At 48.5% G+C, this 138,755-nt stretch overlaps 42 non-coding genes and 4 pseudogenes across 42 annotated transcripts; all 46 read right to left on the bottom strand.

Annotated features, from left to right (window-relative positions):
• Positions 1-32,371: 32,371 nt before the first annotated feature.
• Positions 32,372-32,556, bottom strand: LOC140397384 (U2 spliceosomal RNA). Its single transcript, XR_011936843.1, has one exon. It is a non-coding gene; the product is annotated as a U2 spliceosomal RNA (small nuclear RNA).
• A 10,121-nt stretch (positions 32,557-42,677) lies between these two features.
• Positions 42,678-42,867, bottom strand: LOC140397859 (U2 spliceosomal RNA). The gene has a single exon (XR_011937283.1). It is a non-coding gene; the product is annotated as a U2 spliceosomal RNA (small nuclear RNA).
• Positions 42,868-48,616: 5,749 nt separating this feature from the next.
• Positions 48,617-48,807, bottom strand: LOC140397493 (U2 spliceosomal RNA). Its single transcript, XR_011936929.1, has one exon. It is a non-coding gene; the product is annotated as a U2 spliceosomal RNA (small nuclear RNA).
• Positions 48,808-49,592: 785 nt separating this feature from the next.
• On the bottom strand, positions 49,593-49,783 carry LOC140397775 (U2 spliceosomal RNA). The gene has a single exon (XR_011937204.1). It is a non-coding gene; the product is annotated as a U2 spliceosomal RNA (small nuclear RNA).
• A 784-nt stretch (positions 49,784-50,567) lies between these two features.
• Positions 50,568-50,758, bottom strand: LOC140397520 (U2 spliceosomal RNA). Its single transcript, XR_011936955.1, has one exon. It is a non-coding gene; the product is annotated as a U2 spliceosomal RNA (small nuclear RNA).
• A 784-nt stretch (positions 50,759-51,542) lies between these two features.
• On the bottom strand, positions 51,543-51,723 carry LOC140397124 (U2 spliceosomal RNA; annotated as a pseudogene).
• Positions 51,724-57,859: 6,136 nt separating this feature from the next.
• LOC140397203 (U2 spliceosomal RNA) lies at positions 57,860-58,045 on the bottom strand. The gene has a single exon (XR_011936756.1). It is a non-coding gene; the product is annotated as a U2 spliceosomal RNA (small nuclear RNA).
• Positions 58,046-64,170: 6,125 nt separating this feature from the next.
• Positions 64,171-64,361, bottom strand: LOC140397795 (U2 spliceosomal RNA). The gene has a single exon (XR_011937223.1). It is a non-coding gene; the product is annotated as a U2 spliceosomal RNA (small nuclear RNA).
• A 786-nt stretch (positions 64,362-65,147) lies between these two features.
• LOC140397691 (U2 spliceosomal RNA) lies at positions 65,148-65,338 on the bottom strand. Its single transcript, XR_011937123.1, has one exon. It is a non-coding gene; the product is annotated as a U2 spliceosomal RNA (small nuclear RNA).
• A 785-nt stretch (positions 65,339-66,123) lies between these two features.
• On the bottom strand, positions 66,124-66,314 carry LOC140397544 (U2 spliceosomal RNA). Its single transcript, XR_011936979.1, has one exon. It is a non-coding gene; the product is annotated as a U2 spliceosomal RNA (small nuclear RNA).
• A 772-nt stretch (positions 66,315-67,086) lies between these two features.
• LOC140397668 (U2 spliceosomal RNA) lies at positions 67,087-67,277 on the bottom strand. Its single transcript, XR_011937101.1, has one exon. It is a non-coding gene; the product is annotated as a U2 spliceosomal RNA (small nuclear RNA).
• A 785-nt stretch (positions 67,278-68,062) lies between these two features.
• LOC140397649 (U2 spliceosomal RNA) lies at positions 68,063-68,253 on the bottom strand. Its single transcript, XR_011937082.1, has one exon. It is a non-coding gene; the product is annotated as a U2 spliceosomal RNA (small nuclear RNA).
• Positions 68,254-69,038: 785 nt separating this feature from the next.
• Positions 69,039-69,229, bottom strand: LOC140397100 (U2 spliceosomal RNA). The gene has a single exon (XR_011936697.1). It is a non-coding gene; the product is annotated as a U2 spliceosomal RNA (small nuclear RNA).
• Positions 69,230-70,014: 785 nt separating this feature from the next.
• LOC140397659 (U2 spliceosomal RNA) lies at positions 70,015-70,205 on the bottom strand. Its single transcript, XR_011937092.1, has one exon. It is a non-coding gene; the product is annotated as a U2 spliceosomal RNA (small nuclear RNA).
• A 785-nt stretch (positions 70,206-70,990) lies between these two features.
• On the bottom strand, positions 70,991-71,181 carry LOC140397709 (U2 spliceosomal RNA). The gene has a single exon (XR_011937140.1). It is a non-coding gene; the product is annotated as a U2 spliceosomal RNA (small nuclear RNA).
• A 776-nt stretch (positions 71,182-71,957) lies between these two features.
• On the bottom strand, positions 71,958-72,148 carry LOC140397760 (U2 spliceosomal RNA). The gene has a single exon (XR_011937188.1). It is a non-coding gene; the product is annotated as a U2 spliceosomal RNA (small nuclear RNA).
• A 785-nt stretch (positions 72,149-72,933) lies between these two features.
• LOC140397821 (U2 spliceosomal RNA) lies at positions 72,934-73,124 on the bottom strand. The gene has a single exon (XR_011937249.1). It is a non-coding gene; the product is annotated as a U2 spliceosomal RNA (small nuclear RNA).
• Positions 73,125-73,901: 777 nt separating this feature from the next.
• Positions 73,902-74,092, bottom strand: LOC140397334 (U2 spliceosomal RNA). Its single transcript, XR_011936822.1, has one exon. It is a non-coding gene; the product is annotated as a U2 spliceosomal RNA (small nuclear RNA).
• A 785-nt stretch (positions 74,093-74,877) lies between these two features.
• LOC140397854 (U2 spliceosomal RNA) lies at positions 74,878-75,068 on the bottom strand. The gene has a single exon (XR_011937279.1). It is a non-coding gene; the product is annotated as a U2 spliceosomal RNA (small nuclear RNA).
• Positions 75,069-75,853: 785 nt separating this feature from the next.
• LOC140397828 (U2 spliceosomal RNA) lies at positions 75,854-76,044 on the bottom strand. The gene has a single exon (XR_011937256.1). It is a non-coding gene; the product is annotated as a U2 spliceosomal RNA (small nuclear RNA).
• Positions 76,045-76,829: 785 nt separating this feature from the next.
• Positions 76,830-77,020, bottom strand: LOC140397787 (U2 spliceosomal RNA). Its single transcript, XR_011937215.1, has one exon. It is a non-coding gene; the product is annotated as a U2 spliceosomal RNA (small nuclear RNA).
• A 785-nt stretch (positions 77,021-77,805) lies between these two features.
• LOC140397672 (U2 spliceosomal RNA) lies at positions 77,806-77,996 on the bottom strand. The gene has a single exon (XR_011937105.1). It is a non-coding gene; the product is annotated as a U2 spliceosomal RNA (small nuclear RNA).
• A 785-nt stretch (positions 77,997-78,781) lies between these two features.
• Positions 78,782-78,962, bottom strand: LOC140397127 (U2 spliceosomal RNA; annotated as a pseudogene).
• A 6,541-nt stretch (positions 78,963-85,503) lies between these two features.
• LOC140397585 (U2 spliceosomal RNA) lies at positions 85,504-85,694 on the bottom strand. Its single transcript, XR_011937018.1, has one exon. It is a non-coding gene; the product is annotated as a U2 spliceosomal RNA (small nuclear RNA).
• Positions 85,695-86,480: 786 nt separating this feature from the next.
• On the bottom strand, positions 86,481-86,671 carry LOC140397521 (U2 spliceosomal RNA). Its single transcript, XR_011936956.1, has one exon. It is a non-coding gene; the product is annotated as a U2 spliceosomal RNA (small nuclear RNA).
• Positions 86,672-87,454: 783 nt separating this feature from the next.
• LOC140397680 (U2 spliceosomal RNA) lies at positions 87,455-87,646 on the bottom strand. The gene has a single exon (XR_011937113.1). It is a non-coding gene; the product is annotated as a U2 spliceosomal RNA (small nuclear RNA).
• A 778-nt stretch (positions 87,647-88,424) lies between these two features.
• On the bottom strand, positions 88,425-88,615 carry LOC140397608 (U2 spliceosomal RNA). The gene has a single exon (XR_011937041.1). It is a non-coding gene; the product is annotated as a U2 spliceosomal RNA (small nuclear RNA).
• A 785-nt stretch (positions 88,616-89,400) lies between these two features.
• Positions 89,401-89,591, bottom strand: LOC140397473 (U2 spliceosomal RNA). The gene has a single exon (XR_011936909.1). It is a non-coding gene; the product is annotated as a U2 spliceosomal RNA (small nuclear RNA).
• A 778-nt stretch (positions 89,592-90,369) lies between these two features.
• Positions 90,370-90,560, bottom strand: LOC140397428 (U2 spliceosomal RNA). Its single transcript, XR_011936867.1, has one exon. It is a non-coding gene; the product is annotated as a U2 spliceosomal RNA (small nuclear RNA).
• Positions 90,561-91,338: 778 nt separating this feature from the next.
• Positions 91,339-91,529, bottom strand: LOC140397607 (U2 spliceosomal RNA). The gene has a single exon (XR_011937040.1). It is a non-coding gene; the product is annotated as a U2 spliceosomal RNA (small nuclear RNA).
• A 785-nt stretch (positions 91,530-92,314) lies between these two features.
• On the bottom strand, positions 92,315-92,505 carry LOC140397763 (U2 spliceosomal RNA). The gene has a single exon (XR_011937191.1). It is a non-coding gene; the product is annotated as a U2 spliceosomal RNA (small nuclear RNA).
• Positions 92,506-93,290: 785 nt separating this feature from the next.
• Positions 93,291-93,481, bottom strand: LOC140397784 (U2 spliceosomal RNA). Its single transcript, XR_011937212.1, has one exon. It is a non-coding gene; the product is annotated as a U2 spliceosomal RNA (small nuclear RNA).
• A 777-nt stretch (positions 93,482-94,258) lies between these two features.
• Positions 94,259-94,449, bottom strand: LOC140397656 (U2 spliceosomal RNA). The gene has a single exon (XR_011937089.1). It is a non-coding gene; the product is annotated as a U2 spliceosomal RNA (small nuclear RNA).
• A 777-nt stretch (positions 94,450-95,226) lies between these two features.
• On the bottom strand, positions 95,227-95,417 carry LOC140397714 (U2 spliceosomal RNA). Its single transcript, XR_011937144.1, has one exon. It is a non-coding gene; the product is annotated as a U2 spliceosomal RNA (small nuclear RNA).
• Positions 95,418-96,201: 784 nt separating this feature from the next.
• LOC140397594 (U2 spliceosomal RNA) lies at positions 96,202-96,392 on the bottom strand. The gene has a single exon (XR_011937027.1). It is a non-coding gene; the product is annotated as a U2 spliceosomal RNA (small nuclear RNA).
• Positions 96,393-97,177: 785 nt separating this feature from the next.
• LOC140397810 (U2 spliceosomal RNA) lies at positions 97,178-97,368 on the bottom strand. Its single transcript, XR_011937237.1, has one exon. It is a non-coding gene; the product is annotated as a U2 spliceosomal RNA (small nuclear RNA).
• A 786-nt stretch (positions 97,369-98,154) lies between these two features.
• Positions 98,155-98,345, bottom strand: LOC140397551 (U2 spliceosomal RNA). Its single transcript, XR_011936986.1, has one exon. It is a non-coding gene; the product is annotated as a U2 spliceosomal RNA (small nuclear RNA).
• A 786-nt stretch (positions 98,346-99,131) lies between these two features.
• Positions 99,132-99,313, bottom strand: LOC140397303 (U2 spliceosomal RNA). Its single transcript, XR_011936807.1, has one exon. It is a non-coding gene; the product is annotated as a U2 spliceosomal RNA (small nuclear RNA).
• A 6,146-nt stretch (positions 99,314-105,459) lies between these two features.
• LOC140397697 (U2 spliceosomal RNA) lies at positions 105,460-105,650 on the bottom strand. Its single transcript, XR_011937129.1, has one exon. It is a non-coding gene; the product is annotated as a U2 spliceosomal RNA (small nuclear RNA).
• A 785-nt stretch (positions 105,651-106,435) lies between these two features.
• LOC140397153 (U2 spliceosomal RNA) lies at positions 106,436-106,626 on the bottom strand. Its single transcript, XR_011936729.1, has one exon. It is a non-coding gene; the product is annotated as a U2 spliceosomal RNA (small nuclear RNA).
• Positions 106,627-107,412: 786 nt separating this feature from the next.
• On the bottom strand, positions 107,413-107,603 carry LOC140397862 (U2 spliceosomal RNA). The gene has a single exon (XR_011937286.1). It is a non-coding gene; the product is annotated as a U2 spliceosomal RNA (small nuclear RNA).
• Positions 107,604-108,390: 787 nt separating this feature from the next.
• On the bottom strand, positions 108,391-108,581 carry LOC140397488 (U2 spliceosomal RNA). The gene has a single exon (XR_011936924.1). It is a non-coding gene; the product is annotated as a U2 spliceosomal RNA (small nuclear RNA).
• Positions 108,582-109,366: 785 nt separating this feature from the next.
• Positions 109,367-109,557, bottom strand: LOC140397574 (U2 spliceosomal RNA). Its single transcript, XR_011937008.1, has one exon. It is a non-coding gene; the product is annotated as a U2 spliceosomal RNA (small nuclear RNA).
• A 785-nt stretch (positions 109,558-110,342) lies between these two features.
• Positions 110,343-110,521, bottom strand: LOC140397282 (U2 spliceosomal RNA; annotated as a pseudogene).
• A 6,143-nt stretch (positions 110,522-116,664) lies between these two features.
• LOC140397138 (U2 spliceosomal RNA) lies at positions 116,665-116,840 on the bottom strand (annotated as a pseudogene).
• Positions 116,841-122,971: 6,131 nt separating this feature from the next.
• LOC140397916 (U2 spliceosomal RNA) lies at positions 122,972-123,161 on the bottom strand. The gene has a single exon (XR_011937338.1). It is a non-coding gene; the product is annotated as a U2 spliceosomal RNA (small nuclear RNA).
• Positions 123,162-138,755: the final 15,594 nt, after the last annotated feature.

Here is a 138,755-nt window from a genome sequence, read left to right as displayed (position 1 = left end):
GAGATCCACTGATATCAGAGTGTTTGTTGTGCTGGGATGCAGAATGTAAAAGATAGAAAATGTTCCATCACTTCTGAAAATGGCGGCTGATTCCATTCAGAGAAGTTGACAGTGGACATCGGCACAGACTGTGCAGGCTTACAACGAACACTGAATGGAATAATATATATAAGCAGCTAAAGAAAATACTGAGCTCAGAGTTTAAAGTATTTTCATTCCATGTGTTGATCTATTGTTACAAAAATGAAACTAATTTCGAGTCTCCTGGACGGCTGATGAAAATACCCTATTTTAAGTGTAATGTTTTGAATCTATTCCAAGATGTGGAGGTTAGTCGGATTGACCATTCTAAATTTCCCCTTAGTGCCTATGGTTAGGTGCGGGTACGGGAATAGAGGGTTGGATCAGGCCTACGTCGGGTGCTATTTAGGAGGGCTGGTGCCGATTCGATGGGGCGACTGGTCTCCCTCTGTACTGTACAGTTTTTATGATTCTATGATGTTACTGTTTCTCGAATACCTTGAACGAAATGACTGACCAATAGCATGTTATTTTCTGTCTTACAACCGACTGGGTACAGTTTGGGTAAAGAGACATTGAAGAGAAGATAAAGCAACATTCAAAATTCAGTGTGAGGTGCACAATTCGATTCGAGCCGCACCTTTTATTGACACCTTCCTCTGCATTACTGTCACCAGGGCGAGTAACTCACAGATCAACAGGACTCCGAGTGATATGCAGATAACAAGAGGAATGGAAGTGCTTTCACCTTCAGGAGCTGTATTAAAGATTCAGGAAAGTTTTCACAGATAAAGCTTCCACCGTGTAATTTTCAATGTTTACAAGATTATCATTTTGAGAAATCCTCGCAATAAGGCAATTCCAATGTCCAATTATTCCCCGAATATAAAAATAACAATAATATTGAATGATTTCTAGCAACGAGATGTACCTTCAGGCGTGGATGGAGAAGAAGTTGGAGAGAAAATCGGATCTGTGGAACATGTTGAAAAAAATTAACAATTATTTGGGTTTGATGTTCGAAATTTAGCTGTTATTCTTAATTTATATACGTGCTTCATATTCAGCACCAAGAACCAAACACCCCTGTCCAGCTCAAGCTCCCACCACTCTGTGCGATGCTTACCTGAACAAACCACACTGGCGTCTTCCTTGTGATCACAGTCAGCTTGAGGCCACACTGATAAAGGACAATCAGAGAGAAAGGATTCATTTCCAGTGCACTTCACCTCATCCAGCCAGGTAGTACCGTTACCCTGGCCAAAAGAGGCCCCTCCTGGGGCCAATAGAGGGGGACCACACTCCAACTGCCTGCACACAACTCTGGCATCGTTCATATCCCAGGAATCATCGCATACCGTGCCCCAAGTGTTGTTACACAATATCGCCACTCGCCCGGAGCATTTAGTGTCTCCTCCAGCCAAGCGCAAGATTTGTCCTGAATTTGTCAAAGAAAAAATAATTATTACACTTGACGTGACACAAGCGCAGAATACAATCAGGCAACTGTTAGAAAAGATGAAGGAGAACCTGATTCTCCACCGCAGTTCTTGAGACTGTAGTGTGGTCCCTTTATTGTGTTTCCCCCTGTTGATAAGACAGACATGTTGAATGAAGATGACATTAATATGTGAAATTACATCTGCAAACAAAGTAGTTCATTGTGTTACCTGAACAAACAATACCCGCATCTTCCCGATGTTCACAGTTGTGTTGACCCCACGGGTCTCCCTGACATTGCCAAAGCGTCGTCTCATGTGACAGACATTCGATCTCATCGAGCCAAATGTGGCCGGTACCCATTCCAAATGATTTAGCGTCATAGTCAATGAAATCGGCGGTGCCGCACTCTAACTGTTTACAGATCACATCTGCATCACGGTTCTCCAGTTTGTCAGAGCACACTGTGCCCCAGGTCCCATTGTAGAACACTTCCACTCTCCCCTCACAGCGATGCTTTCCATTAACCAGACGTAGCTCTTTGTGCTCTATCAATGAAATAACAAACACCCTGTTGGTTCAATTGACAAATTGTTTATCCACAGTGCACTGCAATACATATGTTGCGCCAGTTGAGTTAACATTTTCATTGATATTATTTCAGAAAATTAACAGAAACGAGCAGCTGCAATCAAACGATACAGCCCATAATAAGTAAATGTGAATTCCAAACCAGATATTTACATGATGTACCGCATTGAATGACTAGGAAACTTTGCAAAGTTTAGTGTTGGGTGGAGTTACTGGGTTATGGGGATTGGGTGTGGAGGCGTTGACCTTGGGTAGGGTGCTCTTTCCAAGAGCCGGTGAAACTCGATGGGCCCAATGGCGTCCTTCTTCACTGAAAATTCTATGATAATCTATGATGAATGCGTTCCTTTAAATCAGCCTGGATTGTCAGCAGAACTTTGACAAGTTCCCACATTGTTAACTCATGTCAGAAAATGAGAAACCAGCGAGTCAGTAGGAAAGTTTCTGTAAAATCAGCTGTAAATTATTCAGTTAGTTAAATAGCAGAAGTACGAACGGGATGTTCACATGGATTGGTGCTGGTGTTACTGTTCCTGATGATATACATCAACCAGTCGTACTTTGCCCTCACAAGTAAAAGTTCCAAATTTATAGGAGGCAGAAAATGGGGCAAGCAGTTAATTCTGAAGAGGACTGCACAATATATAACAGACACGATGGGCCGAGATGTCTTTTCTGTGCTGTGGATCTGTATGACCCTGTTACGACCATCTGTTGTACGAATAACATTAACAGTGAGTTCAGGAGAACATGTTTTTCTTCTGATTGCCAGAAAGTTGGAAGAAAGTGAAACTCAGAAAACATAAGATACTTGAGGCGGACAGCACCGATGCTTTTACACTGAGAGTATAAACGGAAGTGAGAGGAGAAAGAATCGGAAGGGAACATAGATCCGGTAGGCTGAACCAACGTTTTAATGCTATTTGTGTGCAGAATAAACGCCACACTCGGCGTTAGTCCGACTAACCTACGTCAGTGCTGTTCCGACCAAATTCGGGGATATATCTTCAGTATGAAACTTCGCTTATAACTGAAGGAAATACGATCTTTACCTGAGCACATGATCTCCACATCTTCTTTATGATTACAGTCGTGGTTTCCCCACAATGCATGGGGGCATTGCCAGATAGACGATTCGTTCCCGGAGCAGTCCAGCTCATCAAGCCAAATGGTGCCTGTGCCTGGTCCAGACGGAGCAGGAAATGGAAGCTGCAATGCATTTCCACAGCCCAGCTGTTTGCAAACCACGTCAGCGTCTGTCAGGACCCAGGAATCGTCACAAACTGAGCCCCAGGTCCCAGAGTAATAAATCTCCAATCGTCCAGCACACCGGCTTGCCCCGTCAGACAGCCTTAACTGTTTGTGTCCTGATAGAAAATAATGCAGTGGAATATTATCCCTCTAACACAAATTCATATCACTGTTTAATTCAAACTATTGTGTAATAGCCGGCTGAATTAAAATCTCCCTTTCAAGCTGCTGTTCACAGGTAAATGAATACTTGTCCAACACTTTTGTAGTCTTACCTAAATGTATAATATGGTGACTGGAAAATAACGCCGTGAAGACAATGTGGAACTGCTCTTCAATGGGACGTAGGGAAATGCCTGTTCCGAAAATCTGAATCAACCGATACAAATCATGTGGAAATTGATAAAGCGTGCAGTGGTTAGCACCGCTGCCTCACCGCGCAGCGGTCCCAGGATTAATCCCGGCCCTGGGTCACTGGCAATGTGGAGAATTCACATTCTGCCCGTGTCTGCGTTGTTCTCACACCCACAACCCAAACCTGAATAGCGTATGGTGATTTGCTCACGCTAAATTGCCCGTTAATTGTAAAAAATGAGTGGGTACTCTCAATTTATTTTATAAAATCTGCACCGTGGTTTTCGGGATTGGCCCATTCTATGCTGGATAGAATGTTTCGCCCGCAAATGTCTAATTATGCTAATTAATTAGTCTAAACACAATCCCTTTAAGCAAGCATTTTATGTTATGTTTTTCACTGCATACTGTTTTGCTGCCCATATTTCATCAGATATCGCCATAACGTTCTTAATGGTACAAATCAGAAAATGTTCAATGGGTTGGTAGCATCATTGAGAGAAAAAGCGGCTTAACCGCTCAAGCACTGACCCTCCCCGCGAATTCACCACACTTCCGGCTGAAAGTTTCAGAAGATCCATGTTCTTTCAAGACAGGAGGATTTCCCAAATGCCTAGCTGGGAAACCAATCTTGCTCCCTTCAAAAACGCTAATGCAAACAACACCTTCCAAAGTGAACCGCGCAAATTTGATCTCACCAGTAATGCCCACCGCAATTACATTGCCTCACACACTCCCCCCGCCTACCAAAATCACCTATTTGATCTATCCTGCACTTTCATCCTATAATATAATTTAGCTTTAGAATATCATTGTCATGTTCAAATGCAAAAATACATCAATCGATCCCCCATACTTAATCAGGAGGCGTCTTTGTAGTGCTATTGTTACTGGACTACTAATGCAGAGACCTGGGGATAGCTCTGGGGGCGCGGCTTCTAATCCCATTTTGCGAAATGGTGGAATTTGAATTCAACTAAAATCTGTAATTGGACGCCTATTGATGACAATGTCACCATTGTCGATTGTCGTAAAAACCCATCTCATTCACTAATGCACCTCAGGCAGGAAGTCTGTTGTCCTAACCCGTTCTGACCTACATGTGACTATAGCCCCACACACCAATGCGGTTAAGTCTTAACTTCCCCCAGTCTGAAATAGTCTAGCACTCCACTCAGTTCAAGGGCAATTAGATTTGGGTAACAATTGCTGGCCCAGACAGCGACGCCCACATCACAAGAACGAACAAAAAAAATCAACAGCCCCGACATTGGCTTTTGACAGACAATATCAGAATTCCTTTACATAAACCTTCCTTTCAGTTGCGCTGTTGAAACCTACCCCTTTGACCAATTCATTTGTCATCGTTGTCATTGGTCCTTATTGGCTTTGTCTGTATTTACTGTGGGGCGGGACCTAGAGATTTATAACGTTGTTCAATCTGTCAGCATAGTTCCAAATATGTGTTACTACTGCCCATGTTCATCCTGGCTCCAGTGTTAAATAATTGGTCCACAGGCCCCTGAGGAAGAAATGACATGTTCCCATTGCCAATGACACATTTCCCATTCATTTCAGTCACAGTGACCTGTTTATTCACCTGAACACAAAACCCCTACGTCGATGCTGTCAGTGTGAGGCGACTTCGGTGGGAATGAGCTGCAGTTCCAGAGATGCGATTCGTTTCCTTTACAATGGACATAATTCACCCACACTGACCCTTCACCGTCTCCGTATTGTGAAGAGCTATATGCGGCTATCGCGGCTCCGCATCCCAGCTGTCTGCAGACCACGTTCGCGTCATTCAGGTCCCAGAGGCTGTCCTGGACTCTGCCCCAGCTGCGGTTGTAGTAAATCTCTACTCGGCCATCACACCAGCTACCCCCATTCATCAATCTCAGTGACCAATTTTCATCTGTGTGAAGTGAGACGTTGAGAACAATGGTAACAGTGAAACGAATTAACGCAGATTTAGATCATCTTTACCCCGGACTGCTTCTCTGGTGCAAGAGTGAAGGGTGTGACTGAGCGGATGCTGAGCACTGTCAGGCAGGAAGCTGAACAGTCAGCATTCGTGGTCCGTGTCAGAAACAATGACAAAGAGGGATAGAGTCATGCAAATACTGTTTATCGAAAGCCAGAGTTCGCTCGCACGTTGGCCGGTATATGGAGAAAGATCCTTATTAGGTACTGCAGCAAATGCAACTCTGTTTTTTTAACATTAGCAAACGCATGTACACCTAGCTAGAGATTAGATGCTGGGGTTTGGACATAAATTTCCTCCAATATGGGCAACAGTTCTGCGGAAGAGGGATCAGGGAATGTTGGGATAGGTTGCAGCTGAACGCAGTTGCGTCCCATATCCTTCCAGTTCAATTGGCTAGTTCCATCGGTATGGTCAGGACAGATTTGGAAAACATTTTGGAGCTATGAGGTAACATTAGGGGAAATCAATCGCGTGCAGAGAATCGGTACAGGCAGCTAGCACGAGAGGAGGGGATATTGCGGCATTAACTGGGATTACATGAGAAGAGAATGTAACTCCTTTGATATTATGCTTGCAGTCTAGGGATGTAAATTCAGAGTGTGGGAAAGAATTTGCCTGCAGTGCCGAATACCGAGAACTATTATTCTGCCATTGTAACGGTGAATTGTCTCAAACAGCTGCAGGAATATGTAAAATTAAAAAAAATAGAGACATTAAGGAGGAGACCAAAGTCCCGCAAACAGCCATGTGAGAGTGGCCAATAATCTGTCCTGTGTGATATTGAGTGAAAGAAAATACAGGAGTGGACACGCGGGACTTCTCCTCTAATTACCCTCAATGTAGTGCTGAGGATTTTTTAACTTCCCGATTTGACCGGGTGTTCAGAATCCTGAGAGTTCTGTGAAACACAGATATGGACGCAATGTTCCCGTCGGCATAGGGCGAGGATGGGAGGAGTGGCAGGTTTAAGATACTTGACAAAATAACAATTGTGACCTCAGAGTACTTTCATAGGCAGTGATTGGTTTGGATCGGAAATGGACAGTGTGGGTCTAATGGAGGTGGAGATCAATCATTTCATTGAAAAGAGAATTGATCAATTATGTGGAAGGGAAATAATACAGTCTGCGAGGGCACTCCAGAGCTGTGATGAGGTGAGTTACATTTCCAAAACGCTTGCACGGTCACTTTCTGTACCACATTTTACTTTGCTCTGATTATCTGGATTGAGGGCACTCACCCGAGCAGATGACACTGGCTTCATTTCCATGGGAGCAGCTAAAATCGTCCACGGATGAAAGCGGACACTGCCACAACCTGGACTCGTTCCCGCCGCACCTGTAGTTCTCCTTCCACACTGGGCCGGTTCCCTTTCCAAAGGGAGCACCTCTCGTGATGTTCTTTACCGCCCCGCACTGAAGATGCTCACAGATCACACTGGCGGCTTCTAAACCAAAGTAAACATCACACAGCGTCCCCCAGCGGTCTCCGTGTAACACCTCCACCCGTCCTGAGCACCTGTCCTGGCCACCAACCAATCGGGGACCATGTTGCCCTGTTTCGGATATAAACACGGACCCACGTAACTTGTAGATATCCATTAGAATAGTCACACGTCAAAAGTAAGGAAAGTAAATTATACCAAGGCACCTATACCCACTGCTCACGTTCACCAAATAATCATTTTAAAGGAGTTAAAATGGTGCGGGACACTTTTAAGTAGCTGCCTCAACTCAAACGTGAGTGTTCATCCTGAAAATCAACCTGATGGAATATTGCCGATTATAGAGGGTTCAAAGGCGACATTGTATAGATTCCAACTCAGTATAAGCTGTTTAATTAAGCTTTGCATGATTAGGCCTGTTTGAAAAACGTATCGTACAGACTCAGTCCAGAGTTGACTGAATTATGTTTAAAATGTTGAAGGACTTTCAATGTTTAGACAGGGCGCTGATCGGGAAATGCAGAAAGAGGCCGTTTATCGTAATAGTTTTAATTCTTGGGGATATGACGTTATTGGAAAATTCTCCATGTATTGTTCATTTCTATACTCCACTGCTTGAAAACTATCCACTTCAAGTGCTGGTATCCGAATGTTAACCGGGCATTTGCAATTATGTTACAGAGCTAACTTCATTAATTTCTACCGGCAGCAAAAAATGACGTATATACTTTAGGCGCAGCACGATACCACAATGGTTAGAACCGTTGTTTCACAGCTACAGGTCCAAGGATCGGTTCTCGGCTTGGTTCACTGTCTGTGCGGAGTCTGCACGTTCTCCCCCTGTCTGCATTGGTTTCCTCCGGGTGCTCCAGTTCCCCCCCCATAGTGGAAAGATGTGCAGGTTCGGTGGATTGGCCATAATAAATTGCCCTTAGTATCCAAACCAGGTTAGGAAGGGTTACTGGGTTACGGGGATAGGGCGGAGTTGCGGCCTTAAGTGGGGTGCTATGTCCAAGGGCCGGTGGTAATGTGATGGGCCGAATGGCCTCCTTCTACACTTCAATTCTATTACTGTATGGTTATACCTCTTCACCTTTTTCCTTTTGTCAATACCCTAGATCTTTCTCTATTAACAATGTAAACACCGTTAATTACTAAATTACCTATTGTTAAAGTCCATAAAGTGGATCATGACTGGGGAGACAGAGCTTGTCTATTGAAGTGTTCGATACAGAAGATACATCAATGTGTAATTAGCAATGATAATTTGTCGTTTTCACAAGATCAATTAAAATATAGACATTTACCATTATCAATATCCGTGCTTACTTTGTAAGCTCACGCCAGAAATATGAAATTAATCACTGATTGGCCGGGCATCGTGATCTCTAAATAAGTGATTAGAACTGAATATCTCGGACTTGGATTGTCTTTTGCTCAGTTACTGAAATATTGGACAAAAATGATCTATTATTCATAATTCAACACTCACCAGAACAGATCACACTGACATCGTTGCTGTGAGTGCATTGGGTTCGATTTACTGGAACAAGAGGACAGTCCACCAGGCTTGTCTCGTTGCCTATGCATTGAAATCTATCGCTGTGTATCAGTCCAGTGCCCTCTCCAAAATCACCCCCTCTTCTCACAGACACGGCGACTCCACACTGAAGTTGAGCACAGACTACCATGGCATCATTCCAGTCCCAGTCAAGGTTACAAACTGTTCCCCAGGTTATACCGACCTGGATCTCCAGTCTTCCAGCGCACTGTGCACCTTGGGATACCAATCTGGGAAATCTGTGGGCTGAGCAAAAATAGATTACAATGATACAAATGATTTACAAATCTGTACACATCTGCTGAATGAGAATCTGTCACGATTAGTTTGGACATTGGCTCATTTCCGCTCCATCACGAATCAAGCAACTTACCTCCTTCCACCAAATGTTTTTGCTTCTCTCGCGACCATAATTTTTCCTTTCAGATTAACTTAATTGTCCGTATGTCTAAAAGAGACCGTCAGTGTCATGTTGCAAACACGCACTTTATCACCAGTGTGATAACGTTGACGTCTTGATTGATAGAAAGCCAAATTGAGGGGAAGTAACCCCTGACCTACCAATAGCAGCGCTGGCTCTATTCCCTGTTTCTCACGTCCATTTTCTACTTCAGAAACTAAAGGTCGAAATGTTGCCACTGATGGAGCCGCGAATTTCTCCCTGCACATGAAAGCGAATGGGCGTTTACCCGCAACGTTAACCCAGCGCAGGATGCAGGCCTTGGATGGTGAAGTAACCCATTTTATTAATCAGGATGTCCTATAAGTTCAAATTCACTGCCGCTATTTTCAGTGAACAGATTCCATTCGGTAGAGAATAGACGAAGAAAGATTTTTACCTGAACAAATTACTCCAGCATTATTGGAATGCGGCAAGGGATAGGCATCCCAATGGTATGAAGGACAATCCCGCAGAGCGGATTCGCTCCCTTTGCATTGCACCTGCAACGTCACAATGGGTCCGGAGCCTTTACCAAAGTGAGCGCTGCGCGGTGCAGCATGCGCGGTGCCGCAGCCCAGCTCCCGACACACAACAGCGGCGTCCTTCGTGTCCCATTCATCATCATCCACTGTCCCCCACTGTCCCCTATAGTGAATCTCCACTCTCCCAGCGCACCGACTGCCCACATTGCTCAGTCTCAGCTTCACCGCCTCTGTAAAGTACAGAAATAAAATGCAGAGTTATTGGTCCCCAATGCTGCGGGAAATATTGGAATCATTGGTAGCATTGGGCCGTTTACAGGAGCTCAACAAACACGCAGCAAATATTAGACATTGCAAATGTAAGAGAGAATCTTTCTAAGTGGTATAAACACGGGGCGAATAGTGGGATATTTAAAAACAATCCTACCGGCTGCGTCAGCCTGGAGTGTGCATCGGCTCAGAATTTATTCGCTCAGGGCAGCACGGTGGCGCAGAGGGTGAGACCTGCTGCCTCACGGCGCCGAGATCCCAGGTTCGATCCCGGCTTTGTGTCACTGTCCGTGTGGCGTTTGCACGTTCTCCCCGTGTTTGCGTGGGTCGCACCCCCCACAACCCAGAGATGTGCAGGGTAGGGGGATTGGCCACGCTAAATTGCCCCTTACTTGGAAAAAATGAATTGGGTACTCTAAATTTATATTATAAAAATAATTTATTTTCTCTACACAGGTCAAGATTGGAATAGTCAGCGGTCTATCACACGGATTGGCCGAGCACAGTGAGATTCCAATCCTAGTGCGGATTACAAGATATCTGCCATCACCGCCGAGCCAGCTGCGCCCTCCCGCTCACCGCTGGAAGGGACAGATATGTAATGTGCTGCCCGCTCAGGGAGGGGGCGGGAGGGGAAAATGCGGTGAACCCACTGCCTTCAGTGGAACCGGATGATGTCGACGGCGGAAGGACCATAAAATTCCACGATATGTCAGCGCTGGCTGGCAATTCGGGAACTGAATATCTGTTTCAGACCGACAGCTGTGTCTGATTTTTCCGTAAGCCCACGGACACAATCAATTGTCGCTCTGAAATATCCAGCATTAATCTCGCAACAGGAATTAATTGATAGCGTGTCAATAATTAAACAGAAAAGCACTGAGATTGTCTCACAGATTTAACATTCAGTTGGATGCGTTGGGCAGGAAAATATCAGCTATGAGAATGAAAGCGATTACCTGCTGAATCAGCCTGGCTGCTCCCGGGTCTGCCTGCAATAAATAGTTGAGAATTAGTGCTCACTGGAACACGACATGAATGAACCTGTCCAAATCAAGCATCACATAGGCAACCCTGGAGCTGCGTGTGGTGCAGACGCTAAGGACATGGGTTCGAACCCCAGCCCTGGGTCATTGTCCATGTGGAATTTGCACATTCTCCCCGTGCCTGCGTGGGTTTCACCCCCACAACCCAAAGATGTGCAGGGCAGGTGGATTGACCACGCTAAATTGTCTTTTGATTGGGAAAATAATAATTCGTTACTCTAAATTTAGAAGAATACAAACAAAGACAACACGGTGATTTGTTTTATTAATTCACCACCATAATTCACACCTAATGATAAAATATTTGACCTAAATCCAGGATCCGACATTTTCTTTCGGGTTGAATTTCATGAATGTCAGGAAAAAGGAACACCGGTATTGTGATTAAATCGATTGTAACATGGCTAATATCAGTAACATGTCAACATTTACCCAGAATTGTTTTAACTGCCAAAATGTTGAGCTTTTCCCAATATTCCTGAGGTCATTGTCTCCCACAGATCATCATGACTTTTGCCATAGTCACCCTGCAATACCGTCGGTCTATGGTGACAATCTCACGAATCGGCAAACTATTCAAAATGGCGCCCCCATGATGTTGGGGACTTCATAAATCATGGTCACATTCTATGTGTTGCCTCAATACTATTCATTTTTCCTTTATATACACCCAGACGGAAAGCACGGTGGCGCAGTGGGTTCACCTTGCTGCCTCATGGTGCAGTGGTCAAAGGTTCGATGCCGTCTCTGGGTCACTAATCGCGTGGGTTTTGCACATTCTCCCCGGGTTTGCGTGGATTTCGCCCCCACAACCCGAAGATGTGCACAGTAGGTAGATTGGTCACGCTACGTTGCCCTTTAATTGGAAAAAAATTAATTGGGTCCGCTAAATTTATTTTTAAAAATAAAAATATACATTCGCAGACTGGTCAGCCAGCGTGTCTGTCAAATCTCCAGATTGCTTCCAACCGCTCGTATATACACTATTAAAAACATGAAAAACTATTAAAACTGGATAGAGATTCCTCCGTGCTGTTGGTTTGCCGACGTTTGTCACTTGATATCAAAATTAACAACGATCATGTAACTTCTGTACCTCCGCATTCTATAATATCGAGTGTTCGTCAAGTGTGGCCAATCCTGGAAATCCTCAGTCATCCTTAAGAACTCAATCCTGGTAGTTATACTGCCTATAAATCCATCTTTTGATACCCATTGCCTGACTTATGGAACATATTCCAATAGCTACTCAGGAATGTCACAACCACAATGGTCTCACTGGAATATACGAAACGTATTTACTCCATTCCGTCTTTTGTTGTCCTGCTCCAGTTATAAACAATCCTTTTCCGAGTTAATCTTCGTAATGTTTCCTCAGTTATTTTCCATTAGTTTGCTCTAAAAGCGCATTGCCACAGACATTGACAAGCCACAAAACAGAATCATTAAGAGGACCTCCAGATAAAAGCACATTTATATCGATGGGCAGCTCAACCATGACCTTACTCGTCAGTGTGTCACCTGCAAAAATACATTGAATGGTGCTGGACCATTAAACAACGCACTCGAGAATGAGTATCCACAAATATCCCCATCCACAGTGATGCAGGACCCCAGCAACAACTGTGCAAAGGTTATGACAACAGTTATCAAACAGAAGTGCCCCGTGGGTGATTCATCTCGGCCTGCACCGGAGGCCCAAGCATCACGAATTCAGTCAATTCGCACTCAACTCCTGACACAGTAAAGACTGCAAATCACCTAAAAGGCACATGTCAGCGGTTTCATTAAACTTGCCACGTCCCTGAGACATTCCCGCTAAACCAACGACCACGACCCTCGAGGAGAACGGCAGCAGTAGATTCCTGGGAACAGCGACACCTGGCAGACCCTCTCCAAGTCATCCACCATCCGAACTGGGAAAGATGTGGACCATTCCTTCACTGCAGCTCGGTAAAAACCTGCAAACCCCTCCCCCCAGCCAAACAGCACGGTGGATGTAGTTGCACATCAGGGATTGCAGAGGTGCATAAAGACACATCGCCACCAACCTCTGAAGGGCATGTAGGGCTGGACAATAAACGCAGGTCTTGCCAGCGACACCCTCATGCAGTAAGTGGATTTTAAACAGTAAACTGTAGCAAAGCGTCAGACATACTTCCACAGCTGCTTCCAAACCCCGGACCTCTACCGCCCGGAAAAACACGGGCCGCAGACATGTGGGAGCACCAAGAAATGCAAGACAGATGCAATGCGGCCTGGGAACTATATCGACATTCCTATATCGGGAATGATCCCTCCTTAACCTCACTATGCTTGTCCGTATACAACGTGTTCCGCTGCCGGTGAATAAGCCGACTCAGAAACATTTACCGTTAAATACAGGCGGGATGTGAAGGTCAGAATATTTCTTGGTCATTTTAATGAAAATGTATCTTCCCATGGCGGATTGTTCCATGTGTCGATAATAATAATATTTTATCTTAAACTATGGCACGTGAATTGGAGAGTTGTCAGAAATAAATTTAAATGATACGAGCAGAATTATTAAAACAAATATTGATTATAGGTTAAAAGAAATAATTGTCAGCAGGCCCAGAATATGTGTGAAAAGTGCAACTTCAATTTCATAAAGTTACATCACACCAAATGAACTCGTACTGGATGTGAGTTTAGAATGTAACCCGTTATGTATGTTATAATTCCGGGACCGGATGAAATTTTATGGGATCTTTCAGTGGAAGGTGAAGATACAAAATGCTTCACACGTGTTTTACGAATAGACGATGGAGCAGGTGCAAAGAGATTGAGGAACAGGTTCTCATTACATTCTGCAGAAACCCGCGTGAAATAGGGAATCTCTGTGGAGAGGCTGGAAAATCCTCATTGTTAGACAAACAGACAGATGTCCATTTATGTTTTGAAACATATTCGAGATTGTAATTGATATTAATCATACTTATAATGGTTAAAGTAACATTGGCTCCAGCTTAATTTAATTTCCACATTTACAATATTAATACACCGTGTCCAACAATCCAATTACCCAGAATAAGGTGTTAAAACAGTTCACTATACCGCAGACCAGGCACACAGCGGTTCCATTTAGATACAGCTTTACCTAACCTGAGGGTGTGCTCAGTGGGCAGTAACTACAGCTGGAGTCAGCAACTTAACAGGCATCCAGGACTGCGGTACAATCTATTCTAACTATTTGTAGCCGGATCAGTTGAACTCGAATTTCAATTCCAGCCTGCTATGTCTGCACAAAAGCCGCAGCTGAACATTTTAAAACGACCTCAGTCTGGAGTTACAGTCCGTGTTCACTCTGTTTTTGATGTTAATACTGGTGACAAATTTAAAGTATCTATTAATCAGATGCAAGATACCCTACGTATGACACTGCTGTGATTATAGTTGGAAAATTATTTCCCTATTTGCCGACAACATATTATTCCATAAGATGCCTGTTCTTAACTTGACAGTAACATCAATATCAGTGCAGGGACGAGTGTCGGTGATTGTTATTAATAGTTAGAGGTTAAAAACTTTAACTTAAGAGACTCATTTTGAATAGCGAGGAACTGAACTGACTCATCGGCATAGGACTCAGCAGAATGCCCGAGATGAGAAAGGGAATGAAGAAACAATTCTGAAAATGTTGCTGAACACTGCCTGGTATACAGCAAAAATAAAAATATGGAATGGGTTTGCGCAAAATTAGTGACGACAAAAAGAAAGTAGAAACATTGCACAGAAATACTAATTTAACACGACGTGGTTATATATGAAAGCATTTCTGAGCCGCTTATGCAACAGTATTCACAAAGCAAGTTTCCCACAGAATGAGTAAATCTCAGCTTGTGAGAATGTTCCTCACCCCCCCAAACAAAAGTAATTAATAACAGCATTAATTGCTCTTGTAATTCCTGTGTTAAGATACACTTTTCCCGCCGTCAGCGCACTCCCACCCAGAGGTTTCCCGGCGGTGTGGGGTGTCGTCAATGGGAAATCCCATTGACAAGCGGCGGGAGTGAAGAATTCCGCCGCCAAAGAACGGCGCGCCGCCGAGAAGCACGCGGCTGGGATAGTGGAGAATCCAGTCCGCTGTGTATCCAATTTGCACAACGCTGTAAGGTTGTTAAAAAATATTAATTTTCCCCGGACACGGACTCATGTGGAAGGTCTACTGTGGAAAATCTCTGACAGATATATAGGGAGCTTCATGGCGATGTTAGTGCAGTTTAAACTCACTGCATTGGCTTATACGTCGGCTTCCATTCAACAATAACAACATGGCATTCTGGTGCAATTTAGCGTGGCCAAAGTCTGCACATCCTCGGCACCATGCTCAACACTGTGCTGCCGGGCAGCCTGGATTTAACTGCTTCAATCAGCGGCTACACACTTAAAACGGACAAGCTCACTTAAATACTTCAATGTGTTTCGAAATATATGCTGTTTCTATAATATACAGGGGTGGCGGATGCCAAAGTAAACCCATCTGCTAATGTGTTTATGTTCAAGGACAGATTTAAATCTCAATTTGATGTAAATCTCAACTGAAAATTTTAAAAATAAGTAAATCATTTATACTATATTCTAAATTTACTTCAAAGTGGTGGATTTTAATATGAAACAAAGAATCTAAAATATTAAATAACGAGAACTTCTGCCAGTTAATTTCCCAGCTTTATCGGGAAAGCTGAAGGTCACAGAAAGCTGAAAAGACATGACTGAAGGTCACAGTTGAAAATCCCCGGTCACCTTTTCCTAAAAGGAGCCCAGATTCTGAAACTCTGAGGGAAAAGTCAATTGTTTCTTCCAGGTTCAGTGTGAACTCTCCCTTTTGATTTTTAACTCCAATATCTGCAGCCTGCACCAAGAATCTCCGGTGAACGGAGATTAAAGACAGTTTCCGCTGGAGACTAGTGAACTCAGAATTATTTGTGTCACAAACATAGGCCTATTGGTCCAACCTGAGTGTATGGATGGAAGGAAATTTGATCCAGTTTGTGCCTGTTACCTGATCTTAGTTCTTTCTTCGTGCGAAACAATAATTCAATCCAAGAATCAAGAATGATGGAAAAACGCTGAGGATTTCAGTTTTTCAGACACTGAGCTTCCCTCCTCCCAATGCAGTTTATTATATATTAATATCCCTTTAACTCCGGTATCCAATGTTAATATTCAAACGCCTATCTTCCTCAATGTAGCACATAAGCATTTTCATGACGAATAATTAGTACATCACTTCATTTGATGTAAATATTTATAATAGCTGATTTCTCAACAGGAATCAGAATAGTTTTAGTCAATAATAACTCACAGTTCAGAAGCTGCAGTGTAACTAGTGTCAGAAAGGAGCGCATCATCGTCCCGGCAGTCCTTTACTGCGATCAGACTGGAATATTAACCAGATGTTGTGCACAGACACTAGACTGCCTTTCCTGCACGATCTGAAACCCAGACTGTTCAGACAATTATTTCTTTGAGAACAGTTTGTCCTCTTCTGCATAATCAATTCATGCTGTCATGTGGATAAGGTAAACCGCCCTTTGATAAAGTGCACCAATGAGAAACAATCAGAGCAATAACACGTGAGAAAAGCCCAGGTTTCATCCACCTTCTTGTCCTGTGCGGCCCATGAAGGGAAGTAGATGACGTATCCTGCATCATAGAGTCATAGAATCTCCCACCACAGACGCAGCGGCCTATTGCAGCTGCAACGCCAGAGCCTTTTGCTTTTCCTCCACAAATCTGGAAGTGAGTGTTCCTAACGCACATGTCCCAGCAGAGTTCCCAGAATCCCGTGGAGTCTGAATTGAGCAGTATTCTCACCGCGCGGTCCACATCTTAACAACTCGGTGAATGAATAACTTTCTGTTCAGCAACAAGTTAATCAACAATTTCAAATCTATGCAATCTGAATATAATAAATAACTTGTGGGGGAATTAAAATCTTTCCTACTTACTCTTACAGCAACTCGCAGATGTCATTTTATTCTTTCATGGGTCATGGGTGTCGCTCGTGCTGCACGCATTTATTGCCCTTCCCAAAAGCTCTTGAGGGGGCAGTTGAGAGTCAATCACATGGCTGTGGACCTGGAGTCACATGTAGGTTAGACCGACTACCAGACCAGGTAAGGATGGCAGATTTCCTTCTCTAAATGGCATGAGTGAACCAGATAGGTTTATCAGACAATAGATAATAGTTCATGGTCATCAGTAGACATTTTAACTTAGATATTTTATTGAGATTAAATTCCATCACTTTGCATGGTGGGATTCGAACCCGGGTCCCCATTTCATATCCTGGGTCTCTGGATTTCTCGCTCTGCGACAATACTACTCTACCACCATTTCTATTTGGAGAACTATATTCTCGAAGGAGGCACAGCCCAAACGAAGCAATTTCTCGAAATAACAGCAGACCCGTCCCTATGGTATTAATCTGCGAAATATAATCCATATCCTGTCAAGGAACCTCAATCGTGCAGCCTAAAGTATCTGAGAAAAATTGTACAAAAGTGAGAAAACCCAATGATATAAGCCAATGCATGTCGAATATGATTTCTTAATAGTCTCCATCTGCACTTTATTAACTCTCCTGGCTGTTTCTATTTCTCTCTCTCTCGCTCTCTCATTCTCTCTTTCTCTCTATTACTCTATCTATCTATCTCTATCTCTCGCTTTCAATCTGTCTCTCTCACCTCTATCTAAATCTCTTCGCAATCTCTGCGTGTGATGGTGCGGTGTGTGTGTATGCACATGTGTATGTTTGTATGTACATCTGGCCTCCTGTTTTTGGTTCGACGTTCATAACTAAATATCTCTTTCCAAATATCTATCTCTGAAATTGCAATGCAACATAGGAACTGGAAAAGGTCATTCAGCCCATCGAGACTGCACTGTGATTAATTAGCTGATCCGGGGCCTAACTCTATCTGATTGGATTTAAGGGCTTGTTGAGTACTAAGTAATCCGTGGCCCATTTCCCTTAATGTCTTGGTTTATAGAAAGGTGTTTTTGTCTCCGATTTCAATTAACAGCTGATGGAGTATGAATTGCCGTTGTTGGAAGTTTGATCCAAATCTCTGCCACACTTTGTGTGACGCAGTGCTTCCTCACATCTCCAAGCAGCTGAATCACTTTAAATTTACCTAATCTATCCTTTGGTCTTGATATATTTAAGATGTCGATCAGATCACCTCTTAACCTTTCACATTCTAGAGGAAATTTGTCTAATCTCTCCACTTATCCCCTGATGTTAAAGTGTCATTCTCCTCAACCTAGCCTACACTCCACACAAGGCCAGAATATGCTGCCTGGAGTGTAATGGCCAGATCTGCCCACAGTACTCCAATTGTGGTATAACAAGGGTTTTGTAAAGCTGCAATACAACCCCTGCATATTTATATTGCAGTCCTCTAAGTATAAATGCCAGCATTCCATTATCCTTCTTGATTACCTTCTGCCCTTCTTCATGGAATTTGAATTATCTATTGCTTTTGGAAAATAGTGTGAGGGACCGGCTCTGTGATCATTTGGACGAAAATGGACTAGTTAGTGACAGACAGCACGGTTTTGCACGTAGATGGCCATGCCTCACCGACTTATTGAGTTTTCTGAAGACGTAACAAAGAAAATTGATGAGGAAAGGGCTCTGGATATAGTTTATAAAGACGTTAGTAAGGAGATTGACAAGGTTCCACATGGCAGAGTGGTAGAAAAACTAAAATCTCATGGGATTCGTCGTGGGATGGCCAGATGGACACAGAATTGGCTTGGTTGTACAAGGCAGAGCGTAGCGGTGGAAGGGTGTTTTTCAGAACGGAGATCTGTAGCTAGGGATGTTCCGCAGGGATCGGTGCCGCGATCGCTGTATACATAAATGATCTGGAAGAAAATGTGGGTGGTATTTTCAGTAAGTTTGGGGATGACGTGAAGATTGGCGGAGTTGCTGATCGTGGCAAGGATTGCCAGAGTACAGAACAGGGTATAGATAGTTTGGAAATTTGGGCAAACACATTAAAGTTGGAGTTTATTCCGGACAAAGGCGAGATGATGCATTTTAGAGTATCAAATCTAGGTATGAATTATACTGTAAGTGGCAGAACGCTCAGGAACATTAACAAACAGAGGGATCACGGCGTGCAGGTCCACACTTCCGTGAAAGTGGCAACACAGGTGGCCAAGGTGATTCAGAAGGTAAATGACATGATTGCCTTCATCAGCCGGGTCACTGAGTATCGGAGTTAGAAAATCACGTTTCAGCTATTTAAAACCTTGGTTAGGCGCATTTAGAATATTGCGTGCAGTTCTAGTAACCACATTATCAGAAAGACGTGTTAGTTTGGAGGGAGTGAAAAGTAAGTTCACCAGGATGGTGCCTGGTCTCGAAGGTGTTCACTGTGAGGAAAGATTGAATAAACAAGAATTGATTTCGCTGTAAAGACAGAAGCTGAGGAGACACCTGATAGAGTTCTACAAAATTATGCGAGGCATAGACCGGGTGGGTAGTCAGCGGCTTTTTCCAAGGGTGGAAGTGTCAATTAGAAGGGGGCAGAGATTCTACGTGAGAGGGGGAAAGTGTAAGGAAGGTGTGCGGGGTAAGGTTTTCACACAGAGTGGTGGGCACGTAGACCATGCTGCCAGAGGATGTGGTGGAAGTAGGCATATTAGCAAAATTAAGAGGCTAGGTACATCCACATGGAGGAAATAGAGGAATACGGTCCGAGTACAGAAGGTTTTGTTTTTTAGTTAGGGCATCATGATTGGCTCAAGATTGGAGGGCCGAAGGGCATGTTCCTGTGCTGTACATTTCTTTGTTCTTTGTTCTGGGCAGCTGAACCCACAGGCCCCTCTCGGATTCCCCTGAATTTAGTTTCATACCATCTCGATCCAGAAAGTATCCAGGTATCTCCTTTCTTGGTCCACAATAGGAGGCCTAACGCTTTCCAGCGTCCTGCCCTAATGTGAATGCTCAGGCAAATAATTATTCACCGTGTGTGCAAAGTTGTCACAGTCATTGACAATATCCTCACTTTCAGTCTGCAGCGGGCCAATAGTGCTCCTGATCGCCGGCGTTCCTTTTGTACAGCTGTCAAACTTATTCTTTTTCATTTTGATGCCCCTTGCAAGTTTCATTTCATTATTCATTTTTGGTGGCCCTTCTAAGCTGCTTTGTGGCCCTTTGTCAGCCATGTTCTTCTTTCACAAAGGTTCCCGTGCAGCATACAAGCACAATGCTGTTGAACCTGATGTACTGGATTACAAACGCGAAAAATAAAATGTTTGAATGACTTGAATGATGTAGCAGCATCTTTGGAGCGAAACATGCAACCTTTCATGACAAGGTGACCTCAGCAACATAGCATCCGGATTCAGATGAAAGGCAATTTCGCACTGAAACTGCAGCTCTGTCAGTCAGAGAGAGCCGTGCGTGAGATAGAATGTTCACCTGAAATGAAGCAGGCATTGGAAGACTAAATTGTGTTTGCTAATCCGCCTAAATGCGGGGTTTATAATGGAGAAACAACACATCCGCAGGAAAACCTGAAAACAAAGTAAAAATTAAGCTCGAAATGGATCTTTTTATCATCCTCATTTAAAATATCATGTTAAACCTGGCCACCAATAGATTCAGAGGCAGCTCATCGATTATATTTGAAATTAGTCAGATTTTATATTTGAAGCCTATTGTGACATTTGTTTCCACATCCTGATTGCACTCAGTGTTTGTGCTGACACAGTGTGATTTTCACTTTTCAATGTCCATCGCAGAATGCAAAATCCTTTACCGCATGTTCCGTACATTTTTAAAATCTAAATCAAAGCACACCCAGACGCACGCGGACATGTACTGCCGTGTCCCCAATCCAATTGGAACATGATAGAGACAGTGAAGTGAAACGTCTATTTCCAACTTTTCTCTCTATTCCTGAAGTTCAAACGGCCCTATTTTAAACTGATCTTTGATGTGGATCGCGATGTTGTCGTATGTTTCAAATAGACGTTGTGTCAAATTTATAACATTTTCCTGGTTATTCTGCAAGCAAATCAGCTGTGTTCGTGAAATATGCAGAGGATTATTGTCGGTGATCCTGTACAGGGATAACTAAAGATTTGGGGATGCATTACAGATCATAAATCGACAAGACGTTGGGGCAGAAGTAGGTCATTTATCCAATCAAGTCTGTTCCACAATTGAATACTGTACAATACTGATTTGCAATGATAATCTTCTAGACCACTTTTACCCGTTATCCCAATATCCCATGATCCCCTTATTGATTTAAATTATATCTATCACAGCCTTGAACATACTTAAAGGAATGACACGCAGTTTAACCAAGGATTTCAGCAACCTATTGGGTTTTATATAACTTTCAGTCTAAATGGCGGCTCAATCTCAATTAACTTCTAATTTGCAGCGACTTATTGCAGAAGTTATTAAAGGCTCTGTTAAAAAATAGTAATTCTTCAATTGAATTTAATTACTTTTCGATCAGACGATCGAGGCCAACATTACATTTCTGAGCGTGTTTGCTGCCTGTGCCCAGCTTAGAGTAAGAGAGTACGTCAGGCCAATGCCGCTCAGTAATCGTTCATTATTAATGCACCAAAATTCTTGCACCTTCATCGGTCAACTTGCCAGTCAGTTGAGTAAACGTGCTGCAATATTTATCGAGCTTCTGGCACAGACGTAACGCGCACTGTTATATTTGTTGTAAACACGAAGAGAAATGTTGATGAGAAGCTGACCAATTGGCATTGAGACATATTTTGGGTAATGCGAAAGCAGGTTTAAGTTTGCAGAGCCTCAGAAGACTCGCTGTGTCTTTTCCTGTTCTGCAAAACTGACAGGAAGCACCTGGCGTTCTAGCGATGTCTGTGTTTGCATTTCAGTCTTTGATCTCCGTTTGCGTTGCCACGCTGCTGCTGAATGTTCTAACTTGTGCTGGGCAATGTAGCGGGGAGGTAACATTGCTAAACTGTAACCATTTACTGGTAACTTCTGAAAGCATGGCTTCTACATAAAATTCTCAAGTGAAAATCAATAAGCTATACGTATACCTTGTCCTGCTTAGTTGTACAGGAGCCACGATCCAGCTGAAACCCCTCAGTACTTCCTGACTACACACAGCAGGCCGGATGGACTATAAACAACAAAGAACAAAGAAATGTACAGCACTGGAACGGGCCCTTCGGCCCTCCAAGCCCATGCCGACCATGCTGCCCGACTAAACTACAATCTTCTACACTTCCTGGGTCCGTATCCCTCTATTCCCATCCTATTCATGTATTTGTCAAGTTGCCCCTTAAATGTCACGATCGTCCCTGCTTCCACCACCTCCTCCGGTAGCGAGTTCCAGGCACCTGCCACCCTCTGCGTAAAACACTTGCCTCGTACATCTACTCTAAACCTTGCCCCTCTCACCTTAAACCTATGCCCTCTAGTAATTGACCCCTCTACCCCGGGGAAAAGACTCTGACTATCCACTCTGTCTATGCCCCTCATGATTTTGTAGACCTCTATCAGGTCGTCCGTCAACCTTCTTCGTTCCAGTGAGAACAAACCGAGTTTATTCAACCGCTCCTCATAGCTAATGCCCTCCATACCAGGCAACATTCTGGTAAATCTCTTCTGCACCCTCTCTAAAGCCTCCACATCCTTCTGGTAGTGTGGCGACCAGAATTGAACACTATACTCCAAGTGTGGCCTAACTAAGGTTCTATACAGCTGCAACATGACTTGCCAATTCTTATACTCAATGCCACGGCCAATGAAGGCAAGCATGCCGTATGGCTTCTTGACTTCCTTCTCCAGCTGTGTTGCCCCTTTCAGTGACCTGTGGACCTGTACTCCTAGATCTCTTTGACTTTCAATACTCTTGAGGATTCTACCATTCACTGTATATTCACTACCTGCATCAGACCTTCCAAAATGCATTACCTCACATTTGTCCGGATTAAACTCCATCTGCCATCTCTCCGCCCAAGTCTCCAAACAATCTAAATCCTGCTGTATCCTCTGACAGTCTTCATCGCTATCCGCAATTCCACCAACCTTTGTGTCGTCTGCAAACTTACTAATCAGACCAGTTACATTTTCCTCCAAATCATTTATATATACGACAAACAGCAAAGGTCCGAGCACTGATCCCTGTGGAACACCACTGCTCACAACCCTCCAATTAGAAAAGCATCCTTCCATTGCTACTCTCTGCCTTCTATGACCTAGCCAGTTCTGTATCCACCTTCCCAGCTCACCCCTGACCCCGTGTGACTTCACCTTTTGTACTAGTCTACCATGAGGGACCATGTCAAAGGCCTTACTGAAGTCCATATAGACAACATCCACGGCCCTACCTGCATCAATCATCTTAGTGACCTCCTCGAAAAACTCTATAAAGTTAGTGAGACACGACCTCCCCTTCACAAAACCATGCTGCCTCTCACCAATACGTCCATTTGCTTCCAAATGGGAGTAGATCCTGTCTCGATGAATTCTCGCCAGTAACTTCCCTACCACTGAAGTAAGGCTCACCGGCCTGTAGTTCCCTGGATTATTGTTGCTACGCTTCTTAAACAGAGGAACAACATTGGCTATTCTCCAGTCCTCCGGGACATCCCCTGAAGACAGTGAGGATCCAAAGATTTCTGTCAAGGCCTCAGCAATTTTCTCTCCAACCTCCTTCAGTATTCTGGGGTAGATCCCATCAGGCCCTGGGGACTTACCTACCTTAATATTTTTTAAGACACCTCGTCTTTTTGGATCTCAATGTCTCCCAGGCTATCTACACACCCTTCTCTAGACTCAACATCTACCAATGTCTTCTCATTGGTGAATACTGATGCAAAGTATTCATTGAGTACCTCGCCCATTTCCTCTGGCTCCACACATAGATTCCCTTGCCCATCCTTCAGTGAGCCAACCCTTTCCCTGGCTACCTCTTGCTTTTTATGTACGTGTAAAAAGCCATGGGATTTTCCTTAACCCTATTTGCCAATGACTTTTCGTGACCCCTTCTAGCCCTCCTTACTCCTTTCTTAAGTTCATTCCTACTTTCCTTATATTTCACGCAGGCTTCGTCTGTTCCCAGCCTTTTAGCCCTGACAAATTGCTCCTTTTTCTTTGTGACGAGGCCTACAATATCTCTCGTTTTCCAAGGCTCCTGAAAATTGCCGTATTTATCCTTCTTCCTCACAGGAACATGCCACACATACCGTTGAGATGCGAGCAGAAAGGTACTTGGGATGTTAGGTCCTCCTCTTACCTTTAGTTGCAGGATGTTATTACGGTTTCTGGGTCAGTTACAATCTGGTTGCCAGTTTCCTCTGATATATTTCAATACACAGTGTCATGTGAGAGTACATTTAAGAAATGGATGTTTCAGCAATGTACCTTTAAGAAAACAGTGAAAGCAGAGAGTGGGTGGAGCTGAGCTCAGTTCAGCCAGTTTGTAGTTTCAGTTTGAAAAGAGCTTGGGTGTCTGTCTGTGTTTGCAGTGAGCTGGATCTGCTGTGATCTCTGCCATGAAAGACTATCTCTGGATCATTTGAGTGATTTAAACTCATAATAGTAAAGCCTTTAACCTGACGTGTTTCTGTTTAATGGTGTTAAGTCTCAAGGATGTTCAAAGGTTAAAGACTATCTCTGGATCATTTGGGTGATTTAAACTCATAATGGTAAAGCATTTAACCTGATGTGTTTCTGTTTAAAGGTATTAATCTCAAGGATGTTCAAAGGTGAAAGACTATCTCTGGATCATTTGGGTGATTTAAACTCATAATAGTAAAGCGTTTAACCTGGTGTGTTTCTGTTTAAAGGTGTTAAGTCTCTCTTGGATGTTGAAAGGAATAACTGAAGGATTATTTACTGTTGTAATGTTTTCGGGGTTATCTTTGAAGTAAGGGGTGTTAAGAGATCCAATGTTTATTTCAGAGGTTAAGTTGAGTTCATGGAATAAACATTGTGTTGTGTTTGAAAACCCACGTGTCCATAATTGAAATACCACACCTAGGGAACAAGCTGTGTGCTCGGAAAAGCAACAATTGCATTAAAGGGGGAGATTGGTTCAACTCCATGGCACATTTTGGGGTTCTGAAAACGCCTCGCCCATAACAACAGCATGTCAAGCACTAACCACGATGTGATTTCCTCAGTAATTGGGACCACACGGCTACCTGGTCATCCCTGTATTGCTTTATTAGCGAGAGGCCCACTGATGCACTCTTGTACCTTTGTTCAGAGATGAATTCTGGAGCAGTGTCTGGGTGTTGTGAAAATGAGGGATCCAGCTATTAATCTGTTAATATTTCGGGTGATGTCTCAGTTGTATGCTGTGTCCTGGTTCGTAGAGCAGTTCTGTTCCTGTCGAGTCACTTTAAGAATTTTGATTCAGCAAGAGTTCGTGACTTTTAGACGCCATCAGCATTTCTCTATCCATTTGGCAATACCCGGATGCGGAACATATGTTTTGCAACTAAAATTTCTCACGTCTCACATCTCTGGGAAGAAATATATTTTTCATTTTATGGTTTTTTAAATCAGTGTTTTATGAGTTGCTGAAGAATTACCTCAGTATTAACTAATGTCCCAAAATACATACAGTGACCGCATATCAGAACTCACACAGTAATACATGTTTGACTTCTGTTGACCAACAGCCATTCAATGAAACTCTCTGTTACCCGTCCTGGCCAATTTTCATCAAATAATTTTACTATTTGAGGGCTGCCAAATTCTCTGTTTATTCCCTAGCCGTGCCTTCATATTTCCAACCATCGAGCATGATTTACGGTATCTTATGAAGACAACTGTGGACAGCATCACACTATATCCTGGGGCACCGCACCACTACCCCTCTGCCCCTCAACCCCATCCTTCCAAACGAGGCCCACAACATGCTCCCTGTGTTAAGGCCTGAAATGCCACCACTGCATGCTGCATCTTGGAACATTATGTAGCGCATGATCGCAAAGGCCGTTATTTTTGACAGCAGATGCTGTGTCTCTGTGTCAGCGAGTGGCGGGTTGGTGGTGTAGGAAGGGGCTGTCTGTTGATGAAGCCAACGGGGTTTCACGGGATTTGGCCACGAAACCTTCACGGAATTCTAATTGAGATACAATGCTCAAAGTGGAAATTTATACATTTATTGTTATTTTTCTGAATTGTCAGAATGGTAAAATATAAGCTATGGCGAAAGGCAAAACCTCTAAGAATATGGGAGAACTTTTTACATGTTTTTTTTACAACCGCATATATAACCTAGTGACAAGGACATTTCGTTCAATGTTGTTCTTTAAAAAAAAGGATGGAAGATCCATTTGTAACAACATACCCACACAGACCATGTCCCACAGTGCGTTGTAAAAATGATCGACCAATTAACTATTTATTTCATTCTCCTTAATCATGTATAGAATTATTGCAAATGTTTCCCACACTTACTATTAATATTTTGACAGACGTCTGCCTCTGCGATAGTGTCTGAAGGAATATCCTCCATCTTCCTTACTCTCCAGTTTTGTTGGGGACACTTCTATGTGTCAAAACACACTCCATTAAATATAATGTATTCTCTTTCACTTTGCTTGTCTAACCCCTCGGCTCTGGGGGATGCCCGTCTGATTATGGGATGCTGGAAAATGATCGTCCAGGCATTGACTTCAATAACAAATTTGACTTGTTATTTGTGGGTTTGTTTTTTAAGGAATACATAATCTTCCCCATTCCAATGCCACTGATGTAATTTTAGGCTAGGGTATGATGTGTTGGTAATTGTCCTGAACTTGTAAATGTAAGAATCTTTTTCTTGATAGTTTAATAGATACTTCACCCAACCTGGCAAGAACTGACAGGTTATCCCTGCGGTAGAGGTTTTCGGGGTCAGAAACAGGAGGCGGGGTAATGCTTGGCCTAGTAATAGCCTACCTGCAATTGCAATCTGGCTGCCCAAGAGAATTATAATGTCGCAACCTCTCCTCCACCGGATTTCCTTCTGGAAAAACCTTCGACCAGATAACACAACCCCAGTGATCTGATCAAAATACAATATCGGTGTAACATAGAAACACAGGACATTGTCATGTGAGAGTACCTTTAAGACATGGATGTTGAAGCAATGTACCTTTAAGAAAACAGTGATGTCTGAGAGTGGGTGGAGCTGAGGTCAGGTCAGCCATTTTGCAGTTTTGTTTTGCAGTTGGAAAAAGAGCGTGTCTGTGTCTCGGTGTTTCCAGAGAGCTGCAGTTTTAAAAAGCAGCTTGTGTGTGTCTGTGTGTTTCAAGAAGTTTGCAGTTTGAAAAACAGCTTGTGTGTTTCTGTGCTTTACAGTGAGCTGGGTCTCTGCCATGAAAGACTATCCGTGGATCATTTTGGGTGATTTGAAGTAAAGCCTTCAACCTGATGTGATTTTGTTTGAAGGTGTTAAGTCTTTTGGAAGTTCGAAGGAACATTTTTAGGAATTATTTACTGTTGCAATATTTTCTGAGTTATCTTTGAAGAAAAGGGTGTTAAGAGATCCAATGTTTATTTAAGATGTTAAGTTGAGTTCATGGAATAAAAGTGTTTTGTGTTTAAAAACCCACGTATCCATAATTGCAATCCCACACCTCGGGAAAAAGCCGTGTGCTAGGAAAAGCAACAAATCCATTCAAGGGAGAGGTTGGTTGAACTCCATGATAGATTTTCGGGTTCTAAAAACGCCTCGCCCATAACAATATGGTCATGAATAGCGCAAAAGGATATCATATTTCCGTACATTTGTTGAAGCAATTGATTTTTTTGATGGACAATGGATCAGCTTTGAATGATGGGAGTAAAATAATTTGCTTTCATAGAATTTACAGTGTAGAAGGAGGCCATTCGGCTCATCGAGTGTGCACCGGCTCTTGGAAAGAGCACCCTACCCAAGGTCAACACCACCACCCTATCCCCATAACCCAGTAACCCCACCCAACACTAAGGGCAATTTTGGACACTAAGGGCAATTTATCATAGCCAATCCACCTAACCTGCACATCTTTGGACTGTGGGAGGAAACCGGAGCACCCGGAGGAAACCCACGCAGACACGGGGAGGATGTGCAGACTCCGCACAGACAGGGACCCAAGCTGGAATCGAACCTGGGACCCTGGAGCTGTGAAGCAATTGTGCTATCCACAAGGCTACCATGCTGCCCTTGGCACATTGGTGGAAGGTTTGAATCGAGGCACTCAAGAGGGCATTGGGTGACTATTTGAATGGAAACAATTTGCAGTGACACCTTCTTCTTCCCCAGCCCCCAACCAGAATAACGAACATCCCTGCATCCAGCTTCTCCAGCACTGTCAGTTTTTTATACGGTTCAATTCGATTCCCTCCCATTCTTCTCAATTCTAGTGAATGCAGGTGCTGTCAACCCAATCTCGCCAAGGCGACAATCTTCCCTCCCAAGAATCAATCTGCTGAGCTTCTGATGCACTCCTGTGTCATATAACTCAAGTAATTTGTTTGCATCTCCATAGATGCTGCCTGACCTGCTTCGTATGATCACATTTTCCATTTCATTGTCTGAGGAGTTGTGTATGGTGCTGAAGATTGTGCAATTATCAGCGATCTTATGATGGAGGGAAGGTCACTGATGAAGCGGTTGTCGATGGTTTTGCGACAGAGGTGACTGAGGAATTGTTTTAATGTAGTCAGTGACTATTGTCCTGAATATACTGCCTGACATTGAAGTGGAAGTAGAATCCATCATGGATATCAAGAGCACATTTTATGGAATCACATGGAATTCCTACACGGCATAGAAGGCTATGGGCCAAGTCCTGGAAAACGGCATTAGAATGGTTAGTTGTTCATTTATGACCCGCACAAGCGCAATGGGCCGAATGGCCCTTTCTGTGCTGTATGATTTTATGACTCCAATTACAGAAGGAAGCCATTTGGCCCATTGAGTCTACGCCAACCCTCCGAAAGTGTACTGTACCGAGTTCCACTCCCCCGCCCTCCCCCCTCGACCCCAATAACACAGTAACCTAACCTGCACACACTTGGACATTAACGGGCAGTTTTTCATGGCCAATCCACCCAACCTGAACGGCTGTCTAATGGCCGTGTTGTACCTGCTCGGGGACTGTCAGAGGGAGAGAGATTAAAAGGCACAATGTTTCGTCTGATGTTATCCTGATGTCTCTCTGCCTCAGAATGATCCCACACCAGGTCGGAGTGCGTGCCACCAGAATCAAACACACATTGGTGTTGGTCAAACCAAACTCTGGTGTTGTGCCTGGGTGGCCCTTTGTCACATTGCGTGTGATTTGAGTTTGGAATTTCTGTTATATTGTGGGTCACGGGCAATGTCCAATCTCAGGATAGACGTCTACTTTGTAAGAAAGACTTTTCACCGTGGATGGCGCGGTGGTTTCAATGTGGAGCTGGTCAACGGCCATCGTTGAGATTGAGCTGAAGCTCAGTCAATGTGAACTGGTTTTGTCAATAAAGATGCTGCCATTGGCCAGTCTCTGCCTTAGGGAATTGTTGTCCATCTCCTGCTCCATCCAATCTGGACAATAGGCTGCAGGAGTCGCCACTGCGCCTGCGCCACAACCACAGCCTGAGGATGGCGGCCATCTTGAGCTGCTCGGTGTGACGGCCGGCGCCATTTTGAGTTGCCGGGGAGACGGCCGGCGGCAATCTTGAGTTGCCAGGGGAAACGGCTTCATTGAGGTGATGGCCCGCGCGCTGTCCTCTGGGGGAATGCCCCTCCGCACATGAGCACAGGCGCATGTTTGAATATTTAATTTGCATCTGATGATTATAATTACTCGCATCCTCTCCCGTCTGAATTCCTCTTCCTTCTCGGTTCTGAAGCTTCGATTCCAGTTTTGATCTGTTTTTGACAATTTGATTTATTTTTCAAACCTGGGCTCCTCTGGCCGCACTCTGGGGGATGCGGCGGCGCATGCGCAGTCTCGCAGCCGTCACTGGTTTATGAAATGACCTGTTGATTTGATTTTAATTCATTTCCTGGGGGCGGCTCTGAATTTAAGTCAACTCCCCCGTTTCCCAGCAGCCGCTTCTTCGTCTTTTCTGTGAAATAACCGGTGGGTGGAGAGGTGACGTCACGGCAACATGGCGGATGCCCCGCCCATCACCGGTACCCGGATGTTCCGCCAACAAGCAGCGGCCGGGCCAGGCTGCGGACAGGAGGTGATACTGGGAGGAGCGGAAGCAGCATCGGCTTCTGGGAGAGTGACCCACGCCCTCTGGCGGCCGGGACGGGAAACAGCCGCCGACGTCTCTCTGGCCGCAGAGCAGCGCCTGCAGCGGCTGTGAACCACCAGCAGGCGGCAGCCTTGAAGCAGTTGAATCAGCCACACTGACAGAGGTTTGAGACAGAGAGGGATTTGAGTCTTTAATTCATTGACAGACACAGAGGAAAGCTGCAGCCGCCTTTTCACCGGCACATTCTGCATCCCGCACCTTTTAAACACACATTCATCTCAGCGCCTCATTGTCTGGGGTTGTCTCTGAGATTTCCACGGAGCGGTACAGCTGGTTTAATGTTGTTCACCTTTTATTCCTCTTGAATCTTCGTTCCATCCTCTTCCATTGAGTGTTCCTCGTCAGATGAGGTAGGGGTTGTATTGTCAGGGCGTGCTGTGGCCTCCCCTTTTTGTTGAGGGCCCTTCTGGTGCTTTTACACATTCTGCGCTGTGATGTCTTTGTCGATGGAGGTGGCATCAACCTCCTCTGAGGTCGCCTTTTTGACTCCGCCGCTGATGATTTGTGCGTACGTTGCCCCGCGTTTCGGGCAGGCCCTGTAAAGATGGCCGGCCTCCCCACACAGGTTGCAGCACTTGTCTTCCTTGCAGTCCTTAGTCATGTGTCCCTCCTGCCTGCAGTTGTTGCAGGAGGTGACATTGCAGTTGGCGGCAACATGCCCCGTTTTGCCACAGGTGTGGCATACTCGTGGCTGTCCCACGTAGTAGAGGTAGCCACGATTTACTCCAATGGCGGAACTGGAGGGGGGTTGCAGGATGGTTCCGCCGCCCTCTGTTCTCAGAGTCACCTTGATCTGGTGCTCACTTGTCCAGATGCCAAAGGTGTCCATCAGTTGCACGCTGTCACTTTTCAGCTCAGCGTTCCTGGCGAGGAACGTGAGCACATCAGACACGGGGACGTGGGGGTTGTACTTGTGCAGTGTAACAACCCGGTTTTGCTGCGAAGGTAGCGTAAACAGAGGCTCCGCAGTCAGGATAAACAGGGGACTTTGGTTGCCCTTTTCTTTGAACACGTTCAAGAATTTGATGCACGCTGCAACACTCTTGAAGGTGACATCAAAATATCCATTGTTGGGGAGGTTTTGCAAGCAGAAGATATCTGTTGCTTGAAACCCGCTGCTCGAGCAGCACCCGCTTCACGAAGAAGTTTCGGTCTACAGGTGACTCCCCTTCCGCCTTCTTCGCTGTGATTCGGACAGTGTTTCGCACTCCCCAGCCTGGTGGTCGGGATGCAGTTGCAGCCAAACCTCATACGTTGAGTCTAAACTGTATCGGCATTAGGCCTAAACCAGAAGCTTAGCCCACAACATTTTCTCTTTGACGACTTCAATCCCTCTGTCTTCTCCAATCTACATCACAATCCTCAGCTTCTCTTGACCCAATATACTGTTGATCATAGCCAAAAGGCCGAGAAGCGATAGCCCATATTCCCCGGCTATGGCTCTTGTCCTCCTCGCCCACCAACATTCAGGTGCACCTTGCTGCGCTCGACTGTGCTTTGGAACGTTTAGGCTACGGTCATGGTTGGTCAAGAGATCTCCAGCTTGGCCGAGCACTGTGGAGTCTGTGCATGCAGAACCAGAAAAACACAACAGGGAGACATCGTCTGGCACGCCTTCCACTGTCGTCACCAGAAGGAAAGAAGACGCTGTGAAGGCCCAGTGACACCCAACGCAGGGAGTCGAAGAAACCTCCACCTTTGCCGAACAAAGGGCAATCCGTGCAAGCAGCAAGTACTGGCGGTATCCAACAGGGGGCAATGTCTAGTCCCCCTGAGCTACACCCTGGCGTGTTGGTCGTGGAGTCAGGAGAATGAAAAGAGACACCGTGAAGGTACACCTACATCCAAATCAGGATGCCGTTCAGTCTGTCGCCACACTTCTCTGTTGTGCAGGATGAAGGGCTTTGGTCAGTGAAATGACGAGAAGGCAAGTCGGCATCCGGGGGTGAGGGTGAGTGGCCTGTAAAAAGCAGCAGGAAATCTGTGCGCATATCAGCCGAAAACGGAGCCTGGCTGCCGAAAGTCCGCGAGTCCACCGGCTCGCAACATTAGTGCACGAAGCTCCCGCCAGCAGAAAAGCTAGCAATGCTTTGGAGCCTGAAAGGCCTTAAATTGGTCAGGATGAGATAACGAGACAAGACAGAAAAGGGGAAGGCAGGTTTTGCGCCATTTTCTGCCTTCGCACCTTTGCTCCCCAAAGCGGGGTGAAGGCACCATTCCCGGAAGCATGGCAAGACCAGGTCGATGCGTGGAGTGTTAGGAGCAATCCCCTGCACGATCTCCGAGTCTTAAAAATCAGTTTAATATTCGGTCCCCAGATAGAGGACACATCAGATATTATACTGATAAGAACAGATTTTTTTTTAAAAATGTTATTCAAAAAAATATACTTTATTAATAAAATTTATCATGAGCATTACAGAGCATTTCGAATTGTCTTGACTACATTTCCGTCAGGGTTACACATTGCCTTGACTTTCTTCCATTCAATTTTGATCTTATTATACACATATCACTCTTTACATTACAATTCCTTCTTAAATATTTACATCGTCATGTTTCTTTTATACATTGGAGTGTTGGTTGCCCAGACCGAGGGGTTTTACACTGTTACCCGGCCCTCGGTGTACATTTGCTGGAAGGACCTTACACAGTGGTCTTTCCCCATTGCGCCTTGGCGGCAGCTGGCCCAAGCTTGAGTGCGTCCCTCAGCACGTAGTCCTGGACCTTGGAATGTGCCAGTCTGCAACACTCGATCGAGGACAATTCTTTGCACTGGAAGATCAGCAAGTTTCGGGCAGACCAAAGAGCGTCTTTTACCGAGTTGATGACCTTCCAGCAGCAGTTGATATTTGTCTCGGTGTGTGTCCCTGGAAACAATCCGTAGAGCACAGAGTCCTGTGTCACAGAGCTGCTCGGGATAAACCTTGACAAATACCACTGCATCTCTCGCCAGACCTTCTTTGCAAAGGCACATTCCACAAGGAGGTGTGTGACCGTCTCATTTCCCCCACAGCCATTCCGAGGGCAGCGTGCATTGGCGCAGAGCCTTCTCACCACCAGCCAAGCTAGGTCTTGGTGCTTGTTTGAAAGTTCTGGTGATGAGTCGTTCTGCGAGACGACTCTGGCAGTCTGCTCAGCGAACCATCCAACGTCCTCCACGTTCTCCGTTTCCCTGAGGGCCTCGAGGGCATTACGTGCTGAACTCTGCTTCATTGCCTTGTGGTCAAAGGTGTTTTTCTTCGAAAACCTTTCCACGAAGGACAGGTAGTATGGAACGGTCCAACGATTTGGAGCGTTCCGCGGCACTGAGGCCAGGATCATCCTTCGTAAAACGGGGGACAGGTAGAATCTCAGTATGTAGTGACACTTGGTGTTTGCATATTTGGGGTCCACGCACAGCTTGATGCAGCTGGACACAAAAGTGGCCAACAGGATGAGGGAGGCGTTGGGTACGTTCCGCCCTCCCTTCTCCAGAGGTTTCCGGGAGTCTTACTCGTCTCGAAGGGCTTGACGGCCTTTGTCAGCTCATCCAGAGTTAGCGGTTTGTCCAGGTTTTCCAGCTCGCTGTCGCCTATGACCTCCGTGATAGTCGACAGGAAGGTCTGGGAAACAGTGCTATCTGTTTGCTTCAGGTCATACAGTCCGGCATAAAAGGATTGGCTGATCCTCAGGATGTCAGACTGCGATGACTTTACAGAGCCATCTCCTTCCTTCGGACACGGTCCATCTTGGATCTCTAGATGAATTTCAAGTTGGCCCGGGTGACTGCTGTGGCGTAGGGTCAGAACTGCGCCACGTACAGTAACACCGAGAGCACCTCACACCTGATGACCAGGGTTTTGCCCGAAATGGAGAGGGAGCGTTGCTCCCTCCAGCCCAGTTCCTGTCTTACCTTGGCTATGCGCTCCTCCCAGTTTTTGGTGCATGCCCCAGCAGCTCCGAACCATATCCCATGGTAATCTGACCTGACAGTGAATTGGACGAAGGACCGGTCGGCCCAGCTCCCAAAGAACATGGCCTCGCTCTTGCCACGGTTTACCTTGGCTCCCGAGGTCAGTTCAAACTGGTCGCAGGTGGTCAAGAGCCTTCGTGCAGACGCAGGATCCGAGCAGAAGACGGCAACGTCGTCCATGTACAGGGAGGCCTTGACTTGTATGCCTCCACTGCCTGGGATCGTCACTCATCTTATACCCGGATCCTTCCTGATGGACTCGGCAAAAGGTTCCATGCAGCACACAAAAAGGGCAGAGGAGAGAGGGCAGCCCTGCCTGACTCCGGATTTATCTGGAACTTTTCTGATTCCCACCCATTGATTGAGACTGCGCTATAGATGTTTGTGTAGAGCAGTTTGATCCAATTGCGAATTCCCTCCCCAAACCCCATTTTGGAGAGCACATCCATCATGTAGGTGTGCGATATTCTGTCAAAAGCCTTCTCCTGGTCAAGGCTGACGAGGCATGTGACCACCCTCCTGTCCTGCACATAGGCGATCGTATCCCTGAGTAGCTCGAGGCTCTCAGAGATCTTCCTGCCAGGAACAGCACAGGTCTGGTCAGGGTGGATCACCGACTCCAGAGCAGACTTGACCCGATTGGCGATGACTTTGGCTAGAATTTTGGAATCCACATTCAACAGTGAAATGGGTCGCCAATTTCGAATTTCTTCCCTTTCCCCCTTCTGCTTGTAGATGTGGGTGATGATGCCTTTCCTCATGGACTCTGACATGCTGCCTTCCAGAAGCATACTCTCGTACACTTCCAGCAGGTCTGGGCCCATCCAGTTCCACAGAGCCGAATACAACTCAACCGGTAAGCCGTCGCTTCCGGGAGTTTTCCTCGTCTCGAAGGACTTGGCGGCCTTTATCAGCTCATCCAGAGTTAGTGGTTTGTCCAGGTTTTCCAGCTCGCCTAAGACCACCGTGATAGTCGACAGGAAGGTCTGGGAATCAGTGCTATCTGTTGGCTTCAGGTCATACAGTCCGGCATAAAAGGATTGGCTGATCCTCAGGGCGTCAGACTGCGTTGACTTTTCAGAGCCATCTTCTTCCTTCAGGCTGCTGATCACAGAGGTCTCTCTGTGCACCTTTTGGAAGAAGAAGCGTGAGCACTTTTCGTCCTGCTCCACGGAGCGGACTCTGGAACGGAAGATAACCTTGGAGGCCTCCGAGTTGGACAGCGAGGCTTGCTGGCTCTTCACCTCTTGGAGATCCTCCTTGACATCCACCCCCATCGACTGCAGCTGGAGCAAATTCTGCATACTTTTCTGGAGCCTGGACATGATCCCCTCGTCTCTCTCTCGCCTTTTGAACGCCCTTGAGGATGAAAAACCTCTTGATATTCCCCTTGATTGCTTCCCATCAGAGATGTGGAGCCTCATAGAGGGGTTTCACGGTTCTCCAACCTTTGTAATCCCTCTCGAGTTCCTCGAGGTTCTCAGGGTTCAGCAGTTTTACATTCAGCTTCCATGTCCCCCTGCCTGCAGCCTGGTTTTCCAGCAGGTGGCAGTCGGCCAGCAGGAGGATGTTGTCAGAGAAGAACACCGGCCATACATCTTGGACATGGCCGTGAAAGCACGGGACACAAAGAAGAAGTCTATCCTGGAGCGGACGGACCCGTCTGGCCGTGACCATGCGTATCTACGCTGCGCTCCGTCTGCAGGGTTTCTGCAGACGTCGAGCAGCTTGGCGTCTCTTACCGTTTCCATCAGGAGTCTGGACGTAGCGTCTAGTTTGTGTCGGCTCCGGCAGATCGTTCAGTTGCATCGATGATGCAGTTGAAGTGACCGCTCAGAATGACCGGCTTGGAGGTGGCCAACAGCAGTGGGAGTCGCTGAAGGACTGCCAGCCGCTCACTTTTTAACGGCCGGGGCGTACAGATTAATAAGTCTGAGAGGGATGTTTTTGTATTTCACGTCTGCTACGAGGAGGCGCCCGCCCACCACCTCCTTAACGTCGGAGATGGTGAAGCTGCCTCCCCGCAGCAGAATACCCAGGCCGGAGGAGCGGCAGTCGTTTCCTCCTGACCAGATGGATGGCCCGTGGGACCACCAGCTCGACCAGCGCCTGTAGTTGCTGAGGTGCGGAATTCCGCACTCCTGCAGGAACAGTAGGTCGGCTTTCACGTTTGCTAAGTAGCTGAGTGTGGCTACACACCGCGAAGTATCTTTGATGCTTCGCACATTAATGGATGCAATTTTAAAACCCATTATATAAAGATAGATTTACCAGTCTCAGAGTCCAGAGTCTATACAGTTGGCTGTTCCAGCTGTTGGATGTTCCCCAGCATGCCGGTGGTGCTCTCAAACTTTAGCACAGTTGCAGGGCTGAGAAAATTGTCCTGGTCCGCACTGGCTAGTGAACTTGATGCAGATGTATTGAGGGGGGGGCGGGAGTGTAGCCCTGGCGTCCGTTGTGGCAGTCAGTTGGTGTTGGGGTTGCAGGCCGGTCTTCGCCTGGGTTGTTGCTTCTTGTTACTTTCCGGGGGTTGGTCTGTGACCTTGTTTTCGATGTCCGGCGTTTGGTGGCCGTTGGTCATATTGGTGTTCCCATGAGCCAGGGGTTGATTGTCTCGGCGGGTTTTATTTTCTTCCCGGTTTGTGGTCTGGGGGGTCTGTGCCTCCCGTTCCACGTTGGTGCTTTGCCTCTTTATTTGAGGCCGATCCTTGGCTTGTTTACCCTCGTCGGAGGAGGTTTCGGCACTAAGTGTACTGTCTGAAAGGTGTCGCTTTGTGCCACTCCCCATTATGGGGTTCTTCAGTTTGTTTTTTTGTTTTCTCTTTCGTTTGTCCCTGTTCACTGTTTCCCAGGGCTCTTTGTTCTTTGTCCCATCCTCTTCCATTGAGTGTTCCTCATCAGATAGGGCTGGGGTTGGGTTTTCAGGAGGTGCTGGGTCCTCCCCTTTTTGTTGAGGGCCCTTCTGTTGCTTTTCCTTATTCTGTGCCGTGGTATCTTTTTCGGTGGAGGGTGTATGAACCTCCTCTCTGATCATCTTTTTAACTCCGCTGCTGATGATCTGTGCATATGTTGCCCCGCATTTCGGGCAGGCCCTGAAAAGATGGCCGGCCTCCTCACACAGGTTGCAGCACTTGTCTTCTTTGCAGTCCTGAGTCATGTGTCCCTCCTGCCTGCAGTTTTTGCAGAAGGTCACACTGCAGTTTGTGGCAACATGCCCCGTTTTGCCACAGGTGTGGCATACTCGTTGCTCGACGACATTACGTGTTGACCACTGCTTCATTGCCTTGTGGTAAAAGGTGTTCTCCTTCAAAAACTTTTCCACAAAGGACAGGTGGTACGGTACGGTCCAACTACTTGGAGCGTTCCGCGGCAATGAGGCCAGGCCCATCCTTCGTAACACCGATGACAGGTAGAACCTCAGTATGTAGTGACACTTGGTGTTTGCATACTGGGGGTCCACGCACAGATTGATGCAGCTGGACACAAAGGTGCCCAACATGATGAGGGAGGCGTTGGGTACGTTCCGCCCTCCCTTCTCCAGAGGTTTGTACATGGTGTCCCTTCGGACACGGTCCATCTTGGATCGCCAGATAAATTTGAAGAGGGCCCGGGTGACTTCTGTGGCGTAGGGTCAGGTTATGGGCCAGACCTGCGCCATGTACAGTAGCACCGAGAGTACCTCACACCGGATGACCAGGGTTTTGCCCGCAATGGAGAGGGAGCGTTGCTCCCACCAGCCCAGTTTCTGCCTTACCTTTGCTATGCGCTCCTCCCAGTTTTTGGTGCACGCCCGAGCAACTCCGAATCATATCACCAGCACCTTCAGGTAATCTGACCTGACAGTGAAGGGGACAAAGGACCGGTCGGCCCAGTTCCCAAAGAACATGGCCTCGCTCTTGCCACGGTTTACCTTGGCTCCCGAGGCCAGTTCAAATTGGTCGCAGGTGGTCAAGAGCCTGCGTACAGACGCAGGATCCGAGCAGAAGACGGCCACATCGTCCATGTACAGGGAGGCCTTGACTTGCATGCCTCCACTGCCTGGGATCGTCACTCCTCTTATACCCGGATCCCTCCTGATGGACTCGGCCAACAGTTTCTATGCAGCACACAAAAAGGGCAGAGGAGAGAGGGCAGCCCTGCCTGACTCCGGATTTGATCTGGAACTTTTCTGATTCCCACCCATTGATTGAGACTGCGCTATAGATGGTTGTGTCGAGCAGTTTGATGCAATTGCGAATTCCCTCCCCAAACCCCATTTTGGAGAGCACATCCATCATGTAGGTGTGCGATATTCTGTCAAAAGCCTTCTCCTGGTCAAGGCTGATGAGGCAGGTGTCCACCCTTCTGTCCTGCACATAGGCGGTCGTATCCCTGAGTAGCGCGAAGCTATCAGAGATCTTCCTGCCGGGTACAGCACAGGTCTGTTCAGGGTGGATCACCGACTCCAGAGATGACCTGACCCGATTGGCGATGAACTTAGCTAGAATTTTCTAATCCACATTCAACAGTGAAATGGGTCGCCAATTTCGAATTTCTTCCCTTTCCCCCTTCTGCTTGTAGATGAGGGTGATGATGCCTTTCCTCATGGACTCTGACATGTTGCCTTCCAGAAGCATACTCTCGTACACCCAGCAGGTCTGGGCCTATCCAGTCCCACAGAGCCGAAGACAACTCAACCGGTAAGCCGTCGCTTCCGGGAGTTTTACTCGTTTCGAACGACTTGGCGGCCTTTGTCAGCTCATCCAGAGTTAGTGGTTTGTCCAGGTTTTCCAGCTCGCTGTCGCCTATGACCTCCGTGATAGTCGACAGGAAAGTCTGGGAAACAGTGCTATCTGTTGGCTTCAGGTCATACAGTCCGGCATAAAAGGATTGGCTGATCCTCAGGATGTCAGACTGCGATGACTTTTCAGAGCCATCTTCTTCCTTCAGGCTGCTGATCACAGAGGTCTCTCTGTGCACCTTTTGGAAGAAGAAGCGTGAGCACTTTTCGTCCTGCTCCACGGAGCGGACTCTGGAACGGAAGATAACCTTGGAGGCCTCCGAGGTGTAGAGCGAGGCTTGGTGGCTCTCACCTCTTGGAGATCCTCCTTGACATCCACCCCCATCGACTGCAGCTGGAGCAAATTTTGCATACTTTTCTGGAGCCTGGACATGACCCCTCGTCTCTCTCTCACCTTTTGAACGCCCTTGAGGATGAAAAACCTCTTGATATTGCCCTTGATTGCTTCCCACCAGAGATGTGGGGCCTCAAAGAGGGGTTTCACGGTTCTCCAACCTTTGTAATCCCTCCTGAGTTCCTCGATGTTCTCAGGGGTCAGCAGTTTTACATTTAGCTTCCACGTCCTCCTGCCTACCCCCTGGTCTTCCTGCAGGTGGCAGTCGGCCAGTAGGAGGCAGTGATCAGAGAAGAACACCGGCGTTACGTCGGTGGACCTGACCGTGAAAGCTCGGGACACAAAAAAGAAGTCTATCCTGGAGCGGACGGACCCGTCTGGCCGTGACCATGTGTATCTATGCTGCGCGCCGTCTGCAGGGTTGCTGCAGACGTCGAGCAGCTTGGCGTCTTTTACCGTTTCCATCAGGAGTCTGGACGTAGCGTTTAGTTTGCTGTCGGCTTTGCTGGATCGTCCAGCCGCATCGATGATGCAGTTGAAGTCACCACCCAGGATGACCGGCTTGGAGGTGGCCAACAGCAGTGGGAGTTGCTGAAGGACTGCCAGCCGCTCACTTTTTACGGCCGGGGCGTACACATTAATAAGTCTGAGAGGGGTGTTTTTGTATTTCACGTCTGCTACGAGGAGGCGGCGGCCCACCACCTCCTTAACGTCAGAGATGGTGAAGTTGCCTCCCCGCAGCAGAATACCCAGGCCGGAGGAGCGGCAGTCGTTTCCTCCTGACCAGATGGATGGCCCGTGGGACCACCAGCTCGACCAGCGCCTGTAGTTGCTGAGGTGCGGAATTCCGCACTCCTGCAGGAACAGTAGGTCAGCTTTTACATTTGCCAAATAGTTGAGTGTGGCTACACACCGCGAAGTATCTTTGATGCTTCGCACATTTATGGATGCAATTTTGAAACCCATTATAAAAAGATAGATTTACCCGTCTCAAGAGTCCAGAGTCTATACAGTTGGCTGTTCCAGCTGTTGAATGTTCCCCAGCATGCCGGTGGTGCTCGCAAACTTTAGCACAGTTGCAGGGCTGAGAAAACTGTTCTGGTCCGTACTGGCCGCGTGATTTTGATGCAGATGCATTGGGGGGGGGGGGTGTAGCCCTGGGGTTCGTCGTGGCAGTCAGTAGGTGTTGGGGTTGCAGGCCGGTCTTCACCTGGGTTGTTGCTGCTCGTTACTATCGGGGGTTGGTCTGTGACCTTGTTTTCTTCCCGGTCGGTGGTCTGGGGGGTCTGTGCCTTCCGTTCCACGTTGGTGCTTTGCCTCTTTATCTGAGGCCGATTCTTGTCCTGTTTTCCCTCATCGGATGAGGTGTAGGCACGAAGTGCGCCGGCTGAGAGGTGTCGCTTTTTGCCACTACCCCTCGGGGGGTTCTTCAGTTTGTTTTTTTGTTTCCTCTTTCGTTTGTCCCTGTTCACTGTTTCCCTGGGCTCTTTATTCTTTGTCCCATCCTCTTCCTCTTCCATTGAGTGTTCCTCATCAGATGGGGCTGGGGTTGGGTTGTCAGGAGGTGCTGAGACCTCCTCCTTTTGTTGGGGGCCCTTCTGTTGCTTTTCCTCATTCTGAACCGTGGTGTCTTTTTCGGTGGAGGGTGTATGCACCTCCTCTCTGGTCGCCTTTTTGACTCCGCTGCTGATGATCTGTGCATATGTCGCCCCGCGTTTCGGGCAGGCCCTGTAAAGATGGCCGGCCTCCCCACAAAGGTTGCAGCACTTGTCTTCCTTGCAGTCCTTAGTCATGTGTCCCTCCTGCCTGCAGTTCTTGCAGAAGGTCACACTGCAGTTTGCGGCAACATGCCCCGTTTTGCCACAGGCGTGGCATACTCGTGGCTGTCCCACGTAGTAGAGGTAGCCACGATTTACTCCAATAGCGAAATTGGAGGGGGGATGCAGGATGGCTCCGTTGCTGTCCGTTCTTAGGGTCACCTTGACCTGGTGCTCACTTGTCCAGATGCCGAAGGTGTCTTTCACTTGCACGCTGTCACTTTTCAGCTCAGCGTACCTGGCGAGGAACGTGAGCACATCAGACACAGGGACGTGGGGGTTGTACGTGTGCAGTGTAACAACCCGATTTCGCTGTGCCGGTAGCGTAAACAGAGGCTCCGCAGTCAGGATCGACAGGGGACTCTGGTTACCTTTTTCCTTGAAGACGTTCAAGAATTTGATGCACGCTGCGCCGCTCTTGAAGGTGACATCAAAGAAGCCATTCTTGGGGAAGTTTTGCAAGCAGAAGATTTCTGTTGCTTTAAACCCACAACACTCGAGCAGCACCCGCTTCACGAAGAGTATCCGATCCAAAGGTGACTCTCCTTCCGTTTTCTTCACTGTGACTCGGACAGTGTTTCGCACTCCCCAGCCTGGTGGTCGGGATGCAGCTGCATCCATAGCTCGTACGTTGGGTCTGAACTGTATCGGCGTTAGGCCTAAACCAGAGGTTTAGGCCAGTATGTGGATCCACCAATAGCAGCCGGGCTCCAAACGTTTCCTCTTTGACGACTTCAATTCCTCCGAGTTCTCCAATCCACGATCGTCATTGAGATTCTCAGCTTCCCACGATTAAATGAGACTACACTTGATCTCAGGCAAAAGGCCGAGAAGCGATAGCCAATATTTTCCGGCTATGGCTCTTGTCCTCCTCGTCCACCGACTTTCAGGAGCACCTTGCTGCGCTCGACTGTGCTTTGGAACTTTTAGTCTACGCTCACTGTTGGTCAAGAGACCTCCAGCTTGGCCGAGCACGGTGGAGTCTGTGCATGCAGAACCAGTAAAACACAAGAGGAAGACATCGTCTGGCAAGCCGCCCCCTGTCGTCACCAGATTAAATGGAGACGCTGTGAAGGCCCAGTGACACCCAACGGAGGGAGTCGAAGAAATCTCCACCTTTGCCGAACAAAGGGCAATCCGTGCAAGCAGCGAGTACTGGCGGAATCCAACAGGGGGCAATGTCTAGTTTCCCTGAGCTCCACCCTGACGTGTTGGTCGTGGAGTCACGAGAACGAAAAGAGACGCCGTGAAGGTATACCTACATCCAAACAGGATGCCGTTCAGTCTGTCGCCACACTTCCCCGTTGTGCAGGATGAAGGGATGTGGTAACTGAAGTGAGGAGAAGGCAAGTCGGCATCCGAGGGTGAGGGTGAGTGGCCTGTAAAAAGCAGCAGGATATCTGTTTGGCATATCAGCTGAAAACGGAGCCTGGCTGCCGCAAGTCCGCGAGCCCATAGGCTCACGACATTAGTGCGCGAAGCGCCCGCCAGCAGAAAAGCTAGCAATGCTCTGGAGCCTGAAATTTTTTTAATTGGTCAGGATGAGACAACTGGACAAGACAGAAGAGGGGAAGCCAGGTTTTGCGCCATTTTCTGCTTTTGCACTATTTGTGCCCAAAGCGGGGTGAAGGCACCATTCCTGGAAACATTGCAAGACCAGGTTGATGCCTGGAGCGGACCAAGAAAGCCCCTGAACCATCTCCGTGTCCCAAAAATCAATTTAATATTCGGACCCCCGAAGGGGACATACCAGATATTAAACTGATAAGAACAGATACTACACTTGATCTGAACCAAAAGGCCGAGAAGCGATAGCCCATGTTTTCCGGCTATTTCCCGAGTTATCCTTTTACCCTTAATGAGCTGGTAAAATTACTTAGGACGTTCGTTCATTTTACCTGCCTGTATACTTTCATGTACCGTTTTTGCTCTCCTAATTTCCTGAAGTTCCCAGTCCACATTGCGACCCCGGCCCCGGGTCACTGGCCGCGTGGAGTTTGCACATTCTCCCCGGTTCTGCGTGAGTCTCACCCCACAACTCAAAGATGTGAGAGGTAGGTGGATTAGCCACCATAAATTGGAAGAATTATTGACTACTCTAAATTTTAAGAACTGTGTATTTCATTGTAAAACAAAAAAGAGGCTGTCAGAGACCCCAGAGATTGTCCTACACGGTGAATCTGTGCAGTGCAGAGTCCAGGAGGCTGCAATCCGGTGTCACAGTAGTTTGCACGCTTGCCTCAGCGCGCCAGCAACCCAGGTTCAATTCCAGCCTCGGATGTCTGTCCATGTGGAGTTTGCACTTTCTCTGACACGGTTTCCTCTGGGTTCTCTGTTTTCCTCCCACAGTCCAAATATGTGCAAGTCAGGTGGATTCGCCGTGCTAAATTGCCCTTTAGGTTAGTTTGGGTTGCGGGAATGAGGATAGGGTGGCGGTGTGGGCTTAAATAGGTTGCTCTTTCTAAGGGCTGGTGCAGACTCGTTGGGCCGAATGACCCGCCTTCCGCTCTGTAGGGATTCTATGATTCTATAAAGAATCGTAACCTGCATTCGAGCCTGACGTGGGATTTCGAAACAATCCAAGGCGAATGGCACAGGCAGATTGGCTTCTGAAGTACAGCTTGGGTCAGTGGGTGTGGACAGTGGTTGGGAAATGAAACACATACATGTTCGGCTGCAGGGCAGGTGCATGTGTCCGTTGGAGCACCAGGTTAGAACGGAAGAGCGAAATATTACTCCAGACTATATCTGGATGTGTTCAGCAGAGTGCACTGGGGACACGCAGATCTCGTACAGCTCAGCTTGATCTGTTTTTATGAACAATAGAGCCAAAAATGACACAGAAAAGTCAGTCCAAAGTATATCTCGACGTAGTGCACTGATGTGTGAACAGCAGTGTGGGTAGGAAGGCAGAATTGTCCTTCTAAAGTTCACCAGCTTCTTCAATATAGAACAGTCGGCTGGATAGGAAAACAATTATTCTTCCTGAGCATAGCTGGATATGGTGTTGTGGAAAGTCCGGTGGATTGGGACACTAACTAAGGTGGGATTTATGCAGTCGAGCAATTGGGGGCAGAGGATCTATCCATTTCTATCATTAAAAAAAAATCTTTATGACGTTGAAGTCTTGTTTAGATTCCCCCTAACCTCCTGCGCTCCAGAAAGACGAATCCCAGCTTCTACACAAAACTGGGTTGCAGGACAGCCACATCCATCGTCACAGGGATGTGTGGGGCGGGCGGGACCATGAGGAACGAGGGCTCACCACTGCGCTATCCTTCTCCCAGTTTTACAGGTGCTTCCAGTCCCATTTTCAGCCTGTGTCACAACTGGCGTGTCCCATCCATCGATGAACTGTTTCATCCCTAAGCTGAGGGCTTGTAGGTGAATAGCCCCCGGTAGAAGGTCTCAAATGCCTCGTAGACATTTTTTGGCTCTGCCACTGGATTCGGTCTGCTGCTTCTAATCTGAGCTATTACCCCCGTGGCTGCCTGCTTTCTCAGCTGGCGAACCAGCAGTGGCTGGCTTTATCTCCGTGTTCGTAAAGGGTCTCCCGTACCTGGCGGAGTTGCTGCAATGCTTCCCTCGTGGAGAGCAGATCAAAGTCCATTTGTAGCTTTTTCCTCTGCGCCAGGAGTTCTTTGTTCGGGCCCTCAGAGTATCGCCTGTCTACCTCCAGTATGGAGTCCACAACTGTCGCCTAGCCGCCCTCTCTACCTTGTCTCTACGTGCGTTCTTGGCCATGATATCACCCCTGATCTCAGCCTTCGTGGCCTCCCAGAGCGTGAAGGGCGGGACTTCCCCATTCTAGTTATTAATAATATAGTCATCTGTGGCCTGTGATATTTTCTTGCACAAAGCATTCTGGGCAAGTCGGGCCATGTCCAACCTCCATGTGGGGGGCGGGGTAGCAGGCATTGAGCAAAAACGTATTAATCTGGCTGCATATTAATATGGAACCATATTGGTATGGAACAGCATTAATGTGGCTGGATATTAATATGGAACATTATTCATATGGAGCAGTATTAATATGGCTGCATATTAACTTGGAACCGTATTAATATGGAATAGTATTGATATGGCTGAATATTAATATGGAACAGTACTAATATGGAACAGTATTAATATGGAACCATATCTTCACAGCTCCAGGGTCCCAGATTTGATTCCTAGATTGGGTCACTCTCTTTGCGGAGCCTGCATGTTCTCCCGGTGTCTGCGTACATTTCCTGCGGGTGCTCCGGTTTCCTCCCACAAGGCCCGAAAGACGTGCTTGTTAGGTGAATTGGACATTCTGAATTCTCCCTCTGTGTCCCCGAACAGGCGCCAGAATGTGGCGACGAAGGGCTTTTCACAGTAACTTCGTTGTTGTGTTAATGTAAGACTACTTGTGACAAAGATAATTATTATTAATATCGAATGTGGCTGGATGTTAATATGGAACTGTATTAGTATGGAACAGTGTTAATATAGCCGGATATTAAAATGGCCAGATATTAATATGGAACAGTACTAATATGGAACAGCGTTAACATGGCTGGATATTAATATGTAACAGTAATCATATAGAACAGTATTAATATGGAACACTACTAATATGGAAAAGTTATAATATGAGCGAATATTAATATGGAACAATGTTTATATGCTGGACATTAATAGGGAACAGTACTCATTTGTAACGGTCTTAAAATGAAGCAGCACGAATATGGAACAGTATTAATATGGAACAGTATTAATGTGGAAGAGTATTAATATGGAACAGTATTAATATGGAGCCGTTTTAATATGGCTGCATATTAAAATGGAGCAGAATTAATATGCTGGATAGAAATATGGAACAGTATTATTTTGGCTGGATCCCGTTCAGTTTTTGGAAGGGCATATACTGGCCTCGGGAAAGTTGTTTTTTAGGTCTCCAAAGCAATTCGCTTTACATAAACATGTTTAATGTTTAAAAACATGATTTATTATCGGGCACATTTTAAGTCCGATTACAGTAGGGCACTTTTAATTGGTGTGTTACTGTAAGGCTCTGTTTAAATAAGGTCCGTTTGACTGTGGGGCACTGTTTAAATACATTTGATTGACTATAGGGCACTGTTTAAATGCATTTGGTTTACTGTAGGGCACTGTATAAATGCATTTGATTTCCTGTAGGGCACTGTTTAAATGCATTGATTTACTATGGGCACTGTTAAAATGCGTTTGATTTATTGTAGGGCACAGTTTAAATGCATTTCATTTACTTCACCGCACTATTTAAACGCATTTGGTTTACAACAGGGCACTGTTTACATTCATTTAATTTACTGTAGGGCACTACTTATATGCATTTGAGTGTTGGGCGCTCTTTAAATGCATTCAGTTAACTGTCAGAAACTGTTTAAAAGCATTTCGTATACTGTAGGGCACTGTTTGAATGCATTTGATTCACTGCAGGGCATTTTAAAAATGCATTTAGTTCACTGTAGGATACTGTTTAAATGCATTTGATTTATTGTAGCGCCTGTTTAAAAACATTTGATTTACTATGTCACTGTTTAAATGCATTTGGTTTACTGTAGGGCACTGTTTAAATGCATTTGATTTAACGTAGAACACTGTTTAAATGCTTTTGATTCACAGGAGGGCAATGTTTAAATGCATTTGAGTATCGGGCACTATTTAAATGCAATTAGTTTACTGTAGGGAACAAAATGCATTTGATTTACTGTTGGGCGCTGTTTAAATGCATTTGATTTACTATAGGGCACTGTTTAAATGCATTTGATTTACTGTAGGGCACTGTTTAAATGCATTTGATTTACTGTGGTGCACTGTTTAAAAGTATTTGTTTTACTCTTGCGCAGTGTTTAAAAGCATTTGATTGACTGTCGGGGCACTGTTTAAATGCATTTAATTTACTATAAAGAACTGTTTAAATACATTTGGCACCGTTTAGATATAATTGATTTATTTTAGGCCACTGTTCAAATGCATTTGATTTACTGTAGGGCACTGTTTAAATGCATTTAATTGACTCGAGGGCAATGTTTAAATGCATTTGATGGACTGTTGTGCGCTATTTAATTATATTTGATTTACTGCAGTACACTGTTTAAATACTTTGGATTTATTCTGGGGCACTGTTTAAATACATTTGATGGACTGTTGTGCGCTATTTAATTATATTTTATTCACTGTTTAAATACTTTGGATGTATTCTGGGGCACTGTTTAAATACATTTGATTTACTGTCGGGCAGTTTAAATGCATTTAATTTACTGAAGGGCACTGTTTAAATGCCTTTAGTTTGCTGCCGGGCACTGTTTAAATGCACTTGACTTACTGGAGGGCATTGTTTCAATGCGTTTGATTTCGTGTCGGACACTGTGTAAACGCATTTAATTTAAATACTTTTGATTTACTGTCAGGCACTGCTTAAATGCAATTAATTTATTATAAATCACGATTTAATATATTTGGCTCACTGGAGGGCACTGTTTGAATGCATTTGATTTACTTCATGGCACTTTTTAAATGCATTTAGTTTCCGGTAGGGCACTGTTTAAACGCATTTGATTTATTGCAGCGCCTGTTTAAATACATTGATTTACTGTGTCACTGTTTAAATGCATTTCATTTACTGTAGGGCACTATTTAAATACATTTGATTTACTAGAAAGCACTGTTCAAAAACGTTTGGTTTACTGTAGGGCATTGTTTGAATGCATTTGATTTAACTTAGGGCACTGTTTAAATGCATTTGATTCACAATCGGGCACTGTTGAAATGCATTTAATTGACTCGAGGGCACTGTTTAAATACAATTGGTGGACTGTTGTGCGCTATTGCTGCGCTCGACTGTGCTTTGGAACTTTCAGTCTACGCTCACTGTTGGTCAAGAGACATCCAGCTTGGCCGAGCATGGTGGAGTCTGAGCATGCAGAACCAAGTAAAACACAACAGGAAGACATCGTCTGGCAAGCCGTCCCCTGTCGCCACCAGATGAAATGGAGACGCTGTGAAGGCCAGTGACACCCAACGGAGGGAGTCGAAGAAATCTCCACCTTTGCCGAACAAAGGGCAATCTGTGCAAGCAGCAAGTACTGGCGGTATCCAACAGGGGGCAATGTCTAGTCTCCCTGAGCTCCACCCTAGCGTGTTGGTCGTGGAGTCAGGAGTACGAAAAGAGACGCCGTGAAGGTATACCTACATCCAAAGAGGATGCCGTTCAGTCTGTCGCCATACTTCCCCGTTGTGCAGGATGAAGGGATGTGGTAACTGAAGTGCGGAGAAGGCAAGTCGGCATCCGAGGGTGAGGGTGAGTGGCCTGTAAAAAGCAGCAGGAAATCTGTGCGGCATATCAGCTTAAAACGGAGCCTGGCTGCCGAAAGTCCTCGAGTCCATCGGCTCGCAACATTAGTGCACGAAGCTCCCGCCAGCAGAAAAGCTAGCAATGCTTTGGAGCTTGAAATGCCTTAAATTGGTCAGGATGAGGCAACTGGACAACAGAGAAAAGGGATAGGCAGGTTTTGCGGCATTTTCTGCTTTTATACATTTTCGCCCCAAAGCGGGGTGAAGGCACCATTACTGGAAGCACTGCAAGACCAGGTTGATGCGTGGAGCGGAAAGAGCAAGCCCCTGAACCATCTCCGAGTTCTAAAAATCAATTTAATATTCGGTCCCCAGATTGAGGACATATCAGATATTAAACTGATAAGAACAGATACTACACTTGATCTGAGCCAAAAGGCCGAGAAGCGATAGCCCATTTTTTCCGGCAATGGCTCTTGTCCTCCTCGTCCACCGACATTCAGGTGCACCTTGCTGCGCTCGACTGTGCTTTGGAACTTTTAGTCTACGCTCACTGTTGGTCAAGAGACATCCAGCTTGGCCGAGCACGGTGGAGTCTGTGCATGCAGAACCAGTAAACACAACACGAAGACATCGTCTGGCAAGCCGTCCCCTGTCGTCACCAGATGAAATGGAGACGCTGTGAAGGCCCAGTGACACCCAACGGAGGGAGTCGAAGTAATCTCCACCTTTGCCGAACAAACGGCAATCCGTGCAAGCAGCAAGTACTGGCGGAATCCAACAGAGGGCAATGTCTAGTCTCCCTGAGCTCCACCCTGGCGTGTTGGTCGTGGAGTCAGGAGAACGAAAAGAGACGCCGTGAAGGTGTACCTACATCCAAACAGGATGCCATTCAGTCTGTCGCCACACTTCCCCGTTGTGCAGGATGAAGGGATGTGGTAACTGAAGTGAGGAGAAGGCAAGTCGGCATCCGAGTGTGAAGGTGAGTGGCCTGTAAAAAGCAGCAGGAAATCTGTGTGGCATATCAGCTGAAAACGGAGCCTGGCTGCCGCAAGTCCGCGAGTCCATCGGCTCGCAACATTCGTGCACGAAGCTCCCGCCAGCAGAAAAGCTAGCAATGCTTTGGAGCCGGAAAGGCCTTAAATTGGTCAGGATGAGACAACTGGACAAGAGAGAAAAGGGGAAGCCAGGTTTTGCGGCATTTTCTGCTTTTATACATTTTGCGCCCCCAAGCGGGGAGAGGGCACCATTCCTGGAAGCACTGCAAGACCAGGTTGATGCGTGGAGCAGAAGGAGCAAGCCCCTGAACCATCTCCGAGTCCTAAAAATCAATTTAATATTCGGTCCCCAGATTGAGGACATATCAGATATTAAACTGATAAGAACAGATACTACACTTGATCTGAGCCAAAAGGCCGAGAAGCGATAGCCCATATTTTCCGGCAATGGCTCTTGTCCTCCACGTCCACCGACATTCAGGTGCACCTTGCTGCGCTCGACTGTGCTTTGGAACTTTTAGTCTACGCTCACTCTTGGACAAGAGACATCCAGCTTGGCCGAGCACGGTGGAGTCTGAGCATGCAGAACCAGTAAAACACAACAGGAAGACATCGTCTGGCAAGCCGTCCCCTGTCGTCACCAGATGAAATGGAGACGCTGTGAAGGCCCAGTGACACCCAACAGAGGGAGTCGAAGTCATCTCCACCTTTGCCGAACAAAGGGCAATCCGTGCAAACAGCAAGTACTGGCGGAATCCAACAGAGGGCAATGTCTAGTCTCCCTGAGCTCCACCCTGGCGTGTTGGTCGTGGAGTCAGGAGAACTAAAAGAGACGCCGTGAAGGTATACCTACATCCAAACAGGATGCCGTTCAGTCTGTCGCAACAGTATCCCGTTGTGCAGGATGAAGGGATGTGGTAACTGAAGTGAGGAGAAGGCAAGTCGGCATCCGAGGGTAGGGTGAGTGGCCTGTAAAAAGCAGCAGGAAATCTGTGCGGCATATCAGCTGAAAACGGAGCCTGGCTGCCGAAAGTCCTCGAGTCCATCGACTCGCAACATTAGTGCACGAAGCTCCCGCCAGCAAAAAAGCTAGCAATGCTTTGGAGATTGAAATGCCTTAAATTGGTCAAGATGAGGCAACTGGACAACAGAGAAAAGGGGTAGGCAGGTTTTGCGGCATTTTCTGCTTTTATACATTTCCGCCCCAAAGCGGGGTGAAGGCACCATTCCTGGAAGCACTGCAAGACCAGGTTGATGCGTGGAGCGGAAGGAGCAAGCCCCTGAACCATCTCCGAGTCCTAAAAATCAATTTAATATTCGGTCTCCATATTGAGGACATATCAGATATTAAACTGATAAGAACAGATACTACACTTGATCTGAGCCAAAAGGCCGAGAAGCGATAGCCTATATTTTCCGGCAATGGCTCTTGTCCTCCTCATCCACCGACATTCAGGTGCATTTGCTGCGCTCGACTGTGCTTTGGAACTTTTAGTCTACGCTCACTGTTGGTCAAGAAACCTCCAGCTTGGCCGAGCACGGTGGAGTCTGTGCATGCAGAACCAGTAAAACACAACACGAAGACATCGTCTGGCAAGCCGTCCCCTGTCGTCACCAGATGAAATGGAGACGCTGTGAAGGCCAGTGACACCCAACGACGGGAGTGGAAGAAATCTCCACCTTTGCCGAAAAAAGGACAATCCGTGCAAGCAGCAAGTACTGGCGGTATCCAACAGGGGGCAATGTCTAGTCTCCCTGAGCTCCACCCTAGCGTGTTGGTCGTGGAGTCAGGAGAACGAAAAGAGACGCCGTGAAGGTATACCTACATCCAAAGAGAATGCCGTTCAGTCTGTCGCCACACTTCCCCGTTGTGCAGGATGAAGGGATGTGGTAACTGAAGTGAGGAGAAGGCAAGTCGGCATCCGAGTGTGAAGGTGAGTGGCCTGTAAAGAGCAGCAGGAAATCTGTGTGGCATATCAGCTTAAAACGGAGCCTGGCTGCCGCAAGTCCGCGAGTCCATCGGCTCACAACATTCGTGCACGGAGCTCCCGACAGCAGAAAAACTAGCAATGCTTTGGAGCCTGAAAGGCCTTAAATTGGTCAGGATGAGACAACTGGACAAGAGAGAAAAGGGGAAGCCAGGTTTTGCGGCATTTTCTGCTTTTATACATTTGGCGCCCCAAAGCGGGGAGAGGGCACCATTCCTGGAAGCACTGCAAGACCAGGTTGATGCGTGGAGTGGAAGGAGCAAGCCCCTGAACCATCTCCGACTCCTAAAAATCAATTTAATATTCGGTCCCCAGATTGAGGACATATCAGATATTAAACTGATAAGAACAGATTTTTTTTTTTTTTTTTCAAAAAAATATACTTTATTCATAAAAATTTATCATGAGCATTACAGAAACATTTCAAATTGTCTTGACTGTACATTTCCGGCAGGGTTACATGTTGCCTTGACTTTCTTTCATTCAATTTTGATATTGTCATACACATATCACTCTTTACATTACAATTCCTTCTTAAATATTTACATTGTCATGTTTGTTTTATACATTGGAGTGTTGGTTGCCCAGACCGAGGGGCTTTACACTGTTACGCGCCCCTCGGTGTACATTTGCTGGAAAGACTTTACACAGTGGTCTTTCCCCATTGCGCCTTGGCGGCAGCTGCCCCAAGCTTGAGTGCGTCCCTCAGCACGTAGTCCTGGACCCTGGAATGTGCCAGTCTGCAACACTCGGTCGAGGACAATTCTTTGCACTGGAAGATCAGCAAGTTTCGGGCAGACCAAAGAGCGTCTTTTACCGAGTTGATGACCTTCCAGCAGCAGTTGATATTTGTCTCGGTGTGTGTCCCTGGAAACAGTCCGTAGAGCACAGAGTCCTGTGTCACAGATCTGTTTGGGATAAACCTTGACAAATACCACTGCATCTCTCTCCAGACCTTCTTTGCAAAGGCACATTCCACAAGGAGGTGTGTGACCGTCTCATTTCCCCCACAGCCACTCCGAGGGCAGCGTGCATTGGTGCAGAGCCTTCGGATGTGCATGAAGAATCTGACAGGGAGGGCCTTTCTCACCACCAGCCAAGCTAGGTCTTGGTGCTTGTTTGAAAGTTCTGGTGATGAGGCGTTCTGCCAGATGACTCTGGCAGTCTGCTCAGGGAACCATCCAACGTCCTCCACGGTCTCCTTTTCCCTGAGGGCCTCGAGGACATTACGTGCTGACCACTGCTTCATTGCCTTGTGGTCAAAGGTGTTTTCCTTCAAAAACTTTTCCACAAAGGACAGGTGGTACGGTACGGTCCAACTACTTGGAGCGTTCCGCGGCAATGAGGCCAGGCCCATCCTTCGCAACACCGGGGACAGGTAGAACCTCAGTATGTAGTGACACTTGGTGTTTGCATACTGGGGGTCCACGCACAGCTTGATGCAGCTGGACACAAAGGTGGCCAACAGGATGAGGGAGGCGTTGAGTACGTTCCGCCCTCCCTTCTCCAGAGGTTTGTACATGGTGTCCCTTCGGACACGGTCCATCTTGGATCGCCAGATAAATTTGAAGATGGCCCGGGTGACTGCTGTGGCGTAGGGTCGGGTTATGGGCCAGACCTGCGCCACGTACAGTAGCACCGAGAGTACCTCACACCTGATGACCAGGGTTTTGCCCGCAATGGAGAGGGAGCGTTGCTCCCACCAGCCCAGTTTCTGTCTTACCTTTCCTATGCGCTCCTCCCAGTTTTTGGTGCACGCCCCAGCAGCTCCGAACCATATCCCCAGCACCTTCAGGTAATCTGACCTGACAGTGAAGGGGACAAAGGACCGGTCGGCCCAGTTCCCAAAGAACATGGCCTCGCTCTTGCCCCGGTTTACCTTGGCTCCAGAGGCCAGTTCAAACTGGTCGCAGGTGGTTAAGAGCCTGCGTACAGATGCAGGATCCGAGCAGAAGACGGCAACGTCGTCCATGTACAGGGAGGCCTTGACTTGCATGCCTCCACTGCCTGGGATCGTCACTCCTCTTATACCCGGATCCCTCCTGATGGACTCGGCAAAAGGTTCTATGCAGCACACAAAAAGGGCAGAGGAGAGAGGGCAGCCCTGCCTGACTCCAGATCTGATCTGGAACTTTTCTGATTCCCACCCATTGATTGAGACTGCGCTATAGATGTTTGTGTAGAGCAGTTTGATCCAATTGCGAATTCCCTCCCCAAACCCCATTTTGGAGAGCACATCCATCATGTAGGTGTGCGATATTCTGTCAAAAGCCTTCTCCTGGTCAAGGCTGATGAGGCAAGTGTCCACCCCCCTGTCCTGCACGTAGGCGATCGTATCCCTGAGTAGCGCGAGGCTATCAGAGATCTTCCTGCCGGGTACAGCACAGGTCTGGTCAGGGTGGATCACCGACTCCAGAGCAGACCTGACCCGATTGGCGATGACCTTTGCTAGAATTTTGTAGTCCACATTCAACAGTGAAATGGGTCGCCAATTTCGAATTTCTTCCCTTTCCCCCTTCTGTTTGTAGATGAGGGTGATGATGCCTTTCCTCAGGGACTCTGACATGCTGCCTTCCAGAAGCATACTCTCGTACACTTCCAGCAGGTCTGGGCCCATCCAGTCCCACAGAGCCGAATACAACTCAACCGGTAAGCCGTCGCTTCCGGGAGTTCTACTCGTCTCGAAGGACTTGGCGGCCTTTGTCAGCTCGTCCAGAGTTAGTGGTTTGTCCAGGTTTTCCAGCTCGCTGTCGCCTATGACCTCCGTGATAGTCGACAGGAAGGTCTGGGAAACAGTGCTATCTGTTGGCTTCAGGTCATACAGTCCGGCATAAAAGGATTGGCTGATCCTCAGGATGTCAGACTGCGATGACTTTTCAGAGCCATCTTCTTCCTTCAGGCTGCTGATCACAGAGGTCTCTCTGTGCACCTTTTGGAAGAAGAAGCGTGAGCACTTTTCGTCCTGCTCCACGGAGCGGACTCTGGAACGGAAGATAACCTTGGAGGCCTCCGAGGTGTAGAGCGAGGCTTGCTGGCTCTTCACCTCTTGGAGATCCTCCTTGACATCGACTGCAGCTGGAGCAAATTTTGCATACTTTTCTGGAGCCTGGACATGACCCCTCGTCTCTCTCTTACCTTTTGAACGCCCTTGAGGATGAAAAACCTCTTGATATTCCCCTTGATTGCTTCCCACCAGAGATGTGGGGCCTCAAAGAGGGGTTTCACGGTTCTCCAACCTTTGTAATCCCTCCTGAGTTCCTCGTTGTTCTCAGGGGTCAGCAGTTTTACATTTAGCTTCCATGTCCCCCTGCCTACCCCCTGGTCTTCCTGCAGGTGGCAGTCGGCCAGTAGGAGGCAGTGGTCAGAGAAGAACACCGGCGTTACGTCGGTGGACCTGACCGTGAAAGCTCGGGACACAAAAAAGAAGTCTATCCTGGAGCGGACGGACCCGTCTGGCCGTGACCATGTGTATCTACGCTGCGCGCCGTCTGCAGGGTTGCTGCAGACGTCGAGCAGCTTGGCGTCTTTTACCGTTTCCATCAGGAGTCTGGACGTAGCGTCTAGTTTGCTGTCGGCTTTGCTGGATCGTCCAGCCGCATCGATGATGCAGTTGAAGTCACCACCCAGGATGACCGGCTTGGAGGTGGCCAACAGCAGTGGGAGTTGCTGAAGGACTGCCAGCCGCTCACTTTTTACGGCCGGGGCGTACACATTTATAAGTCTGAGAGGGGTGTTTTTGTATTTCACGTCTGCTACGAGGAGGCGCCCGCCCACCACCTCCTTAACGTCGGAGATGGTGAAGTTGCCTCCCCGCAGCAGAATACCTAGGCCGGAGGAGCGGCAGTCGTTTCCTCCTGACCAGATGGATGGCCCGTGGGACCACCAGCTCGACCAGCGCCTGTAGTTGCTGAGGTGCGGAATTCCGCACTCCTGCAGGAACAGTAGGTCAGCTTTTACATTTGCCAAATAGTTGAGTGTGGCTACACACCGCGAAGTATCTTTGATGCTTCGCACATTTATGGATGCAATTTTTAAACCCATTATTAAAAGGTAGATTTACCAGTCTCAAGAGTCCAGAGTCTATACAGTTGGCTGTTCCAGCTGTTCGATGTTCCCCAGCATGCCGGTGGTGCTCGCAAACTTTAGCACAGTTGCAGGGCTGAGAAAGCTGTTCTGGTCCGTACTGGCCCCGTGATTTTGATGCAGATGCATTGGGGGGGGGGTGATGTAGCCCTGGCGTTCGTCATGGCAGTCAGTAGGTGTTGGGGTTGCAGGCCGGTCTTCACCAGGGTTGTTGCTGCTCGTTACTATCGGGGGTTGGTCTGTGACCTTGTTTCCTTCCCGGTCGGTGGTCTGGGGGGTCTGTGACTTCCGTTCCACGTTGGTGCTTTGCCTCTTTATCTGAGGCCGATTCTTGTCCTGTTTTCCCTCATCGGATGAGGTGTCGGCGCTAAGTGCGCCGGCTGAGAGGTGTCGCTTTTTGCCACTACCCCTCGGGGGGTTCTTCAGTTTGTTTTTTTGTTTACGCTTTCGTTTGTCCCTGTTCACTGTTTCCCAGGGCTCTTTATTCTTTGTCCCATCCTCTTCCTCTTCCATTGAGTGTTCCTCATCAGATGGGGCTGGGGTTGGGTTGTCAGGAGGTGCTGGGGCCTCTTCTTTTTGTTGGGGGCCCTTTTGTTGCTTTTCCTCATTCTGAGCCGTGGTATCTTTTTCGGTGGAGGGTGTATGCACCTCCTCTCTGGTCGCCTTTTTAACTCCGCTGCTGATGATTTCAGCGTATGTCGCCCCGCGTTTCGGGCAGGCCCTGTAAAGATGGCCGGCCTCCCCACACAGGTTGCAGCACTTGTCTTCTTTGCAGTCCTTAGTCATGTGTCCCTCCTGCCTGCAGTTCTTGCAGAAGGTCACACTGCAGTTTGCGGCAACATGCCCCGTTTTGCCACAGGTGTGGCATACACGTGGCTGTCCCACGTAGTAGAGGTAGCCACGATTTACTCCAATAGCGAAATTGGAGGGGGGATGCAGGATGGCTCCGTTGCTGTCCGTTCTTAGGGTCACCTTGACCTGGTGCTCACTTGTCCAGATGCCGAAGGTGTCTTTCACTTGCACGCTGTCACTTTTCAGCTCAGCGTACCTGGCGAGGAACGTGAGCACATCAGATACAGGGACGTGGGGGTTGTACGTGTGCAGTGTAACAACCCGATTTCGCTGTGCCGGTAGCGTAAACAGAGGTTCCGCAGTCAGGATCGACAAGGGACTCTGGTTACCTTTTTCCTTGAAGACGTTCAATAATTTGATGCACGCTGCGACGCTCTTGAAGGTGACATCAAAGAAACCATTCTTTGGGAAGTTTTGCAAGCAGAAGATCTCTGTTGCTTTAAACCCACAGCACTCGAGCAGCACCTTCTTCACGAAGTGTTTCCGGTCCAAAGATGACTCTCCATCCGTTTTCTTCACTGTGACTCGGACAGTGTTTCGCACGCCCCAGCCTGGTGGTCGGGATGCAGCTGCATCCATAGCTCGTACGTTGGGTGTGAAACTGTATCGGCGTTAGGCCTAAACCCGAGGTTTAGGCCAGCATGTAGATCCACCAATAGCAGCCAAGCTCCAAACGTTTCTTCTTTGACGACTTCAACCCCTCCGAGTTCTCCAATCCACGATCGTCATCGAAATCCTCAGCTTCTCTCGATCAAATGAGTCTACACTTGATCTTAGCCAAAAGGCCGAGAAGCGATAGCCCATATTTTCCGGCAATGGCTCTTGTCCTCCTCGTCCACCGACATTCAGGTGCACCTTGCTGCGCTCGACTGTGCTTTGGAACTTTTAGTCTACGCTCACTGTTGGTCAAGAGACATCCAGCTTGGCCGAGCACGGTGGAGTCTGAGCATGCAGAACAAGTGAAACACAACAGGAAGACATCGTCTGGCAAGCCGTCACCTGTCGTCACCAGATGAAATGGAGACGCTGTGAAGGCCAGTGACACCCAACGGAGAGAGTCGAAGAAATCTCCACCTTTGCCGAACAAAGGACAATCCGTGCAAGCAGCAAGTACTGGCGGTATCCAACAGGGGGCAATGTCTAGTCTCCCTGAGCTCCACCCTAGCGTGTTGGTCGTGGAGTCAGGAGAACAAAAAGAGACGCCGTGAAGGTATACCTACATCCAAAGAGAATGCCGTTCAGTCTGTCGCCACACTTCCCCGTTGTGCAGGATGAAGGGATGTGGTAACTGAAGTGAGGAGAAGGCAAGTCGGCATCCGAGTGTGAAGGTGAGTGGCCTGTAAAAAGCAGCAGGAAATCTGTGTGGCATATCAGCTGAAAACGGAGCCTGACTGCCGCAAGTCCGCGAGTCCATCGGCTCGCAACATTCGTGCACGAAGCTCCCGCCAGCAGAAAAACTAGCAATGCTTTGGAGCCTGAAAGGCCTTAAATTGGTCAGGATGAGACAACTGGACAAGAGAGAAAAGGGGAAGCCAGGTTTTGCGGCATTTTCTGCTTTTATACATTTTGCGCCCCAAAGCGGGGAGAGTGCACCATTCCTGGAAGCACTGCAAGACCAGATTGATGCGTGGAGCGGAAGGAGCAAGCTCCTGAACTATCTCCGAGCCCTAAAAATCAATTTAATATTCGGTCCCCAGATTGAGGACATATCAGATATTAAACTGATAAGAACAGATTTTTTTTTTTTTTTTTTTTTTCAAAAAAATATACTTTATTCATAAAAATTTATCATGAGCATGACAGAAACATTTCAAATTGTCTTGACTGTACATTTCCGGCAGGGTTACATGTTGCCTTGACTTTCTTCCATTCAATTTTGATATTGTCGTACACATATCACTCTTTACATTACAATTCCTTCTTAAATATTTACATTGTCATGTTTGTTTTATACATTGGAGTGTTGGTTGCCCAGACCGAGGGGGCTTTACACTGTTACCCGCCCCTTGGTGTACATTTGCTGGAAAGACTTTACACTGTGGTCTTTCCCCATTGCGCCTTGGCGGCAGCTGCCCCAAGCTTGAGTGCGTCCCTCAGCACGTAGTCCTGCACATTGGAATGTGCCAGTCTGCAACACTCGGTCGAGGACAATTCTTTGCACTGGAAGATCAGCAAGTTTCGGGCAGACCAAAGAGCGTCTTTTACCGAGTTGATGACCTTCCAGCAGCAGTTGATATTTGTCTCGGTGTGTGTCCCTGGAAACAGTCCGTAGAGCACAGAGTCCTGTGTCACAGATCTGTTTGGGATAAACCTTGACAAATACCACTGCATCTCTCTCCAGACCTTCTTTGCAAAGGCACATTCCACAAGGAGGTGTGTGACCGTCTCATTTCCCCCACAGCCACTCCGAGGGCAGCGTGCATTGGTGCAGAGCCTTCGGGTGTGCATGAAGAATCTGACAGGGAGGGCCCTTCTCACCACCAGCCAAGCTAGGTCTTGGTGCTTGTTTGAAAGTTCTGGTGATGAGGCGTTCTGCCAGATGACTCTGGCAGTCTGCTCAGGGAACCATACAACGTCCTCCACGGTCTCCTTTTCCCTGAGGGCCTCGAGGACATTACGTGCTGACCACTGCTTCATTGCCTTGTGGTCAAAGGTGTTTTCCTTCAAAAACTTTTCCACAAAGGACAGGTGGTACGGTACGGTCCAACTACTTGGAGCGTTCCGCGGCAATGAGGCCAGGCCCATCCTTCGCAACACCGGGGACAGGTAGAACCTCAGTATGTAGTGACACTTGGTGTTTGCATACTGGGGGTCCACGCACAGCTTGATGCAGCTGGACACAAAGGTGGCCAGCAGGATGAGGGAGGCGTTGGGTACGTTCCGCCCTCCCTTCTCCAGAGGTTTGTACATGGTGTCCCTTCGGACACGGTCCATCTTGGATCGCCAGATAAATTTGAAGATGGCCCGGGTGACTGCTGTGGCGTAGGGTCGGGTTATGGGCCAGACCTGCGCCACGTACAGTAGCACCGAGAGTACCTCATACCTGATGACCAGGGTTTTGCCCGCAATGTAGAGGGAGCGTTGCTCCCACCAGCCCAGTTTCTGTCTTACCTTTCCTATGCGCTCCTCCCAGTTTTTGGTGCACGCCCCAGCAGCTCCAAACCATATCCCCAGCACCTTCAGGTAATCGGACCTGACAGTGAAGGGGACAAAGGACCGGTCGGCCCAGTTCCCAAAGAACATGGCCTCTCTCTTGCCCCGGTTTACCTTGGCTCCAGAGGCCAGTTCAAACTGGTCGCAGGTGGTCAAAAGCCTGCGTACAGACGCAGGATCCGAGCAGAAGACGGCAACGTCGTCCATGTACAGGGAGGCCTTGACTTGCATGCCTCCACTGCCTGGGATCGTCACTCCTCTTATCCCCGGATCCCTCCTGATGGACTCTGCAAAAGGTTCTATGCAGCACACAAAAAGGGCAGAGGAGAGAGGGCAGCCCTGCCTGACTCCAGATTTGATCTGGAACTTTTCTGATTCCCACCCATTGATTGAGACTGCGCTATAGATGTTTGTGTAGAGCAGTTTGATCCAATTGCGAATTCCCTCCCCAAACCCCATTTTGGAGAGCACATCCATCATGTAGGTGTGTGATATTCTGTCAAAAGCCTTCTCCTGGTCAAGGCTAATGAGGCAAGTGTCCACCCCCCTGTCCTGCACGTAGGCGATCGTATACCTGAGTAGCGCGAGGCTATCAGAGATCTTTCTGCCGGGTACAGCACAGGTCTGGTCAGGGTGGATCACCGACTCCAGAGCAGACCTGACCCGATTGGCGATGACCTTTGCTAGAATTTTGTAGTCCACATTCAACAGTGAAATGGGTCGCCAATTTCGAATTTCTTCCCTTTCCCCCTTCTGCTTGTAGATGAGGGTGATGATGCCTTTCCTCATGGACTCTGACATGCTGCCTTCCAGAATCATACTCTCGTACACTTCCAGCAGGTCTGGGCCCATCCAGTCCCACAGAGCCGAATACAACTCAACCGGTAAGCCGTCGCTTCCGGGAGTTTTACTCGTCTCGAAGGACTTGGCGGCCTTTGTCAGCTCGTCCAGAGTTAGTGGTTTGTCCTAGTTTTCCAGCTCGCTGTCGCCTATGACCTCCGTGATAGTCGAAAGGAAGGTCTGGGAAACAGTGCTATCTGTTGGCTTCAGGTCATACAGTCCGGCATAAAAGGATTGGCTGATCCTCAGGATGTCAGACTGCGATGACTTTTCAGAGCCATCTTCTTCCTTCAGGCTGCTGATCACAGAGGTCTCTCTGTGCACCTTAGGAAGAAGAAGCGTGAGCACTTTTCGTCCTGCTCCACAGAGCGGACTCTGGAACGGAAGATAACCTTGGAGGCCTCCGAGGTGTAGAGCGAGGCTTGCTGGCTCTTCACCTCTTGGAGATCCTCCTTGACATCCACCCCCATCGACTGCAGCTGGAGCAAATTTTGCATACTTTTCTGGAGCCTGGACATGACCCCTCGTCTCTCTCTCACCTTTTGAACGCCCTTGAGGATGAAAAACCTCTTGATATTCCCCTTGATTGCTTCCCACCAGAGATGTGGGGCCTCAAAGAGGGGTTTCACGGTTCTCCAACCTTTGTAATCCCTCCTGAGTTCCTCGATGTTCTCAGGGGTCAGCAGTTTTACATTTAGCTTCCACGTCCCCCTGCCTACCCCCTGGTCTTCCTGCAGGTGGCAGTCGGCCAGTAGGAGACAGTGGTCAGAGAAGAACACCGGCGTTACGTCGGTGGACCTGACCGTGAAAGCTCGGGACACAAAAAAGAAGTCTATCCTGGAGCGGACGGACCCGTCTGGCCGTGACCATGTGTATCTACGCTGCGCGCCGTCTGCAGGGTTGCTGCAGACGTCGAGCAGCTTAGCGTCTTTTACCGTTTCCATCAGGAGTCTGGACGTAGCGTCTAGTTTGCTGTCGGCTTTGCTGGATCGTCCAGCCGCATCGATGATGCAGTTGAAGTCACCACCCAGGATGACCGGCTTGGAGGTGGCCAACAGCAGTAGGAGTTGCTGAAGAACTGCCAGCCGCTCACTTTTTACGGCCGGGGCGTACACATTAATAAGTCTGAGAGGGGTGTTTTTGTATTTAACGTCTGCTACGAGGAGGCGCCCGCCCACCTCCTCCTTAACGTCGGAGATGGTGAAGTTGCCTCCCCGCAGCAGAATACCCAGGCCGGAGGAGCGGCAGTCGTTTCCTCCTGACCAGATGGATGGCCCGTGGGACCACCAGCTCGACCAGCGTCTGTAGTTGCTGAGGTGCGGAATTCCGCACTCCTGCAGGAACAGTAGGTCAGCTTTTACATTTGCCAAATAGTTGAGTGTGGCTACACACCGCGAAGTATCTTTGATGCTTCGCACATTTATGGATGCAATTTTTAAACCCATTATAAAAAGATAGATTTACCAGTCTCAAGAGTCCAGAGTCTATACAGTTGGCTGTTCCAGCTGTTGAATGTTCCCCAGCATGCCGGTGGTGCTCGCAAACTTTAGCACAGTTGCAGGGCTGAGAAAACTGTTCTGGTCCGTACTGGCCCCGTGATTTTGATGCAGATGCATTGTGGGGGGGGGGTGTAGCCCTGGGGTTCGTCGTGGCAGTCAGTAGGTGTTGGGGTTGCAGGCCGGTCTTCACCTGGGTTGTTTCTGCTCGTTGCTATCGGGGGTTGGTCTGTGACCTTGTTTTCTTCCCGGTCGGTGGTCTGGGGGGTCTGTGCCTCCCGTTCCACGTTGGTGCTTTGCCTCTTTATCTGAGGTCGATTCTTGTCCTGTTTTCCCTCAACGGATGAGGTGTCGGCACTAAGTGCGCCGGCTGAGAGGTGTCGCTTTTTGCCACTACCCCTCAGGGGGTTCTTCAGTTTGTTTTTTTGTTTTCTCTTTCGTTTGTCCCTGTTCACGGTTTCCCAGGGCTCTTTATTCTTTGTCCCATCCTCTTCCTCTTCCATTGAGTGTTCCTCATCAGATGGGGCTGGGGTTGGGTTGTCAGGAGGTGCTGGGGCCTCCTCTTTTTGTTGGGGGCCCTTCTGTTGCTTTTCCTCATTCTGAACCGTGGTGTCTTTTTCGGTGGAGGGTGTATGCACCTCCTCTCTGGTCGCCTTTTTGACTCCACTGCTGATGATCTGTGCATATGTCGCCCCGCGTTTCGGGCAGGCCCTGTAAAGATGGCCGGCCTCCCCACACAGGTTGCAGCACTTGTCTTCCTTGCAGTCCTTAGTCATGTGTCCCTCCTGCCTGCAGTTCCTGCAGAAGGTCACACTGCAGTTTGCGGCAACATGCCCCGTTTTGCCACAGATGTGGCATACTCGTGGCTGTCCCACGTAGTAGAGGTAGCCACGATTTACTCCAATAGCGAAATTGGAGGGGGGATGCAGGATGGCTCCGTTGCTGTCCGTTCTTAGGGTCACCTTGACCTGGTGCTCACTTGTCCAGATGCCAAAGGTGTCTTTCACTTGCACGCTGTCACTTTTCAGCTCAGCGTACCTGGCGAGGAACGTGAGCACATCAGACACAGGGACGTGGGGTTTGTACGTGTGCAGTGTAACAACCCGATTTCGCTCTGCCGGTAGCGTAAACAGAGGCTCCGCAGTCAGGATCGACAGGGGACTCTGGTTACCTTTTTCCTTGAAGACATTCAAGAATTTGATGCACGCTGCGACGCTCTTGAAGGTGACATCAAAGAAACCATTCTTGGGGAAGTTTTGCAAGCAGAAGATATCTGTTGCTTTAAACCCACAACACTCGAGCAGCACCCTCTTCACGAAGTGTTTCCGGTCCAAAGGTGACTCTCCCTCCGTTTTCTTTACTGTGACTCGGACAGTGTTTCGCATTCCCCAGCCTGGTGGTCGGGATGCAGCTGCATCCATAGCTCGTACGTTGGGTGTGAAACTGTATCGGTGTTAGGCCTAAACCCGACGTTTAGGCCAGCATGTAGATCCACCAATAGCAGCCAAGCTCCAAACGTTTCCTCTTTGACGACTTCAATCCCTCCGAGTTCTCCAATCCACAACGAAGTCCTCAGCTTCTCTCGATCAAATGAGACTACACTTGATCTGAGTCAAAAGGCCGAGAAGCGATAACCCATATTTTCCGGCAATGGCTCTTGTCCTCCTCATCCACCGACATTCAGGTGCACCTTGCTGCGCTCGACTGTGCTTTGGAACTTTTAGTCTACGCTCACTGTTGGTCAAGAGACATCCAGCTTGGCCGAGCACGGTGGAGTCTGTGCATGCAGAACCAGTAAACACAACACGAAGACATCGTCTGGCAAGCCATCCCCTGTCGTCACCAGATGAAATGGAGACGCTGTGAAGGCCCAGTGACACCCAACGGAGGGAGTCGAAGTCATCTCCACCTTTGCCGAACAAAGGGCAATCCGTGCAAGCAGCAAGTACTGGCGGAATCCAACAGAGGGCAATGTCTAGTCTCCCTGAGCTCCACCCTGGCGTGTTGGTCGTGGAGTCAGGAGAACTAAAAGAGACGCCGTGAAGGTATACCTACATCCAAACAGGATGCCGTTCAGTCTGTCGCAACAGTATCCCGTTGTGCAGGATGAAGGGATGTGGTAACTGAAGTGAGGAGAAGGCAAGTCGGCATCCGAGGGTGAGGGTGAGTGGCCTGTAAAAAGCAGCAGGAAATCTGTGCGGCATATCAGCTGAAAACGGAGCCTGGCTGCCGAAGGTCCTCGAGTCCATCGACTCGCAACATTAGTGCACGAAGCTCCCGCCAGCAGAAAAGCTAGCAATGCTTTGGAGCTTGAAATGCCTTAAATTGGTCAAGATGAGGCAACTGGACAACAGAGAAAAGGGGTAGGCATTTTCTGCTTTTATACATTTCCGCCCCAAAGCGGGGTGAAGGCACCATTCCTGGAAGCACTGCAAGCCCAGGTTGATGCGTGGAGCGGAAGGAGCAATCCCCTGAACCATCTCCGTGTCCTAAAAATCAATTTAATATTCGGTCTCCATATTGAGGACATATCAGATATTAAACTGATAAAAACAGATACTACACTTGATCTGAGCCAAAAGGCCGAGAAGCGATAGCCCATATTTTCCGGCAATGGCTCTTGTCCTCCTCATCCACCGATATTCAGGTGCACCTTGCTGCGCTCGACTGTGCTTTGGAACTTTTAGTCTATGCTCACTGTTGGTCAAGAAACCTACAGCTTGGCCGAGCACGGTGGAGTCTGTGCATGCAGAACCAGTAAAACACAACACGAAGACATCGTCTGGCAAGCCGTCCCCTGTCGTCACCAGATGAAATGGAGACGCTGTGAAGGCCCAGTGACACCCAACGGAGCGAGTGGAAGAAATCTCCACCTTTGCCTAACAAAGGACAATCCGTGCAAGCAGCAAGTACTGGCGGTATCCAACAGGGGGCAATGTCTAGTCTCCCTGAGCTCCACCCTAGCGTGTTGGTCGTGGAGTCAGGAGAACGAAAAGAGACGCCGTGAAGGTATACCTACATCCAAAGAGAATGCCGTTCAGTCTGTCGCCACACTTCCCCGTTGTGCAGGATGAAGGGATGTGGTAACTGAAGAGAGGAGAAGGCAAGTCGGCATCCGAGTGTGAAGGTGAGTGGCCTGTAAAGAGCAGCAGGAAATCTGTGTGGCATATCAGCTGAAAACGGAGCCTGGCTGCCGCAAGTCCGCGAGTCCATCGGCTCACAACATTCGTGCACGAAGCCCCCGCCAGCAGAAAAGCTAGCAATGCTTTGGAGCCTGAAAGGCCTTAAATTGGTCAGGATGAGACAACTGGACAAGAGAGAAAAGGGTAAGCCAGGTTTTGCGGCATTTTCTGCTTTTATACATTTTGCGCCCCAAAGCGGGGAGAGGGCACCATTCCTGGAAGCACTGCAAGACCAGGTTCATGCGTGGAGCGGAAGGAGCAAACCCCTGAACCATCTCCGAGTCCTAAAAATCAATTTAATATTCGGTCCCCAGATTGAGGACATATCAGATATTAAACTGATAAGAACAGATACTACACTTGATCTGAGTCAAAAGACCGAGAAGCGATAGCCCATATTTTCCGGCAATGGCTCTTGTCCTCCTCTTCCACCGACATTCAGGTGCACCTTGCTGCGCTCGACTGTGCTTTGAAACTTTTAGTCTACGCTCACTGTTGGTCAAGAGACATCCAGCTTGGCCGAGCACGGTGGAGTCTGTGCATGCAGAACCAGTAAACACAACACAAAGACATCGTCTGGCAAGCCGTCCCCTGTCGTCACCAGATGAAATGGAGACGCTGTGAAGGCCCAGTGACACCCAACGGAGGGAGTCGAAGTAATCTCCACCTTTGTCGAACAAAGGGCAATCCGTGCAAGCAGCAAGTACTGGCGGAATCCAACAGAGGGCAATGTCTAGTCTCCCTGAGCTCCACCCTGGCGTGTTGGTCGTGGAGTCAGGAGAACGAAAAGAGACGCCGTGAAGGTGTACCTACATCCAAACAGGATGCCGTTCAGTCTGTCGCCACACTTCCCCGTTGTGCAGGATGAAGGGATGTGGTAACTGAAGTGAGGAGAAGGCAAGTCGGCATCCGAGTGTGAAGGTGAGTGGCCTGTAAAAAGCAGCAGGAAATCTGCGTGGCATATCAGCTGAAAACGGAACCTGGCTGCCGCAAGTCCGCGAGTCCATCGGCTCGCAACATTCGTGCACGAAGCTCCCGCCAGCAGAAAAGCTAGCAATGCTTTGGAGCCTGAAAGGCCTTAAATTGGTCAGGATGAGACAACTGGACAAGAGAGAAAAGGGGAAGCCAGGTTTTGCGGCATTTTCTGCTTTTATACACTTTGCGCCCCAAAGCGGGGTGAGGGCACCATCCCTGGAATCACTGCAAGACCAGGTTGATGCGTGGAGCGGAAGGAGCAAGCCCCTGAACCATCTCCGAGTCCTAAAAATCAATTTAATATTCGGTCCCCAGATTGAGGACATATCAGATATTAAACTGATAAGAACAGACACTACACTTGATCTGAGCCAAAAGGCCGAGAAGCGATAACCCATATTTTCCGGCAATGGCTCTTGTCCTCCTCATCCACCGACATTCAGGTGCACCTTGCTGCGCTCGACTGTGCTTTGGAACTTTTAGTCTACGCTCACTGTTGGTCAAGAGACATCCAGCTTGGCCGAGCACGGTGGAGTCTGTGCATGCAGAACCAGTAAACACAACAGGAAGACATCGTCTGGCAAGCCGTCCCCTGTCGTCACCAGATGAAATGGAGACGCTGTGAAGGCCCAGTGACACCCAACAGAGGGAGTCGAAGTCATCTCCACCTTTGCCGAACAAAGGGCAATCCGTGCAAACAGCAAGTACTGGCGGAATCCAACAGAGGGCAATGTCTAGTCTCCCTGAGCTCCACCCTGGCGTGTTGTTCGTGGAGTCAGGAGAACTAAAAGAGACGCTGTGAAGGTATACCTACATCCAAACAGGATGCCGTTCAGTCTGTCGCAACAGTATCCCGTTGTGCAGGATGAAGGGATGTGGTAACTGAAGTGAGGAGAAGGCAAGTCGGCATCCGAGGGTGAGGGTGAGTGGCCTGTAAAAAGCAGCAGGAAATCTGTGCGGCATATCAGCTGAAAACGGAGCCTGGCTGCCGAAAGTCCTCGAGTCCATCGACTCGCAACATTACTGCACGAAGCTCACGCCAGCAAAAAAGCTAGCAATGCTTTGGAGCTTGAAATGCCTTATATTGGTCAAGATGAGGCAACTGGACAACAGAGAAAAGGGGTAGGCATTTTCTGCTTTTATACATTTCCGCCCCAAAGCGGGGTGAAGGCACCATTCCTGGAAGCACTGCAAGCCCAGGTTGATGCGTGGAGCGGAAGGAGCAAGCCCCTGAACCATCTCCGAGTCCTAAAAATCAATTTAATATTCGGTCTCCATATTGAGGACATATCAGATATTAAACTGATAAAAACAGATACTACACTTGATCTGAGCCAAAAGGCCGAGAAGCGATAGCCCATATTTTCCGGCAATGGCTCTTGTCCTCCTCATCCACCGACATTCAGGTGCACCTTGCTGCGCTCGACTGTGCTTTGGAACTTTTAGTCTACGCTCACTGTTGGTCAAGAAACCTCCAGCTTGGCCGAGCACGGTGGAGTCTGTGCATGCAGAACCAGTAAAACACAACACGAAGACATCGTCTGGCAAGCCGTCCCCTGTCGTCACCAGATGAAATGGAGACGCTGTGAAGGCCAGTGACACCCAACGGAGGGAGTGGAAGAAATCTCCACCTTTGCCGAAAAAAGGACAATCCGTGCAAGCAGCAAGTACTGGCGGTATCCAACAGGGGGCAATGTCTAGTCTCCCTGAGCTCCACCCTAGCGTGTTGGTCGTGGAGTCAGGAGAACGAAAAGAGACGCCGTGAAGGTATACCTACATCCAAAGAGAATGCCGTTCAGTCTGTCGCCACACTTCCCCGTTGTGCAGGATGAAGGGATGTGGTAACTGAAGTGAGGAGAAGGCAAGTCGGCATCCGAGTGTGAAGGTGAGTGGCCTGTAAAGAGCAGCAGGAAATCTGTGTGGCATATCAGCTGAAAACGGAGCCTGGCTGCCGCAAGTCCGCGAGTCCATCGGCTCACAACATTCGTGCACGAAGCTCCCGCCAGCAGAAAAGCTAGCAATGCTTTGGAGCCTGAAAGGCCTTAAATTGGTCAGGATGAGACAACTGGACAAGAGAGAAAAAGGGAAGCCAGTTTTTGCGGCATTTTCTGCTTTTATACATTTTGCGCCCGAAAGCTGGGAGAGGGCACCATTCCTGGAAGCACTGCAAGCCCAGGTTGATGCGTGGAGCGGAAGGAGCAAGCCCCTGAACCATCTCCGAGTCCTAAAAATCAATTTAATATTCGGTCTCCATATTGAGAAAATATCAGATATTAAACTGATAAGAACAGATACTACACTTGATCTGAGCCAAAAGGCCGAGAAGCAATACCCCATATTTTCCGGCAATGGCTCTTGTCCTCCTCATCCACCGACATTCAGGTGCACCTTGCTGCGCTCGACTGTGCTTTGGAACTTTTAGTCTACGCTCACTGTTGGTCAAGAAACCTCCAGCTTGGCCGAGCACGCTGGAGTCTGTGCATGCAGAACCAGTAAAACACAACACGAAGACATCGTCTGGCAAGCCGTCCCCTGTCGTCACCAGATGAAATGGAGACGCTGTGAAGGCCAGTGACACCCAACGGAGGGAGTGGAAGAAATCTCCACCTTTGCCGAAAAAAGGACAATCCGTGCAAGCAGCAAGTACTGGCGGTATCCAACAGGGGGCAATATCTAGTCTCCCTGAGCTCCATCCTAGCGTGTTGGTCGTGGAGTCAGGAGAACGAAAAGAGACGCCGTGAAGGTATACCTACATCCAAAGAGAATGCCGTTCAGTCTGTCGCCACACTTCCCCGTTGTGCAGGATGAAGGGATGTGGTAACTGAAGTGAGGAGAAGGCAAGTCGGCATCCGAGTGTGAAGGTGAGTGGCCTGTAAAGAGCAGCAGGAAATCTGTGTGGCATATCAGCTGAAAACGGAGCCTGGCTGCCGCAAGTCCGCGAGTCCATCGGCTCACAACATTCGTGCACGGAGCTCCCGACAGCAGAAAAGCTAGCAATGCTTTGGAGCCTGAAAGGCCTTAAATTGGTCAGGATGAGACAACTGGACAAGAGAGAAAAGGGTAAGCCAGGTTTTGCGGCATTTTCTGGTTTTATACATTTGGCGCCCCAAAGCGGGGAGAGGGCACCATTCCTGGAAGCACTGCAAGACCAGGTTGATGCGTGGAGCGGAAGGAGCAAGCCCCTGAACCATCTCCGAGTCCTAAAAATCAGTTTAATATTCGGTCCCCAGATTGAGGACATATCAGATATTAAACTGATAAGAACAGATACTACACTTGATCTGAGCCAAAAGGCCGAGAAGCGATAGCCCATATTTTCCGGCAATGGCTCTTGTCCTCCTCGTCCACCGACATTCAGGTGCACCTTGCTGCGCTCGACTGTGCTTTGGAACTTTTAGTCTACGCTCACTGTTGGACAAGAGACATCCAGCTTGGCCGAGCACGGTGGAGTCTGAGCATGCAGAACCAGTAAAACACAACAGGAAGACATCGTCTGGCAAGCCGTCCCCTGTCGTCACCAGATGAAATGGAGACGCTGTGAAGGCCCAGTGACACCCAACAGAGGGTGTCGAAGTCATCTCCACCTTTGCCGAACAAAGGGCAATCCGTGCAAACAGCAAGTACTGGCGGAATGCAACAGAGGGCAATGTCTAGTCTCCCTGAGCTCCACCCTGGCGTGTTGGTCGTGGAGTCAGGAGAACTAAAAGAGTCGCCGTGAAGGTATACCTACATCCAAACAGGATGCCGTTCAGTCTGTCGCAACAGTATCCCGTTGTGCAGGATGAAGGGATGTGGTAACTGAAGTGAGGAGAAGGCAAGTCGGCATCCGAGGGTGAGGGTGAGTGGCCTGTAAAAAGCAGCAGGAAATCTGTGCGGCCTATCAGCTGAAAGCGGAGCCTGGCTGCCGAAAGTCCTCGAGTCCATCGACTCGCAACATTAGTGCACGAAGCTCCCGCCAGCAGAAAAGCTAGCAATGCTTTGGAGCTTGAAATGCCTTAAATTGGTCAAGATGAGGCAACTGGACAACAGAGAAAAGGGGTAGGAAGATTTTGCGGCATTTTCTGCTTTTATACATTTCCGCCCCAAAGCGGGATGAAGGCACCATTCCTGGAAGCACTGCAAGCCCAGGTTGATGCGTGGAGCGGAAGGAGCAAGCCCCTGAACCATCTCCGAGTCCTAAAAATCAATTTAATATTCGGTCTCCATATTGAGGACATATCAGATATTAAACTGATAAGAGCAGATACTACACTTGATCTGAGCCAAAAGGCCGAGAAGCGATAGCCCATATTTTCCGGCAATGGCTCTTGTCCTCCTCATCCACCGACATTCAGGTGCACCTTGCTGCGCTCGACTGTGCTTTGGAACTTTTAGTCTACGCTCACTGTTGGTCAAGAAACCTCCAGCTTGGCCGAGCACGGTGGAGTCTGTGCATGCAGAACCAGTAAAACACAACACGAAGACATCATCTGGCAAGCCGTCCCCTGTCGTCACCAGATGAAATGGAGACGCTGTGAAGGCCAGTGACACCCAACGGAGGGAGTGGAAGAAATCTCCACCTTTGCCGAACAAAGGACAATCCGTGCAAACAGCAACTACTGGCGGAATCCAACAGAGGGCAATGTCTAGTCTCCCTGAGCTCCACCCTGGCGTGTTGGTCGTGGAGTCAGGAGAACTAAAAGAGACGCCGTGAAGGTATACCTACATCCAAACAGGATGCCGTTCAGTCTGTCGCCACACTTCCCCGTTGTGCAGGATGAAGGGATGTGGTAACTGAAGTGAGGAGTAGGCAAGTCGGCATCCGAGTGTGAAGGTGAGTGGCCTGTAAAAAGCAGCAGGAAATCTGTGTGGCATATCAGCTGAAAACGGAACCTGGCTGCCGCAAGTCCGCGAGTCCATCGGCTCGCAACATGAGTGCACGAAGCTCCCGCCAGCAGAAAAGCTAGCAATGCTTTGGAGCCTGAAAGGCCTTAAATTGGTCAGGATGAGACAACTGGACAAGAGAGAAAAGGGGAAGCCAGTTTTTGCGGCATTTTCTGCTTTTATACATTTTGCGCCCGAAAGCTGGGAGAGGGCACCATTCCTGGAAGCACTGCAAGCCCAGGTTGATGCGTGGAGCGGAAGGAGCAAGCCCCTGAACCATCTCCGAGTCCGAAAATTCAATTTAATATTCGGTCTCCATATTGAGGACATATCAGATATTAAACTGATAAGAACAAATACTACACTTGATCTGAGCCAAAAGGCCGAGAAGCGATAACCCATATTTTCCGGCAATGGCTCTTGTCCTCCTCATCCACCGACATTCAGGTGCACCTTGCTGCGCTCGACTGTGCTTTGGAACTTTTAGTCTACGCTCACTGTTGGTCAAGAAACCTCCAGCTTGGCCGAGCACGGTGGAGTCTGTGCATGCAGAACCAGTAAAACACAACACGAAGACATCGTCTGGCAAGCCGTCCCCTGTCGTCACCAGATGAAATGGAGACGCTGTGAAGGCCAGTGACACCCAACGGAGGGAGTGGAAGAAATCTCCACCTTTGCCGAAAAAAGGACAATCCGTGCAAGCAGCAAGTACTGGCGGTATCCAACAGGGGGCAATGTCTAGTCTCCCTGAGCTCCACCCTAGCGTGTTGGTCGTGGAGTCAGGAGAACGAAAAGAGACGCCGTGAAGGTATACCTACATCCAAAGAGAATGCCGTTCAGTCTGTCGCCACACTTCCCCGTTGTGCAGGATGAAGGGATGTGGTAACTGAAGTGAGGAGAAGGCAAGTCGGCATCCGAGTGTGAAGGTGAGTGGCCTGTAAAGAGCAGCAGGAAATCTGTGTGGCATATCAGCTGAAAACGGAGCCTGCCTGCCGCAAGTCCGCCGGCTCACAACATTCGTGCACGGAGCTCCCGACAGCAGAAAAGCTAGCAATGCTTTGGAGCCTGAAAGGCCTTAAATTGGTCAGGATGAGACAACTGGACAAGAGAGAAAAGGGTAAGCCAGGTTTTGCGGCATTTTCTGCTTTTATACATTTCCGCCCCAAAGCGGGGTGAAGGCACCATTCCTAGAAGCACTACAAGCCCAGGTTGATGCGTGGAGCGGAAGGAGCAAGCCCCTGAACCATCTCCGAGTCCTAAAAATCAATTTAATATTCGGTCTCCATATTGAGGAAATATCAGATATTAAACTGATAAGAACAGATACTACACTTGATCTGAGCCAAAAGGCCGAGAAGCGATAGCCCATATTTTCCGGCAATGGCTCTTGTCCTCCTCATCCACCGACATTCAGGTGCACCTTGCTGCGCTCGACTGTGCTTTGGAACTTTTAGTCTACGCTCACTGTTGGTCAAGAAACCTCCAGCTTGGCCGAGCACGGTGGAGTCTGTGCATGCAGAACCAGTAAAACACAACACGAAGACATCGTCTGGCAAGCCGTCCCCTGTCGTCACCAGATGAAATGGAGACGCTGTGAAGGCCAGTGACACCCAACGGAGGGAGTGGAAGAAATCTCCACCTTTGCCGAAAAAAGGACAATCCGTGCAAGCAGCAAGTACTGGCGGTATCCAAAAGGGGGCAATGTCTAGTCTCCCTGAGCTCCACCCGAGCGTGTTGGTCGTGGAGTCAGGAGAACGAAAAGAGACGCCGTGAAGGTATACCTACATCCAAAGAGAATGCCGTTCAGTCTGTCGCCACACTTCCCCGTTGTGCAGGATGAAGGGATGTGGTAACTGAAGTGAGGAGAAGGCAAGTCGGCATCCGAGTGTGAAGGTGAGTGGCCTGTAAAGAGCAGCAGGAAATCTGTGTGGCATATCAGCTGAAAACGGAGCCTGGCTGCCGCAAGTCCGCGAGTCCATCGGCTCACAACATTCGTGCACGGAGCTCCCGACAGCAGGAAAGCTAGCAATGCTTTGGAGCCTGAAAGGCCTTAAATTGGTCAGGATGAGACAACTGGACAAGAGAGAAAAGGGTAAGTCAGGTTTTGCGGCATTTTCTGCTATTATACATTTTGCGTCCCAAAGCGGGGAGAGGGCACCATTCCTGGAAGCACTGCAAGACCAGGTTGATGCGTGGAGCGGAAGGAGCAAGCCCCTGAACCATCTCCGAGTCCTAAAAATCAATTTAATATTCGGTCCCCAGATTGAGGACATATCAGATATTAAACTGATAAGAACAGATACTACACTTGATCTGAGCCAAAAGGCCGAGAAGCGATAGCCCATATTTTCCGGCAATGGCTCTTGTCCTCCTCATCCACCGACATTCAGGTGCACCTTGCTGCGCTCGACTGTGCTTTGGAACTTTTAGTCTACGCTCACTGTTGGTCAAGAAACCTCCAGCTTGGCCGAGCACGGTGGAGTCTGTGCATGCAGAACCAGTAAAACACAACACGAAGACATCGTCTGGCAAGCCGTCCCCTGTCGTCACCAGATGAAATGGAGACGCTGTGAAGGCCAGTGACACCCAACGGAGGGAGTGGAAGAAATCTCCACCTTTGCCGAAAAAAGGACAATCCGTGCAAGCAGCAAGTACTGGCGGTATCCAACAGGGGGCAATGTCTAGTCTCCCTGAGCTCCACCCTAGCGTGTTGGTCGTGGAGTCAGGAGAACGAAAAGAGACGCCGTGAAGGTATACCTACATCCAAAGAGAATGCCGTTCAGTCTGTCGCCACACTTCCCCGTTGTGCAGGATGAAGGGATGTGGTAACTGAAGTGAGGAGAAGGCAAGTCGGCATCCGAGTGTGAAGGTGAGTGGCCTGTAAAGAGCAGCAGGAAATCTGTGTGGCATATCAGCTGAAAACGGAGCCTGGCTGCCGCAAGTCCGCCGGCTCACAACATTCGTGCACGGAGCTCCCGACAGCAGAAAAGCTAGCAATGCTTTGGAGCCTGAAAGGCCTTAAATTGGTCAGGATGAGACAACTGGACAAGAGAGAAAAGGGTAAGCCAGGTTTTGCGGCATTTTCTGCTTTTATACATTTGGCGCCCCAAAGCGGGGTGTAGGCACCATTCCTGGAAGCACTGCAAGACCAGGTTGATGCGTGGAGCGGAAGGAGCAAGCCCCTGAACCATCTCCGAGTCCTAAAAATCAATTTAATATTCGGTCCCCAGATTGAGGACATATCAGATATTAAACTGATAAGAACAGATACTACACTTGATCTGAGCCAAAAGGCCGAGAAGCGATAGCCCATATTTTCCGGCAATGGCTCTTGTCCTCCTCGTCCACCGACATTCAGGTGCACCTTGCTGCGCTCGACTGTGCTTTGGAACTTTTAGTCTACGCTCACTGTTGGACAAGAGACATCCAGCTTGGCCGAACACGGTGGAGTCTGAGCATGCAGAACCAGTAAAACACAACAGGAAGACATCGTCTGGCAAGCCGTCCCCTGTCGTCACCAGATGAAATGGAGACGCTGTGAAGGCCCAGTGACACCCAACAGAGGGAGTCGAAGTCATCTCCACCTTTGCCGTACAAAGGGCAATCCGTGCAAACAGCAAGTACTGGCGGAATCCAACAGAGGGCAATGTCTAGTCTCCCTGAGCTCCACCCTGGCGTGTTGGTCGTTGAGTCAGGAGAACTAAAAGAGTCGCCGTGAAGGTATACCTACATCCAAACAGGATGCCGTTCAGTCTGTCGCAACAGTATCCCGTTGTGCAGGATGAAGGGATGTGGTAACTGAAGTCAGGAGAAGGCAAGTCGGCATCCGAGGGTGAGGGTGAGTGGCCTGTAAAAAGCAGCAGGAAATCTGTGCGGCATATCAGCTGAAAACGGAGCCTGGCTGCCGAAAGTCCTCGAGTCCATCGACTCGCAACATTAGTGCACGAAGCTCCCGCCAGCAGAAAAGCTAGCAATGCTTTGGAGCTTGAAATGCCTTAAATTGGTCAAGATGAGGCAACTGGACAACAAAGAAAAGGGGTAGGCAGGTTTTGCGGCATTTTCTGCTTTTATACATTTCCGCCCCAAAGCGGGGTGAAGGCACCATTTCTGGAAGCACTGCAAGCACAGGTTGATGCGTGGAGCGGAAGGAGCAAGCCCCTGAGCCATCTCCGAGTCCTAAAAATCAATTTAATATTCGGTCTCCATATTGCGAACATATCAGATATTAAACTGATAAGAGCAGATACTACACTTGATCTGAGCCAAAAGGCCGAGAAGCGATAGCCCATATTTTCCGGCAATGGCTCTTGTCCTCCTCATCCACCGACATTCAGGTGCACCTTGCTGCGCTCGACTGTGCTTTGGAACTTTTAGTCTACGCTCACTGTTGGTCAAGAAACCTCCAGCTTGGCCGAGCACGGTGGAGTCTGTGCATGCAGAACCAGTAAAACACAACACGAAGACATCGTCTGGCAAGCCGTCCCCTGTCGTCACCAGATGAAATGGAGACGCTGTGAAGGCCAGTGACACCCAACGGAGGGAGTGGAAGAAATCTCCACCTTTGCCGAACAAAGGACAATCCGTGCAAGCAGCAAGTACTGGCGGTATCCAACAGGGGGCAATGTCTAGTCTCCCTGAGCTCCACCCTGGCGTGTTGGTCGTGGAGTCAGGAGAACTAAAAGAGACGCCGTGAAGGTATACCTACATCCAAACAGGATGCCGTTCAGTCTGTCGCAACAGTATCCCGTTGTGCAGGATGAAGGGATGTGGTAACTGAAGTGAGGAGAAGGCAAGTCGGCATCCGAGGGTGAGGGTGAGTGGCCTGTAAAAAGCAGCAGGAAATCTGTGCGGCATATCAGCTGAAAACGGAGCCTGGCTGCCGAAAGTCCTCGAGTCCATCGACTCGCAACATTAGTGCACGAAGCTCCCGCCAGCAAAAAAAGCTAGCAATGCTTTGGAGCATGAAATGCCTTAAATTGGTCAAGATGAGGCAACTGGACAACAGAGAAAAGGGGTAGGCAGGTTTTGCGTCATTTTCTACTTTTATACATTTCCGCCCCAAAGCGGGGTGAAGGCACCATTCCGGGAAGCACTACAAGCCCAGGTTGATGCGTGGAGCGGAAGGAGCAAGCCCCTGAACCATCTCCGAGTCCTAAAAATCAATTTAATATTCGGTCTCCATATTGAGGAAATATCAGATATTAAACTTATAAGAACAGATACTACACTTGATCTGAGCCAAAAGGCCGAGAAGCGATAGCCCATATTTTCCGGCAATGGCTCTTGTCCTCCTCATCCACCGACATTCAGGTGCACCTTGCTGCGCTCGACTGTGCTTTGGAACTTTTAGTCTACGCTCACTGTTGGTCAAGAAACCTCCAGCTTGGCCGAGCACGGTGGAGTCTGTGCATGCAGAACCAGTAAAACACAACACGAAGACATCGTCTGGCAAGCCGTCCCCTGTCGTCACCAGATGAAATGGAGACGCTGTGAAGGCCAGTGACACCCAACGGAGGGAGTGGAAGAAATCTCCACCTTTGCCGAAAAAAGGACAATCCGTGCAAGCAGCAAGTACTGGCGGTATCCAACAGGGGGCAATGTCTAGTCTCCCTGAGCTCCACCCTAGCGTGTTGGTCGTGGAGTCAGGAGAACGAAAAGAGACGCCGTGAAGGTATACCTACATCCAAAGAGAATGCCGTTCAGTCTGTCGCCACACTTCCCCGTTGTGCAGGATGAAGGGATGTGGTAACTGAAGTGAGGAGAAGGCAAGTCGGCATCCGAGTGTGAAGGTGAGTGGCCTGTAAAGAGCAGCAGGAAATCTGTGTGGCATATCAGCTGAAAACGGAGCCTGGCTGCCGCAAGTCCGCGAGTCCATCGGCTCACAACATTCGTGCACGGAGCTCCCGACAGCAGGAAAGCTAGCAATGCTTTGGAGCCTGAAAGGCCTTAAATTGGTCAGGATGAGACAACTGGACAAGAGAGAAAAGGGTAAGTCAGGTTTTGCGGCATTTTCTGGTTTTATACATTTGGCGCCCCAAAGCGGGGTGAGGGCACCATTCCTGGAAGCACTGCAAGACCAGGTTGATGCGTGGAGCGGAAGGAGCAAGCCCCTGAACCATCTCCGAATCCTAAAAATCAGTTTAATATTCAGTCCCCAGATTGAGGACATATCAGATATTAAACTGATAAGAACAGATACTACACTTGATCTGAGCCAAAAGGCCGAGAAGCGATAGCCCATATTTTCCGGCAATGGCTCTTGTCCTCCTCGTCCACCGACATTCAGGTGCACCTTGCTGCGCTCGACTGTGCTTTGGAACTTTTAGTCTACGCTCACTGTTGGACAAGAGACATCCAGCTTGGCCGAGCACGGTGGAGTCTGAGCATGCAGAACCAGTAAAACACAACAGGAAGACATCGTCTGGCAAGCCGTCCCCTGTCGTCACCAGATGAAATGGAGACGCTGTGAAGGCCCAGTGACACCCAACAGAGGGAGTCGAAGTCATCTCCACCTTTGCCGAACAAAGGGCAATCCGTGCAAACAGCAAGTACTGGCGGAATGCAACAGAGGGCAATGTCTAGTCTCCCTGAGCTCCACCCTGGCGTGTTGGTCGTGGAGTCAGGAGAACTAAAAGAGTCGCCGTGAAGGTATACCTACATCCAAACAGGATGCCGTTCAGTCTGTCGCAACAGTATCCCGTTGTGCAGGATGAAGGGATGTGGTAACTGAAGTGAGGAGAAGGCAAGTCGGCATCCGAGGGTGAGGGTGAGTGGCCTGTAAAAAGCAGCAGGAAATCTGTGCGGCATATCAGCTGAAAACGGAGCCTGGCTGCCGAAAGTCCTCGAGTCCATCGACTCGCAACATTAGTGCACGAAGCTCCCGCCAGCAGAAAAGCTAGCAATGCTTTGGAGCTTGAAATGCCTTAAATTGGTCAAGATGAGGCAACTGGACAACAGAGAAAAGGGGTAGGCAGGTTTTGCGGCATTTTCTGCTTTTATACATTTCCGCCCCAAAGCGGGGTGAAGGCACCATTCCTGGAAGCACTGCAAGCCCAGGTTGATGCGTGGAGCAGAAGGAGCAAGCCCCTGAACCATCTCCGAGTCCTAAAAATCAATTTAATATTCGGTCTCCATATTGAGGACATATCAGATATTAAACTGATAAGAGCAGATACTACACTTGATCTGAGCCAAAAGGCCGAGAAGCGATAGCCCATATTTTCCGGCAATGGCTCTTGTCCTCCTCATCCACCGACATTCAGGTGCACCTTGCTGCGCTCGACTGTGCTTTGGAACTTTTAGTCTACGCTCACTGTTGGTCAAGAAACCTCCAGCTTGGCCGAGCACGGTGGAGTCTGTGCATGCAGAACCAGTAAAACATAACACGAAGACATCGTCTGGCAAGCCGTCCCCTGTCGTCACCAGATGAAATGGAGACGCTGTGAAGGCCAGTGACACCCAACGGAGGGAGTGGAAGAAATCTCCACCTTTGCCGAACAAAGGACAATCCGTGCAAGCAGCAAGTACTGGCGGTATCCAACAGGGGGCAATGTCTAGTCTCCCTGAGCTCCACCCTAGCGTGTTGGTCGTGGAGTCAGGAGAACGAAAAGAGACGCCGTGAAGATATACCTACATCCAAAGAGAATGCCGTTCAGTCTGTCGCCACACTTCCCCGTTGTGCAGGATGAAGGGATGTGGTAACTGAAGTGAGGAGAAGGCAAGTCGGCATCCGAGTGTGAAGGTGAGTGGCCTGTAAAGAGCAGCAGGAAATCTGTGTGGCATATCAGCAGAAAACGGAGCCTGGCTGCCGCAAGTCCGCGAGTCCATCGGCTCACAACATTCGTGCACGGAGCTCCCGCCAGCAGAAAAGCTAGCAATGCTTTGGAGCCTGAAAGGCCTTAAATTGGTCAGGATGAGACAACTGGACAAGAGAGAAAAGGGTAAGCCAGGTTTTGCGGCATTTTCTGCTATTATACATTTTGCGCCCCAAAGCGGGGAGAGGGCACCATTCCTGGAAGCACTGCAAGACCAGGTTGATGCGTGGAGCGGAAGGAGCAAGCCCCTGAACCATCTCCGAGTCCTAAAAATCAATTTAATATTCGGTCCCCAGATTGAGGACATATCAGATATTAAACTGATAAGAACAGATTTTTTTTTTTTTTTTTCAAAAAAATATACTTTATTCATAAAAATTTATCATGAGCATTACATAAACATTTCAAATTGTCTTGACTGTACATTTTCGGCAGGGTTACATGTTGCCTTGACTTTCGTTCATTCAATTATGATATTGTCGGACAAATATCACTCTTTACATTACAATTCCTTCTTAAATATTTACAGTGGCATGTTTGTTTTATACATTGGAGTGTTGGTTGCCCAGACCGAGGGGCTTTACACTGTTACGCGCCCCTCGGTGTACATTTGCTGGAAAGACTTTACACTGTGGTCTTTCCCCATTGCGCCTTGGCGGCAGCTGCCCCAAGCTTGAGTGCGTCCCTCAGCACGTAGTCCTGGACCTTGGAAAACTGATAAGAACAGATTTTTTTTTTTTTTTTTTTTTTTCAAAAAAATATACTTTATTCATAAAAATTTATCATGAGCATTACAGAAACATTTCAAATTGTCTTGACTGTACATTTTCGGCAGGGTAACATGTTGCTTTGACTTTCTTTCATTCAATTTTGATATTGTCGTACACATATCACTCTTTACATTACAATTCCTTCTGAAATATTTACAGTGGCATGTTTGTTTTATACATTGGAGTGTTGGTTGCCCCGACCGAGGGGCTTTACACTGTTACCGGCCCCTCGGTGTACATTTGCTGGAAAGACTTTACACAGTGGTCTTTCCCCATTGCGCCTTGGCGGCAGCTGCCCCAAGCTTGAGTGCGTCCCTCAGCACGTAGTCCTGGACCTTGGAATGTGCCAGTCTGCAACACTCGGTCGAGGACAATTCTTTGCACTGGAAGATCAGCAAGTTTCGGGTAGACCAAAGAGCGTCTTTTACCGAGTTGATGACCTTCCAGCAGCAGTTGACATTTGTCTCGGTGTGTGTGCCTGGAAACAGTCCGTAGAGCACAGAGTCCTGTGTCACAGATCTGTTTGGGATAAACCTTGACAAATACCACTGCATCTCTCTCCAGACCTTCTTTGCAAAGGCACATTCCACAAGGGGGTGTGTGACCGTCTCATTTCCCCCACAGCCACTCCGAGGGCAGCGTGCATTGGTGCAGAGCCTTCGGGTGTGCATGAAGAATCTGACAGGGAGGGCCCTTCTCACCACCAGCCAAGCTAGGTCTTGGTGCTTGTTTGAAAGTTCTGGTGATGAGGCGTTCTGCCAGATGACTCTGGCAGTCTGCTCAGGGAACCATCCAAAGTCCTCCACGGTCTCCTTTTCCCTGAGGGCCTCGAGGACATTACGTGCTGACCACTACTTCATTTCCTTGTGGTCAAAGGTGTTTTCCTTCAAAAACTTTTCCACAAAGGACAGGTGGTACGGTACGGTCCAACTACTTGGAGCGTTCCGCGGCAATGAGGCCAGGCCCATCCTTCGCAACACCGGGGACAGGTAGAACCTCAGTATGTAGTGACACTTGGTGTTTGCATACTGGGGGTCCACGCACAGCTTGATGCAGCTGGACACAAAGGTGGCCAACAGGATGAGGGAGGCGTTGGGTACGTTCCGCCCTCCCTTCTCCAGAGGTTTGTACATGGTGTCCCTTCGGACACGGTCCATCTTGGATCGCCAGATAAATTTGAAGATGGCCCGGGTGACTGCTGTGGCGTAGGGTCGGGTTATGGGCCAGACCTGCGCCACGTACAGTAGCACAGAGAGTACCTCACACCTGATGACCAGGGTTTTGCCCGCAATGGAGAGGGAGCGTTGCTCCCACCAGCCCAGTTTCTGTCTTACCTTTCCTATGCGCTCCTCCCAGTTTTTGGTGCACGCCCCAGCAGCTCCGAACCATATCCCCAGCCCCTTCAGGTAATCTGACCTGACAGTGAAGGGGACAAAGGACCGGTCGGCCCAGTTCCCAAAGAACATGGCCTCGCTCTTGCCCCGGTTTACCTTGGCTCCAGAGGCCAGTTCAAACTGGTCGCAGGTGGTTAAGAGCCTGCGTACAGACGCAGGATCCGAGCAGAAGACGGCAACGTCGTCCATGTACAGGGAGGCCTTGACTTGCATGCCTCCACTGCCTGGGATCGTCACTCCTCTTATACCCGGATCCCTCCTGATGGACTCGGCAAAAGGTTCTATGCAGCACACAAAAAGGGCAGAGGAGAGAGGGCAGCCCTGCCTGACTCCAGATCTGATCTGGAACTTTTCTGATTCCCACCCATTGATTGAGACTGCGCTATAGATGTTTGTGTAGAGCAGTTTGATCCAATTGCTAATTCCCTCCCCAAACCCCATTTTGGAGAGCACATCCATCATGTAGGTGTGCGATATTCTGTCAAAAGCCTTCTCCTGGTCAAGGCTGATGAGGCAAGTGTCCACCCCCCTGTCCTGCACGTAGGCGATCGTATCCCTGAGTAGCGCGAGGCTATCAGAGATCTTCCTACCGGGTACAGCACAGGTCTGGTCAGGGTGGATCACCGACTCCAGAGCAGACCTGACCCGATTGGCGATGACCTTTGCTAGAATTTTGTAGTCCACATTCAACAGTGAAATGGGTCGCCAATTTCGAATTTCTTCCCTTTCCCCCTTCTGTTTGTAGATGAGGGTGATGATGCCTTTCCTCGTGGACTCTGACATGCTGCCTTCCAGAAGCATACTCTCGTACACTTCCAGCAGGTCTGGGCCCATCCAGTCCCACAGAGCCGAATACAACTCAACCGGTAAGCCGTCGCTTCCGGGAGTTTTACTCGTCTCGAAGGACTTGGCGGCCTTTGTCAGCTCGTCCAGAGTTAGTGGTTTGTCCAGGTTTTCCAGCTCGCTGTCGCCTATGACCTCCGTGATAGTCGACAGGAAGGTCTGGGAAACAGTGCTATCTGTTGGCTTCAGGTCATACAGTCCGGCATAAAAGGATTGGCTGATCCTCAGGATGTCAGACTGCGATGACTTTTCAGAGCCATCTTCTTCCTTCAGGCTGCTGATCACAGAGGTCTCTCTGTGCACCTTTTGGAAGAAGAAGCGTGAGCACTTTTCGTCCTGCTCCACGGAGCGGACTCTGGAACGGAAGATAACCTTGGAGGCCTCCGAGGTGTAGAGCGAGGCTTGCTGGCTCTTCACCTCTTGGAGATCCTCCTTGACATCCACCCCCATCGACTGCAGCTGGAGCAAATTTTGCATACTTTTCTGGAGCCTGGACATGACCCCTCGTCTCTCTCTCACCTTTTGAACGCCCTTGAGGATGAAAAACCTCTTGATATTCCCCTTGATTGCTTCCCACCAGAGATGTGGGGCCTCAAAGAGGGGTTTCACGGTTCTCCAACCTTTGTAATCCCTCCTGAGTTCCTCGATGTTCTCAGGGGTCAGCAGTTTTACATTTAGCTTCCACGTCCCCCTGCCTACCCCCTGGTCTTCCTGCAGGTGGCAGTCGGCCAGTAGGAGGCAGTGGTCAGAGAAGAACACCGGCGTTACGTCGGTGGACCTGACCGTGAAAGCTCGGGACACAAAAAAGAAGTCTATCCTGGAACGGACGGACCCGTCTGGCCGTGACCATGTGTTTCTACGCTGCGCGCCGTCTGCAGGGTTGCTGCAGACGTCGAGCAGCTTGGCGTCTTTTACCGTTTCCATCAGGAGTCTGGACGTAGCGTCTAGTTTGCTGTCGGCTTTGCTGGATCGTCCAGCCGCATCGATGATGCAGTTGAAGTCACCACCCAGGATGACCGGCTTGGAGGTGGCCAACAGCAGTGGGCGTTGCTGAAGAACTGCCAGCCGCTCACTTTTTACGGCCGGGGCGTACACATTAATAAGTCTGAGAGGGGTGCTTTTGTATTTCACGTCTGCTACGAGGAGGCGCCCGCCCACCACCTCCTTAACGTTGGAGATGGTGAAGTTGCCTCCCCGCAGCAGAATACCCAGGCCGGAGGAGCGGCAGTCGTTTCCTCCTGACCAGATGGATGGCCCGTGGGACCACCAGCTCGACCAGCGCCTGTAGTTGCTGAGGTGCGGAATTCCGCACTCCTGCAGGAACAGTAGGTCAGCTTTTACATTTGCCAAATAGTTGAGTGTGGCTACACACCGCGAAGTATCTTTGATGCTTCGCACATTTATGGATGCAATTTTTAAACCCATTATAAAAAGATAGATTTACCAGTCTCAAGAGTCCAGAGTCTATACAGTTGGCTGTTCCAGCTGTTGAATGTTCCCCAGCATGCCGGTGGTGTTCGCAAACTTTAGCACAGTTGCAGGGCTGAGAAAACTGTTCTGGTCCGTACTGGCCCCGTGATTTTGATGCAGATGCATTGGGGGGGGTGTAGCCCTGGGGTTCGTCGTGGCAGTCAGTAGGTGTTGGGGTTGCAGGCCGGTCTTCACCTGGGTTGTTGCTGCTCGTTGCTATCGGGGGTTGGTCTGTGACCTTGTTTTCTTCCCGGTCGGTGGTCTGGGGGGTCTGTGCCTTCCGTTCCACGTTGGTGCTTTGCCTCTTTATCTGAGGCCGATTCTTGTCCTGTTTTCCCTCATCGGATGAGGTGTCGGCACTAAGTGCGCCGGCTGAGAGGTGTCGCTTTTTGCCACTACCCCTCAGGGGGTTCTTCAGTTTGTTTTTTTGTTTCCTCTTACGTTTGTCCCTGTTCACGGTTTCCCAGGGCTCTTTATTCTTTGTCCCCTCCTCTTCCTCTTCCATTGAGTGTTCCTCATCAGATGGGGCTGGGGTTGGGTTGTCAGGAGGTGCTGGGGCCTCCTCTTTTTGTTGGGGGCCCTTCTGTTGCTTTTCCTCATTCTGAACCGTGGTGTCTTTTTCGGTGGAGGGTGTATGCACCTCCTCTCTGGTCGCCTTTTTAACTCCGCTGCTGATGATTTGAGCGTATGTCGCCCCGCGTTTCGGGCAGGCCCTGTAAAGATGGCCGGCCTCCCCACACAGGTTGCAGCACTTGTCTTCCTTGCAGTCCTTAGTCATGTGTCCCTCCTGCCTGCAGTTCTTGCAGAAGGTCACACTGCAGTTTGCGGCAACATGCCCCGTTTTGCCACAGGTGTGGCATACTCGTGGCTGTCCCACGTAGTAGAGGTAGCCACGATTTACTCCAATAGCGAAATTGGAGGGGGGATGCAGGATGGCTCCGTTGCTGTCCGTTCTTAGGGTCACCTTGACCTGGTGCTCAATTGTCCAGATGCCGAAGGTGTCTTTCACTTGCACGCTGTCACTTTTCAGCTCAGCGTACCTGGCGAGGAACGTGAGCACATCAGACACAGGGACGTGGGGGTTGTACGTGTGCAGTGTAACAACCCGGTTTCGCTGTGCCGGTAGCGTAAACAGAGGCTCCGCGGTCAGGATCGACAGGGGACTCTGGTTACCTTTTTCCTTGAAGACGTTCAAGAATTTGATGCACGCTGCGACGCTCTTGAAGGTGACATCAAAGAAACCATTCTTGGGGAAGTTTTGCAAGCAGAAGATCTCTGTTGCTTTAAACCCCCAACACTCGAGCAGCACCCTCTTCACGAAGTGTTTCCGGTCCAAAGGTGACTCTCCCTCCGTTTTCTTTACTGTGACTCGGACAGTGTTTCGCACTCCCCAGCCTGGTGGTCGTGATGCAGCTGCATCCATAGCTCGTACGTTGGGTGTGAAACTGTATCGGCGTTAGGCCTAAACCCGAGGTTTAGGCCAGCATGTAGATCCACCAATAGCAGCCAAGCTCCAAACATTTCCTCTTTAACGACTTCAATCTCTACGAGTTCGCCAATCCACAATCAACATCGAAATCCTCAGCTTCTCTCGATCAAATGTGACTACACTTGATCTTAGCCAAAAGGCCGAGAAGCGATAGCCCATATTTTCCGGCAATGGCTCTTGTCCTCCTCGTCCACCGACATTCAGGTGCACCTTGCTGCGCTCGACTGCGCTTTGGAACTTTTAGTCTACGCTCACTGTTGGTCAAGAAACCTCCAGCTTGGCCGAGCACGGTGGAGTCTGTGCATGCAGAACCAGTAAAACACAACAGGAAGACATCGTCTGGCAAGCCGTCCCCTGTCGTCACCAGATGAAATGGAGACGCTGTGAAGGCCAAGTGACACCCAACGGAGGGAGTCGAAGTAATCTCCACCTTTGCCGAACAAAGGGCAATCCGTGCAAGCAGCAAGTACTGGCGGAATCCAACAGAGGGCAATGTCTAGTCTCCCTGAGCTCCACCCTGGCGTGTTGGTCGTGGAGTCAGGAGAACTAAAAGAGACGCCGTGAAGGTATACCTACATCCAAACAGGATGCCGTTCAGTCTGTCGCCACACTATCCCGTTGTGCAGGATGAAGGGATGTGGTAACTGAAGTGAGGAGAAGGCAAGTCGGCATCCGAGGGTGAGGGTGAGTGGCCTGTAAATAGCAGCAGGAAATCTGTGCGGCATATCAGCTGAAAACGGAGCCTGGCTGCCGAAAGTCCTCGAGTCCATCGGCTCGCAGCATTAATGCACGAAGCTCCCGCCAGCAGAAAAGCTAGCAATGCTTTGGAGCTTGAAATGCCTTAAATTGGTCAGGATGAAGCAACTGGACAACAAAGAAAAGGGGTAGGCAGGTTTTGCGGCATTTTCTGCTTTTATACATTTGCGCCCCAAAGCAGGGTGAAGGCACCATTCCTGGAAGCACTGCAAGACCAGGTTGATGCGTGGAGCGGACGGAGCAAGCCCCTGAACCATCTCCGAGTACTAAAAATCAATTTAACTTTCGGTCCCCAGATTAAGGACATATCAGATATTAAACTGATAAGAACAGATACTACACTTGATCTGAGCCAACAGGCCGAGAAGCGATAGCCCATATTTTCCTGCAATGGCTCTTGTCCTCCTCGTCCACCGACATTCAGGTGCACCTTGCTGCGCTCGACTGCGCTTTGGAACTTTTAGTCTACGCTCACTGTTGGTCAAGAAACCTCCAGCTTGGCCGAGCACGGTGGAGTCTGTGCATGCAGAACCAGTAAAACACAACACGAAGACATCGTCTGGCAAGCCGTCCCCTATCGTCACCAGATGAAATGGAGACGCTGTGAAGGCCCAGTGACACCCAACGGAGGGAGTCGAAGTAATCTCCACCTTTGCCGAACAAAGGACAATCCGTGCAAGCAGCAAGTACTGGCGGAATCCAACAGAGGGCAATGTCTAGTCTCCCTGAGCTCCACCCTGGCGTGTTGGTCGTGGAGTCAGGAGAACGAAAAGAGACGCCGTGAAGGTGTACCTACATCCAAACAGGATGCCGTTCAGTCTGTCGCCACACTTCCCCGTTGTGCAGGATGAAGGGATGTGGTAACTGAAGTGAGGAGAAGGCAAGTCGGCATCCGAGTGTGAAGGTGAGTGGCCTGTAAAAAGCAGCAGGAAATCTGTGTGGCATATCAGCTGAAAACGGAGCCTGGCTGCCGAAAGTCCTCGAGTCCATCGGCTCGCAGCATTAGTGCACGAAGCTCCCGCCAGCAGAAAAGCTAGCAATGCTTTGGAGCCTGAAAGGCCTTAAATTGGTCAGGATGAGACAACTGGACAAGAGAGAAAAGGGGAAGCCAGGTTTTGCGGCATTTTCTACTTTAATACATTTTGCGCCCCAAATTGGGGAGAGGGCACCATTCCTGGAAGCACTGCAAGACCAGGTTGATGCGTGGAGCGGAAGGAGCAAGCCCCTGAACCATCTCCGAGTCCTAAAACTCAATTTAATATTCGGTCCCCATATTGAGGAAATATCAGATATTAAACTGATAAGAACAGATACTACACTTGATCTGAGCCAAAAGGCCGAGAAGCGATAGCCCATATTTTCCGGCAATGGCTCTTGTCCTCCTCATCCACCGACATTCAGGTGCACCTTGCTGCGCTCGACTGTGCTTTGGAACGTTTAGTCTACGCTCACTGTTGGTCAAGAGACATCCAGCTTGGCCGAGCACGGTGGAGTCTGTGCATGCAGAACCAGTAAACACAACAGGAAGACATCGTCTGGCAAGCCGTCCCCTGTCGTCACCAGATGAAATGGAGACGCTGTGAAGGCCCAGTGACACCCAACAGAGGGAGTCGAAGTCATCTCACCTTTGCCGAACAAAGGGCAATCCGTGCAAACAGCAAGTACTGGCGGAATCCAACAGAGGGCAATGTCTAGTCTCCCTGAGCTCCACCCTGGCGTGTTGGTCGTGGAGTCAGGAGAACTAAAAGAGACGCCGTGAAGGTATACCTACATCCAAACAGGATGCCGTTCAGTCTGTCGCAACAGTATCCCGTTGTGCAGGATGAAGGGATGTGGTAACTGAAGTGAGGAGAAGGCAAGTCGGCATCCGAGGGTGAGGGTGAGTGGCCTGTAAAAAGCAGCAGGAAATCTGTGCGGCATATCAGCTGAAAACGGAGCCTGGCTGCCGAAAGTCCTCGAGTCCATCGACTCGCAACATTAGTGCACGAAGCTCCCGCCAGCAGAAAAGCTAGCAATGCTTTGGAGCTTGAAATGCCTTAAATTGGTCAAGATGAGGCAACTGGACAACAGAGAAAAGGGGTAGGCAGGTTTTGCGGCATTTTCTGCTTTTATACATTTCCGCCCCAAAGCGGGGTGAAGGCACCATTCACTGGAAGCACTGCAAGCCCAGGTTGATGCGTGGAGCGGAAGGAGCAAGCCCCTGAACCATCTCCGAGTACTAAAAATCAATTTAATATTCGGTTTTCATATTGAGAACATATCAGATATTAAACTGATAAGAACAGATACTACACTTGATCTGAGCCAAAAGGCCGAGAAGCGATAGCCCATATTTTCCGGCAATGGCTCTTGTCCTCCTCGTCCACCGACATTCAGGTGCACCTTGCTGCGCTCGACTGTGCTTTGGAACTTTTAGTCTACGCTCACTGTTGGACAAGAGACATCCAGCTTGGCCGAGCACGGTGGAGTCTGAGCATGCAGAACCAGTAAAACACAACAGGAAGACATCGTCTGGCAAGCCGTCCCCTGTCGTCACCAGATGAAATGGAGACGCTGTGAAGGCCCAGTGACACCCAACGGAGGGAGTCGAAGTCATCTCCACCTTTGCCGAACAAAGGGCAATCCGTGCAAGCAGCAAGTACTGGCGGAATCCAACAGAGGGCAATGTCTAGTCTCCCTGAGCTCCACCCTGGCGTGTTGGTCGTGGAGTCAGGAGAACGAAAAGAGATGCCGTGAAGGTGTACCTACATCCAAACAGGATGCCGTTCAGTCTGTCGCCACACTTCCCCGTTGTGCAGGATGAAGGGATGTGGTAACTGAAGTGAGGAGAAGGCAAGTCGGCACCCGAGTGTGAAGGTGAGTGGCCTGTAAAAAGCAGCAGGAAATCTGTGTGGCATATCAGCTGAAAACGGAGCCTGGCTGCCGCAAGTCCGCGAGTCCATCGGCTCGCAACATTCGTGCACGAAGCTCCCGCCAGCAGAAAAGCTAGCAATGCTTTGGAGCCTGAAAGGCCTTAAATTGGTCAGGATGAGACAACTGGACAAGAGAGAAAAACGGAAGCCACGTTTTGCGGCATTTTATGCTTTGAGCGCCCCAAAGCGGGGAGAGAACACCATTCCTGGAAGCACGGCAAGACCAGGTTGATGCGTGGAGCGGAAAGAGCAAGCCCCTGAACCATCTCCGAGTCCTAAAAATCAATTTAATATTCGGTCCCCAGATTAAGGACATATCAGATATTAAACTGATAAGAACAGATACTACACTTGATCTGAGCCAAAAGGCCGAGAAGCGATAGCCCATATTTTCCGGCAATCGCTCTTGTCCTCCTCGTCCACCGACATTCAGGTGCACCTTGCTGCGCTCGACTGTGCTTTGGAACTTTTAGTCTACGCTCACTGTTGGACAAGAGACATCCAGCTTGGCCGAGCACGGTGGAGTCTGAGCATGCAGAACCAGTAAAACACAACAGGAAGACATCGTCTGGCAAGCCGTCCCCTGTCGTCACCAGATGAAATGGAGACGCTGTGAAGGCCCAGTGACACCCAACAGAGGGAGTCGAAGTCATCTCCACCTTTGCCGAACAAAGAGCAATCCGTGGAAACAGCAAGTACTGGCGGAATCCAACAGAGGGCAATGTCTAGTCTCCCTGAGCTCCACCCTGGCGTGTTGGTCGTGGAGTCAGGAGAACTAAAAGAGACGCCGTGAAGGTATACCTACATCCAAACAGGATGCCGTTCAGTCTGTCGCAACAGTATCCCGTTGTGCAGGATGAAGGGATGTGGTAACTGAAGTGAGGAGAAGGCAAGTCGGCATCCGAGGGTGAGGGTGAGTGGCCTGTAAAAAGCAGCAGGAAATCTGTGCGGCATATCAGCTGAAAACGGAGCCTGGCTGCCGAAAGTCCTCGAGTCCATCGACTCGCAACATTAGTGCACGAAGCTCCCGCCAGCAGAAAAGCTAGCAATGCTTTGGAGCTTGAAATGCCTTAAATTGGTCAAGATGAGGCAACTGGACAACAGAGAAAAGGGGTAGGCAGGTTTTGCGGCATTTTCTGCTTTTATACATTTCCGCCCCAAAGCGGGGTGAAGGCACCATTCCTGGAAGCACTGCAAGCCCAGGTTGATGCGTGGAGCGGAAGGAGCAAGCCCCTGAACCATCTCCGAGTACTAAAAATCAATTTAATATTCGGTTTTCATATTGAGAACATATCAGATATTAAACTGATAAGAACAGATACTACACTTGATCTGAGCCAAAAGGCCGAGAAGCGATAGCCCATATTTTCCGGCAATGGCTCTTGTCCTCCTCATCCACCGACATTCAGGTGCACCTTGCTGCGCTCGACTGTGCTTTGGAACTTTTAGTCTACGCTCACTGTTGGTCAAGAAACCTCCAGCTTGGCCGAGCACGGTGGAGTCTGTGCATGCAGAACCAGTAAAACACAACACGAAGACATCGTCTGGCAAGCCGTCCCCTGTCGTCACCAGATGAAATGGAGACGCTGTGAAGGCCCAGTGACACCCAACAGAGGGAGTCGAAGTCATCTCCACCTTTGCCGAACAAAGGGCAATCCGTGCAAGCAGCAAGTACTGGCGGAATCCAACAGAGGGCAATGTCTAGTCTCCCTGAGCTCCACCCTGGCGTGTTGGTCGTGGAGTCAGGAGAACGAAAAGAGATGCCGTGAAGGTGTACCTACATCCAAACAGGATGCCGTTCAGTCTGTCGCCACACTTCCCCGTTGTGCAGGATGAAGGGATGTGGTAACTGAAGTGAGCAGAAGGCAAGTCGGCATCCGAGTGTGAAGGTGTGTGGCCTGTAAAAAGCAGCAGGAAATCTGTGTGGCATATCAGCTGAAAACGGAGCCTGGCTGCCGCAAGTCCGCGAGTCCATCGGTTCGCAACATTCGTGCACGAAGCTCCCGCCAGCAGAAAAGCTAGCAATGCTTTGGAGCCTGAAAGGCCTTAAATTGGTCAGGATGAAACAACTGGACAAAAGAGAAAAACGGAAGCCACGTTTTGCGACATTTTATGCTTTGAGCGCCCCAAAGCGGGGAGAGAGCACCATTCCTGGAAGCACGGCAAGACCAGGTTGATGCGTGGAGCGGAAGGAGCAAGCCCCTGAACCATCTCCGAGTCCTAAAAATCAATTTAATATTCGGTCCCCAGATTGAGGACATATCAGATATTAAACTGATAAGAACAGATACTACACTTGATCTGAGCCAAAAGGCCGAGAAGCGATAGCCCATATTTTCCGGCAATGGCTCTTGTCCTCCTCGTCCACCGACATTCAGGTGCACCTTGCTGCGCTCGACTGTGCTTTGGAACTTTTAGTCTACGCTCACTGTTGGACAAGAGACATCCAGCTTGGCCGAGCACGGTGGAGTCTGAGCATGCAGAACCAGTAAAACACAACAGGAAGACATCGTCTGGCAAGCCGTCCCCTGTCGTCACCAGATGAAATGGAGACGCTGTGAAGGCCCAGTGACACCCAACGGAGGGAGTCGAAGTCATCTCCACCTTTGCCGAACAAAGGGCAATCCGTGCAAGCAGCAAGTACTGGCGGAATCCAACAGAGGGCAATGTCTAGTCTCCCTGAGCTCCACCCTGGCGTGTTGGTCGTGGAGTCAGGAGAACGAAAAGAGATGCCGTGAAGGTGTACCTACATCCAAACAGGATGCCGTTCAGTCTGTCGCCACACTTCCCCGTTGTGCAGGATGAAGGGATGTGGTAACTGAAGTGAGGAGAAGGCAAGTCGGCACCCGAGTGTGAAGGTGAGTGGCCTGTAAAAAGCAGCAGGAAATCTGTGTGGCATATCAGCTGAAAACGGAGCCTGGCTGCCGCAAGTCCGCGAGTCCATCGGCTCGCAACATTCGTGCACGAAGCTCCCGCCAGCAGAAAAGCTAGCAATGCTTTGGAGCCTGAAAGGCCTTAAATTGGTCAGGATGAGACAACTGGACAAGAGAGAAAAACGGAAGCCACGTTTTGCGGCATTTTATGCTTTGAGCGCCCCAAAGCGGGGAGAGAACACCATTCCTGGAAGCACGGCAAGACCAGGTTGATGCGTGGAGCGGAAAGAGCAAGCCCCTGAACCATCTCCGAGTCCTAAAAATCAATTTAATATTCGGTCCCCAGATTAAGGACATATCAGATATTAAACTGATAAGAACAGATACTACACTTGATCTGAGCCAAAAGGCCGAGAAGCGATAGCCCATATTTTCCGGCAATGGCTCTTGTCCTCCTCGTCCACCGACATTCAGGTGCACCTTGCTGCGCTCGACTGTGCTTTGGAACTTTTAGTCTACGCTCACTGTTGGACAAGAGACATCCAGCTTGGCCGAGCACGGTGGAGTCTGAGCATGCAGAACCAGTAAAACACAACAGGAAGACATCGTCTGGCAAGCCGTCCCCTGTCGTCACCAGATGAAATGGAGATGCTGTGAAGGCCCAGTGACACCCAACAGAGGGAGTCGAAGTCATCTCCACCTTTGCCGAACAAAGAGCAATCCGTGGAAACAGCAAGTACTGGCGGAATCCAACAGAGGGCAATGTCTAGTCTCCCTGAGCTCCACCCTGGCGTGTTGGTCGTGGAGTCAGGAGAACTAAAAGAGTCGCCGTGAAGGTATACCTACATCCAAACAGGATGCCGTTCAGTCTGTCGCAACAGTATCCCGTTGTGCAGGATGAAGGGATGTGGTAACTGAAGTGAGGAGAAGGCAAGTCGGCATCCGAGGGTGAGGGTGAGTGGCCTGTAAAAAGCAGCAGGAAATCTGTGCGGCATATCAGCTGAAAACGGAGCCTGGCTGCCGAAAGTCCTCGAGTCCATCGACTCGCAACATTAGTGCACGAAGCTCCCGCCAGCAGAAAAGCTAGCAATGCTTTGGAGCTTGAAATGCCTTAAATTGGTCAAGATGAGGCAACTGGACAACAGAGAAAAGGGGTAGGTAGGTTTTGCGGCATTTTCTGCTTTTATACATTTCCGCCCCAAAGCGGGGTGAAGGCACCATTCCTGGAAGCACTGCAAGCCCAGGTTGATGCGTGGAGCGGAAGGAGCAAGCCCCTGAACCATCTCCGGGTCCTAAAAATCAATTGAATATTCGGTCTCCATATTGAGGACATATCAGATATTAAACTGATAAGAACAGATACTACACGTGATCTGAGCCAAAAGGCCGAGAAGCGATAGCCCATATTTTCCGGAAATGGCTCTTGTCCTCCTCATCCACCGACATTCACGTGCACCTTGCTGCGCTCGACTGTGCTTTGGAACTTTTAGTCTACGCTCACTGTTTGTCAAGAAACCTCCAGCTTGGCCGAGCACGGTGGAGTCTGTGCATGCAGAACCAGTAAAACACAACACGAAGACATCGTCTGGCAAGCCGTCCCCTGTCGTCACCAGATGAAATGGAGACGCTGTGAAGGCCAGTGACACCCAACGGAGGGAGTGGAAGAAATCTCCACCTTTGCCGAACAAAGGACAATCCGTGCAAGCAGCAAGTACTGGCGGTATCCAACAGGGGGCAATGTCTAGTCTCCCTGAGCTCCACCCTAGCGTGTTGGTCGTGGAGTCAGGAGAAAGAAAAGAGACGCCGTGAAGGTATACCTACATCCAAACAGGATGCCGTTCAGTCTGTCGCCACACTTCCCCGTTGTGCAGGATGAAGGGATGTGGTAACTGAAGTGAGGAGTAGGCAAGTCGGCATCCGAGTGTGAAGGTGAGTGGCCTGTAAAAAGCAGCAGGAAATCTGTGTGGCATATCAGCTGAAAACGGAGCCTGGCTGCCGCAAGTCCGCGAGTCCATCGGCTCGCAACATTCGTGCACGAAGCTCCCGCCAGCAGAAAAGCTAGCAATGCTTTGGAGCCTGAAAGGCCTTAAATTGGTCAGGATGAGACAACTGGACAAGAGAGAAAAGGGGAAGCCAGGTTTTGCGGCATTTTCTGCTTTTATACATTTTGCGCCCCAAAGCGGGGAGAGGGCACCATTCCTGGAAGCACTGCAAGACCAGGTTGATGCGTGGAGCGGAAGGAGCAAGCCCCTGAACCATTTCCGAATCCTAAAAATCAATTTAATATTCGGTCCCCAGATTGAGGACATAACAGATATTAAACTGATAAGAACAGATACTACACTTGATCTGAGGCAAAAGGCCGAGAAGCGATAACCCATATTTTCCGGCAATGGCTCTTGTCCTCCTCATCCACCGACATTCAGGTGCACCTTACTGCGCTCGACTGTGCTTTGGAACTTTTAGTCTACGCTCACTGTTGGTCAAGAGACATCCAGCTTGGCCGAGCACGGTGGAGTCTGTGCATGCAGAACCAGTAAACACAACACGAAGACATCGTCTGGCAAGCCGTCCCCTGTCGTCACCAGATGAAATGGAGACGCTGTGAAGGCCCAGTGACACCCAACGGAGGGAGTCGAAGTCATCTCCACCTTTGCCGAACAAAGGGCAATCCGTGCAAGCAGCAAGTACTGGCGGAATCCAACAGAGGGCAATGTCTAGTCTCCCTGAGCTCCACCCTGGCGTGTTGGTCGTGGAGTCAGGAGAACGAAAAGAGACGCCGTGAAGGTGTACCTACATCCAAACAGGATGCCGTTCAGTCTGTCGCCACACTTCCCCGTTGTGCAGGATGAAGGGATGTGGTAACTGAAGTGAGGAGAAGGCAAGTCGGCATCCGAGGGTGAGGGTGAATGGCCTGTAAAAAGCAGCAGGAAAACTGTGGGGCATATCAGCTGAAAACGGAGCCTGGCTGCCGCAAGTCCGCGAGTCCATCGGCTCGCAACATTCGTGCACGAAGCTCCCGCCAGCAGAAAAGCTAGCAATGCTTTGGAGCCTGAAAGGCCTTAAATTGGTCAGGATGAAACAACTGGACAAGGGAGAAAAACGGAAGCCACGTTTTGCGGCATTTTATGCTTTTAGCGCCCCAAAGCGGGGAGAGGGCACCATTCCTGGAAACACAGCAAGACCAGGTTGATGCGTGGAGCGGATGGAACAAGCCCCTGAACCATCTCCGAGTCCTAAAAATCAATTTAACATTCGGTCCCCAGATGGAGGACATATCAGATATTAAACTGATAAGAACAGATACTACACTTGATCTGAGCCAAAAGGCCGAGAAGCGATAACCCATATTTTCCGGCAATGGCTCGTGTCCTCCTCATCCACCAACATTCAGGTGCACCTTGCTGCGCTCGACTGTGCTTTGGAACTTTTAGTCTACGCTCACTGTTGGTCAAGAGACATCCAGCTTGGCCGAGCACGGTGGAGTCTGTGCATGCAGAACCAGTAAACACAACACGAAGACATCGTCTGGCAAGCCGTCCCCTGTCGTCACCAGATGGAATGGAGACGCTGTGAAGGCCCAGTGACACCCAACAGAGGGAGTCGAAGTCATCTCCACCTTTGCCGAACAAAGGGCAATCCGTGCAAACAGCAAGTACTGGCGGAATCCAACAGAGGGCAATGTCTAGTCTCCCTGAGCTCCACCCTGGCGTGTTGGTCGTGGAGTCAGGAGAACGAAAAGAGACGCCGTGAAGGTATACCTACATCCAAACAGGATGCCGTTCAGTCTGTCGCAACAGTATCCCGTTGTGCAGGATGAAGGGATGTGGTAACTGAAGTGAGGAGAAAGCAAGTCGGCATCCGAGGGTGAGGGTGAGTGGCCTGTAAAAAGCAGCAGGAAATCTGTGCGGCATATCAGCTGAAAACGGAGCCTGGCTGCCGAAAGTCCTCGAGTCCTTCGACTCGCAACATTCGTGCACGAAGCTCCCGCCAGCAGAAAAGCTAGCAATGCTTTGGAGCCTGAAAGGCCTTAAATTGGTCAGGATGAAACAACTGGACAAGAGAGAAAAACGGAAGCCACGTTTTGCGGCATTTTATGCTTTTAGCGCCCCAAAGCGGGGAGAGGGCAACATTCCTGGAAGCACGGCAAGACCAGGTTGATGCGTGGAGCGGATGGAGCAAGCCCCTGAACCATCTCCGAGTCCTAAAAATCAATTTAACATTCGGTCCCCAGATTGAGGGCATATCAGATATTAAACTGATAAGAACAGATACTACACTTGATCTGAGCCAAAAGGCCGAGAAGCGATAACCCATATTTTCCGGCAATGGCTCGTGTCCTCCTCATCCACCGACATTCAGGTGCACCTTGCTGCGCTGGACTGTGCTTTGGAACTTTTAGTCTACGCTCACTGTTGGTCAAGAGACATCCAGCTTGGCCGAGCACGGTGGAGTCTGTGCATGCAGAACCAGTAAACACAACACGAACACATCGTCTGGCAAGCCGTCCCCTGTCGTCACCAGATGAAATGGAGACGCTGTGAAGGCCCAGTGACACCCAACGGAGGGAGTCGAAGTCATCTCCACCTTTGCCGAACAAAGGGCAATCCGTGCAAGCAGCAAGCACTGGCGGAATCCAACAGAGGGCAATGTCTAGTCTCCCTGAGCTCCACCCTGGCGTGTTGGTCGTGGAGTCAGGAGAACGAAAAGAGACGCCGTGAAGGTGTACCTACATCCAAACAGGATGCCGTTCAGTCTGTCGCCACACTTCGCCGTTGTGCAGGATGAAGGGATGTGGTAACTGAAGTGAGGAGAAGGCAAGTCGGCATCCGAGGGTGAGGGTGAGTGGCCTGTAAAAAGCAGCAGGAAATCTGTGTGGCATATCAGCTGAAAACGGAGCCTGGCTGCCGCAAGTCCGCGAGTCCATCGGCTCGCAACATTCGTGCACGAAGCTCCCGCCAGCAAAAAAGCTAGCAATGCTTTGGAGCTTGAAATGCCTTAAATTGGTCATGATGAGGCAACTGGACAACAGAGAAAAGGGGTAGGCAGGTTTTGCGGCATTTTCTGCTTTTATACATTTCCGCCCCAAAGCGGGGTGAAGGCACCATTCCTGGAAGCACTGCAAGACCAGGTTGATGCGTGGAGCGGAAGGAGCAAGCCCCTGAACCATCTCCGAGTCCTAAAAATCAATTTAATATTCGGTCTCCATATTGAGAACATATCAGATATTAAACTGATAAGAACAGATACTACACTTGATCTGAGCCAAAAGGCCGAGAAGCGATAGCCCATATTTTCCGGCAATGGCTCTTGTCCTCCTCATCCACCGACATTCAGGTGCACCTTGCTGGGCTCGACTGTGCTTTGGAACTTTTAGTCTACGCTCACTGTTGGTCAAGAAACCTCCAGCTTGGCCGAGCACGGTGGAGTCTGTGCATGCAGAACCAGTAAAACACAACACGAAGACATCGTCTGGCAAGCCGTCCCCTGTCGTCACCAGATGAAATGGAGACGCTGTGAAGGCCAGTGACACCCAACGGAGGGAGTGGAAGAAATCTCCACCTTTGCCGAAAAAAGGACAATCCGTGCAAGCAGCAAGTACTGGCGGTATCCAACAGGGGGCAATGTCTAGTCTCCCTGAGCTCCACCCTAGCGTGTTGGTCGTGGAGTCAGGAGAACGAAAAGAGACGCCGTGAAGGTATACCTACATCCAAAGAGAATGCCGTTCAGTCTGTCGCCACACTTCCCCATTGTGCAGGATGAAGGGATGTGGTAACTGAAGTGAGGAGAAGGCAAGTCGGCATCCGAGTGTGAAGGTGAGTGGCCTGTAAAGAGCAGCAGGAAATCTGTGTGGCATATCAGCTGAAAACGGAGCCTGGCTGCCGCAAGTCCGCGAGTCCATCGGCTCACAACATTCGTGCACGGAGCTCCCGACAGCAGAAAAGCTAGCAATGCTTTGGAGCCTGAAAAGCCTTAAATTGGTCAGGATGAGACAACTGGACAAGAGAGAAAAGGGTAAGCCAGGTTTTGCGGAATTTTCTGCTTTTATACATTTGGCGCCCCAAAGCGGGGAGAGGGCACCATTCCTGGAAGCACTGCAAGACCAGGTTGATGCGTGGAGCGGAAGGAGCAAGCCCCTGAACCATCTCCGAGTCCTAAAAATCAATTTAATATTCGGTCCCCAGATTGAGGACATATCAGATATTAAACTGATAAGAACAGATACTACACTTGATCTGAGCCAAAAGGCCGAGAAGCGATAGCCCATATTTTCCGGCAATGGCTCTTGTCCTCCTCGTCCACCGACATTCAGGTGCACCTTGCTGCGCTCGACTGTGCTTTGGAACTTTTAGTCTACGCTCACTGTTGGACAAGAGACATCCAGCTTGGCCGAGCACGGTGGAGTCTGAGCATGCAGAACCAGTAAAACACAACAGGAAGACATCGTCTGGCAAGCCGTCCCCTGTCGTCACCAGATGAAATGGAGACGCTGTGAAGGCCCAGTGACACCCAACAGAGGGAGTCGAAGTCATCTCCACCTTTGCCGAACAAAGGGCAATCCGTGCAAACAGCAAGTACTGGCGGAATCCAACAGAGGGCAATGTCTAGTCTCCCTGAGCTCCACCCTGGCGTGTTGGTCGTGGAGTCAGGAGTACTAAAAGAGTCGCCGTGAAGGTATACCTACATCCAAACAGGATGCCGTTCAGTCTGTCGCAACAGTATCCCGTTGTGCAGGATGAAGGGATGTGGTAACTGAAGTGAGGAGAAGGCAAGTCGGCATCCGAGTGTGAAGGTGAGTGGCCTGTAAAAAGCAGCAGGAAATCTGTGTGGCATATCAGCTGAAAACGGAGCCTGGCTGCCGCAAGTCCGCGAGTCCATCGGCTCACAACATTCGTGCACGAAGCTCCCGCCAGCAGAAAAGCTAGCAATGCTTTGGAGCCTGAAAGGCCTTAAATTGGTCAGGATGAGACAACTGGACAAGAGAGAAAAGGGGAAGCCAGGTTTTGCGGTATTTTCTGCTTTTATACATTTTGCGGCCGAAAGCTGGGAGAGGGCACCATTCCTGGAAGCACTGCAAGACCAGGTTGATGCGTGGAGCGGAAAGAGCAAGCCCCTGAACCATCTCCGAGTCCTAAAAATCAATTTAATATTCGGTCCCCAGATTGAGGACATATCAGATATTAAACTGATAAGAACAGATACTACACTTCATCTGAGCCAAAAGGCCGAGAAGCGATAGCCCATATTTTCCGGCAATGGCTCTTGTCCTCCTCGTCCACCGACATTCAGGTGCACCTTGCTGCGCTCGACTGTGCTTTGGAACTTTTAGTCTACGCTCACTGTTGGACAAGAGACATCCAGCTTGGCCGAGCACGGTGGAGTCTGAGCATGCAGAACCAGTAAAACACAACAGGAAGACATCGTCTGGCAAGCCGTCCCCTGTCGTCACCAGATGAAATGGAGACGCTGTGAAGGCCCAGTGACACCCAACAGAGGGAGTCGAAGTCATCTCCACCTTTGCCGAACAAAGGGCAATCCGTGCAAACAGCAAGTACTGGCGGAATCCAACAGAGGGCAATGTCTAGTCTCCCTGAGCTCCACCCTGGCGTGTTGGTCGTGGAGTCAGGAGAACGAAAAGAGACGCCGTGAAGGTGTACCTACATCCAAACAGGATGCCGTTCAGTCTGTCGCCACACTTCCCCGTTGTGCAGGATGAAGGGATGTGGTAACTGAAGTGAGGAGAAGGCAAGTCGGCATCCGAGTGTGAAGGTGAGTGGCCTGTAAAAAGCAGCAGGAAATCTGCGTGGCATATCAGCTGAAAACGGAGCCTGGCTGCCGCAAGTCCGCGAGTCCATCGGCTCGCAACATTCGTGCACGAAGCTCCCGCCAGCAGAAAAGCTAGCAATGCTTTGGAGCCTGAAAGGCCTTAAATTGGTCAGGATGAGACAACTGGACAAGAGAGAAAAGGGGAAGCCAGGTTTTGCGGCATTTCCTGCTTTTATACATTTTGCGCCCCAAAGCGGGGAGAGGGCACCATTCCTGGAAGCACGACAAGACCAGGTTGATGCGTGGAGCGGATGGAGCATGCCCCTGAACCATCTCCGATTCCTAAAAATCAATTTAACATTCGGTCCCCAGATTGAGGACATATCAGATATTAAACTGATAAGAACAGATTTTTTTTTTTTTTTTTTCAAAAAAATATACTTTATTCATAAAAATTTATCATGAGCATTACAGAAACCTTTCAAATTGTCTTGACTGTACATTTCCGGCAGGGTTACATGTTGCCTTGACTTTCTTTCATTCAATTTTGATACTGTCATACACATATCACTCTTTACATTACAATTCCTTCTTAAATATTTACATTGTCATGTTTGTTTTATACATTGGAGTGTTGGTTGCCCAGACCGAGGGGCTTTACACTGTTACGCGCCCCTCGGTGTACATTTGCTGGAAAGACTTTACACAGTGGTCTTTCCCCATTGCGCCTTGGCGGCAGCTGCCCCAAGCTTGAGTGCTTCCCTCAGCACGTAGTCCTGGACCTTGGAATGTGCCAGTCTGCAACACTCGGTCGAGGACAATTCTTTGCACTGGAAGATCAGCAAGTTTCGGGCAGACCAAAGAGCGTCTTTTACCGAGTTGATGACCTTCCAGCAGCAGTTGATATTTGTCTCGGTGTGTGTCCCTGGAAACAGTCCGTAGAGCACAGAGTCCTGTGTCACAGATCTGTTTGGGATAAACCTTGACAAATACCACTGCATCTCTCTCCAGACCTTCTTTGCAAAGGCACATTCCACAAGGAGGTGTGTGACCGTCTCATTTCCCCCACAGCCACTCCGAGGGCAGCGTGCATTGGTGCAGAGCCTTCGGGTGTGCATGAAGAATCTGACAGGGAGGGCCCTTCTCACCACCAGCCAAGCTAGGTCTTGGTGCTTGTTTGAAAGTTCTGGTGATGAGGCGTTCTGCCAGATGACTCTGGCAGTCTGCTCAGGGAACCATCCAACGTCCTCCACGGTCTCCTTTTCCCTGAGGGCCTCGAGGACATTACGTGCTGACCACTGCTTCATTGCCTTGTGGTCAAAGGTGTTTTCCTTCAAAAACTTTTCCACAAAGGACAGGTGGTACGGTACGGTCCAACTACTTGGAGCGTTCCGTGGCAATGAGGCCAGGCCCATCCTTCGCAACACCGGGGACAGGTAGAACCTCAGTATGTAGTGACACTTGGTGTTTGCATACTGGGGGTCCACGCACAGCTTGATGCAGCTGGACACAAAGGTGGCCAACAGGATGAGGGAGGCGTTGGGTACGTTCCGCGCTCCCTTCTCCAGAGGTTTGTACATGGTGTCCCTTCGGACACGGTCCATCTTGGATTGCCAGATAAATTTGAAGATGGCCCGGGTGACTGCTGTGGCGTAGGGTCGGGTTATGGGCCAGACCTGCGCCACGTACAGTAGCACCGAGAGTACCTCACACCTGATGACCAGGGTTTTGCCCGCAATGGAGAGGGAGCGTTGCTCCCACCAGCCCAGTTTCTGTCTTACCTTTCCTATGCGCTCCTCCCAGTTTTTGGTGCACGCCCCAGCAGCTCCGAACCATATCCCCAGCACCTTCAGGTAATCTGACCTGACAGTGAAGGGGACAAAGGACCGGTCGGCCCAGTTCCCAAAGAACATGGCCTCGCTCTTGCCCCGGTTTACCTTGGCTCCAGAGGCCAGTTCAAACTGGTCGCAGGTGTTCAAGAGCCTGCGTACAGACGCAGGATCCGAGCAGAAGACGGCAACGTCGTCCATGTACAGGGAGGCCTTGACTTGCATGCCTCCACTGCCTGGGATCGTCACTCCTCTTATGCCCGGATCCCTCCTGATGGACTCGGCAAAAGGTTCTATGCAGCACACAAAAAGGGCAGAGGAGAGAGGGCAGCCCTGCCTGACTCCAGATCTGATCTGGAACTTTTCTGATTCCCACCCATTGATTGAGACTGCGCTATAGATGTTTGTGTAGAGCAGTTTGATCCAATTGCGAATTCCCTCCCCAAACACCATTTTGGAGAGCACATCCATCATGTAGGTGTGCGATATTCTGTCAAAAGCCTTCTCCTGGTCAAGGCTGATGAGGCAAGTGTCCACCCCCCTGTCCTGCACGTAGGCGATCGTATCCCTGAGTAGCGCGAGGCTATCAGAGATCTTCCTGCCGGGTACAGCACAGGTCTGGTCAGGGTGGATCACCGACTCCAGAGCAGACCTGACCCGATTGGCGATGACCTTTGCTAGAATTTTGTAGTCCACATTCAACAGTGAAATGGGTCGCCAATTTCGAATTTCTTCCCTTTCCCCCTTCTGCTTGTAGATTAGGGTGATGATGCCTTTCCTCATGGACTCTGACATGCTGCCTTCCAGAAGCATACTCTCGTACACTTCCAGCAGGTCTGGGCCCATCCAGTCCCACAGAGCCGAATACAACTCAACCGGTAAGCCGTCGCTTCCGGGAGTTCTACTCGTCTCGAAGGACTTGGCGGCCTTTGTCAGCTCGTCCAGAGTTAATGGTTTGTCCAGGTTTTCCAGCTCGCTGTCGCCTATGACCTCCGTGATAGTCGACAGGAAGGTCTGGGAAACAGTGCTATCTGTTGGCTTCAGGTCATACAGTCCGGCATAAAAGGATTGGCTGATCCTCAGGATGTCAGACTGCGATGACTTTTCAGAGCCATCTTCTTCCTTCAGGCTGCTGATCACAGAGGTGTCTCTGTGCACCTTTTGGAAGAAGAAGCGTGAGCACTTTTCGTCCTGCTCCACGGAGCGGACTCCGGAACGGAAGATAACCTTGGAGGCCTCCGAGGTGTAGAGCGAGGCTTGCTGGCTCTTCACCTCTTGGAGATCCTCCTTGACATCCACCCCCATCGACTGCAGCTGGAGCAAATTTTGCATACTTTTCTGGAGCCTGGACATGACCCCTCGTCTCTCTCTCACCTTTTGAACGCCCTTGAGGATGAAAAACCTCTTGATATTCCCCTTGATTGCTTCCCACCAGAGATGTGGGGCCTCAAAGAGGGGTTTCACGGTTCTCCAACCTTTGTAATCCCTCCTGAGTTCCTCGATGTTCTCAGGGGTCAGCAGTTTTACATTTAGCTTCCACGTCCCCCTGCCTACCCCCTGGTCTTCCTGCAGGTGGCAGTCGGCCAGTAGGAGGCAGTGGTCAGAGAAGAACACCGGCGTTACGTCGGTGGACCTGACCGTGAAAGCTCGGGACACAAAAAAGAAGTCTATCCTGGAGCGGACGGACCCGTCTGGCCGTGACCATGTGTATCTACGCTGCGCGCCGTCTGCAGGGTTGCTGCAGACGTCGAGCAGCTTGGCGTCTTTTACCGTTTCCATCAGGAGTCTGGACGTAGCGTCTAGTTTGCTGTCGGCTTTGCTGGATCGTCCAGCCGCATCGATGATGCAGTTGAAGTCACCACCCAGGATGACCGGCTTGGAGGTGGCCAACAGCAGTGGGAGTTGCTGAAGGACTGCCAGCCGCTCACTTTTTACGGCCGGGGCGTACACATTAATAAGTCTGAGAGGGGTGTTTTTGTATTTCACGTCTGCTACGAGGAGGCGCCCGCCCACCACCTCCTTAACGTCGGAGATGGTGAAGTTGCCTCCCCGCAGCAGAATACCCAGGCCGGAGGAACGGCAGTCGTTTCCTCCTGACCAGATGGATGGCCCGTGGGACCACCAGCTCGACCAGCGCCTGTAGTTGCTGAGGTGCGGAATTCCGCACTCCTGCAGGAACAGTAGGTCAGCTTTTACATTTGCCAAATAGTTGAGTGTGGCTACACACCGCGAAGTATCTTTGATGCTTCGCACATTTATGGATGCAATTTTTAAACCCATTATAAAAAAGGTAGATTTACCAGTCTCAAGAGTCTAGAGTCTATACAGTTGGCTGTTCCAGCTGTTCGATGTTCCCCAGCATGCCGGTGGTGCTCGCAAACTTTAGCACAGTTGCAGGGCTGAGAAAGCTGTTCTGGTCCGTACTGGCCCCGTGATTTTGATGCAGATGCATTGGGGGGGTGATGTAGCCCTGGCGTTCGTCATGGCAGTCAGTAGGTGTTGGGGTTGCAGGCCGGTCTTCACCTGGGTTGTTGCTGCTCGTTACTATCGGGGGTTGGTCTGTGACCTTGTTTCCTTCCCGGTCGGTGGTCTGGGGGGGTCTGTGCCTTCCGTTCTACGTTGGTGCTTTGCCTCTTTATTTGAGGCCGATTCTTGTCCTGTTTTCCCTCATCGGATGAGGTGTCGGCGCTAAGTGCGCCGGCTGAGAGGTGTCGCTTTTTGCCACTACAACCTCGGGGGGTTCTTCAGTTTGTTTTTTTGTTTCCGCTTTCGTTTGTCCCTGTTCACTGTTTCCCAGGGCTCTTTATTCTTTGTCCCATCCTCTTCCTCTTCCATTGAGTGTTCCTCATCAGATGGGGCTGGGGTTGGGTTGTCAGGAGGTGCTGGGGCCTCTTCTTTTTGTTGGGGGCCCTTTTGTTGCTTTTTCTCATTCTGAGCCGTGGTGTCTTTTTCGGTGGAGGGTGTATGCACCTCCTCTCTGGTCGCCTTTTTAACTCCGCTGCTGATGATTTCAGCGTATGTTGCCCCGCGTTTCGGGCAGGCCCTGTAAAGATGGCCGGCCTCCCCACACAGGTTGCAGCACTTGTCTTCTTTGCAGTCCTTAGTCATGTGTCCCTCCTGCCTGCAGTTCTTGCAGAAGGTCACACTGCAGTTTGCGGCAACGTGCCCCGTTTTGCCACAGGTGTGGCATACTCGTGGCTGTCCCACGTAGTAGAGGTAGCCACGATTTACTCCAATAGCGAAATTGGAGGGGGGATGCAGGATGGCTCCGTTGCTGTCCGTTCTTAGGGTCACCTTGACCTGGTGCTCACTTGTCCAGATGCCGAAGGTGTCTTTCACTTGCACGCTGTCACTTTTCAGCTCAGCGTACCTGGCGAGGAACGTGAGCACATCAGATGCAGGGACGTGGGGGTTGTACGTGTGCAGTGTAACAACCCGATTTCGCTGTGCCGGTAGCGTAAACAGAGGTTCCGCAGTCAGGATCGACAAGGGACTCTGGTTACCTTTTTCCTTGAAGACGTTCAAGAATTTGATGCACGCTGCGACGCTCTTGAAGGTGACATCAAAGAAACCATTCTTGGGGAAGTTTTGCAAGCAGAAGATCTCTGTTGCTTTAAACCCACAGCACTCGAGCAGCACCTTCTTCACGAAGTGTTTCCGGTCCAAAGGTGACTCTCCATCCGTTTTCTTCACTGTGACTCGGACAGTGTTTCGCACGCCCCAGCCTGGTGGTCGGGATGCAGCTGCATCCATAGCTCGTACGTTGGGTGTGAAACTGTATCGGCGTTAGGCCTAAACCCGAGGTTTAGGCCAGCATGTAGATCCACCAATAGCAGCCAAGCTCCAAACGTTTCTTCTTTGGCGAGTTCAATCCCTCCGAGTTCTCCAATCCACGATCGTCATCGAAATCCTCAGCTTCCCTCGATCAAATGAGACTACACTTGATCTTAGCCAAAAGGCCGAGAAGCGATAGCCCATATTTTCCGGCAATGGCTCTTGTCCTCCTCGTCCACCGACATTCATGTGCACCTTGCTGCGCTCGACTGTGCTTTGGAACTTTTAGTCTACGCTCACTGTTGGTCAAGAGACATCAAGCTTGGCCGAGCACGGTGGAGTCTGAGCATGCAGAAACAGTAAAACACAACAGGAAGACATCGTCTGGCAAGCCGTCACCTGTCGTCACCAGATGAAATCGAGACGCTGTGAAGGCCCAGTTACACCCAACGGAGAGAGTCGAAGAAATCTCCACCTTTGCCGAACAAAGGACAATCCGTGCAAGCAGCAAGTACTGGCGGTATCCAACAGGGGGCAATGTCTAGTCTCCCTGAGCTCCACCCTAGCGTGTTGGTCGTGGAGTCAGGAGAACGAAAAGAGACGCCGTGAAGGTATACCTACATCCAAAGAGAATGCCGTTCAGTCTGTCGCCACACTTCCCCGTTGTGCAGGATGACGGGATGTGGTAACTGAAGTGAGGAGAAGGCAAGTCGGCATCCGAGGGTGAGGGTGAGTGGCCTGTAAAAAGCAGCAGGAAATCTGTGCGGCATATCAGCTGAAAACGGAGCCTGGCTGCCGCAAGTCCGCGAGTCCATCGGCTCGCAACATTAGTGCACGAAGCTCCCGCCAGCAAAAAAGCTAGCAATGCTTTGGAGCTTGAAATGCCTTAAATTGGTCAAGATGAGGCAACTGGACAACAGAGAAAAGGGGTAGGCAGGTTTTGCGGCATTTTCTGCTTTTATACATTTCCGCCCCAAAGCGGGCTGAAGGCACCATACCTGGAAGCACTGCAAGACCAGGTTGATGCGTGGAGCGGAAGGAGCAAGCCCCTGAACCATCTCCGAGTCCGAAAAATCAATTTAATATTCGGTCTCCATATTGAGGACATATCAGATATTAAACTGATAAGAACAGATACTACACTTGATCTGAACCAAAAGGCCGAGAAGCGATAGCCCATATTTTCCGGCAATGGCTCTTGTCCTCCTCGTCCACCGACATTCAGGTGCACCTTGCTGCGCTCGACTGTGCTTTGGAACTTTTAGTCTACGCTCACTGTTGGTCAAGAAACCTCCAGCTTGGCCGAGCACGGTGGAGTCTGTGCATGCAGAACCAGTAAAACACAACACGAAGACATCGTCTGGCAAGCCGTCCCCTGTCGTCACCAGATGAAATGGAGACGCTGTGAAGGCCAGTGACACCCAACGGAGGGAGTGGAAGAAATCTCCACCTTTGCCGAAAAAAGGACAATCCGTGCAAGCAGCAAGTACTGGCGGTATCCAACAGGGGGCAATGTCTAGTCTCCCTGAGCTCCACCCTAGCGTGTTGGTCGTGGAGTCAGGAGAACGAAAAGAGACGCCGTGAAGGTATACCTACATCCAAAGAGAATGCCGTTCAGTCTGTCGCCACACTTCCCCGTTGTGCAGGATGAAGGGATGTGGTAACTGAAGTGAGGAGAAGGCAAGTCGGCATCCGAGTGTGAAGGTGAGTGGCCTGTAAAGAGCAGCAGGAAATCTGTGTGGCATATCAGCTGAAAACGGAGCCTGGCTGCCGCAAGTCCGCGAGTCCATCGGCTCACAACATTCGTGCACGGAGCTCCCGACAGCAGAAAAGCTAGCAATGCTTTGGAGCCTGAAAGGCCTTAAATTGGTCAGGATGAGACAACTGGACAAGAGAGAAATGGGTAAGCCAGGTTTTGCGGCATTTTCTGCTTTTATACATTTGGCGCCCCAAAGCGGGGAGAGGGCACCATTCCTGGAAGCACTGCAAGACCAGGTTGATGCGTGGAGCGGAAGGAGCAAGCCCCTGAACCATCTCCGAGTCCTAAAAATCAATTTAATATTCGGTCCTCAGATTGAGGACATATCAGATATTAAACTGATAAGAACAGATACTACACTTGATCTGAGCCAAAAGGCCGAGAAGCGATAGCCCATATTTTCCGGCAATGGCTCTTGTCCTCCTCTTCCACCGACATTCAGGTGCACCTTGCTGCGCTCGACTGTGCTTTGGAACTTTTAGTCTACGCTCACTGTTGGTCAAGAAACCTCCAGCTTGGCCGAGCACGGTGGAGTCTGTGCATGCAGAACCAGTAAAACACAACACGAAGACTTCCTCTGGCAAGCCGTCCCCTGTCGTCACCAGATGAAATGGAGACGCTGTGAAGGCCCAGTGACACCCAACGGAGGGAGTCGAAGTCATCTCCACCTTTGCCGAACAAAGGGCAATCCGTGCAAACAGCAACTACTGGCGGAATCCAACAGAGGGCAATGTCTAGTCTCCCTGAGCTCCACCCTGGCGTGTTGGTCGTGGAGTCAGGAGAACTAAAAGAGACGCCGTGAAGGTATACCTACATCCAAACAGGATGCCGTTCAGTCTGTCGCCACACTTCCCCGTTGTGCAGGATGAAGGGATGTGGTAACTGAAGTGAGGAGTAGGCAAGTCGGTTTCCGAGTGTGAAGGTGAGTGGCCTGTAAAAAGCAGCCGGAAATCTGTGTGGCATATCAGCTGAAAACGGAGCCTGGCTGCCGCAAGTCCGCGAGTCCATCGGCTCACAACATTCGTGCACGGAGCTCCCGACAGCAGAAAAGCTAGCAATGCTTTGGAGCCTGAAAGGCCTTAAATTGGTCAGGATGAGACAACTGGACAAGAGAGAAATGGGTAAGCCAGGTTTTGCGGCATTTTCTGCTTTTATACATTTGGCGCCCCAAAGCGGGGAGAGGGCACCATTCCTGGAAGCACTGCAAGACCAGGTTGATGCGTGGAGCGGAAGGAGCAAGCCCCTGAACCATCTCCGAGTCCTAAAAATCAATTTAATATTCGGTCCTCAGATTGAGGACATATCAGATATTAAACTGATAAGAACAGATACTACACTTGATCTGAGCCAAAAGGCCGAGAAGCGATAGCCCATATTTTCCGGCAATGGCTCTTGTCCTCCTCTTCCACCGACATTCAGGTGCACCTTGCTGCGCTCGACTGTGCTTTGGAACTTTTAGTCTACGCTCACTGTTGGTCAAGAAACCTCCAGCTTGGCCGAGCACGGTGGAGTCTGTGCATGCAGAACCAGTAAAACACAACACGAAGACTTCCTCTGGCAAGCCGTCCCCTGTCGTCACCAGATGAAATGGAGACGCTGTGAAGGCCCAGTGACACCCAACGGAGGGAGTCGAAGTCATCTCCACCTTTGCCGAACAAAGGGCAATCCGTGCAAACAGCAACTACTGGCGGAATCCAACAGAGGGCAATGTCTAGTCTCCCTGAGCTCCACCCTGGCGTGTTGGTCGTGGAGTCAGGAGAACTAAAAGAGACGCCGTGAAGGTATACCTACATCCAAACAGGATGCCGTTCAGTCTGTCGCCACACTTCCCCGTTGTGCAGGATGAAGGGATGTGGTAACTGAAGTGAGGAGTAGGCAAGTCGGTTTCCGAGTGTGAAGGTGAGTGGCCTGTAAAAAGCAGCCGGAAATCTGTGTGGCATATCAGCTGAAAACGGAGCCTGGCTGCCGCAAGTCCACGAGTCCATCGGCTCGCAACATTCGTGCACGAAGCTCCCGCCAGCAGAAAAGCTAGCAATGCTTTGGAGCCTGAAAGGCCTTAAATTGGTCAGGATGAGACAACTGGACAAGAGAGAAAAGAGGAAGCCAGGTTTTTGCGGCATTTTCTGCTTTTATACATTTTGCGCCCGAAAGCTGGGAGAGGGCACCATTCCTGGAAGCACTGCAAGACCAGGTTGATGCGTGGAGCGGAAGGAGCAAGCCCCTGAACCATCTCCGAGTCCTAAAAATCAATTTAATATTTGGTCCCCAGATTGAGGACATATCAGATATTAAACTGATAAGAACAGATACTACACTTGATCTGAGCCAAAAGGCCGAGAAGCGATAGCCCATATTTTCCGGCAATGGCTCTTGTCCTCCTCGTCCACCAACATTCAGGTGCACCTTGCTGCGCTCGACTGTGCTTTGGAACTTTTAGTCTACGCTCACTGTTGGTCAAGATACATCCAGCTTCGCCGAGCACGGTGGAGTCTGTGCATGCAGAACCAGTAAACACAACACGAAGACATCGTCTGGCAAGCCGTCCCCTGTCGTCACCAGATGAAATGGAGACGCTGTGAAGGCCCAGTGACACCCAACGGAGGGAGTCGAAGTAATCTCCACCTTTGCCGAACAAAGGGCAATCCGTGCAAGCAGCAAGTACTGGCGGAATCCAACAGAGGGCAATGTCTAGTCTCCCTGAGCTCCACCCTGGCGTGTTGGTCGTGGAGTCAGGAGAACGAAAAGAGACGCCGTGAAGGTGTACCTACATCCAAACAGGATGTCGTTCAGTCTGTCGCCACACTTCCCCGTTGTGCAGGATGAAGGGATGTGGTAACTGAAGTGAGGAGAAGGAAAGTCGGCATCCGAGTGTGAAGGTGAGTGGCCTGTAAAAAGCAGCAGGAAATCTGTGTGGCATATCAGCTGAAAACGGAGCCTGGCTGCCGCAAGTCCGCGAGTCCATCGGCTCGCAACATTCGTGCACGAAGCTCCCGCCAGCAGAAAAGCTAGCAATGCTTTGGAGCCTGAAAGGCCTTAAATTGGTCAGGATGAGACAACTGGACAAGAGAGAAAAGGGGAAGCCAGGTTTTGCGGCATTTTCTGCTTTTATACATTTTGCGCCCCAAAGCGGGGAGAGGGCACCATTCCTGGAAGCACTGCAAGACCAGGTTGATGCGTGGAGCGAAAGGAGCAAGCCCCTGAACCATCTCCGAGTCCTAAAAATCAATTTAATATTCGGTCCCCAGATGGAGGACATATCAGATATTAAACTGATAAGAACAGATATTACACTTGATCTGAGCCAAAAGGCCGAGAAGCGATGGCCCATATTTTCCGGCAATGGCTCTTGTCCTCCTCGTCCACCGACATTCAGGTGCACCTTGCTGCGCTCGACTGTGCTTTGGAACTTTTAGTCTACGCTCACTCTTGGACAAGAGACATCCAGCTTGGCCGAGCACGGTGGAGTCTGAGCATGCAGAACCAGTAAAACACAACAGGAAGACATCGTCTGGCAAGCCGTCCCCTGTCGTCACCAGATGAAATGGAGACGCTGTGAAGGCCCAGTGACACCCAACAGAGGGAGTCGAAGTCATCTCCACCTTTGCCGAACAAAGGGCAATCCGTGCAAACAGCAAGTACTGGCGGAATCCAACAGAGGGCAATGTCTAGTCTCCCTGAGCTCCACCCTGGCGTGTTGGTCGTGGAGTCAGGAGAACGAAAAGAGACGCCGTGAAGGTATACCTACATCCAAACAGGATACCGTTCAGTCTGTCGCAACAGTATCCCGTTGTGCAGGATGGAGGGATGTGGTAACTGAAGTGAGGAGAAGGCAAGTCGGCATCCGAGGGTGAGGGTGAGTGGCCTGTAAAAAGCAGCAGGAAATCTGTGCGGCATATCAGCTGAAAACGGAGCCTGGCTGCCGAAAGTCCTCGAGTCCATCGACTCGCAACATTAGTGCACGAAGCTCCCGCCAGCAGAAAAGCTAGCAATGCTTTGGAGCTTGAAATGCCTTAAATTGGTCAAGATGAAGCAACTGGACAACAGAGAAAAGGGGTAGGCAGGTTTTGCGGCATTTTCTGCTTTTATACATTTCCGCCCCAAAGCGGGGTGAAGGCACCATTCCTGGAAGCACTGCAAGCCCAGGTTGATGCGTGGAGCGGAAGGAGCAAGCCCCTGAACCATCTCCGAGTCCTAAAAATCAATTTAATATTCGGTCTCCATATTGAGGACATATCAGATATTAAACTGATAAGAACAGATTTTTTTTTTTTTTTTCAAAAAATATACTTTATTCATAAAAATTTATCATGAGCATTACAGAAACATTTCAAATTGTCTTGACTGTACATTTCCGGCAGGGTTACATGCTGCCTTGACTTTCTTTCATTCACTTTTGATATTGTCGTACACATATCACTCTTTACATTACAATTCCTTCTGAAATATTTACAGTGGCATGTTGATTTTATACATTGGAGTGTTGGTTGCCCAGACCGAGGGGGCTTTACACTGTTACCCGCCCCTCGGTATACATTTGCTGGAAAGACTTTACACAGTGGTGTTTCCCCATTGCGCCTTGGCGGCAGCTGCCCCAAGCTTGAGTGCGTCCCTCAGCACGTAGTCCTGGACCTTGGAATGTGCCAGTCTGCAACACTCGGTCGAGGACAATTCTTTGCACTGGAAGATCAGCAAGTTTCGGGCAGACCAAAGAGCGTCTTTTACCGAGTTGATGACCTTCCAGCAGCAGTTGATATTTGTCTCGGTGTGTGTCCCTGGAAACAGTCCGTAGAGCACAGAGTCCTGTGTCACAGATCTGTTAGGGATAAACCTTGACAAATACCACTGCATCTCTCTCCAGACCTTCTTTGCAAAGGCACATTCCACAAGGAGGTGTGTGACCGTCTCATTTCCCCCACAGCCACTCCGAGAGCAGCGTGCATTGGCACAGAGCCTTCGGGTGTGCATGAAGAATCTGACAGGGAGGGCCCTTCTCACCACCAGCCAAGCTAGGTCTTGGTGCTTGTTTGAAAGTTCTGGTGATGAGGCGTTCTGCCAGATGACTCTGGCAGTCTGCTCAGGGAACCATCCAACGTCCTCCACGGTCTCTTTTTCCCTGAGGGCCTCGAGGACATTACGTGCTGACCACTGCTTCATTGCCTTGTGGTCAAAGGTGTTTTCCTTCAAAAACTTTTCCACAAAGGACAGGTGGTACGGTACGGTCCAACTACTTGGAGCGTTCCGCGGCAATGAGGCCAGGCCCATCCTTCGCAACACCGGGGACAGGTAGAACCTCAGTATGTAGTGACACTTGGTGTTTGCGTACTGGGGGTCCACGCTCAGCTTGATGCAGCTGGACACAAAGGTGGCCAACAGGATGAGGGAGGCGTTGGGTACGTTCCGCCCTCCCTTCTCCAGAGGTTTGTACATGGTGTCCCTTCGGACACGGTCCATCTTGGATCGCCAGATAAATTTGAAGATGGCCTGGGTGACTGCTGTGGCGTAGGGTCGGGTTATGGGCCAGACCTGCGCCACGTACAGTAGCACCGAGAGTACCTCACACCTGATGACCAGGGTTTTGCCCGCAATGGAGAGGGAGCGTTGCTCCCACCAGCCCAGTTTCTGTCTTACCTTTCCTATGCGCTCCTCCCAGTTTTTGGTGCACGCCCCAGCAGCTCCGAACCATAACCCCAGCACCTTCAGGTAATCTGACCTGACAGTGAAGGGGACAAAGGACCGGTCGGCCCAGTTCCCAAAGAACATGGCCTCGCTCTTGCCCCGGTTTACCTTGGCTCCAGAGGCCAGTTCAAACTGGTCGCAGGTGGTCAAGAGCCTGCGTACAGACGCAGGATCCGAGCAGAAGACGGCAACGTCGTCCATGTACAGGGAGGCCTTGACTTGCATGCCTCCACTGCCTGGGATCGTCACTCCTCTTATACCCGGATCCCTCCTGATGGACTCGGCAAAAGGTTCTATGCAGCACACAAAAAGGGCAGAGGAGAGAGGGCAGCCCTGCCTGACTCCAGATCTGATCTGGAACTTTTCTGATTCCCACCCATTGATTGAGACTGCGCTATAGATGTTTGTGTAGAGCAGTTTGATTCAATTGCGAATTCCCTCCCCAAACCCCATTTTGGAGAGCACATCCATCATGTAGGTGTGCGATATTCTGTCAAAAGCCTTCTCCTGGTCAAGGCTGATGAGGCAAATGTCCACCCCCCTGTCCTGCACGTAGGCGATCGTATCCCTGAGTAGCGCGAGGCTATCAGAGATCTTCCTGCCGGGTACAGCACAGGTCTGGTCAGGGTGGATCACCGACTCCAGAGCAGACCTGACCCGATTGGCGATGACCTTGGCTAGAATTTTGTAGTCCACATTCAACAGTGAAATGGGTCGCCAATTTCGAATTTCTTCCCTTTCCCCCTTCTGCTTGTAGATGAGGGTGATGATGCCTTTCCTCATGGACTCTGACATGCTGCCTTCCAGAAGCATACTCTCGTACACTTCCAGCAGGTCTGGGCCCATCCAGTCCCACAGAGCCGAATACAACTCAACCGGTAAGCCGTCGCTTCCGGGAGTTTTACTCGTCTCGAAGGACTTGGCGGCCTTTGTCAGCTCGTCCAGAGTTAGTGGTTTGTCCAGGTTTTCCAGCTCGCTGTCGCCTCTGACCTCCGTGATAGTCGACAGGAAGGTCTGGGAAACAGTGCTATCTGTTGGCTTCAGGTCATACAGTCCGGCATAAAAGGATTGGCTGATCCTCAGGATGTCAGATTGCGATGACTTTTCAGAGCCATCTTCTTCCTTCAGGCTGCTGATCACAGAGGTCTCTCTGTGCACCTTTTGGAAGAAGAAGCGTGAGCACTTTTCGTCCTGCTCCACAGAGCGGACTCTGGAACGGAAGATAACCTTGGAGGCCTCCGAGGTGTAGAGCGAGGCTTGCTGGCTCTTCACCTCTTGGAGATCCTCCTTGACATCCACCCCCATCGACTGCAGCTGGAGCAAATTTTGCATACTTTTCTGGAGCCTGGACATGACCCCTCGTCTCTCTCTCACCTTTTGAACGCCCTTGAGGATGAAAAACTTCTTGATATTCCCCGTGATTGCTTCCCACCAGAGATGTGGGGCCTCAAAGAGGGGTTTCACGGTTCTCCAACCTTTGTAATCCCTCCTGAGTTCCTCGATGTTCTCAGGGGTCAGCAGTTTTACATTTAGCTTCCACGTCCCCCTGCCTACCCCCTGGTCTTCCTGCAGGTGGCAGTCGGCCAATAGGAGGCAGTGGTCAGGGAAGAACACCGGCGTTACGTCGGTGGACCTGACCGTGAAAGCTCGGGACACAAAAAAGACGTTTATCCTGGAGCGGACGGACCCTCTGGCCGTGACCATGTGTATCTACGCTGCGCGCCGTCTGCAGGGTTGCTGCAGACGTCGAGCAGCTTGGCGTCTTTTACCGTTTCCATCAGGAGTCTGGAAGTGGCGTCTAGTTTGCTGTCGGCTTTGCTGGATCGTCCAGCCGCATCGATGATGCAGTTGAAGTCACCACCCAGGATGACCGGCTTGGAGGTGGCCAACAGCATTGGGAGTTGCTGAAGAACTGCCAGCCGCTCACTTTTTACGGCCGGGGCGTACACATTAATAAATCTGAGAGGGGTGTTTTTGTATTTCACGTCTGCTACGAGGAGGCGCCCGCCCACCACCTCCTTAACGTCGGAGATGGTGAATTTGCCTCCCCGCAGCAGAATACCCAGGCTGGAGGAGCGGCAGTCGTTTCCTCCTGACCAGATGGATGGCCCGTGGGACCACCAGCTCGACCAGCGCCTGTAGTTGCTGAGGTGCGGAATTCCGCACTCCTGCAGGAACAGTAGGTCAGCTTTTACATTTGCCAAATAGTTGAGTGTGGCTACACACCGCGAAGTATCTTTGATGCTTCGCACATTTATGGATGCAATTTTTAAACCCATTATAAAAAGATAGATTTACCAGTCTCAAGAGTCCAGAGTCTATACAGTTGGCTGTTCCAGCTGTTGAATGTTCCCCAGCATGCCGGTGGTGCTCGCAAACTTTAGCACAGTTGCAGGGCTGAGAAAACTGTTCTGGTCCGTACTGGCCCAGTGATTTTGATGCAGATGCAATGGGGGGGTGGTGTAGCCCTGGGGTTCGTCGTGGCAGTCAGTAGGTGTTGGGGTTGCAGGCCGGTCTTCACCAGGGTTGTTGCTGCTCGTTGCTATCGGGGGTTGGTCTGTGACCTTGTTTTCTTCCCGGTCGGTGGTCTGGGGGGTCTGTGCCTTCCGTTCCACGTTGGTGCTTTGCCTCTTTATCTGAGGCCGATTCTTGTCCTGTTTTCCCTCATCGGATGAGGTGTCGGCACTAAGTGCGCCGGCTGAGAGGTGTCGCTTTTTGACACTACCCCTCAGGGGGTTCTTCAGTTTGTTTTTTTGTTTTCTCTTTCGTTTGTCCCTGTTCACGATTTCCCAGGGCTCTTTATTCTTTGTCCCATCCTCTTCCTCTTCCATTGAGTGTTCCTCATCAGATGGGGCTGGGGTTGGGTTGTCAGGAGGTGCTGGGGCCTCCTCTTTTTGTTGGGGGCCCTTCTGTTGCTTTTCCTCATTCTGAACCGTGGTGTCTTTTTCGGTGGAGGGTGTATGTTCCTCCTCTCTGGTCGCCTTTTTGACTCCACTGCTGATGATCTGTGCATATGTCGCCCCGCGTTTCGGGCAGGCCCTGTAAAGATGGCCGGCCTCCCCACACAGGTTGCAGCACTTGTCTTCCTTGCAGTCCTTAGTCATGTGTCCCTCCTGCCTGCAGTTCTTGCAGAAGGTCACACTGCAGTTTGCGGCAACATGCCCCATTTTGCCACAGGTGTGGCATACTCGTGGCTGTCCCACGTAGTAGAGGTAGCCACGATTTACTCCAATAGCGAAATTGGAGGGGGGATGCAGAATGGCTTCGTTGCTGTCCATTCGTAGGGTCACCTTGACCTGGTGCTCACTTGTCCAGATGCCGAAGGTGTCTTTCACTTGCACGCTGTCACTTTTCAGCTGAGCGTACCTGGCGAGGAACGTGAGCACATCAGACACAGGGACGTGGGGGTTGTACGTGTGCAGTGTAACAACCCGATTTCGCTGTGCCGGTAGCGTAAACAGAGGCTCCGCAGTCAGGATCGACAGGGGACTCTGGTTACCTTTTTCCTTGAAGACGTTCAAGAATTTGATGCACGCTGCGACGCTCTTGAAGGTGACATCAAAGAAACCATTCTTGGGGAAGTTTTGCAAGCAGAAGATCTCTGTTGTTTTAAACCCACAACACTCGAGCAGCACCCTCTTCACGAAGTGTTTCCGGTCCAAACGTGACTCTCCCTCCGTTTTCTTTACTGTGACTCGGACAGTGTTTCGCACTACCCAGCCTGGTGGTCGGGATGCAGCTGCATCCATAGCTCGTACGTTGGGTGTGAAACTGTATCGGCGTTAGGCATAAACCCGAGGTTTAGGCCAGCATGTAGATCCACCAATAGCAGCCAAGCTCCAAACGTTTCCTCTTTGCCGACTTCAATCCCTCCGAGTTGTCCAATCCACGATCGACATGGAAATCCTCAGCTTCTCTCGATCAAATGAGACTGCACTTGATTTTAGCCAAAAGGCCGAGAAGCGATCGCCCATATTTTCCGGCAATGGCTCTTGTCCTCCTCGTCCACCGACATTCAGGTGCACCTTGCTGCGCTCGACTGTGCTTTGGAACTTTTAGTCTCCGCTCACTGTTGATCAAGAGACATCCAGCTTGGCCGAGCACGGTGGAGTCTGTGCATGCAGAACCAGTAAAACACAACACGAAGACTTCCTCTGGCAAGCCGTCCCCTGTCGTCACCAGATGAAATGGAGACGCTCTGAAGGCCCAGTGACACCCAACGGAGGGAGTCGAAGTCATCTCCAGCTTTGCCGAACAAAGGGCTATCCGTGCAAGCAGCAAGTACTGGCGGTATCCAACAGGGGGCAATGTCTAGTCTCCCTGAGCTCCACAATAGCGTGTTGGTCGTGGAGTCAGGAGAACGAAAAGAGACGCCGTGAAGGTATACCTACATCCAAACAGGATGCCGTTCAGTCTGTCGCCACACTTCCCCGTTGTGCAGGATGAAGGGATGTGGTAACTGAAGTGAGGAGAAGGCAAGTCGGCATCCGAGGGTGAGGGTGAGTGGCCTGTAAAAAGCAGTAGGAAATCTGTGCTGCATATCAGCTGAAAACGGAGCCTGGCTGCCGAAAGTCCTCGAGTCCATCGGCTCGCAACATGAGTGCACGAAGCTCCCGCCAGCAGAAAAGCTAGCAATGCTTTGGAGCTTGAAATGCCTTAAATTGGTCAGGATGAGGCAACTGGATAACAGAGAAAAGGGGTAGGCAGGTTTTGCGGCATTTTCTGCTTTTATACATTTTCGCCCCAAAGCGGGGTGAAGGCACCATTCCTGGAAGCACTGCAAGACCAGGTTGATGCGTGGAGCGGAAGGAGCAAGCCCCTGAATCATCTCCCAGTCCTAAAAATCAATTTAATATTCGGTCCCCAGATTGAGGACATATCAGATATTAAACTGATAAGAACAGATTTTTTTTTTTCCAAAAAAATATACTTTATTCATAAAACTTTATCATGAGCATTACAGAAACATTTCAAATTGTCTTGACTGTACATTTCCGGCAGGGTTACATGCTGCCTTGACTTTCTTTCATTTAATTTTGATATTGTCGTACACATATCACTCTTTACATTACAATTCCTTCTTAAATATTTACAGTGGCATGTTTGTTTTATATATTGGAGTGTTGGTTGCCCAGACCGAGGGGCTTTACACTGTTACGCGCCCCTTGGTGTACATTTGCTGGAAAGACTTTACACAGTGGTCTTTCCCCATTGCGCCTTGGCGGCAGCTGCCCCAAGCTTGAGTGCGTCCCTCAGCACGTAGTCCTGGACCTTGGAATGTGCCAGTCTGCAACACTCGGTCGATGACAATTCTTTGCACTGGAAGATCAGCAAGTTTCGGGCAGACCAAAGAGCGTCTTTTACCGAGTTGATGACCTTCCAGCAGCAGTTGATATTTGTCTCGGTGTGTGTCCCTGGAAACAGTCCGTAGAGCACAGAGTCCTGTGTCACTGATCTGTTTGGGATAAACCTTGACAAATACCACTGCATCTCTCTCCAGACCTTCTTTGCAAAGGCACATTCCACAAGGAGGTGTGTGACCGTCTCATTTCCCCCACAGCCACTCCGAGGGCAGCGTGCATTGTTGCAGAGCCTTCGGGTGTGCATGAAGAATCTGACAGGGAGGGCCTTTCTCACCACCAGCCAAGCTAGGTCTTGGTGCTTGTTTGAAAGTTCTGGTGATGAGGCGTTCTGCCAGATGACTCTGGCAGTCTGCTCAGGGAACCATCCAACGTCCTCCACGGTCTCCTTTTCCCTGAGGGTCTCGAGGACATTACGTGCTGACCACTGCTTCATTGCCTTGTGGTCAAAGGTGTTTTACTTCAAAAACTTTTCCACGAAGAACAGGTGGTACGGTCCGGTCCAACTACTTGGAGCGTTCCGCGGCAATGAGGCCAGGCCCATCCTTCGTAACACCGGGGACAGGTAGAACCTCAGTATGTAGTGAAACTTGGTGTTTGCATACTGGGGGTCCACGCACAGCTTGATGCAGCTGGACACAAAGGTGGCCAACAGGATGAGGGAGGCGTTGGGTACGTTCCGCCCTCCCTTCTCCAGAGGTTTGTACATGGTGTCCCTTCGGACACGGTCCATCTTGGATCGCCAGATAAATTTGAAGATGGCCCGGGTGACTGCTGTGGCCTAGGGTCGGGTTATGGGCCAGACCTGCGCCACGTACAGTAGCACCGAGAGTACCTCACACCTGATGACCAGGGTTTTGCCCGCAATGGAGAGGGAGCGTTGCTCCCACCAGCCCAGTTTCTGTCTTACCTTTCCTATGCGCTCCTCCCAGTTTTTGGTGCACGCCCCAGCAGCTCCGAACCATATCCCCAGCACCTTCAGGTAATCTGACCTGACAGTGAAGGGGACAAAGGACCGGTCGGCCCAGTTCCCAAAGAACATGGCCTCGCTCTTGCCCCGGTTTACCTTGGCTCCCGAGGCCAGTTCAAACTGGTCGCAGGTGGTCAAGAGCCTGCGCACAGACGCAGGATCCGAGCAGAAGACGGCAACGTCGTCCATGTACAGGGAGGCCTTGACTTGCATGCCTCCACTACCTGGAATCGTCACTCCTCTTATGCCCGGATCCCTCCTGATGGACTCGGCAAAAGGTTCTATGCAGCACACAAAAAGGGCAGAGGAGAGAGGGCAGCCCTGCCTGACTCCAGATTTGATCTGGAACTTTTCTGATTCCCAGCCATTGATTGAGACTGCGCTATAGATGTTTGTGGAGAGCAGTTTGATCCAATTGCGAATTCCCTCCCCAAACCCCATTTTGGAGAGCACATCCATCATGTAGGTGTGTGATATTCTGTCAAAAGCCTTCTCCTGGTCAAGGCTGATGAGGCAAGTGTCCACCCCCCTGTCCTGCACGTAGGCGATCGTATCCCTGAGTAGCGCGAGGCTATCAGAGATCTTTCTGCCGGGTACAGCACAGGTCTGGTCAGGGTGGATCACCGACTCCAGAGCAGACCTGATCCGATTGGCGATGACCTTGGCTAGAATTTTGTAGTCCACATTCAACAGTGAAATGGGTCGCCAATTTCGAATTTCTTCCCTTTCCCCCTTCTGCTTGTAGATGAGGGTGATGATGCCTTTCCTCATGGACTCTGACATGCTGCCTTCCAGAAGCATACTCTCGTACACTTCCAGCAGGTCTGGGCCCATCCAGTCCCACAGAGCCGAATACAACTCAACCGGTAAGCCGTCGCTTCCGGGAGTTTTACTCGTCTCGAAGGACTTGGCGGCCTTTGTCAGCTCGTCCAAAGTTAGTGGTTTGTCCAGGTTTTCCAGCTCGCTGTCGCCTATGACCTCCGTGATAGTCGACAGGAAGGTCTGGGAAACAGTGCTATCTGTTGGCTTCAGGTCATACAGTCCGGCATAAAAGGATTGGCTGATCCTCAGGATGTCAGACTGCGATGACTTTTCAGAGCCATCTTCTTCCTTCAGGCTGCTGATCACAGAGGTCTCTCTGTGCACCTTTTGGAAGAAGAAGCGTGAGCACTTTTCGTCCTGCTCCACGGAGCGGACTCTGGAACGGAAGATAACCTTGGAGGCCTCCGAGGCTTGCTGGCTCTTCACCTCTTGGAAATCCTCCTTGACATCCACCCCTATCGACTGCAGCTGGAGCAAATTTTGCATACTTTTCTGGATCCTGGACATGACCCCTCGTCTCTCTCTCACCGTTTGAACGCCCTTGAGGATGAAAAACCTCTTGATATTCCCCTTGATTGCTTCCCACCAGAGATGTGGGGCCTCAAAGAGGGGTTTCACGGTTGTCCAACCTTTGTAATCCCTCCTGAGTTCCTCGATGTTCTCAGGGGTCAGCAGTTTTACATTTAGCTTCCATGTCCCCCTGCCTACCCCCTGGTCTTCCTGCAGGTGGCAGTCGGCCAGTAGGAGGCAGTGGTCAGAGACGAACACCGGCGTTACGTCGGTGGACCTGACCGTGAAAGCTCGGGACACAAAAAAGAAGTCTATCCTGGAGCGGACGGACCCGTCTGGCCATGACCATGTGTATCTACGCTGCGCGCCGTCTGCAGGGTTGATGCAGACGTCGAGCAGCTTGGCGTCTTTTACCGTTTCCATCAGGAGTCTGGACGTAGCGTCTAGTTTGCTGTCGGCTTTGCTGGATCGTCCAGCCGCATCGATGATGCAGTTGAAGTCACCACCCAGGATGACCGGCTTGGAGGTGGCCAACAGCAGTGGGAGTTGCTGAAGGACTGCCAGCCGCTCACTTTTTACGGCCGGGGCGTACACATTAATAAGTCTGAGAGGGGTGTTTTTGTATTTCACGTCTGCTACGAGGAGGCGCCCGCCCACCACCTCCTTAACGTCAGAGATGGTGAAGTTGCCTCCCCGCAGCAGAATACCCAGGCCGGAGGAGCGGCAGTCGTTTCCTCCTGACCAGATGGATGGTCCGTGGGACCACCAGCTCGAGCAGCGCCTGTAGTTGCTGAGGTGCGGAATTCCGCACTCCTGCAGGAACAGTAGGTCAGCTTTTGCATTTGCCAAATAGTTGAGTGTGGCTACAGACCGCGAAGTATCTTTGATGCTTCGCACATTTATGGATGCAATTTTTAAACCCATTATAAAAAGGTAGATTTACCAGTCTCAAGAGTCCAGAGTCTATACAGTTGGCTGTTCCAGCTGTTGAATGTTCCCCAGCATGCCGGTAGTGCTCGCAAACTTTAGCACAGGTGCAGGGCTGAGGAAGCTGTTCTGGTCCATACTGGCCCCGTGGTTTTGATGCAGATGCATTGGGGGGGGGGTGTATTCCTGGGGTTCGTCGTGGCAGACAGTAGGTGTTGGGGTTGCAGGCCGGTCTTCACCTGGGTTGTTGCTGCTCGTTACTATCGGGGTTTGGTCTGTGACCTTGTTTTCTTCCCGGTCGGTGGTCTGGAGGGTCTGTGCCTCCCGTTCCACGTTGGTGCTTTGTCTGTTTATTTGAGGCCGATTCTTGTCCTGTTTTCACTCATCGGATGAGGTGTCGGCGCTAAGTGCGCCGGCTGAAAGTTGTCGCTTTTTGCCACTACCCCTCGGGGGGTTCTTCAGTTTGTTTTTTTGTTTCCGCTTTCGTTTGTCCCTGTTCACTGTTTCCCAGGGCTCTTTATTCTTTGTCCCATCCTCTTCCTCTTCCATTGAGTGTTCCTCATCAGATGGGGCTGGGGCTGGGTTGTCAGGAGGTGCTGGGGCCTCCTCTTTTTGTTGGGGGCCCTTCTGTTGCTTTTCCTCATTCTGAGCCGTGCTGTCTTTTTCGGTGGAGGGTGTATGCTCCTCCTCTCTGGTCGCCTTTTTAACTCCGCTGCTGATGATTTGAGCGTATGTCGCCCCGCGTTTCGGGCAGGCCCTGTAAAGACGGCCGGCCTCCCCACACAGGTTGCAGTACTTGTCTTCCTTGCATTCCTTAATCATGTGTCACTCCTGCCTGCAGTTTTTGCAGAAGGTCACACTGCAGTTTGCTGCAACATGCCCCGTTTTGCCACAGGTGTGGCATACTCGTGGCTGTCCCACGTAGTCGAGGTAGCCACGACTTACTCCAATAGCGAAATTGGAGGGGGGATGCAGGATGGTTCATTTGCTGTCTGTTCATAGAGTCACCTTGACCTGGTGCTCACTTGTCCAGATGCCGAAGGTGTCTTTCACTTGCACGCTGTCACTTTTCAGTTCAGCGTACCTGGCGAGGAACGTAGGCACATCAGACACAGGGACGTGGGGGTTGTACGTGTGCAGTGTAACAACCCGATTTCGCTGCGACGGTAGCGTAAACAGAGGATCCGCAGTCAGGATCGACAAGGGACTCTGGTTACCATTTTCCTTGAAGACAATCAAGAATTTGATGCACGCTGCGACGCTCTTGAAGGTGACATCAAAACAAACATTGTTGGGGAAGTTTTGCAAGCAGAAGATCTCTGTTGCTTTAAACCCTCAACACTCGAGCAGCACCCCCTTCACGAAATGTTTCCTGTCCACAGGTGACTCTCCTTCCGTTTTCTTCACTGTGACTCGGACAGTGTTTCGCACTCCCCAGCCTGGTGGTCGGGATGCAGCTGCATCCATAGCTCGTACGTTGGGTCTGAACTGTATCGGCGTTAGGCCTAAACCAGAAGTTTAGGCCAGTATGTAGATCCACCAATAGCAGCCGGGCTCCAAACGTTTCCTCTTTGACGACTTCAATCCCTCCGAGTTCTCCAATCCACGATCGTCATCGAGATCCTCAGCTTCCCTCGATCAAATGAGACTACACTTGATCTCAGCCAGAAGGCCGAGAAGCGATAGCCAATATTTTCCGGCTATGGCTCTTGTCCTCCTCGTCCACCGACATTCAGGAGCACCTTGCTGCGCTCGACCGTGCTTTGGAACTTTTAGTCTACGGTCACTGTTGGTCAAGAGACCTCCAGCTTGGCCGAGCACGGTGGAGTCTGTGCATGCAGAACCAGTAAAACACAACAGGAAGACATCGTCTGGCAAGCCGCCCCCTGTCGTCACCAGATTAAATGGAGACGCTGTGAAGGCCCAGTGACACCCAACGGAGGGAGTCGAAGAAATCTCCACCTTTGCCGAACAAAGGGCAATCCGTGCAAGCAGCGAGTACTGGCGGAATCCAACAGGGGGAAATGTCTAGTCTCCCTGAGCTCCACCCTGGCGTGTTGGTCGTGGAGTCACGAGAACGAAAAGAGACGCCGTGAAGGTGTACCTACATCCAAATCAGGATGCCGTTCAGTCTGTCGCCACACTTCCCCGTTGTGCAGGATGAAGGGATGTGGTAACTGAAGTGAGGAGAAGGCAAGTCGGCATCCGAGGGTGAGGGTGAGTGGCCTGTAAAAAGCAGCAGGAAATCTGTTTGGCATATCAGCTGAAAACGGAGCCTGGCTGCCGCAAGTCCGCGAGCCCATAGGCTCACGACATTAGTGCGCAAAGCGCCCGCCAGCAGAAAAGCTAGCAATGCTCTGGAGCCTGAAATTTTTTTAATTGGTCAGGATGAGACAACTGGACAAGACAGGAGAGGGGAAGCCAGGTTTTGCGCCATTTTCTGCTTTTGCACTATTTGTGCCCAAAGCGGGGTGAAGGCACCATTCCTGGAAACATTGCAAGACCAGGTTGATGCCTGGAGCGGAGCAAGAAAGCCCCTGAACCATCTCCGTGTCCCAAAAATCAATTTAATATTCGGTCCCCCGAAGGGGACATACAAGATATTAAACTGATAAGAACAGATACAACACTTGATCTGAACCAAAAGGCCGAGAAGCGATAGCCCATGTTTTCCGGCTATTTCCCGAGTTATCCTTTTACCCGTAATGAGCTGGTAAAATTACTTAGGACGTTCGTTCATTTTACCTGCCTGTATCCTTTCATGTACCGTTTTTGCTCTCCTAATTACCTGAAGTTCCCAGTCCACATTGCGACCCCGGCCCCGGGTCACTGGCCGCGTGGAGTTTGCACATTCTCCCCGGTTCTGCGTGAGTCTCACCCCACAACTCAAAGATGTGAGAGGTAGGTGGATTAGCCACCATAAATTGGAAAAATAATTGACTACTCTAAATTTTAAGAACTGTGTATTTCATTGTAAAACAAAAAAGAGGATGTCAGAGACCCCAGAGATTGTCCTACACGGTGAATCTGTGCAGTGCAGAGTCCAGGAGGCTGCAATCCGGTGTCACAGTAGTTTGCACGCTTGCCTCAGCGCGCCAGCAACCCAGGTTCAATTCCAGCCTCGGATGTCTGTCCATGTGGAGTTTGCACTTTCTCTGACACGGTTTCCTCTGGGTTCTCTGTTTTCCTCCCACAGTCCAAATATGTGCAAGTCAGGTGGATTCGCCGTGCTAAATTGCCCTTTAGGTTAGTTTGGTTTGCGGGAATGTGGATAGGGTGGCGGTGTGGGCTTAAATAGGTTGCTCTTTCTAAGGGCTGGTGCAGACGCGTTGCGCCGAATGACCCGCCTTCCGCTCTGTATTCTATGATTCTATAAAGAATCGTAACCTGCATTCGAGCCTGACGTGGGATTTCGAAACAATCCAAGGCGAATGGCACAGGCAGATTGGCTTCTGAAGTACAGCTTGGGTCAGTGGGTGTGGACAGTGGTTGGGAAATGAAACACATACATGTTCGGCTGCAGGGCAGGTGCATGTGTCCGTTGGAGCACCAGGTTAGAACGGAAGAGCGAAATATTACTCCAGACGATATCTGGATGTGTTCAGCAGAGTGCACTGGGAACACGCAGATCTCGTCCAGCTCAGCTTGATCTGTTTTTATGAACAATAGAGCCATAAATGACACAGAAAAGTCAGTCCAAAGTATATCTCGACGTAGTGCACTGATGTGTGAACAGCAGTGTGGATAGGAAGGCAGAATTGTCCTTCTAAAGTTCACCAGCTTCTTCAATATAGAACATTCGGCTGGATAGGAAAACAATTATTCTTCCTGAGCATTGCTGGATATGGTATTGTGGAAAGTCCGGTGGATTGGTACACTAACTAAGGTGGGATTTATGCAGTCGAGCAATTGGGGGCAGAGGATCTATCCATTTCTATCATTAAAAAAAAATCTTTATGACGTTGAAGACTTGTTTCAATTCCCCCTAACCTCCTGCGCTCCAGAAAGACGAATCCCAGCTTCTACACACAACTGGGTTTCAGGACAGCCACATCCATCGTCACAGGGATGTTTGGGGCGGGCGGGATCATGAGGAACGACGGCTCACCACTGCGCTATCCTTCTCCCAGTTTTACTGGTGCTTCCAGTCCCATTTTCAGCCTGTCTCACAACTGGCGTGTCCCGTCCATCGATGAACTGTTTCATCCCTAAGGTGATGGCTTGTAGGTGAATAGCCTCCGGTAGAACGTCTCAAATGCCTCGTAGACATTTTTTGGCTCTGCCACTGGATTCGGTCTGCTGCTTCTAATCTGAGCTATTACCCCCGTGGCTGCCTGCTTTCTCAGCTGGCGAACCAGCAGTGGCTGGCTTTATCTCCGTGTTCGTAAAGGGTCTCCCGTACCTGGCGGAGTTACTGCAATGCTTCCCTCGTGGAGAGCAGATCAAAGTCCATTTGTAGCTTTTTCCTCTCCGCCAGGAGTTCTTTGGTCAGGCCCTCAGAGTATCGCCTGTCTACCTCCAGTATGGAGTCCACAACTGTCGCCTAGCCACCCTCTCTACCTTGTCTCTACGTGCGTTCTTGGCTATGATATCACCCCTGACCACAGCCTTCGTGGCCTCCCAGAGCGTGAAGGGCGGGACTTCCCCATTCTAGTTATTAATAATATAGTTATCTGTGGCTGTGATATTTTCTTGCACAAAGCATTCTGTGCAAGTCGGGCCATGTCCAACCTCCATGTGGGGGGCGGGGTAGCAGGCATTGAGCAAAAACGTATTAATCTGGCTGCATATTAATATGGAACCATATTGATATGGAAGAGCATTAATGTGGCTGGATATTAATATGGAACATTATTCATATGGAGCAGGATTAATATGGCTGCATATTAACTTGGAACCGTATTAATATGGAATAGTATTAATATGGCTGAATATTAATATGGAACAGTACTAATATGGAACAGTATTAATATGGAACCATATCGTCACAGCTCCAGGGTCCCAGATTTGATTCCTAGCTTGGGTCAGTCTCTTTGCGGAGCCTGCATGTTCTCCCGGTGTCTGCGTGCATTTCGTGCTCCGGTTTCCTCCCACAAGGCCCGAAAGACGTGCTTGTTAGGTGAATTGGACATTCTGAATTCTCCCTCTGTGTACCCGAACAGGCGCCAGAATGTGGCGACGAAGGGCTTTTCACAGTAACTTCGTTGTTGTGTTAATGTAAGACTACTTGTGACAAAGATAATTATTATTAATATGGAATGTGGCTGGATGTTAATATGGAACTGTATTACTATGGAACAGTGTTAATATAGCCGGATATTAAATTGGCCAGATATTAATATGGAACAGTACTAATATGGAACAGTGTTAACATGGCTGGATATTAATATGTACCGGTAATCATATAGAACAGTATTAATATGGAACACTACTAATATGGAAAAGTTATAATCTGAGCGAGTATTAATATGGAACAATGTTTATATGCTGGACATTAATAGGGAACAGTACTCATTTGTAACGGTCTTAAAATGAAGCAGCACGAATATGGAACAGTATTAATATGGAACAGTATTAATGTGGAAGAGTATTAATATGGAACAGTATTAATATGGAGCCGTTTTAATATGGCTGCATATTAAAATGGAGCAGAATTAATATGCTGGATAGAAATATGGAACAGTATTATTTTGGCTGGATCCCGTTCAGTTTTTGGAAGGGCATATACTGGCCTCGGGAAAGTTGTTTTTTAGGTCTCCAAAGCAATTCGCTTTACATAAACATGTTTAATGTTTAAAAACATGATTTATTATCGGGCACATTTTAAGTCCGATTACAGTAGGGCACTTTTAATTGGTGTGTTACTGTAAGGCTCTGTTTAAATAAGGTCCGTTTGACTGTCGGGCACTGTTTAAATACATTTGATTGACTATAGGGCACTGTTTAAATGCATTTGGTTTACTGTAGGGCACTGTATAAATGCATTTGATTTTCTGTAGGGCACTGTTTAAATGCATTGATTTACGATGGGCACTGTTAAAATGCATTTGATTTATTGTAGGGCACAGTTTAAATGCATTTCATTTACTTCACCGCACTATTTAAACGCATTTGGTTTACAACAGGGCACTGTTTAAATTGATTTAATTTACTGTAGGGCACTACTTATATGCATTTGAGTGTTGGGCACTCTTTAAATGCATTTATTTAACTGTCAGAAACTGTTTAAAAGCATTTCGTATACTGGAGGGCACTGTTTGAATGCATTTGATTCACTTCAGGGCATTTTTAAAATGCATTTAGTTCATTGTGGGATACTGTTTAAATGCATTTGATTTATTGTAGCGCCTGTTTAAAAACATTTGATTTACTATGTTACTGTTTAAATGCATTTGATTTACTGTAGGGCACTGTTTATATGCATTTGATTTAACGTAGAACACTGTTTAAATGCTTTTGATTTACAGGAGGGCAATGTTAAAATGCATTTGAGTATCGGGCACTGTATAAATGCAATTAGTTTACTGTAGGGAACAAAATGCATTTGATTTACTGTTGGGCACTGTTTAAATGCATTTGATTTACTGTAGGGCACTGTTTAAATGCATTTGATTTACTGTGGTGCACTGTTTAAAAGTATTTGTTTTACTCTTGCGCAGTGTTTAAACACATTTGATTGACTGTCGTGGCACTGTTTAAATACATTTGATTTATTGTTGGCACTGTTTAAATGCATTTAATTTACTATAAAGAACTGTTTAAATACATTTGGCACCGTTTAGATATAATTGATTTATTTTAGGCCACTGTTCAAATGCATTTGATTTACTGTAGGGCACTGTTTAAATGCATTTAATTGACTCGAGGGCACTGTTTAAATGCATTTGATGGACTGTTGTGCGCTATTTAATTATATTTGATTTACTGCAGTACACTGTTTAAATACTTTGGATTTATTCTGGGGCACTGTTTAAATACATTTGATTTACTGTCGGGCAGTTTAAATGCATTTAATGTACTGCAGGGCACTGTTTAAATGCCTTTAGTTTGCTGTCGGGCACTGTTTAAATGCACTTGACTTACTGTAGGGCATTGTTTCAATGCGTTTGATTTCGTGTCGGACACTGTGTAAACGCATTTAATTTATTCTAGGGCGCAAATTTAAATACTTTTGATTTACTGTCAGGCACTGTTTAAATGCAATTAATTTACTATAAATCACGATTTAAATATATTTGGCTCACTGTAGGGCACTGTTTGAATGCATTTGATTTACTTCGTGGCACTTTTTTAATGCATTTAGTTTCCGGTAGGGCACTGTTTAAACGCATTTGATTTATTGCAGCGCCTGTTTAAATACATTTGATTTACTGTGTCACTGTTTAAATGCATTTCATTTACTGTAGGGCACTATTTAAATGCATTTGATTTACTATAAAGCACTGTTCAAAAACGTTTGGTTTACTGTAGGGCATTGTTTAAATGCATTTGATTTAACTTAGGGCACTGTTTAAATGCATTTGATTTACAGTCGGGCACTGTTGAAATGCATTTAATTGACTCGAGGGCACTGTTTAAATACAATTGATGGACTGTTGTGCGCTATTTAATTATATTTGATTTACTGCAGTGCACTGTTTAAATACTTTGGATTTATTCTGGGGCACTGTTTCTGTACATTTGATTTACTGTAGGGCACTGATTAAATGCCTTTAGTTTGCTGTAGGAAAAAGAAAGGGAGAAAGAAAGAGATAGAGAGGAATAAGAAAGGGAGAGAGACGGAAATGAATGAGAGAGAGAGAAGAAATAGAAAAGGTGAGAGAAGTAAGTAGAAATGGAAGAATAGCCCCAGCAGAACAAAGAGAAAGAGAACGGGAGATACAGATGAGGGGAAAAAGTAAAGAGAGAGAGTTTGAACTTCAGAAAATAGCCATGAAACATGACAGTCAGTTAAAATTGGTAGATGCAAAGGGAAACGTACAGTTGGATGATAGTGATGAAGAGAGTGAGAAAGAGCGTCAAAGTTGAAGGCTTGGTGGAATTTTTTTTTAATATGTCCAAGCATTGCCAAGGTTTGACGAGAAGGAAGTAGAAGCCTTTTTCATTTAATTTGATAAGGTGGCTAAACAAATAAAATGGCCACAGGACATGTGGGTATTACTGATTCAAACAAAGCTGGAAGGTAGAGCCAGTGAAGTGTTTGCATCACTACCGCAGGAGGTATCTGGGACGTATGAGGAGGTGACAAAATCCATCTTAGGTGCATATGAACTCGGGCACGAAGCTCACTGACAAAGGTTTAGAAAATTAAAGAAAGAATTTGGTCATACATACATGGAGTTTGAAAGGCTCAAACAAATTAATTTTGATAGGTGGATAAGGGATTTGAAAATAGACCAAACGTACAAAGCTCTCAGAGAAATTATACTTTTGGAGTAGTTTAACATTGAATTCCTGATGCAGTATGCACTCATGTGCATGAACAGAGGGTTAAAATTGCGAGATTAGCAGCAAAATGGCAGATGATTATGAATTAGTTCATAAATCAAAGCTTGGTTTCCGACATCAGTTTCAGCCTGTGAGGGACAGAAACTGGGGACATGAGAAATACTCAAGTGGTAAAAGTAAAGGTGATGTGATGGGATATAATAAGGAAAGTGTACCTCAGAGTAAAAATCCAGGAGGGTGGAAGAGACATGAAAAGGTTCAAATGTTTTCACTGTAATAAACTAGGCCATGTAAAGTCACAGTGTTGGTGCTTGAAGAAAAGCGCTGGGAAGGCTGATGTGGTAAAACAGGATAAGACAGTGGGGGTAGTTAAAGTGGTAAAGGAAAGCCCAAATGAAGCGAAGGAGTTGCAAAAGATTGTACACCTGATCAAGAGGTGATTTATCAAATGGTGCCAGATCTCTTTAAAGAATTTACTTGTGTTGGTAAAGGTTACTCATGTGTATCATGAGGAGTAGGTCAAGAAGTCACAATTTTAAGAGATACGGGAGCTAATCAATCTTTAATGGTAGGAGATGAGGAGTTATGTAGTTTGGGAAGAATGCTGCCAGAAAAGGTGGTAATATGTGGAATTCAGGGTGAGAGGAGTAGTGTTCAATTATATAAGGTAAGGTTGGAAAGTCCAGTGAAGAGGCGTGAGGTGGTAGTAGGAGTAATAGAGAAACTATCTTGTCCAGGAATACAGTTTATCTCTGGTAATGATACAGCTGAATCGCAGGTGGGACTGATGCCCACGGTGGTTGATAATCCAGTGGAAAATCAGACAACTGAAGTGTTGAAGGATTTTTCCGGATTCTGTAGTTACAAGGTCGCAAAGTCACAGGTTAAGACAGGAGGGGAATTCAGAGAGTGAAGATGAAGTTGAAGTGCAATTATCAGAAAGGATTTTTGATCAGATGGTTGACAAAGGTGGAGGATGAGGCGGATATTTTTAGTTCAGGAAAATTGGCAGAGTTACAACAGAAAGGTGTAGAAATAAAACGGATGTATCAGAAACATACACGGAAGAGTGTATAACAGAGTGTTATTACCGTAAAAGTAATGGCTTGATGAGAAAATGGAGACCTTTACATATGCAGGCTGATGAAAAGTGGGCAGAAGTTCATCAAGTAGTATTGCCGTTGGGTATGGAAAGGAGGTGTTGCGAGTTTCACATGAGGTTCCAGTGGGAGGTCATTTGGGAATAAGGAAAACTTAAGCTAAAATACAAAAACAATGTTATTGGCCTGTACGCCAGAAAGATGTAATTAAATGTTGTCAGTCATGTCACACATGTCAAATGATAGGGAAACCTCAAGCAGTGATAAAAGCAGCGCCCTGAATACCCGTTGCAGCATTTGAGGAACCTTTTCCAAGGGTCCTAATTGATTGTGTAGGACAACTTCCTAAAACAAAATGTTGGAATCAATATCTTTTGGCGATAATAAAGGTGTCTACTAGGTTTCCGGAGGCCATCCAGTAATATTACAGCTAAAAAGATTCTGGAGGAATTACTTGAATTATTTACTAGCAATAGACGACCCACAGAAATACAGCCGGATCAAGGGTCAAATTTTACCTCCTGATTATTCAAAGAAGTTATGGATAGTTTCGGAATAAAACAATTTAAATCAACTGCGTACCACCCAGAATCGCAGGGAGTATTAGAAAGGTAAATGTCAGAAATTAAAGACAGTGTTGAGGGCTTAGTGTCACGATAATTGAGAGGATTGTGATAAAGAAATTCCATTCGTACTGTTTGCAATTATGGATGCACCTACTGAGTCAACCAAATTTAGTCTTTTGAACTAACCTTTCGTCATGAGGTACGAGGGTCACTTAAATTGAGTAAGGAAAAATTGGTGCGTGAGTAATCAGAAATTACATTATTGGATTACGTGGCAAATTTTAGGGAACTATTAAATAGAGCAGGTCAATTGGCTAGACAACATTTAAAAGTTGCACAAAATGCGATGAAACGGGTAGCGGACAAGAAATCCAAAGTTTGTTGTTTCGCCTGTGGAGATCAAGCTTTAGTATTGTTCCAAGTGGGAGGTGAACTTTTAAAAGCTAGGCTTTGTGGACCATATCAGATTGAAAGGAAATTAAGTGAAATGAATTACGTGGTAACAACACCAGATAAAAGGAAGACTCACCGAGTGTGTCATGTGAATATGCTTAAAAGGTGCTTGGAAAGGGAAGGAGAGAAAAAGGTTTTAATGATTCTAACTCAAAATGACCAACCAAATCCAGATGACTGTGAATTTGACACACCTCAAATTAAATTGGAAAACGGGGATGTTCTTAAAAATTGGGATAAATTGTAGAGTTACCTTCCAGAGGAAAAACGGACTGACCTGAAAGTTATCACATGGGCAAGTTTGTGGACATAAATTGGGAAGTACTAAAATGGCGATACATGATGTAGATGTGGGAAATGCTGTTCCAATCAAACGACATCCATGTAGACTTAATCCTTTAAAATTGGCACAGGTTAACAAAGAGATGGTGATTATGCTTTAAAATGGCATAATTGAAGTGGGTTGCAGCCAATGGAGCTCGCCCATAGTGATGATACCAATACCAGACGGTACCCAACAGTTGTGTGTAGACAATAGAAAGGTTAATGCAGTTACAAGAACGGGCTCTTACCCTATCCCACGTTTGAAGAATTGCATTGAGAAAGTGGGACAATCAGCTTTTATTTCCAAACTGGATTTACTTAAGGGTTGCTGGCAGGTACCTTTATCCGAAAGGGCGAAGGAGATTTCAGCTTTTGTGACTCCAGATGGTATATAACAATTCAAAGTTATGCCATTTGGCATGAAAAACGCCGAACCACGTTTAAATGGTTAACTAACAAAGTTGTTTCAGGATTACCCAATCGTGTGGTATACATCGACGATCTGATAGTTTTCAGCCAGACATGGAAAGAACAGTTGAAACGTCTGATGGAATTATTCGATCGACTTCTGGAGGCGGGTTTGGTGATAAACCTAGCCAAAAGTGAATTTGGAAAAACCCAAGTCACTTTCATTGCGAAGTTTCCGATACCCTCAAACGTAGGGAAATAATGCGATTTCTTGGCATGAGTGAATTTCATTAAACATTTAAGTAAAATTTCATGTTGAAAGTGACTGTCAATCGAGAAGGGCTTCAGTTGAAGGAAGAAGAACACAAATGGACTATATTATTATCCCTGTTTGCGTGTGTTGTTTTTAGAAACGCAAAAGTGTGTTTACTTCGTGCATTTCTTAAAGGATAGTGACAAGGTGAAAAATGAAACCATCTTGAAGTTGATGGTTTATATTTTTTCTTGGGCGGAGGTGTCATGTGAGAGTACCTTTAAGAAATGGGTGTTTAAGAAATGAACCTTTAAGAAACGGGTGTTTATCAGTGATGTCAGAGTATGGGTGGAGCTGGGATGTCTGGCAGCTTTTTACTTTCGTTTTAGGCTGTTTGCTGCAGGGTGTGTTTTAGTTTCAGTGTTGGAGCAGAAGCCAGACAGAGCAGGTGTACTCTTGATCTCTCTGCCATGAAGCGTCTATCTCTTGATCATTTGGTGAAGTCAGAATTATAAACGTTTTCAGGAGTGACGTTAACCAGATGTGCTTCTGTTAAAGGTTCTGTTTTTTGTAAGTCTTCTGGATGTTAAAAGGACAGCGTAAGCATTACTTAGTGTTGTATTCTTTGGGGGTTGTAGTTGAATTAATGGTTGCTAAGAAGTTCACTGTATGTTTTAAAAAGGTTAACTTAAATTCATAGAATAAACATCGATTTGTTATTTAAAATATATTTTCCATTTCTGCTGTACCACTCCTGTAGAGTGGGCCGTGTGCTCCCCATACCACAGTCTATTAAAAGTTCTGGGTCAGGGGCGTGAGGTGAACTTCATGATACACTTTGGGAATCTCTAAACCCTGGCCCAGAACAAATAAGATTGATGTACTGTAGGCACTATTTAAGTGCATTTGGTTTATTGTAGGACACTGTTTAAATGCGATTGATGTACAGTAGGGCACTGATTAAATGCCTTTGGTTTACTGTAAAGTACTGTTTAAGTGCCTTTGATTTACTGTAGTACACTGTTTAAATACATTTGATTTAATGTCGGGCACTGTTTAATTACCTTCATTTAACTGTCGGGCACTGTTTAAATGTATTTGATTTACTGTAGGGCACTGTTTAAATGCATTTGATTTACTGTAGGGCACTGTTTAAATGCATTTGATTTACTGCAGGGCACTGTTTAATTCCAAGTGATTTTGCATCAGCGCACTGGTTAAATACGTTTGGTTTGCTGTAGGGCACTGATTAAATGCATTTGATTTTCTTCAGAGCACAGTTTAAATGCATTTGCTTTAGTGTCGGGCACTTTTTAAGTACATTTTATTTACTGTGGTGCACTGTATAAATGCATTTGATTTACTGTAGTGCACTGGATAAACGTATTTGGTTTATTGTAGGCCGCTGTTTTCATGCATTTTATTTACTCTGGCGCGCGGTTTAATGCATTTGGTTTACTGTAGGGCACTGTTTAAATGCATTTGATTTACTGTAGGGCACTGTTTAAATGCAATTAATTTACTATAAATCACGATTTAAATATATTTGGCTCACTGTAGGGCACTGTTTGAATGCATTTTATTTACTTCGTGGCACTTTTTTAATGCATTTAGTTTCCGGTAGGGCACTGTTTAAACGCATTTGATTTATTGCAGCGCCTGTTTAAATACATTTGATTTACTGTGTCACTGTTTAAATGCATTTCATTTACTGTAGGGCACTATTTAAATGCATTTGATTTACTATAAAGCACTGTTCAAAAACGTTTGGTTTACTGTAGGGCATTGTTTAAATGCATTTGATTTAACTTAGGGCACTGTTTAAATGCATTTGATTTACAGTCGGGCACTGTTGAAATGCATTTAATTGACTCGAGGGCACTGTTTAAATACAATTGATGGACTGTTGTGCGCTATTTAATTATATTTGATTTACTGCAGTGCACTGTTTAAACACTTTGGATTTATTCTGGGGCACTGTTTCTGTACATTTGATTTACTGTAGGGCACTGATTAAATGCCTTTAGTTTGCTGTAGGAAAAAGAAAGGGAGAAAGAAAGAGATAGAGAGGAATAAGAAAGGGAGAGAGACGGAAATGAATGAGAGAGAGAGAAGAAATAGAAAAGGTGAGAGAAGTAAGTAGAAATGGAAGAATAGCCCCAGCAGAACAAAGAGAAAGAGAACGGGAGATACAGATGAGGGGAAAAAGTAAAGAGAGAGAGTTTGAACTTCAGAAAATAGCCATGAAACATGACAGTCAGTTAAAATTGGTAGATGCAAAGGGAAACGTACAGTTGGATGATAGTGATGAAGATAGTGAGAAAGAGCGTCAAAGTTGAAGGCTTGGTGGAATTTTTTTTTAATATGTCCAAGCATTGCCAAGGTTTGACGAGAAGGAAGTAGAAGCCTTTTTCATTTAATTTGATAAGGTGGCTAAACAAATAAAATGGCCACAGGACATGTGGGTATTACTGATTCAAACAAAGCTGGAAGGTAGAGCCAGTGAAGTGTTTGCATCACTACCGCAGGAGGTATCTGGGACGTATGAGGAGGTGACAAAATCCATCTTAGGTGCATATGAACTCGGGCACGAAGCTCACTGACAAAGGTTTAGAAAATTAAAGAAAGAATTTGGTTATACATACATGGAGTTTGAAAGGCTCAAACAATTTAATTTTGATAGGTGGATAAGGGATTTGAAAATAGACTAAACGTACAAAGCTCTCAGAGAAATTATACTTTTGGAGTAGTTTAACATTGAATTCCTGATGCAGTATGCACTCATGTGCATGAACAGAGGGTTAAAATTGCGAGATTAGCAGCAAAATGGCAGATGATTATGAATTAGTTCATAAATCAAAGCTTGGTTTCCGACATCAGTTTCAGCCTGTGAGGGATAGAAACTGGGGACATGAGAAATACTCAAGTGGTAAAAGTAAAGGTGATGTGATGGGATATAATAAGGAAAGTGTACCTCAGAGTAAAAATCCAGGAGGGTGGAAGAGACATGAAAAGGTTCAAATGTTTTCACTGTAATAAACTAGGCCATGTAAAGTCACAGTGTTGGTGCTTGAAGAAAAGCGCTGGGAAGGCTGATGTGGTAAAACAGGATAAGACAGTGGGGGTAGTTAAAGTGGTAAAGGAAAGCCCAAATGAAGCGAAGGAGTTGCAAAAGATTGTACACCTGATCAAGAGGTGATTTATCAAATGGTGCCAGATCTCTTTAAAGAATTTACTTGTGTTGGTAAAGGTTACTCATGTGTATCATGAGGAGTAGGTCAAGAAGTCACAATTTTAAGAGATACGGGAGCTAATCAATCTTTAATGGTAGGAGATGAGGAGTTATGTAGTTTGGGAAGAATGCTGCCAGAAAAGGTGGTAATATGTGGAATTCAGGGTGAGAGGAGTAGTGTTCAATTATATAAGGTAAGGTTGGAAAGTCCAGTGAAGAGGCGTGAGGTGGTAGTAGGAGTAATAGAGAAACTATCTTGTCCAGGAATACAGTTTATCTCTGGTAATGATACAGCTGAATCGCAGGTGGGACTGATGCCCACGGTGGTTGATAATCCAGTGGAAAATCAGACAACTGAAGTGTTGAAGGATTTTTCCGGATTCTGTAGTTACAAGGTCGCAAAGTCACAGGTTAAGACAGGAGGGGAATTCAGAGAGTGAAGATGAAGTTGAAGTGCAATTATCAGAAAGGATTTTTGATCAGATGGTTGACAAAGGTGGAGGATGAGGCGGATATTTTTAGTTCAGGAAAATTGGCAGAGTTACAACAGAAAGGTGTAGAAATAAAACGGATGTATCAGAAACATACACGGAAGAGTGTATAACAGAGTGTTATTACCGTAAAAGTAATGGCTTGATGAGAAAATGGAGACCTTTACATATGCAGGCTGATGAAAAGTGGGCAGAGGTTCATCAAGTAGTATTGCCGTTGGGTATGGAAAGGAGGTGTTGCGAGTTTCACATGAGGTTCCAGTGGGAGGTCATTTGGGAATAAGGAAAACTTAAGCTAAAATACAAAAACAATTTTATTGGCCTGTACGCCAGAAAGATGTAATTAAATGTTGTCAGTCATGTCACACATGTCAAATGATAGGGAAACCTCAAGCAGTGATAAAAGCAGCGCCCTGAATACCCGTTGCAGCATTTGAGGAACCTTTTCCAAGGGTCCTAATTGATTGTGTAGGACAACTTCCTAAAACAAAATGTTGGAATCAATATCTTTTGGCGATAATGGAGGTGTCTACTAGGTTTCCGGAGGCCATCCAGTAATATTACAGCTAAAAAGATTCTGGAGGAATTACTTGAATTATTTACTAGCAATAGACGACCCACAGAAATACAACCGGATCAAGGGTCAAATTTTACCTCCTGATTATTCAAAGAAGTTATGGATAGTTTCGGAATAAAACAATTTAAATCAACTGCGTACCACCCAGAATCGCAGGGAGTAATCGAAAGGTAAATGTCAGAAATTAAAGACAGTGTTGAGGGCTTAGTGTCACGATAATTGAGAGGATTGTGATAAAGAAATTCCATTCGTACTGTTTGCAATTATGGATGCACCTACTGAGTCAACCAAATTTAGTCTTTTGAACTAACCTTTCGTCATGAGGTACGAGGGTCACTTAAATTGAGTAAGGAAAAATTGGTGCGTGAGTAATCAGAAATTACATTATTGGATTACGTGGCAAATTTTAGGGAACTATTAAATAGAGCAGGTCAATTGGCTGGACAACATTTAAAAGTTGCACAAAATGCGATGAAACGGGTAGCGGACAAGAAATCCAAAGTTTGTTGTTTCGCCTGTGGAGATCAAGCTTTAGTATTGTTCCAAGTGGGAGGTGAACTTTTAAAAGCTAGGCTTTGTGGACCATATCAGATTGAAAGGAAATTAAGTGAAATGAATTACGTGGTAACAACACCAGATAAAAGGAAGACTCACCGAGTGTGTCATGTGAATATGCTTAAAAGGTGCTTGGAAAGGGAAGGAGAGAAAAAGGTTTTAATGATTCTAACTCAAAATGACCAACCAAATCCAGATGACTGTGAATTTGACACACCTCAAATTAAATTGGAAAACGGGGATGTTCTTAAAAATTGGGATAAATTGTAGAGTTACCTTCCAGAGGAAAAACGGACTGACCTGAAAGTTATCACATGGGCAAGTTTGTGGACATAAATTGGGAAGTACTAAAATGGCGATACATGATGTAGATGTGGGAAATGCTGTTCCAATCAAACGACATCCATGTAGACTTAATCCTTTAAAATTGGCACAGGTTAACAAAGAGATGGTGATTATGCTTTAAAATGGCATAATTGAAGTGGGTTGCAGCCAATGGAGCTCGCCCATAGTGATGATACCAATACCAGACGGTACCCAACAGTTGTGTGTAGACAATAGAAAGGTTAATGCAGTTACAAGAACGGGCTCTTACCCTATCCCACGTTTGAAGAATTGCATTGAGAAAGTGGGACAATCAGCTTTTATTTCCAAACTGGATTTACTTAAGGGTTGCTGGCAGGTACCTTTATCCGAAAGGGCGAAGGAGATTTCAGCTTTTGTGACTCCAGATGGTATATAACAATTCAAAGTTATGCCATTTGGCATGAAAAACGCCGAACCACGTTTAAATGGTTAACTAACAAAGTTGTTTCAGGATTACCCAATCGTGTGGTATACATCGACGATCTGATAGTTTTCAGCCAGACATGGAAAGAACAGTTGAAACGTCTGATGGAATTATTCGATCGACTTCTGGAGGCGGGTTTGGTGATAAACCTAGCCAAAAGTGAATTTGGAAAAACCCAAGTCACTTTCATTGCGAAGTTTCCGATACCCTCAAACGTAGGGAAATAATGCGATTTCTTGGCATGAGTGAATTTCATTAAACATTTAAGTAAAATTTCATGTTGAAAGTGACTGTCAATCGAGAAGGGCTTCAGTTGAAGGAAGAAGAACACAAATGGACTATATTATTATCCCTGTTTGCGTGTGTTGTTTTTAGAAACGCAAAAGTGTGTTTACTTCGTGCATTTCTTAAAGGATAGTGACAAGGTGAAAAATGAAACCATCTTGAAGTTGATGGTTTATATTTTTTCTTGGGCGGAGGTGTCATGTGAGAGTACCTTTAAGAAATGGGTGTTTAAGAAATGAACCTTTAAGAAACGGGTGTTTATCAGTGATGTCAGAGTATGGGTGGAGCTGGGATGTCTGGCAGCTTTTTACTTTCGTTTTAGGCTGTTTGCTGCAGGGTGTGTTTTAGTTTCAGTGTTGGAGCAGAAGCCAGACAAAGCAGGTGTACTCTTGATCTCTCTGCCATGAAGCGTCTATCTCTTGATCATTTGGTGAAGTCAGAATTATAAACGTTTTCAGGAGTGACGTTAACCAGATGTGCTTCTGTTAAAGGTTCTGTTTTTTGTAAGTCTTCTGGATGTTAAAAGGACAGCGTAAGCATTACTTAGTGTTGTATTCTTTGGGGGTTGTAGTTGAATTAATGGTTGCTAAGAAGTTCACTGTATGTTTTAAAAAGGTTAACTTAAATTCATAGAATAAACATCGATTTGTTATTTAAAATATATTTTCCATTTCTGCTGTACCACTCCTGTAGAGTGGGCCGTGTGCTCCCCATACCACAGTCTATTAAAAGTTCTGGGTCAGGGGCGTGAGGTGAACTTCATGATACACTT

This window comes from Scyliorhinus torazame, chromosome 20 (genome assembly GCF_047496885.1).
Source record: "Scyliorhinus torazame isolate Kashiwa2021f chromosome 20, sScyTor2.1, whole genome shotgun sequence".
In the NCBI taxonomy this organism is placed as follows: Eukaryota; Metazoa; Chordata; class Chondrichthyes; order Carcharhiniformes; family Scyliorhinidae; genus Scyliorhinus; species Scyliorhinus torazame.
The sequence above is the reverse complement of the archived record's forward strand: the minus strand, read 5'-3'. Positions and strand labels throughout refer to the sequence as shown.